At 43.5% G+C, this 144,179-nt stretch overlaps 1 protein-coding gene across 1 annotated transcript; it reads right to left on the bottom strand.

Annotated features, from left to right (window-relative positions):
- Positions 1-35,732: 35,732 nt before the first annotated feature.
- On the bottom strand, positions 35,733-79,581 carry HCST (hematopoietic cell signal transducer). Its single transcript, XM_073657560.1, has 4 exons — positions 79,379-79,581; positions 39,729-39,752; positions 36,764-36,904; positions 35,733-36,583 (listed from the first exon to the last, which is right to left on the bottom strand). Exons 1-4 carry the CDS (start codon positions 79,431-79,433, stop codon positions 36,543-36,545), a joined length of 261 nt encoding a protein of 86 aa, XP_073513661.1. The 5' UTR covers positions 79,434-79,581; the 3' UTR covers positions 35,733-36,542.
- Positions 79,582-144,179: the final 64,598 nt, after the last annotated feature.

Raw genomic sequence — 144,179 nt, 5'->3', positions numbered from 1 at the left:
TCCTCCAGAGCTGCACTCACTATTCTGCTGGAGCAGTCACTGTGTACATACATTAAATTACTGATCCTGAGTCACATCCTGTATTATACCCCAGAGCTGCACTCACTATTCTGTTGGTGCAGTCACTGTGTACATACATTACATTAGTGATCCTGAGTTACATCCTGTATTATACTCCAGAGCTGCACTCACTATTCTGCTGGTGGAATCACTGTGTACATATGACGCGCCCCTGGGCCTGTGTCGCGCTGCGTTGCGCACGCGGGAGCTTACCCGGAGCCGGATCTCTTGAGGGTTGTAGTCTCGTGGCGGGGATCCGGTCCGTGCCCAGGGAGTCAGACTAAGTGGCGCTGTATTAGCGGTAGATGTTGGACGACTACGCCACCCGTTGAGTACAGCTGAGGAGCTGCTGCTGCAGGGCAGACCGCTGAGGCCGGTGGTAGGATTGTGCAGCGTGATAGTATAACCCCCAACGGGAGGGGTATGGCCTCAGGGCAGCCGACGTGGATGATGGGGGTAGCAGGAACCACTCGGAGACGGTACGGTGTAGTTCAGGGTCTTTACTGGTGACAAAGATAGACCCTCCCGGAGTACTGGCTAGCGATTGGGGCCTGGTCAGTCCTTGAGCAGATGGGATCTCCCCTGGCCAGGCGGAGTTGTAGGCCTCCCAAACTGACTGTACTCTTCCGGCTACCTTGCTAGAGGCGGGTATAAGTAGCCCACGTCCCTGAGTGTACCGTGTGGTGCTCACCCGTATGGCCGGTGACTCGGGGCCTTCTAGTAGCTTCCGCTCCACGACGGCGGTGCTGGTCCCACGCGTGTGACCGTGCCTTCGGGTTTCTGGGCCAGAGGACCTGCAATCCCCTGCCGGTCGGTTTCTGCTGCTGGATAGGAGTTAGTCCCCACAGCCTCGGACTCCGGGTCCGGTGATAACTTCTCAGTCAGGGCGAGCTCTGCAGCTGCCAGCCCCTGACTCCTTGTAGCACTGCTCCCACAGAGCTCCTGATGTTCTTTTCCTATATCTGCTTCTCTGTCTCTACTTCTTCTCTACTCACTAACCCTGCCTCAGCCCTAGGTTTTTATACGGGAAGTTCTTCCCCTCCCAGGACTGGGCAGGAGGTGTGGCATGCATAGGATCCCTGACCAAGAGACCTCCCACCTGCTCTCAGACGTAATATCTCTATCACTGTGGCAACCAGACCCCTGGGGTGTCACATTCCCCCCTAGTGAAATTTAGTACTCCGGGACTAAACATATTTTTAGAAAAACATAACAAGGTATAAATAATAATAATACAATAAGAAAAACACATAAAGATGGTCACGGCGTGTCCGCAACCGGGTGCAGTTTTTGAAGAAAGCAAGGTGTCCATTTCACCAAAACAGGGAGACGTAACCAGGTAGGGGTCTGTCCTGCCCCGAGTCCTTAACAGTCTTTAGTCCATTCCTAGGTTACGCTCCAACCATGTACAAAGGATTCCCGGTAAATCCACCAAGGACTCCTATAAATAACTAGAAACACATAATTATACACAAGCAACAAGAAAAACAGGTAACCACAAATAAAACAATTTATACATTTCAAATCCTCCAACGTGCGGGTAACTGGCCTCTAGTGGCCCTAGTGGACCTACGGAGCTGACTGTCTAGCCCTGAACTACAGGGTGTAGGAGCTGTCAAGGGTAAACTGGGCAGCTGTCTACCGGCTCTTTGGCTCACTAGGGGTACGGCAGGCTCACTATAAGCAGAGGGTTGATCCTCCTGTTCTGCTTGTGTGGAGTCTTCTGCCTCCTGGACCGGCTGTTCTTCCAGCTCTACCTGTTGCTCCGTAGGTGCTTGGGATGCTGGTTGGAGGAAGGTGAGTACGGGTACCACAACTGCGCCATTGACTTGAGTCCAAGACCGAGGGAAGTCTCCGAGCACAGTACTAACCATGTCTTCCCTTTCCTCTACGGGTCGAGGGTCTTCTTGTTCCTCTTCAGGGTTCCGTAGCTGTTCGGGACACTTCTTCAGGTGATCCCGGGATACAATGGTTGTGGTTTCTCCTCCGTCTTTACTGATGGTACAGACCTTTGGGTTGTCGTGGCTTGAGGGCAGTACGATGTACGGGTCCTTCTCCCACTGGTCGTCCAACTTGTGGAGCCGCCTTTTCCTCTTCAAGACCTGCTCTCCGGGTACCAGGGGAACAGCGGGAGCATACTGGTTGTAAGTTTTCTCTTGTCTTTCCCTAGCTTGACAGAGACTTCGCTCCACGCTCTCCTGTACTTTCCGGTACTGCTGCTGCCTCTCTGTGTCCCAGTCTGCTTCTAGTGAAGTGTCCTCGGGTGTCAGGACTCCCATCTCCAGGTCAACAGGTAGCTTACCAGGCCTTGCCCTCATCAGGTAAGCCGGGGTACAGTTGGTGGAACCTACCGGGATGTGGTTGTATAGGTCCACCAGATCGGGCAGCTTCTCAGGCCACAGACTGCGTTCTTCCAGGGGCAACGTTTTCAGAAGATCCATTACCACCTGGTTCATTTTCTCACAAAGTCCATTAGTTTGCGGATGATAGGGTGTCGTCCTTATCTTCCGGCAGCCATACAGATTGCAGAATTCCTGGAAGACCTCCGCTTCAAAGGCAGGTCCCTGGTCCATCAGCACTTGGTCCGGGTACCCATGTGGACGGCAGAAGTGCTGCTGGAAGGCTCTAGCTGCTGTTCGAGCTGTTAAGTCCTTGACGGGGACGACAACCAAGAACCGGGAGTAGTGATCCACGATGGTTAGTGCGTAAACGTAGCCACTTCTGCTTGGGGTCAGTTTTACATGATCCAAGGCTACCAGTTCCAACGGCTGCCGGGTGACGATGGACTGCAGGGGAGTCTTCTGGCTGGCACGGTCCTTCCTTCTTAGGTTGCACGGGCCACAGTCTCTGCACCACCTCTCGATGGTTCCCCTCATGCCTACCCAGTGGAACCGCCCGCGCAGCAGGAACTCCAGCTTCTTCCATCCGAAGTGTCCAGCCCCGTCGTGGTATGCCTCCATCACCATGGCTGCGTCTCTCCGTGGCACCACTACTTGCCAGATTAGTTCATGCGTCCGGGAGTTAACCATTCTGCGGCACAACTTCCCCTTGTAAAGGAACAGTCGACTCTTCTCAGCCCACAGTTGCTTGGCTTCCTCCGGAGCGTCTGGGTCAAGGCGAGCCTCTGGCCGAGTCAGCATCTCCTTCACCAGTCGGACGGCAGGGTCACTGTCTTGCGTTTCCTCCCAGTTGTAGTGAGGCAAGGGGTTAAACGTAGCGGCTTGCTTACTCCTTACCCGATGGGAATACTGGATAGTCCCATGACGGTGGAACGCGGGGAGTTCAACTTCTTCCAGTCCCTCTGGATCTTCTCCTACGTCCGGTAGGTTTGGCATCCTGGACAGGGCGTCCGCGTTGGTATTGGAGCGTCCTGACCGGTATTTGATTGTGAACTCGTAGTTGGACAGACGGGCCATCCATCTCTGCTCTAGGGCACCGAGTCTTGCCGTGTCCAGGTGTGTCAACGGGTTGTTATCCGTGTACACGGTGAACCGGGAAGAAGCGAGGTAGTGCTTAAAGCGTTCGGTGACTGCCCACACCACTGCCAGGAACTCTAGCTTAAATGAGCTGTAATTCTCAGGGTTTCTCCCGGTGGGTCGCAGTTTTCGGCTGGCGTAAGCGATTACTCGTTCTTTCCCCTGCTGGATCTGGGACAGCACGGCTCCTAGCCCGATGTTACTTGCGTCGGTGTAGAGGATAAAGGGCTGGCTGTAATCAGGGTACGCCAGGATTTCATCCCCCGTGAGGGCCATCTTCAGCTGGCGGAAGGACTCTTCTTCTAACTTCTCCCATCTGAAGGGTGGCTCCTGGTTCTTGGCCTTCCGGGACTGGCCTATCAGGAGGTCCTGCATAGGAGCTGCCTTTTTGGTGAAACCGGGGATGAATCTGCGGTAATAGCCTACCAACCCGAGGAACTGCCGCACTTCCTTTACACTGGAGGGACTTGGCCATTCCTTAATTGCGGTGATCTTATCAGGGTCGGGAGCCACTCCATCAGCGCTCACCACGTGTCCCAGGTACTGCACCTTTGGTTTCAGGAGGTGACACTTGGAGGGTTTCACCTTTAGGCCGTAGCTTGCCAGAGCTTCGAACACTTCCGCCAGGTGTTTCAGGTGGTCCTCATACGTCTTGGAATATACGATGACATCGTCCAGGTACAACAAGACCGTCGCGAAGTTTCTGTGGCCCAGACAGCACTCCATTAATCGTTGGAAGGTCCCTGGTGTGTTGCAGAGTCCGAACGGCATGCAGGTAAACTCGCTAAGTCCCATCGGGGTGGTGAATGCGGTCTTCTCCCTGTCCGCCTCTGCTACAGGAACCTGCCAGTACCCACTAGTGAGATCCAAGGTAGAGAAGAAGTTAGCAGATCTTAAAGCAGCCAAAGACTCCTCTATCCTTGGTAAGGGGTACGCATCCTTGTGTGTGATACGGTTGATTTTCCGGTAATCTACACACATCCTCATGGTGTTGTCTTTCTTTTTGACTAAGACTAGTGGAGCTGCCCAGGGGCTACATCTATCCCTGATCACCCCAGCCTCCTTCATGTCTCTAAGCATCCCCTTGGCGTGTTGGTAGTGTGCAGGGGGTACGGGTCGATACCTCTCTTTTATGGGAGGATGGTCTCCCGTGGGGATGTGGTGTTCTACCCCCTTGACTCGCCCGAAGTCTAACGGGTGTTTACTAAACACTCTCTCGTACTCTTGAACCACCCGATAGACTCCCTGTTTCTGGTGTGAGGGAGTGGAGTCAGTACCCAAATGTAGTTGCTGACACCAGTCCTCCATTGTTTTCTTAGAGCCGTTACCTTCCTCCGGGGAAGATGGAGGCAAGGGTTCTACGGACTGTATGGAATCTTGATTGATGGTATACAATTTGGCTAGCGTGGCATACCGGGGCAGGTACACTTCCCTCTTCCCGATATTTATTATGCGAACGGGCACCCTCCCATGGCGTACATTGACCACCCCCCGTGCTGTCAAAATGGTGGGCCTACTGTCTGAGTAAACTGGTTCTACCATTGCCTGGTAATCTCTACCTCTCAGACCAATAGCTGCCCGGCACCAAATCATCATTTCACTTTTCGGGGGCATGGCAATAGGGAAAGGGTCACACATTCGCACGCTACCAATCTCACCACCGGAGAGTTCTAGCTGTTGCCGTCGCATCAGTGCCCGGATCTCTTTCTGGAGCACTCGCTGCTGGCCGGAGCTGGCGTTCTTGGCAACCTGCTGTAAAAGGAAAATCACCTCTGCAAGACAATTTTCAATTACATTAGTTCCTAGAGTTATCTTTGGGTGACTCTCGTGTTTGTCAATGTCTACAATGATCAGTCCCTGTGCTGCCAATTCGACTCTACCGATTTTAATGGTCACCTCTTTAAATCCAATCTGTGGCACGGGCTGACCATTGCTGGCGATGATACTCAAGTCGTCGTCAGGGTAGCGGGTGATATCCGAGTCATTCCAGTACTGCTTGAAGAGCACGTACGGGATGGTGGTGACCTGTGACCCGGTGTCCAGTAGGGCACTCATAGGAATGCCATCCAGTACCACGTGTTATGTTCTGCTACCAAAGCTAAGGAAAGAGAGGAGATCTGTCCCTACTATAAGACTCAGCTGAATCCCTACGATGTAACAGGGAACCTGATCCTGCGATCAGACCTGCTAAAGTCCTAATCTAGTCTGTACGGAGACCTATAGATGTGAGGAGGGAATCCCTACAAGTACTAAGGACTGGGAGGAATATGGGACACCTCCTAACAGAAATAGTAGCAGACAGACGAACAAACAAAATAGATAGAACATAGAGGTCCGTAGACCAAGCAAACTAACAGAGTTAGATACAGAGCACAGGCTAGCTAGAAAGTAGATATACAATGAAGTCCAGCAAAGCCAGAAGGGCGGAGCAGGATTAAATAGGCCAACAAGGTCATGTGACCAGCAAAGGAAAAAAAACCTAACAGCAAGGTTCTAACAGTACCCCCCCTTCTAAGAGGATCCTCCGGATCCCCTAGGACCAGGCTTATCAGGAAATCTCCTGTGAAACGCTCTGATAAGTCTGGACGCGGAAACATCATCTGACCTCACCCAAGAGTTATCCTCGGGTCCGAAACCTTTCCAGGCCACAAGATACTGCAAACTACCTCTATACCGTCTAGAGTCAAGGATGCGAGAAATTTCATATTCCCCGTCCTCCACCACCGGAGGAACAGAGGCAGAGGCGTCACCATCCGACACAACAGCTTTTTTTAACAGAGAGACATGAAAGACCGGATTAATTCTCCAGGAGGTAGGAACCTCCAACCTAACAGCAGATTGGTTGACAACCTGAAGCACCTTAAAGGGCCCTACAAACTTGGGACCCAATTTCTTAGAAGGAATCCTCAACCGCAGATTCCTAGAGGACAACCAAACCATGTCACCAACAGCGAACAAAACCTCCTGTCGTTTCCTATCAAAGTAGTCTTTAGATTTTCTGTTGGCCTCCTGAAGATTACCACGCACATCCGTCCAAACTCTTTCCAAATCACCGGAAAAATTCTCCTCCTCAGGCACGGCAGATCCCAACTTGGAGAACGACCCAAACGACGGATGTCTCCCAGAACAACAAAAAAAAGGCGAACAACCAGCAGAAGAAGATGTATGATTGTTCAGAGCAAATTCGGCAAGTGGCAGAAACTCAGACCACCCCTCTTGATTGTCTGCCACAAAACAACGCAAGAACTGCTCAACATCCTGGTTTTTCCTTTCTGTCTGGCCATTAGATTCAGGATGATATCCAGACGAAAACGACAAATGAATTCCCAACCTGTCACAAAAGGCACGCCAAAAACGAGCCACGAACTGAGGACCCCTATCAGAAACAATGTCAGTAGGAACGCCATGAAGTCTGACAATTTCCTTGACAAAGGCCTTAGCGAGAGTTTTAGCGCAGGGCAGTTTGACGAAGGGAACCAAGTGACACATCTTGCTAAAACGGTCCACGACCACCCAGATGACAGTAAAACCCTCAGAGGAGGGAAGGTCAGTTATAAAGTCCATAGCCAAATGTGTCCAAGGAGCACTGGGGACCTCCAAAGGACAAAGCAACCCCGCAGCAGGAGTATGTGAGGACTTAGATCTAGCACATATAGTACATTGGCGCACCCACTTAATGACTTCCTTCTGCCATCCAGGCCACCAAAAACTGCGACCCACCAGTCTCTTGGTCTCAGAGATTCCGGGATGACCTGCCAACCGAGATTCGTGACACTCAACAAACAAATCTCTCCTAAAGGTCCCAGGCACAAACAACCTCCCATGAGGAGTGTTAGATGGGGCATTCTCCTGAGCTTTAAGAATCTCATCTTCCAAAACGGAGTCTAAAGCAGCTATCACAACACCTTCTTGTAAAATGTTTTCCTCTTTCTCAGCACCGACTATGGGAGAAAAACTGCGAGACAAGGCATCCGCCTTAACATTCTTAGTACCAGGGATGTAAGTAACGGAGAAATTAAACCGCGAGAAAAACAGTGCCCACCTAGCCTGACGGGCATTCAGGCGCTTGGCAGCATCAAGATATATCAGATTTTTATGATCCGTAAGAACCTGAACGGGAAATTCCGCACCTTCCAAGAAGTGGCGCCAGTGTTCAAATGCGAGTTTAATAGCCAATAATTCCCGATTACCAATATCGTAATTCAGTTCAGTCTCCGAAAATTTTTTTGAAAAAAAGGCACAGGGATGTAATCCATCCCCGTTATCCTGAGACAATACTGCGCCAACCCCCACAGAGGAAGCATCAACCTCAGCCAAAAACGGCCTAGTAACATCAGGCTGCATAAGGATGGGAGCAGAGGTGAACCTCTCCTTGAGATACACAAAAGCTTCAATGGCCACAGAAGACCACTGAACCGCATCAGCACCTTTCCTGGTGAGATCAGTCAGAGGTTTGACAATACTAGAAAAATTTTTTATGAATTTTCTGTAGTAATTGGCGAAACCCAAAAACCTCTGTATCGATTTCAAACCAATAGGCCTAGGCCATTCCTGCACAGCCTGAACCTTAACCGGATCCATCTCAAAACCTTTGCTGGAGATAATGTAGCCCAAAAAACTAATTCTCTGTACAGCGAACTCACATTTCTCCAGCTTAGCAAAAAGCGAATTGTCCATTAATAACTGTAATACCTCACGCACGCTCCGCCAATGAGACTCCAGATCTGGCGAATAAATCAAAATGTCATCCAAATACACAACCACATTTTTACCGATCAAAGGTCTAAGGATGTCATTAATCAGATTCTGAAAAAATGCAGGAGCATTAGTAAGACCAAAAGGCATAACCAGATTCTCAAAATGACCCACAGGAGTGTTAAAAGCAGTCTTCCATTCATCACCCTCCTTCATGCGCAACAGATTGTATGCCCCCTTAAGGTCAATTTTAGAGAACCACTTGGCCCCCAATAACTGGTTAAACAGATCAGGAATCAATGGCAGTGGGTAAGGATTGCGTACCGTAATTTTGTTAATCTCACGAAAATCCAGACAAGGACGTAAACCGCCGTCCTTTTTTTTTTTACAAAAAAAAATCCAACCGCCACAGGAGACTTAGAGGGCCTAATGTGACCGGCGGCCAAACTTGTCTGTATGTATTCCTCCAAAGCCTTCCTCTCAGGAATGGTAAGGTTAAATAAACGACTTTTAGGAAGAGTCGCTCCAGGGACAAATTCAATAGAACAATCATAGTCTCTATGGGGAGGCAAAACCTGCGATTCCTTCTCAGAAAAAACTCTCCAAAAATCCTGAATAGGAACAGGCAATTCTCCCCTATCCAAAGCTGCAATACGCCCGTTACAACACTTGTCATAACATTTATGGCTCCAGGATTTAATTTCACTGGTAGACCAATCCAGTACAGGATTGTGAAATTTTAACCAGGGCAAACCCAATATTACTGGAGAAGGCAAGTTATTCAACACTACCAAATCCAATTTCTCATGGTGAACACCATTAATAGTGAGAGGAAATTCACTGACCTTGAGAGTAATATTCTTCAAAGGGGAGCCATCCACAGAAACCACAGCAATGGGGGATGATAAAGGTTCAGGTTTTAAATTGAGTTTTTCCACGAATCCCCCATCAATTACATTCAGTGTAGACCCGCAATCAACAAACACCCGAAATTCCATTAATTTTTCCTGAGCAATCGTGGAAGCAGCTAAAAATATACCCTTGGAATTTAAACAGGCAATACGGGCATGACTGACCATTTTTTTTTCTTTCTTCATACGAAGCTCACAGCCTTTAATCAAATGACCAGATTTTCCGCAATAGAAACACAAGCCTTCTGAAAAACGACGGTGTTTTTCTTGAGAGCGAGGTGCCACCGATCCAATCTCCATCGGTTCACCACTGTTAGTACACACATTATCATAACCAGAAACTGACATAGCAGAGGATTTGCTCTCATTAACCCTAGCACGCAGTCTTCTATCCACCCGTATAGCTAATTGCATAGCCTGTTGCAAATCCTCAGGTGTAGGATAAGCAATTAGCAGGTCTTTAACCCTTTCACTGAGCCCAGCAAGAAATAGACTTTTCAGAGCAGAATCGTTCCACCCTGTTTGAGTGGACCAACGACGAAAATGAGTACAATATTTTTCGACATTACCTGATCCTTGTTTTAAACGTCTCAACTCAGTCTCAGCTGATGCCACACGGTCAGGATCATCATATAATAGTCCTAAAGCAGAAAAAAAACTATCCACTGATCTGAAGCATGTATCACTAGGTTGCAAAGAAAAGGCCCACTCCTGAGGCTCTTTGCGCAAAAGTGACATTATGAACCCTACGCGCTGGGATTCATCCCCAGAGGACTTGGGTCTCAAACGAAAATACAATAAGCAAGCATTTTTAAATGAAAAAAATTCTCGATGTTCACCAAAAAATAAATCCGGCAAACATACCTTAGGCTCCAAGAAATATGCTCCAGGACAGTTACTCACGTGCTGACGGAGCTCAGCCACTTCCAGAGAGAGTCCCTGCAGGTGTTTAGCCAAATCCTGAACCGACACCATGATGGAACAAAACAAAAAAAAAAAAAAAAAAATCTTTCCTTAGAGAATTTGCAGGCTGGACTTACTGTTATGTTCTGCTACCAAAGCTAAGGAAAGAGAGGAGATCTGTCCCTACTATAAGACTCAGCTGAATCCCTACGATGTAACAGGGAACCTGATCCTGCGATCAGACCTGCTAAAGTCCTAATCTAGTCTGTACGGAGACCTATAGATGTGAGGAGGGAATCCCTACAAGTACTAAGGACTGGGAGGAATATGGGACACCTCCTAACAGAAATAGTAGCAGACAGACGAACAAACAAAATAGATAGAACATAGAGGTCCGTAGACCAAGCAAACTAACAGAGTTAGATACAGAGCACAGGCTAGCTAGAAAGTAGATATACAATGAAGTCCAGCAAAGCCAGAAGGGCGGAGCAGGATTAAATAGGCCAACAAGGTCATGTGACCAGCAAAGGAAAAAAAAACCTAACAGCAAGGTTCTAACACCACGGGTAAGACTGGACGTCCTCCCACATATTTGTCGCGCCAGTTCGATGGGCCTGGTGATCTTTTTCCTGGACGTTGGCCCTCTACCCCAGGTTGTGCCAGTTTAAAGGACAGTACCTTGCCATATGTCCGGGTTGATTGCAGCGGCGGCAGATGGGTCGTCCGTCCTCGTTGTATCGGTCGCTGGGTCTTCCTCTGGCCGGTGGGGTCCTCCTTGGTCGACGCCACGGGATGTCCTCCGGTCCGGATGCCAGCTGGATCTTCCCTGGAGTGGAAACCTGTAAAGACTGCACAGTTCGGGTTAGCGCAGCAACGCTTTTAGCTAGCTCTTGGACCTGATGGTGCAGGTCTGGAGCCGGGTCATTGTTCAAAGCCTGCGCATCAGCTCCCACAGGCCCTGCCGACAAGGGCGCCGCCTCCTGGTGGTAAGTGGTAGTGGGGCGTCTGTGGGTCACAACGCCACCTGGTGCCGGTTCTCGAAGCACCCGGATGGCTCTGTCCTTGAACTGTGCAAATCCCAGATGAGGGTCCTGTAAGGCCATTGCCCGCAACTGGGTTCGGTGGGCATTGCAATATAAACCCTCTATAAATTGTTCAGTCAACAGCCTGTCCTCGTCTCCCACGCCGTCAGGGTCGGTCTGCTTAATGGCTCTCAGGGCCTCTTGTAGGTTCAGGGCATAGTCCCTTATACTCTCATGTGCCCGCTGTTTGCACCCGTAGAATCTAAGCTTGATCTCGGCTGAGGTGCAGGTATCAAAGGTGTCCCTCAGCCGGGTTAGTATCCCTGCGACAGTCCTCCCCCCAGGTGGCCAGGACTTTACCTCCCTTTGGGCTGCCCCGGTTAATTGGGCCACCAGGATGCTCACTTTTTGCTCCTCTGTGAGGGGGTACACCTGGAAGAGGCTATCCAGCTTTTCTCTAAAGTCATGCAGGGTATGTGACTCCCCTGAGTACTGGGGTAGCCAGGCTGCCCCCGGGATATAGGGCATGGTGAAAGGCATGACCGCAACAGCGGTGGCGCTGGCGGGGGTTGAAGCGGTGAAGCTCTCCTCCGTATCCGACATCCTTCTCCCCCCTAGTGGACCGTGGCCTACCTTGCGATGATCCTCTTCCGTAGGCCGCGGCTCCGCAGTGGATCGTCAGGGTTGAGGACCTTCCGTCGCGCTCCTGTGACGTCGGCGTCTGCTGGGCTCCTTCCAGGAATTTACGCAACGTCCGGACGTGAGGCGGGGCTTCAGTTCTCGCGCGCTTTCGGAGTCCACGCCCCTCTTCTTCCCGCGCGGCGTCCTCAAGATGGCGTCCAATGGCGGGAAAACTCCACGTATGGCAGGAAGAAGGCCGAAGATGGCGCCGGATGTCGGGAAAACTCCACCGATGGCGGGAAGGAAGCGGAAGATGGCGCCGGATGGCGGGAATCTTCACCACAGGTAAGTTTGAACAGTCTTTTTCAGGCACGCAGTACCCGGTGGTTGCGGGCACGAAATCCTGCCGACTACGCCAAAAGTTTACGCGCCCCTGGGCCTGTGTCGCGCTGCGTTGCGCACGCGGGAGCTTACCCGGAGCCGGATCTCTTGAGGGTTGTAATCTCGTGGCGGGGATCCGGTCCGTGCCCAGGGAGTCAGACTAAGTGGCGCTGTATTAGCGGTAGATGTTGGACGACTATGCCACCCGTTGAGTACAGCTGAGGAGCTGCTGCTGCAGGGCAGACCGCTGAGGCCGGTGGTAGGATTGTGCAGCGTGATAGTATAACCCCCAACGGGAGGGGTATGGCCTCAGGGCAGCCGACGTGGATGATGGGGGTAGCAGGAACCACTCGGAGACGGTACGGTGTAGTTCAGGGTCTTTACTGGTGACAAAGATAGACCCTCCCGGAGTACTGGCTAGCGATTGGGGCCTGGTCAGTCCTTGAGCAGATGGGATCTCCCCTGGCCAGGCGGAGTTGTAGGCCTCCCAAACTGACTGTACTCTTCCGGCTACCTTGCTAGAGGCGGGTATAAGTAGCCCACGTCCCTGAGTGTACCGTGTGGTGCTCACCCGTATGGCCGGTGACTCGGGGCCTTCTAGTAGCTTCCGCTCCACGACGGCGGTGCTGGTCCCACGCGTGTGACCGTGCCTTCGGGTTTCTGGGCCAGAGGACCTGCAATCCCCTGCCGGTCGGTTTCTGCTGCTGGATAGGAGTTAGTCCCCACAGCCTCGGACTCCGGGTCCGGTGATAACTTCTCAGTCAGGGCGAGCTCTGCAGCTGCCAGCCCCTGACTCCTTGTAGCACTGCTCCCACAGAGCTCCTGATGTTCTTTTCCTATATCTGCTTCTCTGTCTCTACTTCTTCTCTACTCACTAACCCTGCCTCAGCCCTAGGTTTTTATACGGGAAGTTCTTCCCCTCCCAGGACTGGGCAGGAGGTGTGGCATGCATAGGATTCCTGACCAAGAGACCTCCCACCTGCTCTCAGACATAACATTGCCGTTACTGTGGCAACCAGACCCCTGGGGTGTCACACATACATTACAGATCCTGAGTTACATCCTGTATTATACTCCAGAGCTGCACTCACTATTCTGCTGGTGGAGTCACTGTGTACATACATTACATTACTGATCCTGAGTTACATCCTGTATTTTACTCCAGAGCTGCACTCACTATTCTGCTGGTGCAGTCACTGTGTACATACATTACTGATCCTGAGTTACATCCTGTATTATACTCCAGAGCTGCACTCACTATTCTGCTGGTGCAGTCACTGTGTACATACATTACATTACTGATCCTGAGTTACCTCCTGTATTATACTCCAGAGCTGCTCTCACTATTCTGCTGGTGCAGTCACTGTGTACATACATTACATTACTGATCCTGAGTTACATCCTGTATTATACTCCAGAGCTGCACTCACTATTCTGCTGGTGGAGTCACTGTGTACATACATTACATTACTGATCCTGAGTTACATCCTGTATTATATTCCAGAGCTGCACTCGCTATTCTGCTTGTGCAGTTACTGTGTACATACATTACTGATCCTGAGTTACATCCAGTATTATACTCCAGAGCTGCTCTCACTATTCTGCTGGTGCAGTCACTGTGTATTATTATTATTATTATTTTTTTTATATCGCCATTGATTCCATGGTGCTGTACAAAAGAAGGGGTTACATACCAAGTAAAAATATCACTTACAGTAAACTGACTAACAATGATAGACTGGTACGGAGGGAAGAGGACCCTGCCCTTGCGGGCTTACATTCTACAGGAGTGGGGAGGAGACGGTAGGTTGGGGGTTGCAGTAGCTTCGGTGTTGTTGAGGATGCAGCAGGGTCATTGCAGGCTGTAAGCTTTCTTGAAGAGATGGGTTTTCAGGTTCCATCTGAAGGATCCGGATGTGGTGGATAATCGGACGTGTTGAGGTACAGAATTCCAGAGGACAGGGGATAGTCGGGAGAAATCTTGGAGGCGATTGGGTGAGGAACGGATAAGTGTGGAGGAGAGAAGGAGGGCTTGGGAGGACCGGAGGTTACGTGAGGGAATATATCGGGAGATTAGTTCGGAGATGTATGGAGGGGAGAGGTTATGGATGGCTTTGTAGGTCAATGTTAGTAGTTTGAACTGGATACGCTGGGGGAATGGGAGCCAGTGAAGGGATTTGCAAAGGGGCTTAGCAGAGGAGTAGTGAGGCGAGAGATGAACCAGTCACGCAGCAGAGCTGAGGATGGACTGGAGGGGTGCGAGAGTGTTAGCAGGGAGGCCACAGAGGAGGATGTTGCAGTAGTCGAGGCGGGAGATGATGAGGGCATGCACAAGCAGTTTAGTAGAGTTAGGGTTGAGGAAAGGACGGATTCTGGAAATATTTTTGAGCTGGAGGTGACAGGAGGTGGCGAGAGCTTGGATGTGGGGTTTGAAGGACAGGGCAGAGTCAAGGGTTACTACGAGGCAGCGGATTGTCGGTACAGCGGAAAGAGTGATGTCATTTATTGTGATAGAATGATCAGGTGGGAAGGATATGCAAGATGGTGGAAAGATAATGAGTTTAGTTTTGTCCACATTGAGCTTGAGGTAGCGGGAGGAGAAGAAGGAGAATATAGCTGCTAGACATGCTGGGATTCTGGACAGCAGAGAGGTGACATCTGGGCCAGAGAGGTAGATCTGGGTGTCATCAGCGTACAGATGGTACTGGAAGCCATGGGATTTTATGAGCTGTCCCAGGCCAAGGGTATAGATTGAGAAGAGTAGGGGTCCTAGGACAGAGCCTTGAGGGACTCCAACAGAGAGGGGGCGGGGTGAGAAGGTAGCGTGGGAGTGGGAGACGCTAAATGTGCGGTTAGAAAGGTATGAGGAGATCCAGGATAGGGCGAGGTCTTTGACGCCAAAGGAAGAGAGGATCTGTAGTAGGAGGCACTGGTCAACTGTATCAAAAGCAGAGGACAGGTCAAGAAGAAGGAGTACAGAGAATTGTCTGTTACTTTGGATGTGAGGAGGTCATTGGTGATTTTGGAAAGGGCAGTTTCGGTGGAATGGTGGGGGCGGAAGCCGGATTGTCGGTTGTCGAAGAGAGAGTTAGATGAGAAGTGGGAGGAAAGTTCAGAGTGAACGTGTTGCTCAAGGAGTTTGGAGGCAAATGGGAGCAGCGATATGGGGCGATAGCTGGACAGGGCGGATGGGTTGAGGGATGGCTTTTTGAGGATGGGCGTGATTGTGGCATGTTTGAAGACAGCAGGGAAAGTATCATAGGATAGTGATAGGTTACATTACTGATCCTGTACTGATCCTGAGGTACCGCCTGTATTGTCCTCCAGAGCTGCACTCACTATTCAGCTGGTGCAGTCACTGTGTACATACATTACATTACTGATCCTGAGTTACATCCTGTATTATACTCCAGAGCTGCATTCACTATTCTGCTGGTGCAGCCACTGTGTACATACATTACATTACTGATCCTGAGTTACATCCTGTATTATACTCCAGAGCTGCACTCACTATTCTGCTGGTGCAGTCACTGTGTCCATACATTACATTACTGATCCTGAGTTACATCCTGTATTATACTCCAGAGCTGCACTCACTATTCTGCTGGTGCAGTCACTGTGTACATACATTACATTACTGATCCTGGGTTACATCCTGTATTATACTCCAGAGCTGCATTCACTATTCTGCTGGTGCAGCCACTGTGTACATACATTACATTACTGATCCTGAGTTACATCCTGTATTATACTCCAGAGCTGCACTCACTATTCTGCTGGTGCAGTCACTGTGTACATACATTACATTACTGATCCTGAGTTACCTCCTGTATTATACTCCAGAGCTGCACTCACTATTCTGCTGGTGCAGTCACTGTGTACATACATAACATTACTGATCCTGAGTTACCTCCTGTATTATACTCCAGAGCTGCACTCACTATTCTACTGGTGCAGTCCCTGTGTACATACATTACATTACTGATCCTGAGTTACATCCTGTATTATACTCCAGAGCTGCACTCACTATTCTGCTGGGGCAGTCACAGTGTACATACATTACATTACTGATCCTGAGTTACATCCTGTGTTATACTCCAGAGCTGCGCTCACTATTCTGCTGGTGCAGTCACTGTGTACATACATAACATTACTGATCCTGAGTTACCTCCTGTATTATACTCCAGAGCTGCACTCACTATTCTACTGGTGCAGTCACTGTGTACATACATTACATTACTGATCCTGAGTTACATCCTGTATTATACTCCAGAGCTGCACTCAATATTCTGCTGGTGCAGTCACTGTGTACATACATTACATTACTGATCCTGAGTTACATCCTGTACTATACTCCAGAGCTGCGTTCACTATTCTGCTGGTGCAGTCACTGTGTACATACATTACATTACTGATCCTTAGTTACATCCTGTTTTATACTCCAGAGCTGCACTCACTATTCTGCTGGTGCAGTCACTGTGTACATACATTACATTACTGATCCTGAGTTACATCCTGTATTATACTCCAGAGCTGCACTCACTATTCTGCTGGTGCTGTCACTGTGTACATACATTACATTACTGATCCTGAGTTACATCCTGTATTATACTCCAGAGCTGCATTCACTATTCTGCTGGTGCAGTCACTGTGTACATACATTACATTACTGATCCTGAGTTACATTCTGTATTATACTCCAGATCTGCACTCACTATTCTGCTGGTGCAGTCACTGTGTACATACATTACATTACTGATCCTGGGTTACATCCTGTATTATACTCCAGAGCTGCATTCACTATTCTGCTGGTGCAGCCACTGTGTACATACATTACATTACTGATCCTGAGTTACATCCTGTATTATACTCCAGAGCTGCACTCACTATTCTGCTGGTGCATTCACTGTGTACATACATTACATTACTGATCCTGAGTTACATCCTGTATTATACTCCAGAGCTGCACTCACTATTCTGCTGGTGCAGTCACTGTGTACATACATTACATTACTGATCCTGAGTTACATCCTGTATTATACTCCAGAGCTGCATTCACTATTCTGCTGGTGCAGTCACTGTGTACATACATTACATTACTGATCCTGAGTTACATTCTGTTTTATACTCCAGAGCTGCACTCACTATTCTGCTGGTGCAGTCACTGTGTACATACATTACATTACTGATCCTGGGCTACATCCTGTATTATACTCCAGAGCTGCATTCACTATTCTGCTGGTGCAGCCACTGTGTACATACATTACATTACTGATCCTGAGTTACATCCTGTATTATACTCCAGAGCTGCACTCACTATTCTGCTGGTGCAGTCACTGTGTACATACATTACATTACTGATCCTGAGTTACCTCCTGTATTATACTCCAGAGCTGCACTCACTATTCTGCTGGTGCAGTCACTGTGTACATACATTACATTACTGATCCTGAGTTACCTCCTGTATTATACTCCAGAGCTGCACTCACTATTCTGCTGGTGCAGTCACTGTGCACATACATTACATTACTGATCCTGAACTGCTCCTGAGTTACATCCTGCATTATACTCCAGAGCTGCACTCACTATTCTGCTGGTGCAGTCACTGTGTACATTCATTACATTACTGATCCTGAGTTACATCCTGTATTATACTCCAGAGCTGCACTCACTATTCTGCTGGTGCAGTCACTGTGTACATACATTACATTACTGATCCTGAGTTACATCCTGTATTATACTCCAGAGCTGCACTCACTATTCTGCTGGTGCAGTCACTGTGTACATACATTACATTACTGATCCTGAGTTACATCCTGTATTATACTCCAGAGCTGCACTCACTATTCTGCTGGTGCAGTCACTGTGTACATACATTACATTACTGATCCTGAGCTACATCCTGTATTATACTCCAGAGCTGCACTCACTATTCTGCTGGTGCAGTCACTGTGTACATACATTACATTACTGATCCTGAGTTACATCCTGTATTATACTCCAGAGCTGCATTCACTATTCTGCTGGTGCAGTCACTGTGTACATACATTACATTACTGATCCTGAGTTACATTCTGTATTATACTCCAGAGCTGCACTCACTATTCTGCTGGTGCAGTCACTGTGTACATACATTACTGATCCTGAGTTACATCCTGTATTATACTCCAGAGCTGCACTCACTATTCTGCTGGTGCAGTCACTGTGTACATACATTACATTACTGATCCTGAGTTACATCCTGTATTATACTCCAGAGCTGCACTCACTATTCTGCTGGTGCAGTCACTGTGTACATACTTTACATTACTGATCCTGAGTTACATCCTGTATTATACTCCAGAGCTGCACTCACTATTCTGCTGGTGCAGTCACTGTGTACATACATTACATTACTGATCCTGAGTTACATCCTGTATTATACTCCAGAGCTGCACTCACTATTCTGCTGGTGTAGTCACTGTGTACATACATTACATTACTGATCCTGAGTTACATTCTGTATTATACTCCAGAGCTGCACTCACTATTCTGCTGGTGCAGTCACTGTGTACATACATTACATTACTGATCCTGGGCTACATCCTGTATTATACTCCAGAGCTGCATTCACTATTCTGCTGGTGCAGCCACTGTGTACATACATTACATTACTGATCCTGAGTTACATCCTGTATTATACTCCAGAGCTGCACTCACTATTCTGCTGGTGCAGTCACTGTGTACATACATTACATTAGTGATCCTGAGTTACCTCCTGTATTATACTCCAGAGCTGCACTCACTATTCTGCTGGTGCAGTCACTGTGTACATACATAACATTACTGATCCTGAGTTACCTCCTGTATTATACTCCAGAGCTGCACTCACTATTCTACTGGTGCAGTCACTGTGTACATACATTACATTACTGATCCTGAGTTACATCCTGTATTATACTCCAGAGCTGCGCTCACTATTCTGCTGGTGCAGTCACTGTGTACATACATAACATTACTGATCCTGAGTTACCTCCTGTCTTATACTCCAGAGCTGCACTCACTATTCTACTGGTGCAGTCACTGTGTACATACATTACATTACTGATCCTGAGTTACATCCTGTACTATACTCCAGAGCTGCGCTCACTATTCTGCTGGTGCAGTCACTGTGTACATACATTACATTACTGATCCTGAGTTACATCCTGTATTATACTCCAGAGCTGCACTCACTATTCTGCTGGTGCAGTCACTGTGTACATACATTATATTACTGATCCTGAGTTACATCCTGTATTATACTCCAGAGCTGCACTCACTATTCTGCTGGTGCAGTCACTGTGTACATACATTACTGATCCTGAGTTACATCCTGTATTATACTCCAGAGCTGCACTCACTATTCTGCTGGTGCAGTCACTGTGTACATACATTACTGATCCTGAGTTACATCCTGTATTATACTCCAGAGCTGCACTCACTATTCTGCTGGTGCAGTCACTGTGTACATACATTACATTACTGATCCTGAGTTACCTCCTGTATTATACTCCAGAGCTGCACTCACTATTCTGCTGGTGCAGTCACTGTGCACATACATTACATTACTGATCCTGTACTGCTCCTGAGTTACATCCTGCATTATACTCCAGAGCTGCACTCACTATTCTGCTGGTGCAGTCACTGTGTACATTCATTACATTACTGATCCTGAGTTACATCCTGTATTATACTCCAGAGCTGCACTCACTATTCTGCTGGTGCAGTCACTGTGTACATACATTACATTACTGATCCTGAGTTACATCCTGTATTATACTCCAGAGCTGCACTCACTATTCTGCTGGTGCAGTCACTGTGTACATACATTACATTACTGATCCTGAGTTACATCCTGTATTATACTCCAGAGCTGCACTCACTATTCTGCTGGTGCAGTCACTGTGTACATACATTACATTACTGATCCTGAGTTACATCCTGTATTACACTCCAGAGCTGCACTCACTATTCTGCTGGTGCAGTCGCTGTGTACATACATTACATTACTGATCCTGAGCTACATCCTGTATTATACTCCAGAGCTGCACTCACTATTCTGCTGGTGCAGTCACTGTGTACATACATTACATTACTGATCCTGAGTTACATCCTGTATTATACTCCAGAGCTGCATTCACTATTCTGCTGGTGCAGTCACTGTGTACATACATTACATTACTGATCCTGAGTTACATTCTGTATTATACTCCAGAGCTGCACTCACTATTCTGCTGGTGCAGTCACTGTGTACATACATTACTGATCCTGAGTTACATCCTGTATTATACTCCAGAGCTGCACTCACTATTCTGCTGGTGCAGTCACTGTGTACATACATTACATTACTGATCCTGAGTTACATCCTGTATTATACTCCAGAGCTGCACTCACTATTCTGCTGGTGCAGTCACTGTGTACATACATTACATTACTGATCCTGAGTTACATCCTGTATTATACTCCAGAGCTGCACTCACTATTCTGCTGGTGCAGTCACTGTGTACATACATTACATTACTGATCCTGAGTTACATCCTGTATTATACTCCAGAGCTGCACTCACTATTCTGCTGGTGTAGTCACTGTGTACATACATTACATTACTGATCCTGAGTTACATTCTGTATTATACTCCAGAGCTGCACTCACTATTCTGCTGGTGCAGTCACTGTGTACATACATTACATTACTGATCCTGGGCTACATCCTGTATTATACTCCAGAGCTGCATTCACTCTTCTGCTGGTGCAATCGCTGTGTACATACATTACATTACTGATCCTGAGCTACATCCTGTATTATACTCCAGAGCTGCACTCACTATTCTGCTGGTGCAGTCACTGTGTACATACATTACATTACTGATCCTGAGTTACATCCTGTATTATACTCCAGAGCTGCATTCACTATTCTGCTGGTGCAGTCACTGTGTACATACATTACATTACTGATCCTGAGTTACATTCTGTATTATACTCCAGAGCTGCACTCACTATTCTGCTGGTGCAGTCACTGTGTACATACATTACTGATCCTGAGTTACATCCTGTATTATACTCCAGAGCTGCACTCACTATTCTGCTGGTGCAGTCACTGTGTACATACATTACATTACTGATCCTGAGTTACATCCTGTATTATACTCCAGAGCTGCACTCACTATTCTGCTGGTGCAGTCACTGTGTACATACATTACATTACTGATCCTGAGTTACATCCTGTATTATACTCCAGAGCTGCACTCACTATTCTGCTGGTGCAGTCACTGTGTACATACATTACATTACTGATCCTGAGTTACATCCTGTATTATACTCCAGAGCTGCACTCACTATTCTGCTGGTGTAGTCACTGTGTACATACATTACATTACTGATCCTGAGTTACATCCTGTATTATACTCCAGAGCTGCACTCACTATTCTGCTGGTGCAGTCACTGTGTACATACATTACATTACTGATCCTGAGTTACCTCCTGTATTATACTCCAGAGCTGCACTCACTATTCTGCTGGTGCAGTCACTGTGCACATACATTACATTACTGATCCTGTACTGCTCCTGAGTTACATCCTGCATTATACTCCAGAGCTGCACTCACTATTCTGCTGGTGCAGTCACTGTGTACATTCATTACATTACTGATCCTGAGTTACATCCTGTATTATACTCCAGAGCTGCACTCACTATTCTGCTGGTGCAGTCACTGTGTACATACATTACATTACTGATCCTGAGTTACATCCTGTATTATACTCCAGAGCTGCACTCACTATTCTGCTGGTGCAGTCACTGTGTACATACATTACATTACTGATCCTGAGTTACATCCTGTATTATACTCCAGAGCTGCACTCACTATTCTGCTGGTGCAGTCACTGTGTACATACATTACATTACTGATCCTGAGTTACATCCTGTATTACACTCCAGAGCTGCACTCACTATTCTGCTGGTGCAGTCGCTGTGTACATACATTACATTACTGATCCTGAGCTACATCCTGTATTATACTCCAGAGCTGCACTCACTATTCTGCTGGTGCAGTCACTGTGTACATACATTACATTACTGATCCTGAGTTACATCCTGTATTATACTCCAGAGCTGCATTCACTATTCTGCTGGTGCAGTCACTGTGTACATACATTACATTACTGATCCTGAGTTACATTCTGTATTATACTCCAGAGCTGCACTCACTATTCTGCTGGTGCAGTCACTGTGTACATACATTACTGATCCTGAGTTACATCCTGTATTATACTCCAGAGCTGCACTCACTATTCTGCTGGTGCAGTCACTGTGTACATACATTACATTACTGATCCTGAGTTACATCCTGTATTATACTCCAGAGCTACACTCACTATTCTGCTGGTGCAGTCACTGTGTACATACATTACATTACTGATCCTGAGTTACATCCTGTATTATACTCCAGAGCTGCACTCACTATTCTGCTGGTGCAGTCACTGTGTACATACATTACATTACTGATCCTGAGTTACATCCTGTATTATACTCCAGAGCTGCACTCACTATTCTGCTGGTGTAGTCACTGTGTACATACATTACATTACTGATCCTGAGTTACATTCTGTATTATACTCCAGAGCTGCACTCACTATTCTGCTGGTGCAGTCACTGTGTACATACATTACATTACTGATCCTGGGCTACATCCTGTATTATACTCCAGAGCTGCATTCACTCTTCTGCTGGTGCAGCCACTGTGTACATACATTACATTACTGATCCTGAGTTACATCCTGTATTATACTCCAGAGCTGCACTCACTATTCTGCTGGTGCAGTCACTGTGTACATACATTACATTAGTGATCCTGAGTTACCTCCTGTATTATACTCCAGAGCTGCACTCACTATTCTGCTGGTGCAGTCACTGTGTACATACATAACATTACTGATCCTGAGTTACCTCCTGTATTATACTCCAGAGCTGCACTCACTATTCTACTGGTGCAGTCACTGTGTACATACATTACATTACTGATCCTGAGTTACATCCTGTATTATACTCCAGAGCTGCGCTCACTATTCTGCTGGTGCAGTCACTGTGTACAGACATAACATTACTGATCCTGAGTTACCTCCTGTATTATACTCCAGAGCTGCACTCACTATTCTGCTGGTGCAGTCACTGTGTACATACATTACATTACTGATCCTGAGTTACATCCTGTATTATACTCCAGAGCTGCATTCACTATTCTGCTGGTGCAGCCACTGTGTACATACATTACATTACTGATCCTGAGTTACATCCTGTATTATACTCCAGAGCTGCACTCACTATTCTGCTGGTGCAGTCACTGTGTCCATACATTACATTACTGATCCTGAGTTACATCCTGTATTATACTCCAGAGCTGCACTCACTATTCTGCTGGTGCAGTCACTGTGTACATACATTACATTACTGATCCTGGGTTACATCCTGTATTATACTCCAGAGCTGCATTCACTATTCTGCTGGTGCAGCCACTGTGTACATACATTACATTACTGATCCTGAGTTACATCCTGTATTATACTCCAGAGCTGCACTCACTATTCTGCTGGTGCAGTCACTGTGTACATACATTACATTACTGATCCTGAGTTACCTCCTGTATTATACTCCAGAGCTGCACTCACTATTCTGCTGGTGCAGTCACTGTGTACATACATAACATTACTGATCCTGAGTTACCTCCTGTATTATACTCCAGAGCTGCACTCACTATTCTACTGGTGCAGTCCCTGTGTACATACATTACATTACTGATCCTGAGTTACATCCTGTATTATACTCCAGAGCTGCACTCACTATTCTGCTGGGGCAGTCACAGTGTACATACATTACATTACTGATCCTGAGTTACATCCTGTGTTATACTCCAGAGCTGCGCTCACTATTCTGCTGGTGCAGTCACTGTGTACATACATAACATTACTGATCCTGAGTTACCTCCTGTATTATACTCCAGAGCTGCACTCACTATTCTACTGGTGCAGTCACTGTGTACATACATTACATTACTGATCCTGAGTTACATCCTGTATTATACTCCAGAGCTGCACTCAATATTCTGCTGGTGCAGTCACTGTGTACATACATTACATTACTGATCCTGAGTTACATCCTGTACTATACTCCAGAGCTGCGTTCACTATTCTGCTGGTGCAGTCACTGTGTACATACATTACATTACTGATCCTTAGTTACATCCTGTTTTATACTCCAGAGCTGCACTCACTATTCTGCTGGTGCAGTCACTGTGTACATACATTACATTACTGATCCTGAGTTACATCCTGTATTATACTCCAGAGCTGCACTCACTATTCTGCTGGTGCTGTCACTGTGTACATACATTACATTACTGATCCTGAGTTACATCCTGTATTATACTCCAGAGCTGCATTCACTATTCTGCTGGTGCAGTCACTGTGTACATACATTACATTACTGATCCTGAGTTACATTCTGTATTATACTCCAGATCTGCACTCACTATTCTGCTGGTGCAGTCACTGTGTACATACATTACATTACTGATCCTGGGTTACATCCTGTATTATACTCCAGAGCTGCATTCACTATTCTGCTGGTGCAGCCACTGTGTACATACATTACATTACTGATCCTGAGTTACATCCTGTATTATACTCCAGAGCTGCACTCACTATTCTGCTGGTGCATTCACTGTGTACATACATTACATTACTGATCCTGAGTTACATCCTGTATTATACTCCAGAGCTGCACTCACTATTCTGCTGGTGCAGTCACTGTGTACATACATTACATTACTGATCCTGAGTTACATCCTGTATTATACTCCAGAGCTGCATTCACTATTCTGCTGGTGCAGTCACTGTGTACATACATTACATTACTGATCCTGAGTTACATTCTGTTTTATACTCCAGAGCTGCACTCACTATTCTGCTGGTGCAGTCACTGTGTACATACATTACATTACTGATCCTGGGCTACATCCTGTATTATACTCCAGAGCTGCATTCACTATTCTGCTGGTGCAGCCACTGTGTACATACATTACATTACTGATCCTGAGTTACATCCTGTATTATACTCCAGAGCTGCACTCACTATTCTGCTGGTGCAGTCACTGTGTACATACATTACATTACTGATCCTGAGTTACCTCCTGTATTATACTCCAGAGCTGCACTCACTATTCTGCTGGTGCAGTCACTGTGTACATACATTACATTACTGATCCTGAGTTACCTCCTGTATTATACTCCAGAGCTGCACTCACTATTCTGCTGGTGCAGTCACTGTGCACATACATTACATTACTGATCCTGTACTGCTCCTGAGTTACATCCTGCATTATACTCCAGAGCTGCACTCACTATTCTGCTGGTGCAGTCACTGTGTACATTCATTACATTACTGATCCTGAGTTACATCCTGTATTATACTCCAGAGCTGCACTCACTATTCTGCTGGTGCAGTCACTGTGTACATACATTACATTACTGATCCTGAGTTACATCCTGTATTATACTCCAGAGCTGCACTCACTATTCTGCTGGTGCAGTCACTGTGTACATACATTACATTACTGATCCTGAGTTACATCCTGTATTATACTCCAGAGCTGCACTCACTATTCTGCTGGTGCAGTCACTGTGTACATACATTACATTACTGATCCTGAGCTACATCCTGTATTATACTCCAGAGCTGCACTCACTATTCTGCTGGTGCAGTCACTGTGTACATACATTACATTACTGATCCTGAGTTACATCCTGTATTATACTCCAGAGCTGCATTCACTATTCTGCTGGTGCAGTCACTGTGTACATACATTACATTACTGATCCTGAGTTACATTCTGTATTATACTCCAGAGCTGCACTCACTATTCTGCTGGTGCAGTCACTGTGTACATACATTACTGATCCTGAGTTACATCCTGTATTATACTCCAGAGCTGCACTCACTATTCTGCTGGTGCAGTCACTGTGTACATACATTACATTACTGATCCTGAGTTACATCCTGTATTATACTCCAGAGCTGCACTCACTATTCTGCTGGTGCAGTCACTGTGTACATACTTTACATTACTGATCCTGAGTTACATCCTGTATTATACTCCAGAGCTGCACTCACTATTCTGCTGGTGCAGTCACTGTGTACATACATTACATTACTGATCCTGAGTTACATCCTGTATTATACTCCAGAGCTGCACTCACTATTCTGCTGGTGTAGTCACTGTGTACATACATTACATTACTGATCCTGAGTTACATTCTGTATTATACTCCAGAGCTGCACTCACTATTCTGCTGGTGCAGTCACTGTGTACATACATTACATTACTGATCCTGGGCTACATCCTGTATTATACTCCAGAGCTGCATTCACTATTCTGCTGGTGCAGCCACTGTGTACATACATTACATTACTGATCCTGAGTTACATCCTGTATTATACTCCAGAGCTGCACTCACTATTCTGCTGGTGCAGTCACTGTGTACATACATTACATTAGTGATCCTGAGTTACCTCCTGTATTATACTCCAGAGCTGCACTCACTATTCTGCTGGTGCAGTCACTGTGTACATACATAACATTACTGATCCTGAGTTACCTCCTGTATTATACTCCAGAGCTGCACTCACTATTCTACTGGTGCAGTCACTGTGTACATACATTACATTACTGATCCTGAGTTACATCCTGTATTATACTCCAGAGCTGCGCTCACTATTCTGCTGGTGCAGTCACTGTGTACATACATAACATTACTGATCCTGAGTTACCTCCTGTCTTATACTCCAGAGCTGCACTCACTATTCTACTGGTGCAGTCACTGTGTACATACATTACATTACTGATCCTGAGTTACATCCTGTACTATACTCCAGAGCTGCGCTCACTATTCTGCTGGTGCAGTCACTGTGTACATACATTACATTACTGATCCTGAGTTACATCCTGTATTATACTCCAGAGCTGCACTCACTATTCTGCTGGTGCAGTCACTGTGTACATACATTATATTACTGATCCTGAGTTACATCCTGTATTATACTCCAGAGCTGCACTCACTATTCTGCTGGTGCAGTCACTGTGTACATACATTACTGATCCTGAGTTACATCCTGTATTATACTCCAGAGCTGCACTCACTATTCTGCTGGTGCAGTCACTGTGTACATACATTACTGATCCTGAGTTACATCCTGTATTATACTCCAGAGCTGCACTCACTATTCTGCTGGTGCAGTCACTGTGTACATACATTACATTACTGATCCTGAGTTACCTCCTGTATTATACTCCAGAGCTGCACTCACTATTCTGCTGGTGCAGTCACTGTGCACATACATTACATTACTGATCCTGTACTGCTCCTGAGTTACATCCTGCATTATACTCCAGAGCTGCACTCACTATTCTGCTGGTGCAGTCACTGTGTACATTCATTACATTACTGATCCTGAGTTACATCCTGTATTATACTCCAGAGCTGCACTCACTATTCTGCTGGTGCAGTCACTGTGTACATACATTACATTACTGATCCTGAGTTACATCCTGTATTATACTCCAGAGCTGCACTCACTATTCTGCTGGTGCAGTCACTGTGTACATACATTACATTACTGATCCTGAGTTACATCCTGTATTATACTCCAGAGCTGCACTCACTATTCTGCTGGTGCAGTCACTGTGTACATACATTACATTACTGATCCTGAGTTACATCCTGTATTACACTCCAGAGCTGCACTCACTATTCTGCTGGTGCAGTCGCTGTGTACATACATTACATTACTGATCCTGAGCTACATCCTGTATTATACTCCAGAGCTGCACTCACTATTCTGCTGGTGCAGTCACTGTGTACATACATTACATTACTGATCCTGAGTTACATCCTGTATTATACTCCAGAGCTGCATTCACTATTCTGCTGGTGCAGTCACTGTGTACATACATTACATTACTGATCCTGAGTTACATTCTGTATTATACTCCAGAGCTGCACTCACTATTCTGCTGGTGCAGTCACTGTGTACATACATTACTGATCCTGAGTTACATCCTGTATTATACTCCAGAGCTGCACTCACTATTCTGCTGGTGCAGTCACTGTGTACATACATTACATTACTGATCCTGAGTTACATCCTGTATTATACTCCAGAGCTGCACTCACTATTCTGCTGGTGCAGTCACTGTGTACATACATTACATTACTGATCCTGAGTTACATCCTGTATTATACTCCAGAGCTGCACTCACTATTCTGCTGGTGCAGTCACTGTGTACATACATTACATTACTGATCCTGAGTTACATCCTGTATTATACTCCAGAGCTGCACTCACTATTCTGCTGGTGTAGTCACTGTGTACATACATTACATTACTGATCCTGAGTTACATTCTGTATTATACTCCAGAGCTGCACTCACTATTCTGCTGGTGCAGTCACTGTGTACATACATTACATTACTGATCCTGGGCTACATCCTGTATTATACTCCAGAGCTGCATTCACTCTTCTGCTGGTGCAGTCGCTGTGTACATACATTACATTACTGATCCTGAGCTACATCCTGTATTATACTCCAGAGCTGCACTCACTATTCTGCTGGTGCAGTCACTGTGTACATACATTACATTACTGATCCTGAGTTACATCCTGTATTATACTCCAGAGCTGCATTCACTATTCTGCTGGTGCAGTCACTGTGTACATACATTACATTACTGATCCTGAGTTACATTCTGTATTATACTCCAGAGCTGCACTCACTATTCTGCTGGTGCAGTCACTGTGTACATACATTACTGATCCTGAGTTACATCCTGTATTATACTCCAGAGCTGCACTCACTATTCTGCTGGTGCAGTCACTGTGTACATACATTACATTACTGATCCTGAGTTACATCCTGTATTATACTCCAGAGCTGCACTCACTATTCTGCTGGTGCAGTCACTGTGTACATACATTACATTACTGATCCTGAGTTACATCCTGTATTATACTCCAGAGCTGCACTCACTATTCTGCTGGTGCAGTCACTGTGTACATACATTACATTACTGATCCTGAGTTACATCCTGTATTATACTCCAGAGCTGCACTCACTATTCTGCTGGTGTAGTCACTGTGTACATACATTACATTACTGATCCTGAGTTACATCCTGTATTATACTCCAGAGCTGCACTCACTATTCTGCTGGTGCAGTCACTGTGTACATACATTACATTACTGATCCTGAGTTACCTCCTGTATTATACTCCAGAGCTGCACTCACTATTCTGCTGGTGCAGTCACTGTGCACATACATTACATTACTGATCCTGTACTGCTCCTGAGTTACATCCTGCATTATACTCCAGAGCTGCACTCACTATTCTGCTGGTGCAGTCACTGTGTACATTCATTACATTACTGATCCTGAGTTACATCCTGTATTATACTCCAGAGCTGCACTCACTATTCTGCTGGTGCAGTCACTGTGTACATACATTACATTACTGATCCTGAGTTACATCCTGTATTATACTCCAGAGCTGCACTCACTATTCTGCTGGTGCAGTCACTGTGTACATACATTACATTACTGATCCTGAGTTACATCCTGTATTATACTCCAGAGCTGCACTCACTATTCTGCTGGTGCAGTCACTGTGTACATACATTACATTACTGATCCTGAGTTACATCCTGTATTACACTCCAGAGCTGCACTCACTATTCTGCTGGTGCAGTCGCTGTGTACATACATTACATTACTGATCCTGAGCTACATCCTGTATTATACTCCAGAGCTGCACTCACTATTCTGCTGGTGCAGTCACTGTGTACATACATTACATTACTGATCCTGAGTTACATCCTGTATTATACTCCAGAGCTGCATTCACTATTCTGCTGGTGCAGTCACTGTGTACATACATTACATTACTGATCCTGAGTTACATTCTGTATTATACTCCAGAGCTGCACTCACTATTCTGCTGGTGCAGTCACTGTGTACATACATTACTGATCCTGAGTTACATCCTGTATTATACTCCAGAGCTGCACTCACTATTCTGCTGGTGCAGTCACTGTGTACATACATTACATTACTGATCCTGAGTTACATCCTGTATTATACTCCAGAGCTGCACTCACTATTCTGCTGGTGCAGTCACTGTGTACATACATTACATTACTGATCCTGAGTTACATCCTGTATTATACTCCAGAGCTGCACTCACTATTCTGCTGGTGCAGTCACTGTGTACATACATTACATTACTGATCCTGAGTTACATCCTGTATTATACTCCAGAGCTGCACTCACTATTCTGCTGGTGTAGTCACTGTGTACATACATTACATTACTGATCCTGAGTTACATTCTGTATTATACTCCAGAGCTGCACTCACTATTCTGCTGGTGCAGTCACTGTGTACATACATTACATTACTGATCCTGGGCTACATCCTGTATTATACTCCAGAGCTGCATTCACTCTTCTGCTGGTGCAGCCACTGTGTACATACATTACATTACTGATCCTGAGTTACATCCTGTATTATACTCCAGAGCTGCACTCACTATTCTGCTGGTGCAGTCACTGTGTACATACATTACATTAGTGATCCTGAGTTACCTCCTGTATTATACTCCAGAGCTGCACTCACTATTCTGCTGGTGCAGTCACTGTGTACATACATAACATTACTGATCCTGAGTTACCTCCTGTATTATACTCCAGAGCTGCACTCACTATTCTACTGGTGCAGTCACTGTGTACATACATTACATTACTGATCCTGAGTTACATCCTGTATTATACTCCAGAGCTGCGCTCACTATTCTGCTGGTGCAGTCACTGTGTACAGACATAACATTACTGATCCTGAGTTACCTCCTGTATTATACTCCAGAGCTGCACTCACTATTCTGCTGGTGCAGTCACTGTGTACATACATTACATTACTGATCCTGAGTTACATCCTGTACTATACTCCAGAGCTGCGCTCACTATTCTGCTGGTGCAGTCACTGTGTACATACATTACATTACTGATCCTGAGTTACATCCTGTATTATACTCCAGAGCTGCACTCACTATTCTGCTGGTGCAGTCACTGTGTACATACATTACATTACTGATCCTGAGTTACATCCTGTATTATACTCCAGAGCTGCACTCACTATTCTGCTGGTGCAGTCACTGTGTACATACATTACTGATCCTGAGTTACATCCTGTATTATACTCCAGAGCTGCACTCACTATTCTGCTGGTGCAGTCACTGTGTACATACATTACTGATCCTGAGTTACATCCTGCATTATACTCCAGAGCTGCACTCACTATTCTGCTGGTGCAGTCACTGTGTACATACATTACATTACTGATCCTGAGTTACCTCCTGTATTATACTCCAGAGCTGCACTCACTATTCTGCTGGTGCAGTCACTGTGCACATACATTACATTACTGATCCTGTACTGCTCCTGAGTTACATCCTGCATTATACTCCAGAGCTGCACTCACTATTCTGCTGGTGCAGTCACTGTGTACATTCATTACATTACTGATCCTGAGTTACATCCTGTATTATACTCCAGAGCTGCACTCACTATTCTGCTGGTGCAGTCACTGTGTACATACATTACATTACTGATCCTGAGTTACATCCTGTATTATACTCCAGAGCTGCACTCACTATTCTGCTGGTGCAGTCACTGTGTACATACATTACATTACTGATCCTGAGTTACATCCTGTATTATACTCCAGAGCTGCACTCACTATTCTGCTGGTGCAGTCACTGTGTACATACATTACATTACTGATCCTGAGTTACATCCTGTATTACACTCCAGAGCTGCACTCACTATTCTGCTGGTGCAGTCGCTGTGTACATACATTACATTACTGATCCTGAGCTACATCCTGTATTATACTCCAGAGCTGCACTCACTATTCTGCTGGTGCAGTCACTGTGTACATACATTACATTACTGATCCTGAGTTACATCTTGTATTATACTCCAGAGCTGCACTCACTATTCTGCTGGTGCAGTCACTGTGTACATACATTACATTACTGATCCTGAGTTACATCCTGTATTATACTCCAGAGCTGCATTCACTATTCTGCTGGTGCAGTCACTGTGTACATACATTACATTACTGATCCTGAGTTACATTCTGTATTATACTCCAGAGCTGCACTCACTATTCTGCTGGTGCAGTCACTGTGTACATACATTACTGATCCTGAGTTACATCCTGTATTATACTCCAGAGCTGCACTCACTATTCTGCTGGTGCAGTCACTGTGTACATACATTACATTACTGATCCTGAGTTACATCCTGTATTATACTCCAGAGCTGCACTCACTATTCTGCTGGTGCAGTCACTGTGTACATACATTACATTACTGATCCTGAGTTACATCCTGTATTATACTCCAGAGCTGCACTCACTATTCTGCTGGTGCAGTCACTGTGTACATACATTACATTACTGATCCTGAGTTACATCCTGTATTATACTCCAGAGCTGCACTCACTATTCTGCTGGTGTAGTCACTGTGTACATACATTACATTACTGATCCTGAGTTACATTCTGTATTATACTCCAGAGCTGCACTCACTATTCTGCTGGTGCAGTCACTGTGTACATACATTACATTACTGATCCTGGGCTACATCCTGTATTATACTCCAGAGCTGCATTCACTATTCTGCTGGTGCAGCCACTGTGTACATACATTACATTACTGATCCTGAGTTACATCCTGTATTATACTCCAGAGCTGCACTCACTATTCTGCTGGTGCAGTCACTGTGTACATACATTACATTAGTGATCCTGAGTTACCTCCTGTATTATACTCCAGAGCTGCACTCACTATTCTGCTGGTGCAGTCACTGTGTACATACATAACATTACTGATCCTGAGTTACCTCCTGTATTATACTCCAGAGCTGCACTCACTATTCTACTGGTGCAGTCACTGTGTACATACATTACATTACTGATCCTGAGTTACATCCTGTATTATACTCCAGAGCTGCGCTCACTATTCTGCTGGTGCAGTCACTGTGTACAGACATAACATTACTGATCCTGAGTTACCTCCTGTATTATACTCCAGAGCTGCACTCACTATTCTGCTGGTGCAGTCACTGTGTACATACATTACATTACTGATCCTGAGTTACATCCTGTACTATACTCCAGAGCTGCGCTCACTATTCTGCTGGTGCAGTCACTGTGTACATACATTACATTACTGATCCTGAGTTACATCCTGTATTATACTCCAGAGCTGCACTCACTATTCTGCTGGTGCAGTCACTGTGTACATACATTACATTACTGATCCTGAGTTACATCCTGTATTATACTCCAGAGCTGCACTCACTATTCTGCTGGTGCAGTCACTGTGTACATACATTACATTACTGATCCTGAGTTACATCCTGTATTATACTCCAGAGCTGCACTCACTATTCTGCTGGTGCAGTCACTGTGTACATACATTACATTACTGATCCTGAGTTACATCCTGTATTATAGTCCAGAGCTGCACTCACTATTCTGCTGGTGTAGTCACTGTGTACATACATTACATTACTGATCCTGAGTTACATTCTGTATTATACTCCAGAGCTGCACTCACTATTCTGCTGGTGCAGTCACTGTGTACATACATTACATTACTGATCCTGAGCTACATCCTGTATTATACTCCAGAGCTGCATTCACTATTCTGCTGGTGCAGCCACTGTGTACATACATTACATTACTGATCCTGAGTTACATCCTGTATTATACTCCAGAGCTGCACTCACTATTCTGCTGGTGCAGTCACTGTGTACATACATTACATTAGTGATCCTGAGTTACCTCCTGTATTATACTCCAGAGCTGCACTCACTATTCTGCTGGTGCAGTCACTGTGTACATACATTACATTACTGATCCTGAGTTACATCCTGTATTATACTCCAGAGCTGCACTCACTATTCTACTGGTGCAGTCACTGTGTACATACATTACATTACTGATCCTGAGTTACATCCTGTATTATACTCCAGAGCTGCACTCACTATTCTGCTGGTGCAGTCACTGTGTACATACATTACATTACTGATCCTGAGTTACATCCTGTATTATACTCCAGAGATGCGCTCACTATTCTGCTGGTGCAGTCACTGTGTACATACATTACATTACTGATCCTGAGTTACATCCTGTATTATACTCCAGAGCTGCACTCACTATTCTACTGGTGCAGTCACTGTGTACATACATTACATTACTGATCCTGAGTTACATCCTGTATTATACTCCAGAGCTGCACTCACTATTCTGCTGGTGCAGTCACTGTGTACATACATTACATTAGTGATCCTGAGTTACCTCCTGTATTATACTCCAGAGCTGCACTCACTATTCTGCTGGTGCAGTCACTGTGTACATACATTACATTACTGATCCTGAGTTACATCCTGTATTATACTCCAGAGCTGCACTCACTATTCTACTGGTGCAGTCACTGTGTACATACATTACATTACTGATCCTGAGTTACATCCTGTATTATACTCCAGAGCTGCACTCACTATTCTACTGGTGCAGTCACTGTGTACATACATTACATTACTGATCCTGAGTTACATCCTGTATTATACTCCAGAGCTGCGCTCACTATTCTGCTGGTGCAGTCACTGTGTACAGACATAACATTACTGATCCTGAGTTACCTCCTGTATTATACTCCAGAGCTGCACTCACTATTCTGCTGGTGCAGTCACTGTGTACATACATTACATTACTGATCCTGAGTTACATCCTGTACTATACTCCAGAGCTGCGCTCACTATTCTGCTGGTGCAGTCACTGTGTACATACATTACATTACTGATCCTGAGTTACATCCTGTATTATACTCCAGAGCTGCACTCACTATTCTGCTGGTGCAGTCACTGTGTACATACATTACATTACTGATCCTGAGTTACATCCTGTATTATACTCCAGAGCTGCACTCACTATTCTGCTGGTGCAGTCACTGTGTACATACATTACTGATCCTGAGTTACATCCTGTATTATACTCCAGAGCTGCACTCACTATTCTGCTGATGCAGTCACTGTGTATATACATTACATTACTGATCCTGAGTTACATCCTGTATTATACTCCAGAGCTGCACTCACTATTCTGCTGATGCAGTCACTGTGTACATACATTACATTACTGATCCTGAGTTACATCCTGTATTATACTCCAGAGCTGCACTCACTATTCTGCTGGTGCAGTCACTGTGTACATACATTATATTACTGATCCTGAGTTACATCCTGTATTATACTCCAGAGCTGCGCTCACTATTCTGCTGGTGCAGTCACTGTGTACATACATTACATTACTGATCCTTAGTTTCTTACTTTAGACATCTTAAGTGGGGATTGGATCCTAAAACTACGCTCCAATATATCCATTTCTCTTCCTTTAACCATAAGTCTTGTGTACAGAATCACATGACAATGTCCACTTACAAATAAATGACCATAGTAAATAAAATCATCGTCTCATATTTAACGTTTTGTTTTTATTTTTCTACACAATGAAAATTGCAAAAACAATTAAATTGTTTACACATATAAAGAATACAACATAATAACATCTAGAAAAAAAGCTAAACAGCTACATAATAGAATTCTTATTACCTCTAGAGGGGGCTAAGGAGCTGACTACACACTAGTTATACTCTGAGGTCAATAACAACATAAAAGCTCCCCCTAGTGGTGACTGAAAGCAGGCACAATATTTGGTTTTGTTTTTAACTCTTTTAAAGACATGTTAAGAAATTTTGGGCACAAAATTGTGGACTTTAAATGATAAAGGTGGAGATATTCATCAATTATTATTTAATATTCCAGTGGGAGGACCTAATCAGTCAATGAAATAGCTGTCAGTCAGTAAAGGGGACCTCCCACTGGACTTTTTAGCAACAAATTTCAGTCTATGCTCAACTTTTTGATAAGATCTGATCCCCAAACCTGGCAGTAGCCAAGAATTATTAATTGTTGTACACAATGTGTCTCATCGTTCTTCAAGGATTTTGTGTAGAGACAAGGGGTTATCTCAAATTCGTCATATTTTTTTCCATTTTTTGATACGTTGTCCTTACATTTACAAACATTAATTATTCCTTCTCTATAATAAAAAAAAAAATAATGTTTTTGACTGGTTGTAACAATCAGATTTTTTCTTCTCGTCCTTGTTGAATTTAGAAAGACTTGTCCCAATTTTCTGAAGAACTTATCAAAAATATAGAGGTACTTGAGATATTTTCATGAATGGTGGGCTCAGGAGGAATCTTGGGGGTGAATTACTTTTTATCTGCCCATCGGCATGTTCATATAGACTTTCCCATCATCTAGAAAATAGAAGAACCAACAAGTCAATTCACTTTGGAGCCGAAAATGAAGCTCAGCTTGTCGAGAACATGGGAATCTAAGTGGGACTATGAGGAATGTGGCCACACTTAGCTTCATCCATACTGTAAAGTAATAGAATTAGCCCAAAGGGGAAAAATATTTATGAATTCAAAAATTACCATTGCCTTGACGTTTTTGGAAGCTTTGCTTAGTGCAATAGTAAACAACCAGCATTATAATAATTGTAAGGGTAATGTCTCCAAGGACCACCCCAACCAGAATTGGGGTATCAATCCGGTAACAGTCTCCACAAGCCAGGTCTGTAAGAGAAAAAGAGTTGAAAAGCAAGATGAGTAGACCCTCAGGTGTATTTCATTATCATAAGACCTGTAGAATGCAACAAATGGAAACTTAATGGCTTACTGTACTTCCAAACAATTTGATCTCATTTGATAGCAAAGAATTCATTGTCTTGACTATTCCAGCCACTAGGTGACTCTATTCTCTGTAACTTGCTGCACACTGCCTGTTGTAAAGTATAATCCACGTCTAGCAGCAAAGACACCAAAGCAGATTACAGGAAATGAGGGTGGGTCTTAGTCTCTCTGCAGGAAGTGGAAGTGTTTTTTTTTATTCTACAGGAAGCTGGGGCAAGTCTTTGCCTCTCTATGAGCAGTGAGGGCTGGTTTTTGACTCTATACAGGAAGTGGAGGTGGATCTGTGTTTCTCTACAAACATTGGGGTCAGGTCATTGTTTCTCTTTAGGAAGTGAGGGCAGGTCCTTGAATCTCTTCGGGAAATGAGGGTGGGACTTTGCCTTTACACAGAAAATGGGGGCAGGTCTTTGTCTTTACAGGAAGTTGGGGTGGTTCTTGGTCTCTTTAAAGAAAGTGGGGGTGGATTTTTGTCTTTCTACGGGGAGCGTTTTCGTCTTTCTGCAGGAAGTAGGGACAAGTCTTTGTCTCTCTGCAGGCAATGAGGATGGGTCTTTTACACTATACAACAAGTGGGGGCAGGTCTTTGTCTCTACAGGAAGTGGGGGATGGTCTTTACCACTCTATGGGCAGTAAAGGTGGATCTTTGACTCCATACATGAAGTGGTGGTGGATCTTTGTCTCTCTACAGGCAGTGGGGACGGGTCTTGACTCTATACAAGAAGTGAGGAAGGGTCTTTGTTTGTCTACAAGAAGAAGGGGTGGGTCTTTTTCTCTAAAAAAGGTGGGGGTGGATTTTTGTCTTTCTAGGGGGCGAGTTTTTATCTTTCTGCAGGAAGTAGGGACAGGTCTTTGTTTCTCTACATGCAGTGAGGACGGGTCTTTTACGCTATTCAAGAAGTGGGGGTGGGTCTTCATTTCTACAGGAAGTGATGGTGGAGTTTTGCTTCTCTACAGGAAATGGGGTCAGATCTTTATTTCTCTGCAGGAAGTGAGGGTGGGTTTTTACCTCTCTAAAGGAAGTGCGGGTGGATCTTTGCCTCTATATGGGAAATGGAAGCAGGTCTTTGTCTCTATAGGAAGTGGTGGCAGGTCTTTGTCTCTCTATTGGCAGTGACGGTGGGTCTTTGACTTAATATAGGAAGTGGGGGTCGGTCTTTGTCCCTTTAGTAAGTGGTGGTGGATCTTTATCTCTCTACAGGCAGTGTTACGGGTCTTGGCTCCATACAAGAATTGGCAGGGGACTTTGTCTCTACAGGAAGTGGAGATGGAACTTTTTATTCTCTATAGAAAGTAGTCAGATCTCTGTTTCTCTACAGGAAGTGGGGGAAGGTCTTTGCCTCTGTATGAGAAGTGAAGGTGGGTTTTTGACTTTATATAGGAAGTGAGGGTGAGTCCTTGTCTCTACATGAAGTGATGGTGGGTATTTTGTTCTCTACAGGAAGTGAAGTCAGATCTTTGTTTCTCTACAGGAAGTGATTGTGGGTCTTTGCCTCTAAATGGGAAGTGAGGGTGGATCTTTGCATCTATACAGGAAGTGGGGGCAGGTCTTGGTCTTTACGGGAAGTTGGTGGTGGATCTTTGTTTCGCTACAGAAAGTGGGGAAAGTGATTACCTCTCTACAGGAAGTGGAGTCAAATCTTTGTTTCTCTACAGGAAATGGGGGCAGATCTTTGTCTCTCTCTACAGGAAATGGGGGCAGGTCTTTGTCTCTCTCTACAAGAAATGGGGACAGGTCTTTGTCTCTCTCTACAGGAAATGGGGGCAGGTCTTTGTCTCACTCTACAGCAAATGGGGGCAGGTCTTTGTCTCTCTCTACAGGAAATGGGGGCAGGTCTTTGTCTCACTCTACAGGAAATGGGGGCAGGTCTTTGCCTCAATTTGGGTGGGTTTTTCCCTCCTTATAGACAGTGGAAGAGGGTATTTGTCTCTCTACAAGAAGTAGGAGTGGGTCTTTGTCTCTACAGAAAATGAGGGTGGATATTTGTCTCTCTACAGTAAGCTGGAGTAGGTCTACAGGAAATGTAGGAAGGTCCTTCTGTCTGCAGGAAGTGCGGGTGGGTCTTTGGCTCTCTAGGGGAAGTGAGTGCAGATTTAAATTTTTCTAAAAGAAGTGGAGGTGGATCTTTGTTTCTCTTCACAGAAGTGGAGATGGGTTTTGTCTCTATGTGAAGTAAGCCGGGTCTTCGTCTCTCTATAGGAAGTGGGGACAGTGTCCTATTTGTGCTGTCCTGACTGTCAAATTGCAAACAGGCAATGGGTCAGATTATCACTTCAAGCTACTGGACAAAGGCAGGAGCAGTGCATGCTGGGAAATGTTGTTAAGATAGTTCCAGTACCTATAGTGCTGGCACAATACTAATAAAGAGAAACAATCCACTCAAAAAAATGTTTATGGCAGGTTCCAGAGAATCAAGACAGTATCTAGATATATAAGACTGACATGTCCACCAATAGTAGTTTTACCTTGCAGTGTGGGATGAGTGATTATTCTATTATTAACCTCTTAGAACGTAATGATTATTATCTTATGTTTAAGCAAATGGCAGGTCCAATACAAAGCTGCTCAGGTATATGAGATGATGCCCAGGATGATGGGATGATAGAAATTGAACTGTTCTGTTAAGTAACCACTAGATGGCGATAGCAACTTTTATCAATATTGAAAGCAAAGGTGAGTATTATTTTTAGCCAATCTGTTATAGTTTACCTGGTTCTGATGGGGAAGCAAATGCTGAAAAAAAAGAAGACAAGAGATTACACGATTGCAAAGAAGACTGTACTTTAAAATCTCCTAATACTTTTTGTTAATTAAACTTGGAAAAAATAAGATACACCAGTCCTCTACAAATCAGGCTGCAGTATAAAGAATAGTGGTTTCCATGAAGGACACTATGAATACCACTGGATATATTTAATGCATATATATCTAAATAATGTGTAATGTTAATTTTGCATTTAGGTGACGACCCTGCACCCTGCTTCTTCATCTCATCCTGATGGGTTTTGGCCCTTAAAAGTTTGGGCCCAGTTACAATTGTCACATCAGCCACCTCTTCATATTTGAGAGCATGAGGAGCTGAGCGGGATGATATATAGGTTTAGGGGAAAATATTCAGTATATCTTGTGATTAATCCATTTAAGACCCTGAGGATGAACTCATCCTGCATTCTTCTACAGAGCAGGCTGTCAATCACTGAGTGGACCGCCCCCTGGACTGCCCCTTGGACCGCCCCCTGGACTCACAAGATAAGAGGGAGCAGGCATTTAGGTCAATAATTACAAGTTATACTAAATAATATCCCATCATGTTATATATCATTCTGCTCATCTCCTCATGCTCTATGACATCCAGCGCACAGATGAGGGATATCCACAATGTAGCAGGTCTTATATCCCTATTACTAGGACCAGGTCTCTACAGCAGTACCCTGTTCACTGCCTCTTGTTCTGTCGGCTGGGGTTCTGTACGTACAATAGAGTCTCAGTATTAGTCACAGGTCTGTGACTGCACCCACACATCAGCACCCAGCACACGGCCCTGAATGTCAACTTCTTGGGAAAATTTTTGTCACTAACAGCAATGAAATCTGTGCAGAGAGAACGGTTTCATCACAATCTATGAATAATAAAGCTGCAGAGTTGTGCAACGTGCCGATCCCACGCCCATGTGCTGGACTTGCACCCATGTGCTGGACCGGACCCGCACCCATGTGCTGGACCGTCGCCCATGTGCTGGACCCGCGCCCATGTGCTGGACCCGCGCCCATGTGCAGGACCCGCACCCATGTGCTGGACCCGGGCCCATGTGCTGAACCCGCACCCATGTGCTGGACCGGACCCGTGCTAATGTGCTGGACCTGAGACCATGTGCTGGACCCGCACCCATGTACTGGACCCGCACCCATGTGCTGAACCCACACCCATGTGCAGGACCGGACGCGCGCTCATGTGCTGGACTCGAACCCATGTGCTGGACCCGCGTCCATGTGCTGCACCCGCACCCATGAGCTGGACCGGACCGGCGCTCAAGTGCTGGACCCGCACCCATGTGCTGGACCGGACCTGCGCCCATGTGCTGGACACGCAACCATGTGCTGAACCCGCACCCATGTGCTGGACCCGCACCCATGTGCTGATCCCGCACCCATGTGCTGGACCCGCAGCCATGTGCTGGACTGGACCCACACCCATGTGCTGGACCCGCACCCATGCGCTGATCCCACACCCATGTGCTGGACCCACACCCATGTGCTGGGCCGGACACGCGCCCATGTGATGGACCCGCGACCATGTGCTGGACCCGCACCCATGTGCTGGACCGGACCCGCACCCATGTGCTGGACCCACACCCATGTGCTGGACCCGCACCCATGTGCTGGACCGGACTCGCGCCCATGTGCTGGACCCGCAACCATGTGCTGAACCCGCACCCATGTGCTGGACCCGCAGCCATGTGCTGGACCCGCAGCCATGTGCTAGACCGTCGCCCATGTGCTGGACCTGCGCCCATATGCTGGACCCACACCCATGTGCTGGACCGGACCCGCGCCCATGTGCTGGACCCGCACCCATGTGCTGGACCCGCGCCCATGTGCTGAACCCGCACCCATGTGCTGGACCAGACCCGTGCTAATGTGCTGGACCTGCGACCATGTGCTGGACTCGCACCCATGTGCTGAACCCGCACCCATGTGCTGGACCGGACCCATGCTCATGTGCTGGACTCGAACCCATGTGCTGGACCCGCGCCCATGTGCTGGACCCGCACCCATGTGTTGAACCCGCACCGATGTGCTGAACCCGCACCCATGTGCTGGACCAGACCCGTGCTAATGTGCTAGACCTGCGACCATGTGCTGGACTCGCACCCATGTGCTGAACCCGCACCCATGTGCTGGACCGGACCCATGCTCATGTGCTGGACTCGAACCCATGTGCTGGACCCGCGCCCATGTGCTGGACCCGCACCTATGTGTTGAACCCGCACCCATGTGCTGGACTGGACCCGCGCTCATGTGCTGGACCCGCACCCATGTGCTGGACCGGACCTGCGTCCATGTGCTGGACCCGCAACCATGTGCTGAACCCGCACCCATGTCCTGGACCCGCACCCATGTGCTGATCTCGCACCCATGTGCTGGACCCGCAGCCATGTGCTGGACTGGACCCACACCCATGTGCTGGACCCGCACCCATGCGCTGATCCCGCACCCATGTGCTGGACCCACACCCATGTGCTGGACCGGACACGCGCCTATGTGATGGACCCGCGACCATGTGCTGGACCCGCACCCATGTGCTGGACCCGCACCCATGTGCTGGACCCGCAGCCATGTGCTGGACCCGCAACCATGTGCTGAACCCGCACCCATGTGCTGGACCCGCAGCCATGTTCTGGACCCGCACCCATGTGCTGGACCCGCAGCCATGTGCTGGACCCGCACCCATGTGCTGGACCCTGCAGCCATGTGCTGGACCTGCAACCATGTGCCGAACCCACACCCATGTGCTGGACCCTCAGCCATGTGCTGGACCCGCACCCATGTGCTGTACCCGTAGCCATGTGCTGGACTGGACCCGCACCCATGTGCTGGACCCGTACCCATGTAATGATCCCGCACCCATTTGCTGATCCCGCACCCAGGTGCTGGAACCGCACTCATGTGCTGGACCAGACACGCGCCCATGTGCTGGACCCCCGACCATGTGCTGGACCTGCAGCCATGTGCTTGACTGGACCCGCAGCCATGTGCTGGAACCGGCAACCATGTGCTGGATCCGCAGCCAGGTGTTGGACCCGCATCCATGTGCTGGACCCGCAACCATGTGCAGAACCCGCACCCATGTGCTGGACCCGCAGCCATGTGCTAGACCGTCGCCCATGTGCTGGACCCGCACCCATGTGCTGGACCCACGCCCATGTGTAGGACCCACACCCATGTGCTGGACCGGACCCGCGCCCATGTGCTGGACCCGCACCCATGTGCTGGACCCGCGCCCATGTGCTGAACCTGCACCCATGTGCTGGACCAGACCCGTGCTAATGTGCTGGACCTGCGACCATGTGCTGGACCCGCACCCATGTGCTAGACCCGCACACATGTGCTGAACCCGCACCCATGTGCTGGACCGGACCCACGCTCATATGCTGGACTCGAACCCATGTGCTGGACCCGCGCCCATGTGCTGGACCCGCACCCATGTGCTGAACCTGCACCCATGTGCTGGACCGGACCCGCGCTCATGTGCTGGACCCGCACCCATGTGCTGGACCGGACCTGCGTCCATGTGCTGGACCCGCAACCATGTGCTGAACCCGCACCCATGTGCTGGACCCGCACCCATGTGCTGGACCCGCAGCCATGTGCTGGACTGGACCCACACCCATGTGCTGGACCCGCACCCATGCGCTGATCCCGCACCCATGTGCTGGACCCACACCCATGTGCTGGACCGGACACGTGCCCATGTGATGGACCCGCGACCATGTGCTGGACCCGCACCCATGTGCTGGACCGGACCCGCACCCATGTGCTGGACCCGCACCCATGTGCTGGACCGGACTCGCGCCCATGTGCTGGACCCGCAACCATGTGCTGAACCCGCACCCATGTGCTGAACCCGCAGCCATGTGCTGGACCAGCAGCCATGTGCTAGACCCGCACCCATGTGCTGAACCCGCAGCCATGTTCTGGACCCGCACCCATGTGCTGGACCCGCAGCCATGTGCTGGACCCGCACCCATGTGCTGGACCCTGCAGCCATGTGCTGGACCCGCAACCATGTGCTGAACCCGCACCCATGTGCTGGACCCTCAGCCATGTGCTGGACCCGCACCCATGTGCTGTACCCGTAGCCATGTGCTGGACTGGACCCGCACCCATGTGCTGGACCCGTACCCATGTAATGATCCCGCACCCATTTGCTGATCCCGCACCCAGGTGCTGGAACCGCACTCATGTGCTGGACCGGACACGCGCCCATGTGCTGGACCCGAGACCATGTGCTGGACCTGCAGCCATGTGCTTGACCGGACCCGCAGCCATGTGCTGGACCCGCAACCATGTGCTGGACCCGCAGCCATGTGTTGGACCCGCAACCATGTGCAGAACCCGCACCCATGTGCTGGACCCACCGCCATGTGCTGGACCCGCACCCATGTACTGATCCCGCACCCATTTGCTGAACCCGCACCCATGTGCTGCACCCGCAGCCATGTGCTGGACATGTCCTCCGACAGGAAGCTGAAAAGATGAAAATGAACCTTTGCCCTGAAAAATTGTTCTTTTTCTTAAGAAAATCTCTTGAATTGTTTTAATGTGATACATGGACAGAAAAACTGTACGATACAGTGACATCCCACCAATAACAAGAAGGGCGACCACAGGTGTAAACATCCTCACAGCGGACCCCCAACTTACGGGAAATGTGTGGTCTTACCCCCCAGAGGAAGACTGAAGAATAACAATCCCCAGGTCTCATCACAAGGGGAACAACGATCGTAGAGAGAATTAATGACTGAGCGTCGCCAAGCTGAGGTTCTGTTACATATCACATGGGATTAGATACACAACTCAGCAGACAGTATCACACAGGATAGGATTAGATACACAGCTCAGCAGACAGTATCACACAGGATAGCATTAGATACACAGCTCAGCAGACAGTATCACACAGGATAGGATTAGATACACAGCTCAGCAGACAGTATCACACAGGATAGGATTAGATACACGGCTCAGCACACAGTATCACACTGGATAGGATTAGATACACGGCTCAGCAGACAGTATCACACAGGATAGTAATAGATACACAGATCAGCAGACAGTATCACACAGGATAGGATTAGATACACAGCACAGCAGACAGTATCACACAGGATAGGATTAGATACACGGCTCAGCAGACAGTATCAGACAGGATAGGATTAGATACACAGCTCAGCAGACAGTATCACACAGGATATGATTAGATACACAGCTCAGCTGACAGTATCACACAGGAGAGGATTAGATACACGGCTCAGCAGACAGTATCACACAGGATAGGATTAGATACACAACTCAGCAGACAGTATCACACAGGAGAGGATTAGATACACAGCTCAGCAGACAGTATCACACAGGATAGGATTAGATACACAGCTCAGCAGACAGTATCACACAGGATAGGATTAGATACACGGCTCAGCAGACAGTATCACACAGGATAGGATTAGATACACGGCTCAGCAGACAGTATCACACAGGAGAGGATTAGATACACAGCTCAGCAGACAGTATCACACAGGAGAGGATTAGATACACTGCTCAGCAGACAGTATCACACAGGATAGGATTAGATACACAGCTCAGCAGACAGTATCACACAGGATAGGATTAGATACACAGCTCAGCTGACAGTATCACACAGGAGAGGATTAGATACACGGCTCAGCAGACAGTATCACACAGGATAGGATTAGATACACAACTCAGCAGACAGTATCACACAGGATAGGATTAGATACACGGCTCAGCAGACAGTATCACACAGGATAGGATTAGATACACAGCTCAGCAGACAGTATCACACAGGATAGGATTAGATACACAGCTCAGCAGACAGTATCACACAGGATAGGATTAGATACACAGCTCAGCAGACAGTATCACACAGGATAGGATTAGATACTCGGCTCAGCAGACAGTATCACACAGGAGAGGATTAGATACACGGCTCAGCAGACAGTATCACACAGGAGAGGATTAGATACACAGCTCAGCAGACAGTATCACACAGGATAGGATTAGATACACAACTCAGCAGACAGTATCACACAGGATAGGATTAGATACACAGCTCAGCAGACAGTATCACGCAGGATAGGATTAGATACACAACTCAGCAGACAGTATCACACAGGATAGGATTAGATACACGGCTCAGCAGACAGTATCACACAGGAGAGGATTAGATACACGGCTCAGCAGACAGTATCACATAGGAGAGGATTAGATACACAGCTCAGCAGACAGTATCACATAGGAGAGGATTAGATACACAGCTCAGCAGACAGTATCACACAGGATAGGATTAGATACACAACTCAGCAGACAGTATCACACAGGATAGGATTAGATACACGGCTCAGCAGACAGTATCACACAGGAGAGGATTAGATACACGGCTCAGCAGACAGTATCACATAGGAGAGGATTAGATACACAGCTCAGCAGACAGTATCACACAGGATAGGATTAGATACACAGCTCAGCAGACAGTATCACACAGGATAGGATTAGATACACAGCTCAGCAGACAGTATCACATAGGAGAGGATTAGATACACAGCTCAGCAGACAGTATCACACAGGATAGGATTAGATACACAGCTCAGCAGACAGTATCACACAGGATAGGATTAGATACACAGCTCAGCAGACAGTATCACACAGGATAGGATTAGATACACAGCTCAGCAGACAGTATCACATAGGAGAGGATTAGATACACAGCTCAGCAGACAGTATCACACAGGATAGGATTAGATACACGGCTCAGCAGACAGTATCACGCAGGAGAGGATTAGATACACGGCTCAGCAGACAGTATCACACAGGATAGGATTAGATACACAGCTCAGAAGACAGCATCACACAGGATGGGATTAGATACACAACTCAGCAGACAGTATCACACAGGATAGGATTAGATACACGGCTCAGCAGACAGTATCACACAGGATAGGATTAGATACACAGCTCAGCAGACAGTATCACACAGGATAGGATTAGATACACGGCTCAGCAGACAGTATCACACAGGAGAGGATTAGATACACGGCTCAGCAGACAGTATCACACAGGATAGGATTAGATACACAGCTCAGCAGACAGTATCACACAGGATAGGATTAGATACACGGCTCAGCAGACAGTATCACATAGGAGAGGATTAGATACACAGCTCAGCAGACAGTATCACATAGGAGAGGATTAGATACACAGCTCAGCAGACAGTATCACATAGGAGAGGATTAGATACACGGCTCAGCAGACAGTATCACACAGGATAGGATTAGATACACAGCTCAGCAGACAGTATCACACAGGATAGGATTAGATACACAGCTCAGCAGACAGTATCACATAGGAGAGGATTAGATACACAGCTCAGCAGACAGTATCACACAGGATAGGATTAGATACACAGCTCAGCAGACAGTATCACACAGGATAGGATTAGATACACAGCTCAGCAGACAGTATCACATAGGAGAGGATTAGATACACAGCTCAGCAGACAGTATCACACAGGATAGGATTAGATACACGGCTCAGCAGACAGTATCACGCAGGAGAGGATTAGATACACGGCTCAGCAGACAGTATCACACAGGATAGGATTAGATACACAGCTCAGAAGACAGTATCACACAGGATGGGATTAGATACACAACTCAGCAGACAGTATCACACAGGAGAGGATTAGATACACGGCTCAGCAGACAGTATCACACAGGAGAGGATTAGATACACGGCTCAGCAGACAGTATCACACAGGATAGGATTAGATACACAGCTCAGAAGACAGTATCACACAGGATGGGATTAGATACACAACTCAGCAGACAGTATCACACAGGAGAGGATTAGATACACAGCTCAGCAGACAGTATCATACAGGATGGGATTAGATACACAACTCAGCAGACAGTATCACACAGGATAGGATTAGATACAGAGCTCAGCAGACAGTATAACAGGATAGGATTAGATACACGGCTCAGCAGACAGTATCACACATGATAGGATTAGATACACAGCTCAGCAGACAGTATCACACAGGATAGGATTAGATACACAGCTCAGAAGACAGTATCACACAGAATAGGATTAGATACACGGCTCAGCAGACAGTATCACTCAGGATAGTATTAGATACACGGCTCAGCAGACAGTATCACACAGGAGAGGATTAGATACACGGCTCAGCAGTCAGTGTCACACAGGAGAGGATTAGATACACGGCTCAGCACACAGTATCACACAGGAGAGGATTAGATACATAGCTCAGCAGACAGTATCACACAGGAGAGGATTAGATACACAGCTCAGCAGACAGTATCACACAGGAGAGGATTAGATACACGGCTCAGCAGACAGTATCACACAGGAGAGGATTAGATACACGGCTCAGCAGACAGTATCACACAGGAGAGGATTAGATACACGGCTCAGCAGACAGTATCACACAGGAGAGGATTAGATACACGGCTCAGCAGACAGTATCACACAGGATAGGATTAGATACACGGCTCAGCAGACGGTATCACACAGGAGAGGATTAGATACATTGCTCAGCAGACAGTATCACACAGGAGAGGATTAGATACACGGCTCAGCAGACAGTATCACACAGGATAGGATTAGATACACAGCTCAGCAGACAGTATCACACAGGATAGGATTAGATACACAGCTCAGCAGACAGTATCACACAGGAGAGGATTAGATACACGGCTCAGCAGACAGTATCACACAGGAGAGGATTAGATACACAGCTCAGCAGACAGTATCACACAGGAGAGGATTAGATACACGGCTCAGCAGACAGTATCACACAGGAGAGGATTAGATACACAGCTCAGCAGACAGTATCACACAGGATAGGATTAGATACACAGCTCAGCAGACAGTATCACACAGGATAGGATTAGATACACGGCTCAGCAGACAGTATCACACAGGATAAGAATAGATACACGGCTCAGCAGACAGTATCACACAGGAGAGGATTAGATGCGCAGCTCCGCAGACAGTATCACACAGGAGAGGATTAGATACACAGCTCAGCAGACAGTATCACACAGGAGAAGATTAGATACACGGCTCAGCAGACAGTATCACACAGGAGAGGATTAGATACACAGCTCAGCAGACAGTATCACACAGGATAGGATTAGATACACGGCTCAGCAGACAGTATCAGACAGGATAGGATTAGATACACAGCTCAGCAGACAGTATCACACAGGATATGATTAGATACACAGCTCAGCTGACAGTATCACACAGGAGAGGATTAGATACACGGCTCAGCAGACAGTATCACACAGGATAGGATTAGATACACAGCTCAGCAGACAGTATCACACAGGATAGGATTAGATACACAGCTCAGCAGACAGTATCACACAGGATAGGATTAGATACACGGCTCAGCAGACAGTATCACACAGGATAGGATTAGATACACAGCTCAGCAGACAGTATCACACAGGATAGGATTAGATACACAGCTCAGCTGACAGTATCACACAGGAGAGGATTAGATACACGGCTCAGCAGACAGTATCACACAGGATAGGATTAGATACACAACTCAGCAGACAGTATCACACAGGATAGGATTAGATACACGGCTCAGCAGACAGTATCACACAGGATAGGATTAGATACACAGCTCAGCAGACAGTATCACACAGGATAGGATTAGATACACAGCTCAGCAGACAGTATCACACAGGATAGGATTAGATACACAGCTCAGCAGACAGTATCACATAGGAGAGGATTAGATACACAGCTCAGCAGACAGTATCACGCAGGATAGGATTAGATACACAGCTCAGCAGACATTATCACACAGGAGTGGATTAGATACACGGCTCAGCAGACAGTATCACACAGGATAGGATTAGATACACGGCTCAGCAGACAGTATCACACAGGAGAGGATTAGATACACGGCTCAGCAGACAGTATCACACAGGAGAGGATTAGATACACAGCTCAGCAGACAGTATCACACAGGATAGGATTAGATACACAACTCAGCAGACAGTATCACACAGGATAGGATTAGATACACAGCTCAGCAGACAGTATCACGCAGGATAGGATTAGATACACAACTCAGCAGACAGTATCACACAGGATAGGATTAGATACACGGCTCAGCAGACAGTATCACACAGGAGAGGATTAGATACACGGCTCAGCAGACAGTATCACACAGGATAGGATTAGATACACAGCTCAGCAGACAGTATCACACAGGATAGGATTAGATACACGGCTCAGCAGACAGTATCACATAGGAGAGGATTAGATACACAGCTCAGCAGACAGTATCACATAGGAGAGGATTAGATACACAGCTCAGCAGACAGTATCACACAGGATAGGATTAGATACACAGCTCAGCAGACAGTATCACACAGGAGAGGATTAGATACACGGCTCAGCAGACAGTATCACACAGGATAGGATTAGATACACAGCTCAGCAGACAGTATCACACAGGATAGGATTAGATACACAGCTCAACAGACAGTATCACACAGGATAGGATTAGATACACAGCTCAGCAGACAGTATCACACAGGATAGGATTAGATACACAGCTCAGCAGACAGTATCACACAGGATAGGATTAGATACACAACTCAGCAGACAGTATCACACAGGATAGGATTAGATACACGGCTCTGCAGACAGTATCACACAGGATAGGATTAGATACACAGCTCAGCAGACAGTATCACACAGGATAGGATTAGATACACGGCTCAGCAGACAGTATCACACAGGAGAGGATTAGATACACGGCTCAGCAGACAGTATCACACAGGATAGGATTAGATACACAGCTCAGCAGACAGTATCACACAGGATAGGATTAGATACACGGCTCAGCAGACAGTATCACATAGGAGAGGATTAGATACACGGCTCAGCAGACAGTATCACACAGGATAGGATTAGATACACAGCTCAGCAGACAGTATCACACAGGATAGGATTAGATACACGGCTCAGCAGACAGTATCACACAGGATAGGATTAGATACACAGCTCAGCAGACAGTATCACACAGGATAGGATTAGATACACGGCTCAGCAGACAGTATCACATAGGAGAGGATTAGATACACGGCTCAGCAGACAGTATCACACAGGATAGGATTAGATACACAGCTCAGCAGACAGTATCACACAGGATAGGATTAGATACACGGCTCAGCAGACAGTATCACACAGGATAGGATTAGATACACGGCTCAGCAGACAGTATCACACAGGAGAGGATTAGATACACGGCTCAGCAGACAGTATCACACAGGATAGGATTAGATACACAGCTCAGCAGACAGTATCACACAGGATAGGATTAGATACACAGCTCAGCAGACAGTATCACACAGGATAGGATTAGATACACGGCTCAGCAGACAGTATCACACAGGAGAGGATTAGATACACGGCTCAGCAGACAGTATCACACAGGATAGGATTAGATACACAGCTCAGCAGACAGTATCACACAGGATAGGATTAGATACACGGCTCAGCAGACAGTATCACACAGGATAGGATTAGATACACAGCTCAGCAGACAGTATCACACAGGATAGGATTAGATACACGGCTCAGCAGACAGTATCACACAGGAGAGGATTAGATACACGGCTCAGCAGACAGTATCACACAGGATAGGATTAGATACACAGCTCAGCAGACAGTATCACACAGGATAGGATTAGATACACGGCTCAGCAGACAGTATCACATAGGAGAGGATTAGATACACAGCTCAGCAGACAGTATCACATAGGAGAGGATTAGATACACAGCTCAGCAGACAGTATCACACAGGATAGGATTAGATACACAGCTCAGCAGACAGTATCACACAGGATAGCATTAGATACACAGCTCAGCAGACAGTATCACACAGGATAGGATTAGATACACAGCTCAGCAGACAGTATCACATAGGAGAGGATTAGATACACAGCTCAGCAGACAGTATCACACAGGATAGGATTAGATACACGGCTCAGCAGACAGTATCACGCAGGAGAGGATTAGATACACGGCTCAGCAGACAGTATCACACAGGATAGGATTAGATACACAGCTCAGAAGACAGTATCACACAGGATGGGATTAGATACACAACTCAGCAGACAGTATCACACAGGAGAGGATTAGATACACGGCTCAGCAGACAGTATCACACAGGAGAGGATTAGATACATTGCTCAGCAGACAGTATCACACAGGAGAGGATTAGATACACGGCTCAGCAGACAGTATCACACAGGATAGGATTAGATACACAGCTCAGCAGACAGTATCACACAGGATAGGATTAGATACACAGATCAGCAGACAGTATCACACAGGAGAGGATTAGATACACGGCTCAGCAGACAGTATCACACAGGAGAGGATTAGATACACAGCTCAGCAGACAGTATCACACAGGAGAGGATTAGATACACGGCTCAGCAGACAGTATCACACAGGAGAGGATTAGATACACAGCTCAGCAGACAGTATCACACAGGATAGGATTAGATACACAGCTCAGCAGACAGTATCACACAGGATAGGATTAGATACACGGCTCAGCAGACAGTATCACACAGGATAAGAATAGATACACGGCTCAGCAGACAGTATCACACAGGAGAGGATTAGATACGCAGCTCCGCAGACAGTATCACACAGGAGAGGATTAGATACACAGCTCAGCAGACAGTATCACACAGGAGAAGATTAGATACACGGCTCAGCAGACAGTATCACACAGGAGAGGATTAGATACACAGCTCAGCAGACAGTATCACACAGGAGAGGATTAGATACACAGCTCAGCAGACAGTATCACACAGGATAGGATTAGATACACGGCTCAGCAGACAGTATCACACAGGATAGGATTAGATACATGGCTCAGCAGACAGTATCGCACAGGATAGGATTAGATACACAGCTCAGCAGAACACATGACAGATATGTACACCCTGTGAGCAAACCTGGTCCTTGCTGACAATGTAAATATTCTCTGCCTGGCATATTACAAAGGCCACATTCTGCAAATATAATACTCACAGCAGTCTCAACAAGTACAAGTAGTGTTATCACTGTGTTATCTGAGGTGTTACATAGGACTGCATGTGACATCTACTACATAATCTGTACTCGGAGAGTTATCACTGTGTTATCTGTGGTGTTACATAGGACTGCAGGTGACATCTACTACATTATCTGTGCTCAGAGAGTTATCACTGTGTTATCTGTGGTGTTACATAGGACTGCAGGTGACATCTACTACATTATCTGTACTCAGAGAGTTATCACTGTGTTATCTGTGGTGTTACATAGGACTGCAGGTGACATCTACTACATTATCTGTATTCAGAGAGTTATCACTGTGTTATCTGAGGTGCTACATAGGACTGCAGGTGACATCTACTACATTATCTGTATTCAGAGAGTTATCACTGTGTTATCTGTGGTGTTACATAGGACTGCAGGTGACATCTACTACATTATCTGTACTCAGAGAGTTATCACTGTGTTATCTATGGTGTTACATAGGACTGCAGGTGACATCTACTACATTATCTGTACTCGGAGAGTTATCACTGTGTTATCTGTGGTGTTACATAGGACTGCAGGTGACATCTACTACATTATCTGTACTCAGAGAGTTATCACTGTGTTATCTGTGGTGTTACATAGGACTGCAGGTGACATCTACTACATTTTCTGTACTCAGAGAGTTATCACTGTGTTATCTGTGGTGTTACATAGGACTGCAGGTGACATCTACTACATTATCTGTACTCGGAGAGTTATCACTGTGTTATCTGTGGTGTTACATAGGACTGCATGTGACATCTACTACATTATCTGTACTCAGAGAGTTATCACTGTGTTATCTATGGTGTTACATAGGACTGCAGGTGACATCTACTACATTATCTGTACTCAGAGAGTTATCACTGTGTTATCTGTGGTGTTACATAGGACTGCAGGTGACATCTACTACATTATCTGTACTCAGAGAGTTATCACTGTGTGATCTGTGGTGTTACATAGGACTGCAGGTGATATCTACTACATTATCTGTACTCAGAGAGTTATCACTGTGTTATCTGTGGTGTTACATAGGACTGCAGGTGACATCTACAACATTATCTGTACTCAGAGAGTTATCACTGTGTTATCTCTGGTGTTACATAGGACTGCATGTGACATCTACTACATTATCTGTACTCAGAGAGTTATCACTGTGTTATCTCTGGTGTTACATAGGACTGCAGGTGACATCTACTACATTATCTGTACTCAGAGAGTTATCACTGTGTTATCTGTGGTGTTACATAGGACTGCAGGTGACATCTACTACATTATCTGTACTCAGAGAGTTATCACTGTGTTATCTGTGGTGTTACATAGGACTGCAGGTGACATCTACTACATTATCTGTACTCAGAGATTTATCACTGTGTTATCTGTGGTGTTACATAGGACTGCAGGTGACATCTACTACATTATCTGTACTCAGAGAGTTATTACTGTGTTATCTGTGGTGTTACATAGGACTGCAGGTGACATCTACGACATTATCTGTACTCAGAGAGTTATCACTGTGTTATCTGTGGTGTTACATAGGACTGCAGGTGACATCTACTACATTATCTGTACTCAGAGAGTTATCACTGTGTTATCTGTGGTGTTACATAGGACTGCAGGTGACATCTACTACATTATCTGTACTCAGAGATTTATCACTGTGTTATCTGTGGTGTTACATAGGACTGCAGGTGACATCTACTACATTATCTGTACTCAGAGAGTTATCACTGTGTTATCTGTGGTGTTACATAGGACTGCAGGTGACATCTACTACATTATCTGTACTCCGAGAGTTATCACTGTGTTATCTGTGGTGTTACATAGGACTACAGATGACATCTACTACATTATCTGTAATCAGAGAGTTATCACTGTGTTATCTGAGGTGTTACATAGGACTGCAGGTGACATCTACTACATTATCTGTATTCAGAGAGTTATCACTGTGTTATCTGAGGTGTTACATAGGACTGCAGGTGACATCTACTACATTATCTGTATTCAGAGAGTTATCACTGTGTTATCTGTGGTGTTACATAGGACTGCAGGTGACATCTACTACATTATCTGTACTCAGAGAGTTATCACTGTGTTATCTGTGGTGTTACATAGGACTGCAGGTGACATCTACTACATTATCTGTACTCGGAGAGTTATCACTGTGTTATCTGTGGTGTTACATAGGACTGCAGGTGACATCTACTACATTATCTGTACTCAGAGAGTTATCACTGTGTTATCTGTGGTGTAACATAGGACTGCAGGTGACATCTACTACATTATCTGTACTCAGATATCATCACTGTGTTATCTGTGGTGTTACATAGGACTGCAGGTGACATCTACTACATTATCTGTACTCCGAGAGTTATCACTGTGTTATCTGTGGTGTTACATAGGACTACAGATGACATCTACTACATTATCTGTAATCAGAGAGTTATCACTGTGTTATCTGAGGTGTTACATAGGACTGCAGGTGACATCTACTACATTATCTGTATTCAGAGAGTTATCACTGTGTTATCTGAGGTGTTACATAGGACTGCAGGTGACATCTACTACATTATCTGTATTCAGAGAGTTATCACTGTGTTATCTGTGGTGTTACATAGGACTGCAGGTGACATCTACTACATTATCTGTACTCAGAGAGTTATCACTGTGTTATCTGTGGTGTTACATAGGACTGCAGGTGACATCTACTACATTATCTGTACTCGGAGAGTTATCACTGTGTTATCTGTGGTGTTACATAGGACTGCAGGTGACATCTACTACATTATCTGTACTCAGAGAGTTATCACTGTGTTATCTGTGGTGTAACATAGGACTGCAGGTGACATCTACTACATTATCTGTACTCAGATATCATCACTGTGTTATCTGTGGTGTTACATAGGACTGCAGGTGACATCCACTACATTATCTGTACTCAGAGAGTTATCACTGTGTTATCTGTGGTGTTACATAGGACTGCATGTGACATCTACTACATTATCTGTACTCAGAGAGTTATCACTGTGTTATCTCTGGTGTTACATAGGACTGCATGTGACATCTACTACATTATCTGTACTCAGAGAGTTATCACTGTATTATCTCTGGTGTTACATAGGACTGCAGGTGACATCTACTACATTATCTGTACTCAGAGAGTTATCACTGTGTTATCTGTGGTGTTACATAGGACTGCAGGTGACATCTACAACATTATCTGTACTCAGAGAGTTATCACTGTGTTATCTGTGGTGTTACATAGGACTGCAGGTGACATCTACAACATTATCTGTACTCAGAGAGTTATCACTGTGTTATCTGTGGTGTTACATAGGACTGCATGTGACATCTACTACATTATCTGTACTCAGAGAGTTATCACTGTGTTATATGTGGTGTTACATAGGACTGCAGGTGACATCTACTACATTATCTGCACTCAGAGAGTTATCACTGTGTTATCTCTGGTGTTACATAGGACTGCAGGTGACATCTACTACATTATCTGTACTCAGAGAGTTATTACTGTGTTATCTGTGGTGTTACATAGGACTGCAGGTGACATCTACTACATTATCTGTACTCAGAGAGTTATCACTGTGTTATCTGTGGTGTTACATAGGACTGCAGGTGACATCTACTACATTATCTGTACTCAGAGAGTTATCACTGTGTTATCTGTGGTGTTACATAGGACTGCAGGTGACATCTACTACATTATCTGTACTCAGAGATTTATCACTGTGTTATCTGTGGTGTTACATAGGACTGCAGGTGACATCTACTACATTATCTGTACTCAGAGAGTTATTACTGTGTTATCTGTGGTGTTACATAGGACTGCAGGTGACATCTACTACATTATCTGTACTCAGAGAGTTATCACTGTGTTATCTGTGGTGTTACATAGGACTGCAGGTGACATCCACTACATTATCTGTACTCAGAGAGTTATCACTGTGTTATCTGTGGTGTTACATAGGACTGCATGTGACATCTACTACATTATCTGTACTCAGAGAGTTATCACTGTGTTATCTCTGGTGTTACATAGGACTGCATGTGACATCTACTACATTATCTGTACTCAGAGAGTTATCACTGTATTATCTCTGGTGTTACATAGGACTGCAGGTGACATCTACTACATTATCTGTACTCAGAGAGTTATCACTGTGTTATCTGTGGTGTTACATAGGACTGCAGGTGACATCTACAACATTATCTGTACTCAGAGAGTTATCACTGTGTTATCTGTGGTGTTACATAGGACTGCAGGTGACATCTACAACATTATCTGTACTCAGAGAGTTATCACTGTGTTATCTGTGGTGTTACATAGGACTGCATGTGACATCTACTACATTATCTGTACTCAGAGAGTTATCACTGTGTTATATGTGGTGTTACATAGGACTGCAGGTGACATCTACTACATTATCTGCACTCAGAGAGTTATCACTGTGTTATCTCTGGTGTTACATAGGACTGCAGGTGACATCTACTACATTATCTGTACTCAGAGAGTTATTACTGTGTTATCTGTGGTGTTACATAGGACTGCAGGTGACATCTACTACATTATCTGTACTCAGAGAGTTATCACTGTGTTATCTGTGGTGTTACATAGGACTGCAGGTGACATCTACTACATTATCTGTACTCAGAGAGTTATCACTGTGTTATCTGTGGTGTTACATAGGACTGCAGGTGACATCTACTACATTATCTGTACTCAGAGATTTATCACTGTGTTATCTGTGGTGTTACATAGGACTGCAGGTGACATCTACTACATTATCTGTACTCAGAGAGTTATTACTGTGTTATCTGTGGTGTTACATAGGACTGCAGGTGACATCTACTACATTATCTGTACTCAGAGAGTTATCACTGTGTTATCTGTGGTGTTACATAGGACTACAGATGACATCTACTACATTATCTGTAATCAGAGAGTTATCACTGTGTTATCTGAGGTGTTACATAGGACTGCAGGTTACATCTACTACATTATCTGTATTCAGAGAGTTATCACTGTGTTATCTGAGGTGTTACATAGGACTGCAGGTGACATCTACTACATTATCTGTATTCAGAGAGTTATCACTGTGTTATCTGTGGTGTTACATAGGACTGCAGGTGACATCTACTACATTATCTGTACTCAGAGAGTTATCACTGTGTTATCTGTGGTGTTACATAGGACTGCAGGTGACATCTACTACATTATCTGTACTCGGAGAGTTATCACTGTGTTATCTGTGGTGTTACATAGGACTGCAGGTGACATCTACTACATTATCTGTACTCAGAGAGTTATCACTGTGTTATCTGTGGTGTAACATAGGACTGCAGGTGACATCTACTACATTATCTGTACTCAGATATCATCACTGTGTTATCTGTGGTGTTACATAGGACTGCAGGTGACATCCACTACATTATCTGTACTCAGAGAGTTATCACTGTGTTATCGGTGGTGTTACATAGGACTGCATGTGACATCTACTACATTATCTGTACTCAGAGAGTTATCACTGTGTTATCTCTGGTGTTACATAGGACTGCATGTGACATCTACTACATTATCTGTACTCAGAGAGTTATCACTGTATTATCTCTGGTGTTACATAGGACTGCAGGTGACATCTACTACATTATCTGTACTCAGAGAGTTATCACTGTGTTATCTGTGGTGTTACATAGGACTGCAGGTGACATCTACTACATTATCTGTACTCAGAGAGTTATCACTGTGTTATCTGTGGTGTTACATAGGACTGCAGGTGACATCTACTACATTATCTGTACTCAGAGAGTTATCACTGTGTTATCTGTGGTGTTACATAGGACTGCAGGTGACATCTACAACATTATCTGTACTCAGAGAGTTATCACTGTGTTATCTGTGGTGTTACATAGGACTGCAGGTGACATCTACAACATTATCTGTACTCAGAGAGTTATCACTGTGTTATCTGTGGTGTTACATAGGACTGCATGTGACATCTACTACATTATCTGTACTCAGAGAGTTATCACTGTGTTATCTGTGGTGTTACATAGGACTGCAGGTGACATCTACTACATTATCTGTACTCAGAGAGTTATCACTGTGTTATCTGTGGTGTTACATAGGACTGCAGGTGACATCTACTACATTATCTGTACTCAGAGATTTATCACTGTGTTATCTGTGGTGTTACATAGGACTGCAGGTGACATCTACTACATTATCTGTACTCAGAGAGTTATCACTGTGTTATCTCTGGTGTTATATAGGACTGCAGGTGACATCTACTACATTATCTGTACTCAGAGAGTTATCACTGTGTTATCTGTGGTGTTACATAGGACTGCAGGTGACATCTACTACATTATCTGTACTCAGAGAGTTATCACTGTGTTATCTCTGGTGTTAAATAGGACTGCAGGTGACATCTACAACATTATCTGTACTCAGAGAGTTATCACTGTGTTATCTGTGGTGTTACATAGGACTGCAGGTGACATCTACTACATTATCTGTACTCAGAGTTATCACTGTGTTATCTGTGGTGTTACATAGGACTGCATGTGACATCTACTACATTATCTGTACTCAGAGAGTTATCACTGTGTTATCTGTGGTGTTACATAGGACTGCATGTGACATCTACTACATTATCTGTAATCAGAGAGTTATCACTGTGTTATCTCTGGTGTTACATAGGACTGCAGGTGACATCTACTACATTATCTGTACTCAGAGAGTTATCACTGTGTTATCTGTGGTGTTACATAGGACTGCAGGTGACATCTACTACATTATCTGTACTCAGAGAGTTATCACTGTGTTATTTGTGGTGTTACATAGGACTGCAGGTGACATCTACTACATTATCTGTACTCAGAGAGTTATCACTGTGTTATTTGTGGTGTTACATAGGACTGCAGGTGACATCTACTAAATTATCTGTACTCAGAGAGTTATCACTGTGTTATCTGTGGTGTTACATAGGACTGCAGGTGACATCTACTACATTATCTGTACTCAGAGAGTTATCACTGTGTTATCTGTGGTGTTACATAGGACTGCAGGTGACATCTACTACATTATCTGTACTCAGAGAGTTATCACTGTGTTATTTGTGGTGTTACATAGGACTGCAGGTGACATCTGCTACATTATCTGTACTCAGAGAGTTATCACTGTGTTATCTGTGGTGTTACATAGGACTGCAGGTGACATCTACTACATTATCTGTACTCAGAGAGTTATCACTGTGTTATCTGTGGTGTTACATAGGACTGCAGGTGACATCTACTACATTATCTGTACTCGGAGAGTTATCACTGTGTTATCTGTGGTGTTACATAGGACTGCAGGTGACATCTACTACATTATCTGTACTCAGAGAGTTATCACTGTGTTATCTGTGGTGTAACATAGGACTGCAGGTGACATCTACTACATTATCTGTACTCAGATATCATCACTGTGTTATCTGTGGTGTTACATAGGACTGCAGGTGACATCTACTACATTATCTGTACTCCGAGAGTTATCACTGTGTTATCTGTGGTGTTACATAGGACTACAGATGACATCTACTACATTATCTGTAATCAGAGAGTTATCACTGTGTTATCTGAGGTGTTACATAGGACTGCAGGTGACATCTACTACATTATCTGTATTCAGAGAGTTATCACTGTGTTATCTGAGGTGTTACATAGGACTGCAGGTGACATCTACTACATTATCTGTATTCAGAGAGTTATCACTGTGTTATCTGTGGTGTTACATAGGACTGCAGGTGACATCTACTACATTATCTGTACTCAGAGAGTTATCACTGTGTTATCTGTGGTGTTACATAGGACTGCAGGTGACATCTACTACATTATCTGTACTCGGAGAGTTATCACTGTGTTATCTGTGGTGTTACATAGGACTGCAGGTGACATCTACTACATTATCTGTACTCAGAGAGTTATCACTGTGTTATCTGTGGTGTAACATAGGACTGCAGGTGACATCTACTACATTATCTGTACTCAGATATCATCACTGTGTTATCTGTGGTGTTACATAGGACTGCAGGTGACATCCACTACATTATCTGTACTCAGAGAGTTATCACTGTGTTATCTGTGGTGTTACATAGGACTGCATGTGACATCTACTACATTATCTGTACTCAGAGAGTTATCACTGTGTTATCTCTGGTGTTACATAGGACTGCATGTGACATCTACTACATTATCTGTACTCAGATAGTTATCACTGTATTATCTCTGGTGTTACATAGGACTGCAGGTGACATCTACTACATTATCTGTACTCAGAGAGTTATCACTGTGTTATCTGTGGTGTTACATAGGACTGCAGGTGACATCTACAACATTATCTGTACTCAGAGAGTTATCACTGTGTTATCTGTGGTGTTACATAGGACTGCAGGTGACATCTACAACATTATCTGTACTCAGAGAGTTATCACTGTGTTATCTGTGGTGTTACATAGGACTGCATGTGACATCTACTACATTATCTGTACTCAGAGAGTTATCACTGTGTTATATGTGGTGTTACATAGGACTGCAGGTGACATCTACTACATTATCTGCACTCAGAGAGTTATCACTGTGTTATCTCTGGTGTTACATAGGACTGCAGGTGACATCTACTACATTATCTGTACTCAGAGAGTTATTACTGTGTTATCTGTGGTGTTACATAGGACTGCAGGTGACATCTACCACATTATCTGTACTCAGAGAGTTATCACTGTGTTATCTGTGGTGTTACATAGGACTGCAGGTGACATCTACTACATTATCTGTACTCAGAGAGTTATCACTGTGTTATCTGTGGTGTTACATAGGACTGCAGGTGACATCTACTACATTATCTGTACTCAGAGATTTATCACTGTGTTATCTGTGGTGTTACATAGGACTGCAGGTGACATCTACTACATTATCTGTACTCAGAGAGTTATTACTGTGTTATCTGTGGTGTTACATAGGACTGCAGGTGACATCTACTACATTATCTGTACTCAGAGAGTTATCACTGTGTTATCTGTGGTGTTACATAGGACTGCAGGTGACATCTACTACATTATCTGTACTCAGAGAGTTATCACTGTGTTATCTGTGGTGTTACATAGGACTGCAGGTGACATCTACTACATTATCTGTACTCAGAGATTTATCACTGTGTTATCTGTGGTGTTACATAGGACTGCAGGTGACATCTACTACATTATCTGTACTCAGAGAGTTATCACTGTGTTATCTGTGGTGTTACATAGGACTGCAGGTGACATCTACTACATTATCTGTACTCCGAGAGTTATCACTGTGTTATCTGTGGTGTTACATAGGACTACAGATGACATCTACTACATTATCTGTAATCAGAGAGTTATCACTGTGTTATCTGAGGTGTTACATAGGACTGCAGGTTACATTTACTACATTATCTGTATTCAGAGAGTTATCACTGTGTTATCTGAGGTGTTACATAGGACTGCAGGTGACATCTACTACATTATCTGTACTCAGAGAGTTATCACTGTGTTATCTGTGGTGTTACATAGGACTGCAGGTGACATCTACTTCATTATCTGTACTCAGAGAGTTATCACTGTGTTATCTGTGGTGTTACATAGGACTGCAGGTGACATCTACTACATTATCTGTACTCAGAGAGTTATCACTGTGTTATCTGAGGTGTTACATAGGACTGCAGGTGACATCTACTACATTATCTGTACTCAGATATCATCACTGTGTTATCTGTGGTGTTACATAGGACTGCAGGTGACATCTACTACATTATCTGTACTCCGAGAGTTATCACTGTGTTATCTGTGGTGTTACATAGGACTACAGATGACATCTACTACATTATCTGTAATCAGAGAGTTATCACTGTGTTATCTGAGGTGTTACATAGGACTGCAGGTGACATCTACTACATTATCTGTATTCAGAGAGTTATCACTGTGTTATCTGAGGTGTTACATAGGACTGCAGGTGACATCTACTACATTATCTGTATTCAGAGAGTTATCACTGTGTTATCTGTGGTGTTACATAGGACTGCAGGTGACATCTACTACATTATCTGTACTCAGAGAGTTATCACTGTGTTATCTGTGGTGTTACATAGGACTGCAGGTGACATCTACTACATTATCTGTACTCGGAGAGTTATCACTGTGTTATCTGTGGTGTTACATAGGACTGCAGGTGACATCTACTACATTATCTGTACTCAGAGAGTTATCACTGTGTTATCTGTGGTGTAACATAGGACTGCAGGTGACATCTACTACATTATCTGTACTCAGATATCATCACTGTGTTATCTGTGGTGTTACATAGGACTGCAGGTGACATCCACTACATTATCTGTACTCAGAGAGTTATCACTGTGTTATCTGTGGTGTTACATAGGACTGCATGTGACATCTACTACATTATCTGTACTCAGAGAGTTATCACTGTGTTATCTCTGGTGTTACATAGGACTGCATGTGACATCTACTACATTATCTGTACTCAGATAGTTATCACTGTATTATCTCTGGTGTTACATAGGACTGCAGGTGACATCTACTACATTATCTGTACTCAGAGAGTTATCACTGTGTTATCTGTGGTGTTACATAGGACTGCAGGTGACATCTACAACATTATCTGTACTCAGAGAGTTATCACTGTGTTATCTGTGGTGTTACATAGGACTGCAGGTGACATCTACTACATTATCTGTACTCAGAGAGTTATCACTGTGTTATTTGTGGTGTTACATAGGACTGCAGGTGACATCTGCTACATTATCTGTACTCAGAGAGTTATCACTGTGTTATCTGTGGTGTTACATAGGACTGCAGGTGACATCTACTACATTATCTGTACTCAGAGAGTTATCACTGTGTTATCTGTGGTGTTACATAGGACTGCAGGTGACATCTACTACATTATCTGTACTCGGAGAGTTATCACTGTGTTATCTGTGGTGTTACATAGGACTGCAGGTGACATCTACTACATTATCTGTACTCAGAGAGTTATCACTGTGTTATCTGTGGTGTAACATAGGACTGCAGGTGACATCTACTACATTATCTGTACTCAGATATCATCACTGTGTTATCTGTGGTGTTACATAGGACTGCAGGTGACATCTACTACATTATCTGTACTCCGAGAGTTATCACTGTGTTATCTGTGGTGTTACATAGGACTACAGATGACATCTACTACATTATCTGTAATCAGAGAGTTATCACTGTGTTATCTGAGGTGTTACATAGGACTGCAGGTGACATCTACTACATTATCTGTATTCAGAGAGTTATCACTGTGTTATCTGAGGTGTTACATAGGACTGCAGGTGACATCTACTACATTATCTGTATTCAGAGAGTTATCACTGTGTTATCTGTGGTGTTACATAGGACTGCAGGTGACATCTACTACATTATCTGTACTCAGAGAGTTATCACTGTGTTATCTGTGGTGTTACATAGGACTGCAGGTGACATCTACTACATTATCTGTACTCGGAGAGTTATCACTGTGTTATCTGTGGTGTTACATAGGACTGCAGGTGACATCTACTACATTATCTGTACTCAGAGAGTTATCACTGTGTTATCTGTGGTGTAACATAGGACTGCAGGTGACATCTACTACATTATCTGTACTCAGATATCATCACTGTGTTATCTGTGGTGTTACATAGGACTGCAGGTGACATCCACTACATTATCTGTACTCAGAGAGTTATCACTGTGTTATCTGTGGTGTTACATAGGACTGCATGTGACATCTACTACATTATCTGTACTCAGAGAGTTATCACTGTGTTATCTCTGGTGTTACATAGGACTGCATGTGACATCTACTACATTATCTGTACTCAGATAGTTATCACTGTATTATCTCTGGTGTTACATAGGACTGCAGGTGACATCTACTACATTATCTGTACTCAGAGAGTTATCACTGTGTTATCTGTGGTGTTACATAGGACTGCAGGTGACATCTACAACATTATCTGTACTCAGAGAGTTATCACTGTGTTATCTGTGGTGTTACATAGGACTGCAGGTGACATCTACAACATTATCTGTACTCAGAGAGTTATCACTGTGTTATCTGTGGTGTTACATAGGACTGCATGTGACATCTACTACATTATCTGTACTCAGAGAGTTATCACTGTGTTATATGTGGTGTTACATAGGACTGCAGGTGACATCTACTACATTATCTGCACTCAGAGAGTTATCACTGTGTTATCTCTGGTGTTACATAGGACTGCAGGTGACATCTACTACATTATCTGTACTCAGAGAGTTATTACTGTGTTATCTGTGGTGTTACATAGGACTGCAGGTGACATCTACCACATTATCTGTACTCAGAGTTATCACTGTGTTATCTGTGGTGTTACATAGGACTGCAGGTGACATCTACTACATTATCTGTACTCAGAGAGTTATCACTGTGTTATCTGTGGTGTTACATAGGACTGCAGGTGACATCTACTACATTATCTGTACTCAGAGATTTATCACTGTGTTATCTGTGGTGTTACATAGGACTGCAGGTGACATCTACTACATTATCTGTACTCAGAGAGTTATTACTGTGTTATCTGTGGTGTTACATAGGACTGCAGGTGACATCTACTACATTATCTGTACTCAGAGAGTTATCACTGTGTTATCTGTGGTGTTACATAGGACTGCAGGTGACATCTACTACATTATCTGTACTCAGAGAGTTATCACTGTGTTATCTGTGGTGTTACATAGGACTGCAGGTGACATCTACTACATTATCTGTACTCAGAGATTTATCACTGTGTTATCTGTGGTGTTACATAGGACTGCAGGTGACATCTACTACATTATCTGTACTCAGAGAGTTATCACTGTGTTATCTGTGGTGTTACATAGGACTGCAGGTGACATCTACTACATTATCTGTACTCCGAGAGTTATCACTGTGTTATCTGTGGTGTTACATAGGACTACAGATGACATCTACTACATTATCTGTAATCAGAGAGTTATCACTGTGTTATCTGAGGTGTTACATAGGACTGCAGGTTACATCTACTACATTATCTGTATTCAGAGAGTTATCACTGTGTTATCTGAGGTGTTACATAGGACTGCAGGTGACATCTACTACATTATCTGTACTCAGAGAGTTATCACTGTGTTATCTGTGGTGTTACATAGGACTGCAGGTGACATCTACTTCATTATCTGTACTCAGAGAGTTATCACTGTGTTATCTGTGGTATTACATAGGACTGCAGGTGACATCTACTACATTATCTGTACTCAGAGAGGTATCACTGTGTTATCTGTGGTGTTACATAGGACTGCAGGTGACATCTACTTCATTATCTGTACTCAGAGAGTTATCACTGTGTTATCTGTGGTATTACATAGGACTGCAGGTGACATCTACTACATTATCTGTACTCAGAGAGTTATCACTGTGTTATCTGTGGTGTAACATAGGACTGCAGGTGACATCTACTACATTATCTGTACTCAGATATCATCACTGTGTTATCTGTGGTGTTACATAGGACTGCAGGTGACATCTACTACATTATCTGTACTCCGAGAGTTATCACTGTGTTATCTGTGGTGTTACATAGGACTACAGATGACATCTACTACATTATCTGTAATCAGAGAGTTATCACTGTGTTATCTGAGGTGTTACATAGGACTGCAGGTGACATCTACTACATTATCTGTATTCAGAGAGTTATCACTGTGTTATCTGAGGTGTTACATAGGACTGCAGGTGACATCTACTACATTATCTGTATTCAGAGAGTTATCACTGTGTTATCTGTGGTGTTACATAGGACTGCAGGTGACATCTACTACATTATCTGTACTCAGAGAGTTATCACTGTGTTATCTGTGGTGTTACATAGGACTGCAGGTGACATCTACTACATTATCTGTACTCGGAGAGTTATCACTGTGTTATCTGTGGTGTTACATAGGACTGCAGGTGACATCTACTACATTATCTGTACTCAGAGAGTTATCACTGTGTTATCTGTGGTGTAACATAGGACTGCAGGTGACATCTACTACATTATCTGTACTCAGATATCATCACTGTGTTATCTGTGGTGTTACATAGGACTGCAGGTGACATCCACTACATTATCTGTACTCAGAGAGTTATCACTGTGTTATCTGTGGTGTTACATAGGACTGCATGTGACATCTACTACATTATCTGTACTCAGAGAGTTATCACTGTGTTATCTCTGGTGTTACATAGGACTGCAGGTGACATCTACAACATTATCTGTACTCAGAGAGTTATCACTGTGTTATCTGTGGTGTTACATAGGACTGCATGTGACATCTACTACATTATCTGTACTCAGAGAGTTATCACTGTGTTATATGTGGTGTTACATAGGACTGCAGGTGACATCTACTACATTATCTGCACTCAGAGAGTTATCACTGTGTTATCTCTGGTGTTACATAGGACTGCAGGTGACATCTACAACATTATCTGTACTCAGAGAGTTATCACTGTGTTATCTGTGGTGTTACATAGGACTGCATGTGACATCTACTACATTATCTGTACTCAGAGAGTTATCACTGTGTTATCTGTGGTGTAACATAGGACTGCAGGTGACATCTACTACATTATCTGTACTCAGATATCATCACTGTGTTATCTGTGGTGTTACATAGGACTGCAGGTGACATCCACTACATTATCTGTACTCAGAGAGTTATCACTGTGTTATCTGTGGTGTTACATAGGACTGCATGTGACATCTACTTCATTATCTGTACTCAGAGAGTTATCACTGTGTTATCTGTGGTATTACATAGGACTGCAGGTGACATCTACTACATTATCTGTACTCAGAGAGGTATCACTGTGTTATCTGTGGTGTTACATAGGACTGCAGGTGACATCTACTTCATTATCTGTACTCAGAGAGTTATCACTGTGTTATCTGTGGTATTACATAGGACTGCAGGTGACATCTACTACATTATCTGTACTCAGAGAGTTATCACTGTGTTATCTGTGGTGTAACATAGGACTGCAGGTGACATCTACTACATTATCTGTACTCAGATATCATCACTGTGTTATCTGTGGTGTTACATAGGACTGCAGGTGACATCTACTACATTATCTGTACTCCGAGAGTTATCACTGTGTTATCTGTGGTGTTACATAGGACTACAGATGACATCTACTACATTATCTGTAATCAGAGAGTTATCACTGTGTTATCTGAGGTGTTACATAGGACTGCAGGTGACATCTACTACATTATCTGTATTCAGAGAGTTATCACTGTGTTATCTGAGGTGTTACATAGGACTGCAGGTGACATCTACTACATTATCTGTATTCAGAGAGTTATCACTGTGTTATCTGTGGTGTTACATAGGACTGCAGGTGACATCTACTACATTATCTGTACTCAGAGAGTTATCACTGTGTTATCTGTGGTGTTACATAGGACTGCAGGTGACATCTACTACATTATCTGTACTCGGAGAGTTATCACTGTGTTATCTGTGGTGTTACATAGGACTGCAGGTGACATCTACTACATTATCTGTACTCAGAGAGTTATCACTGTGTTATCTGTGGTGTAACATAGGACTGCAGGTGACATCTACTACATTATCTGTACTCAGATATCATCACTGTGTTATCTGTGGTGTTACATAGGACTGCAGGTGACATCCACTACATTATCTGTACTCAGAGAGTTATCACTGTGTTATCTGTGGTGTTACATAGGACTGCATGTGACATCTACTACATTATCTGTACTCAGAGAGTTATCACTGTGTTATCTCTGGTGTTACATAGGACTGCAGGTGACATCTACAACATTATCTGTACTCAGAGAGTTATCACTGTGTTATCTGTGGTGTTACATAGGACTGCATGTGACATCTACTACATTATCTGTACTCAGAGAGTTATCACTGTGTTATATGTGGTGTTACATAGGACTGCAGGTGACATCTACTACATTATCTGCACTCAGAGAGTTATCACTGTGTTATCTCTGGTGTTACATAGGACTGCAGGTGACATCTACAACATTATCTGTACTCAGAGAGTTATCACTGTGTTATCTGTGGTGTTACATAGGACTGCATGTGACATCTACTACATTATCTGTACTCAGAGAGTTATCACTGTGTTATCTGTGGTGTAACATAGGACTGCAGGTGACATCTACTACATTATCTGTACTCAGATATCATCACTGTGTTATCTGTGGTGTTACATAGGACTGCAGGTGACATCCACTACATTATCTGTACTCAGAGAGTTATCACTGTGTTATCTGTGGTGTTACATAGGACTGCATGTGACATCTACTACATTATCTGTACTCAGAGAGTTATCACTGTGTTATCTCTGGTGTTACATAGGACTGCAGGTGACATCTACAACATTATCTGTACTCAGAGAGTTATCACTGTGTTATCTGTGGTGTTACATAGGACTGCATGTGACATCTACTACATTATCTGTACTCAGAGAGTTATCACTGTGTTATATGTGGTGTTACATAGGACTGCAGGTGACATCTACTACATTATCTGCACTCAGAGAGTTATCACTGTGTTATCTCTGGTGTTACATAGGACTGCAGGTGACATCTACTACATTATCTGTACTCAGAGAGTTATTACTGTGTTATCTGTGGTGTTACATAGGACTGCAGGTGACATCTACCACATTATCTGTACTCAGAGAGTTATCACTGTGTTATCTGTGGTGTTACATAGGACTGCAGGTGACATCTACTACATTATCTGTACTCAGAGAGTTATCACTGTGTTATCTGTGGTGTTACATAGGACTGCAGGTGACATCTACTACATTATCTGTACTCAGAGATTTATCACTGTGTTATCTGTGGTGTTACATAGGACTGCAGGTGACATCTACTACATTATCTGTACTCAGAGAGTTATTACTGTGTTATCTGTGGTGTTACATAGGACTGCAGGTGACATCTACTACATTATCTGTACTCAGAGAGTTATCACTGTGTTATCTGTGGTGTTACATAGGACTGCAGGTGACATCTACTACATTATCTGTACTCAGAGAGTTATCACTGTGTTATCTGTGGTGTTACATAGGACTGCAGGTGACATCTACTACATTATCTGTACTCAGAGATTTATCACTGTGTTATCTGTGGTGTTACATAGGACTGCAGGTGACATCTACTACATTATCTGTACTCAGAGAGTTATCACTGTGTTATCTGTGGTGTTACATAGGACTGCAGGTGACATCTACTACATTATCTGTACTCCGAGAGTTATCACTGTGTTATCTGTGGTGTTACATAGGACTACAGATGACATCTACTACATTATCTGTAATCAGAGAGTTATCACTGTGTTATCTGAGGTGTTACATAGGACTGCAGGTTACATCTACTACATTATCTGTATTCAGAGAGTTATCACTGTGTTATCTGAGGTGTTACATAGGACTGCAGGTGACATCTACTACATTATCTGTATTCAGAGAGTTATCACTGTGTTATCTGTGGTGTTACATAGGACTGCAGGTGACATCTACTACATTATCTGTACTCAGAGAGTTATCACTGTGTTATCTGTGGTGTTACATAGGACTGCAGGTGACATCTACTACATTATCTGTACTCGGAGAGTTATCACTGTGTTATCTGTGGTGTTACATAGGACTGCAGGTGACATCTACTACATTATCTGTACTCAGAGAGTTATCACTGTGTTATCTGTGGTGTAACATAGGACTGCAGGTGACATCTACTACATTATCTGTACTCAGATATCATCACTGTGTTATCTGTGGTGTTACATAGGACTGCAGGTGACATCCACTACATTATCTGTACTCAGAGAGTTATCACTGTGTTATCTGTGGTGTTACATAGGACTGCATGTGACATCTACTACATTATCTGTACTCAGAGAGTTATCACTGTGTTATCTCTGGTGTTACATAGGACTGCATGTGACATCTACTACATTATCTGTACTCAGAGAGTTATCACTGTATTATCTCTGGTGTTACATAGGACTGCAGGTGACATCTACTACATTATCTGTACTCAGAGAGTTATCACTGTGTTATCTGTGGTGTTACATAGGACTGCAGGTGACATCTACTACATTATCTGTACTCAGAGAGTTATCACTGTGTTATCTGTGGTGTTACATAGGACTGCAGGTGACATCTACTACATTATCTGTACTCAGAGAGTTATCACTGTGTTATCTGTGGTGTTACATAGGACTGCAGGTGACATCTTCAACATTATCTGTACTCAGAGAGTTATCACTGTGTTATCTGTGGTGTTACATAGGACTGCAGGTGACATCTACAACATTATCTGTACTCAGAGAGTTATCACTGTGTTATCTGTGGTATTACATAGGACTGCATGTGACATCTACTACATTATCTGTACTCAGAGAGTTATCACTGTGTTATCTGTGGTGTTACATAGGACTGCAGGTGACATCTACTACATTATCTGTACTCAGAGAGTTATCACTGTGTTATCTGTGGTGTTACATAGGACTGCAGGTGACATCTACTACATTATCTGTACTCAGAGATTTATCACTTTGTTATCTGTGGTGTTACATAGGACTGCAGGTGACATCTAATACATTATCTGTACTCAGAGAGTTATCACTGTGTTATCTCTGGTGTTATATAGGACTGCAGGTGACATCTACTACATTATCTGTACTCAGAGAGTTATCACTGTGTTATCTGTGGTGTTACATAGGACTGCAGGTGACATCTACAACATTATCTGTACTCAGAGAGTTATCACTGTGTTATCTGTGGTGTTACATAGGACTGCAGGTGACATCTACTACATTATCTGTACTCAGAGTTATCACTGTGTTATCTGTGGTGTTACATAGGACTGCATGTGACATCTACTACATTATCTGTACTCAGAGAGTTATCACTGTGTTATCTGTGGTGTTACATAGGACTGCATGTGACATCTACTACATTATCTGTAATCAGAGAGTTATCACTGTGTTATCTCTGGTGTTACATAGGACTGCAGGTGACATCTACTACATTATCTGTACTCAGAGAGTTATCACTGTGTTATCTGTGGTGTTACATAGGACTGCAGGTGACATCTACTACATTATCTGTACTCAGAGAGTTATCACTGTGTTATCTGTGGTGTTACATAGGACTGCAGGTGACATCTACTACATTATCTGTACTCAGAGAGTTATCACTGTGTTATTTGTGGTGTTACATAGGACTGCAGGTGACATCTACTAAATTATCTGTACTCAGAGAGTTATCACTGTGTTATCTGTGGTGTTACATAGGACTGCAGGTGACATCTACTACATTATCTGTACTCAGAGAGTTATCACTGTGTTATCTGTGGTGTTACATAGGACTGCAGGTGACATCTACTACATTATCTGTACTCAGAGAGTTATCACTGTGTTATTTGTGGTGTTACATAGGACTGCAGGTGACATCTGCTACATTATCTGTACTCAGAGAGTTATCACTGTGTTATCTGTGGTGTTACATAGGACTGCAGGTGACATCTACTACATTATCTGTACTCAGAGAGTTATCACTGTGTTATCTGTGGTGTTACATAGGACTGCAGGTGACATCTACTACATTATCTGTACTCAGAGAGTTATCACTGTGCTATCTGTGTTGTTACATAGGACTGCGGGTGACATATACAACATTATCTGTACTCGGAGAGTTATCACTGTGTTATCTGTGGTGTTACATAGGACTGCATGTGACATATACTACATTATCTGTACTCAGAGAGTTATCACTGTGTTATCTGTGGTGTTACATAGGACTGCAGGTGACATCTACTACATTATCTGTACTCAGAGAGTTATCACTGTGTTATCTGTGTTGTTACATAGGACTGCAGGTGACATCTACTACATTATCTGTACTCAGAGAGTTATCACTGTGTTATCTGTGCTGTTACAAAGGACTGCATGTGACATCTACTACATTATCTGTGCTCAGAGAGTTATCACTGTGTTATCTGTGGTGTTACATAGGACTGCAGGTGACATCTACTACATTATTTGTTCTCAGAGAGTTATCACTGTGTTATCTGTGCTGTTACATAGGACTGCTGGTGACATCTACTACATTATCTGTACTCAGAGAGATATCACGGTGTTATCTGTGGTGTTACATAGGACTGCAGGTGACATCTACTACATTATCTGTGCATAGAGAGTCATCACTGTGTTATCTGTGGTGTTACATAGGACTGCAGGTGACATCTACTACATTATCTGCACTCAGAGAGTTATCACTGTGCTATCTGTGTTGTTACATAGGACTGCAGGTGACATATACAACATTATCTGTACTCAGAGAGTTATCACTGTGTTATCTGTGGTGTTACATAGGACTGCATGTGACATATACTACATTATCTGTACTCAGAAAGTTATCACTGTGTTATCTGTGGTGTTACATAGGACTGCAGGTGACATCTACTACATTATCTGTACTCAGAGAGTTATCACTGTGTTATCTGTGTTGTTACATAGGACTGCAGGTGACATCTACTACATTATCTGTACTCAGAGAGTTATCACTGTGTTATCTGTGCTGTTACAAAGGACTGCATGTGACATCTACTACATTATCTGTGCTCAGAGAGTTATCACTGTGTTATCTGTGGTGTTACATAGGACTGCAGGTGACATCTACTACATTATTTGTTCTCAGAGAGTTATCACTGTGTTATCTGTGCTGTTACATAGGACTGCTGGTGACATCTACTACATTATCTGTACTCAGAGAGATATCACGGTGTTATCTGTGGTGTTACATAGGACTGCAGGTGACATCTACTACATTATCTGTGCATAGAGAGTCATCACTGTGTTATCTGTGGTGTTACATAGGACTGCAGGTGACATCTACTACATTATCTGCACTCAGAGAGTTATCACTGTGTTATCTGTGGTGTTACGTAGGACTGCAGGTGACATCTGCCACATTATCTGTACTCAGAGAGTTATCACTGTGTTATCTGTGGTGTTACATAGGACTGCAGGTGACATCTACTACATTATCTGTACTCAGAGAGTTATCAGTGTGCTATCTGTGATATTACATAGGACTGCAGGTGACATCTACTACATTATCTGTACTTCGAGAGTTATCACTGTGTTATCTGTGGGGTTACATAGGACTGCAGATGGCATCTACTACATTATCTGTACTCAGGGAGTCGTCACTGTGTTATCTGTGGTGTTACATAGGACTGCAGGTGACATCTACTACATTATCTGTGCTCAGAGAGTTATCACTGTGTTATCTGTGGTGTTACATAGGACTGCAGGTGGCATCTACTACATTATCTGTACTCAGAGAGTTATCACTGTGTTATCTGTGGTGTTACATAGGACTGCAGGTGACATCTACTACATTATCTGTACTCAGAGAGTTATCACTGTGTTATCTGTGGGGTTACATAGGACTGCAGATGACATCTACTACATTATCTGTACTCAGAGAGTTATCACTGTGTTATCTGTGCTGTTACATAGGACTGCAGGTGACATGTACTACATTATCTGTACTCAGAGAGTTATCACTGTATTATCTGTAGTGTTACATAGGACTGCAGGTGACATCTACTACATTATCTGTACTCAGAGAGTTATCACTGTGTTATCTGTGGTGTTACATAGGACTGCAGGTGACATCTACTACATTATCTGTACTCAGAGAGTTATCACTGTGTTATCTGTGGTGTTACATGGAACTGCAGGTGACATCTACTACATTATCTGTACTCAGAGAGTTATCACTGTGTTATCTGTGGTGTTACATGGAACTGCAGGTGACATGTACTACATTATCTGTACTCAGAGAGTTATCACTGTGATATCTGTGGTGTTACATAGGACTGCAGGTGACATCTACTAAATTATCTGTACTCAGAGAGTTATCACTGTGTTATCTGTGGTGTTACATAGGACTGCAGGTGACATCTACTACTTTATCTGTACTCAGAGAGTTATCACTGTGTTATCTGTGGTCTTACATAGGACTGCGGGTGACATCTACTTCATTATCTGTACTCAGAGAGTTATCACTGTGTTATCTGTGGTGTTACATAGGACTGCAGGTGACATCTACTACATTATCTGTACTCAGAGAGTTATCACTGTGTTATCTGTGGTGTTACATAGGACTGCAGGTGACATCTACTTCATTATCTGTACTCAGAGAGTTATCACTGTGTTATCTGTGGTATTACATAGGACTGCAGGTGACATCTACTACATTATCTGTACTCAGAGAGTTATCACTGTGTTATCTGTGGTGTTACATGGGACTGCAGGTGACATCTACTACATTATCTGTACTCAGAGAGTTATCACTGTGTTATCTGTGGTGTTACATAGGACTGCAGGTGACATCTACTACATTATCTGTACTCGGAGAGTTATCACTGTGTTATCTGTGGTGTTACATAGGACTGCAGGTGACATCTACTACATTATCTGTACTCGGAGAGTTATCACTGTGTTATCTGTGGTGTTACATTGGACTGCAGGTGACATCTACTACATTATCTGTACTCGGAGAGTTATCACTGTGTTATCTGTGGTGTTACATAGGACTGCAGGTGAGATCTACTTCATTATCTGTACTCAGAGAGTTATCACTGTGTTATCTGTGGTGTTACATAGGACTGCAGGTGACATCTACTACATTATCTGTACTCAGAGAGTTATCACTGTGTTATCTGTGGTGTTACATAGGACTGCAGGTGACATCTACTTCATTATCTGTACTCAGAGAGTTATCACTGTGTTATCTGTGGTGTTACATAGGACTGCAGGTGACATCTACTACATTATCTGTGCTCAGAGAGTTATCACTGTGTTATCTGTGGTGTTACATAGGACTGCAGGTGACATCTACTACATTATCTGTACTCAGAGAGTTATCACTGTGTTATCTGTGGGGTTACATAGGACTGCAGGTGACATCTACTACATTATCTGTACTCAGAGAGTTATCACTGTGTTATCTGTGCTGTTACATAGGACTGCAGGTGACATGTACTACATTATCTGTACTCAGAGAGTTATCACTGTATTATCTGTAGTGTTACATAGGACTGCAGGTGACATCTACTACATTATCTGTACTCAGAGAGTTATCACTGTGTTATCTGTGGTGTTACATAGGACTGCAGGTGACATCTACTACATTATCTGTACTCAGAGAGTTATCACTGTGTTATCTGTGGTGTTACATGGAACTGCAGGTGACATGTACTACATTATCTGTACTCAGAGAGTTATCACTGTGATATCTGTGGTGTTACATAGGACTGCAGGTGACATCTACTAAATTATCTGTACTCAGAGAGTTATCACTGTGTTATCTGTGGTGTTACATAGGACTGCAGGTGACATCTACTACTTTATCTGTACTCAGAGAGTTATCACTGTGTTATCTGTGGTCTTACATAGGACTGCGGGTGACATCTACTTCATTATCTGTACTCAGAGAGTTATCACTGTGTTATCTGTGGTGTTACATAGGACTGCAGGTGACATCTACTACATTATCTGTACTCAGAGAGTTATCACTGTGTTATCTGTGGTGTTACATAGGACTGCAGGTGACATCTACTTCATTATCTGTACTCAGAGAGTTATCACTGTGTTATCTGTGGTATTACATAGGACTGCAGGTGACATCTACTACATTATCTGTACTCAGAGAGTTATCACTGTGTTATCTGTGGTGTTACATGGGACTGCAGGTGACATCTACTACATTATCTGTACTCAGAGAGTTATCACTGTGTTATCTGTGGTGTTACATAGGACTGCAGGTGACATCTACTACATTATCTGTACTCGGAGAGTTATCACTGTGTTATCTGTGGTGTTACATAGGACTGCAGGTGACATCTACTACATTATCTGTACTCGGAGAGTTATCACTGTGTTATCTGTGGTGTTACATAGGACTGCAGGTGACATCTACTACATTATCTGTACTCGGAGAGTTATCACTGTGTTATCTGTGGTGTTACATAGGACTGCAGGTGAGATCTACTTCATTATCTGTACTCAGAGAGTTATCACTGTGTTATCTGTGGTGTTACATAGGACTGCAGGTGACATCTACTACATTATCTGTACTCAGAGAGTTATCACTGTGTTATCTGTGGTGTTACATAGGACTGCAGGTGACATCTACTTCATTATCTGTACTCAGAGAGTTATCACTGTGTTATCTGTGGTATTACATAGGACTGCAGGTGACATCTACTACATTATCTGTACTCAGAGAGGTATCACTGTGTTATCTGTGGTGTTACATAGGACTGCAGGTGACATCTACTTCATTATCTGTACTCAGAGAGTTATCACTGTGTTATCTGTGGTATTACATAGGACTGCAGGTGACATCTACTACATTATCTGTACTCAGAGAGTTATCACTGTGTTATCTGTGGTGTTACATGGGACTGCAGGTGACATCTACTACATTATCTGTACTCAGAGAGTTATCACTGTGTTATCTGTGGTGTTACATAGGACTGCAGGTGACATCTACTACATTATCTGTACTCGGAGAGTTATCACTGTGTTATCTGTGGTGTTACATAGGACTGCAGGTGACATCTACTACATTATCTGTACTCGGAGAGTTATCACTGTGTTATCTGTGGTGTTACATAGGACTGCAGGTGACATCTACTACATTATCTGTACTCCGAGAGTCATCACTGTGTTATCTGTGGTGTTACATGGGACTGCAGGTGACATCTACTACATTATCTGTACTCAGAGAGTTATCACTGTGTTATCTGTGGTGTTACATAGGACTGCAGGTGAGATCTACTACATTATCTGTACTCAGAGAGTCATCTCTGTGTTATCTGTGGTGTTACATAGGACTGCAGGTGACATCCACTACATTATCTGTACTCGGAGAGTTATCACTGTGTTATCTGTGGTGTTACATAGGACTGCAGGTGACATCTACTACATTATCTGTACTCGGAGAGTTATCACTGTGTTATCTGTGGTGTTACATAGGACTGCAGGTGAGATCTACTTCATTATCTGTACTCAGAGAGTTATCACTGTGTTATCTGTGGTGTTACATAGGACTGCAGGTGACATCTACTACATTATCTGTACTCAGAGAGTTATCACTGTGTTATCTGTGGTGTTACATAGGACTGCAGGTGACATCTACTTCATTATCTGTACTCAGAGAGTTATCACTGTGTTATCTGTGGTATTACATAGGACTGCAGGTGACATCTACTACATTATCTGTACTCAGAGAGTTATCACTGTGTTATCTGTGGTGTTACATGGGACTGCAGGTGACATCTACTACATTATCTGTACTCAGAGAGTTATCACTGTGTTATCTGTGGTGTTACATAGGACTGCAGGTGACATCTACTACATTATCTGTACTCGGAAAGTTATCACTGTGTTATCTGTGGTGTTACATAGGACTGCAGGTGACATCTACTACATTATCTGTACTCGGAGAGTTATCACTGTGTTATCTGTGGTGTTACATAGGACTGCAGGTGACATCTACTACATTATCTGTACTCCGAGAGTCATCACTGTGTTATCTGTGGTGTTACATGGGACTGCAGGTGACATCTACTACATTATCTGTACTCAGAGAGTTATCACTGTGTTATCTGTGGTGTTACATAGGACTGCAGGTGAGATCTACTACATTATCTGTACTCAGAGAGTCATCTCTGTGTTATCTGTGGTGTTACATAGGACTGCAGGTGACATCCACTACATTATCTGTACTCGGAGAGTTATCACTGTGTTATCTCTGGTGTTACATAGGACTGCAGGTGAGATCTACTACATTATCTGTACTCAGAGAGTTATCACTGTGTTATCTGTGAGGTTACATAGGACTGCAGGGAATGAAACGTAAAGAACCTATCTCAACCATGTAGCTGAATGTATCTAGTGGATTATATAACTTGTAGCTTTAGGGTTGCTATAAATATTATCTTTCCTATAATCTTATGATCGCGTTATAATAGGACAGGAGGAATCATATAATGGCCCCAGCGCAGCAGAGTGGGGTCATTCTGAGCTGGAGGCACCATCAGATAATACAGTATATAAAATGACCCCACGATGCTACAAGATGACTCTATACATTATAGATAATATGGAAAAGAAAGAGTTAAACCCCAGACTCTGAAATGCGACGTCCAGTTTGTAGCTACGACAAGACCCCAATATAATGAAATTAGGATATCGGTGCCCTTACCCCTGGGAAGCCAGACGAGGAACGAGCAGAAGACGAGCTGGCGGATCCCCATCATTGTCTTCCTGTCTATGGTTCTCTCCGCTCTGCTCGCTGCCCCCCACCCGTATTTTCTTCTATGTTCTACTCATAAGACAGGATGTCACACTGCTCGCTAATGTCCTCCCCTCAAAAACCTAAGAGGGGGAACCGAGTAGGAAGACGTATTGTCACAGCCCAAAATGTGTGAACTTCCTCCACCTCGAGAGTCAGAGAGCCGCACGCTTCTTATTAGCTTTATTAGATGTCTGTAATTCATCATTACTATGTGGATGTCCCCTATTGGGGTCTATGTAGGTAATTGGGGGGCTACCAATTAGACATTCTTTCCTAGAGTCATTACAAAGAGCAGCTGCACACTTCATTGTAAGTGTACTTCCCCTTTAAATCTAAATAGAATGTTGAGTAACTCATCTTGTTACATTGTGATTTATACTCCAGTCACACCCAGAGCTGCATTCAAAATTCTGCTGATTATTTTTCAGCTCCTGGGCGTCAAGATTAGAACTCACATCTTTTTGCCGTCTCTTATTGGATCAGAATAAGTATTGTATGAAAGTCTATTTTTCATCCACGCATGCGGCTGGTGGGCGCCCAATCATCATAGTTAACAAACTTTTAGGAAAAGTGTGACATTTACAAGCAATTTAGATCTCTTTATAAACTGATAGAAACTTTTATAACTTCTACAAACTTTTATAACTTATAGGAACTTTTATAACTTATAGGAACTTTTATAACTTATAGGAACTTTTATATTCTTTGATTAGTTCCTAAAATTTCTTGTATACTTAATTTTTTTTGCAAGGTCTATGCGATCTAGTCCTGTTCACACAGATGATGGACTTGTCACATGATACTGACCTGAGAATTCATAAAAAAACTTGTCAACTGGACACAGGAAGTGGTTCGCACGCCGCAAAAAAAACCTTTCAAGACAGAAAGTTATGTGCAGAAAATTCTACTAAAAGGCATTTCACAGAAAATAATAGTTTGACAGCAAATATGCGACTTCGAGTCACTCAACTTTCCCAAAGTCCTGACTGGTATAGCTAATGGAAGACGTATATGAAGCTCTGCCCCATGTGGAACCATCATCATTCAAGACTCCCGAAAAGATATAGCTGCAATGGAGGTCCGATAAATACCACCCAGATTTCCTAGAATCCAAGCCTGTACTGGTCATCTGCCCAACCGGACAAAGTACAGGTGGGCCAATCAGTGTGTAGGAAAACCGACATTGATAATGCATGTTAGAAAATGAACGGACGACATGGAGACATCATGGTCACAGGAGTCAGAAAGATCTGAAGATGGAAGAAACTGAGAAACTCTTCCTACATTATCTCACCACCTCCTACATTAGCTTCTCCATCTACTGGAAGTTTGGGAGGAGTAAATGTTTAAATTATTACTATAGGTGACTATCTCTTTAAATAATGGTTATACTAAGTGGGTGCTACCCTTTAAATGATGATTATACTAGGTGGGCACTATCCCTTTAAATTATGGTTATACTAGGTAGGGTTACCCCTTTAAATGATGTTTATACTAGGTGGGAGCTACCGCTTTAAATGATGGTTATACTGGTTGGGCGCTAGTTCTTTAAATGATGCTTGTGCTATTTGGAAACTACCCCTTTAAACAATGGTTATACTAGGTGGGTGCAACCCCTGTAAATGATGGTTATACTAGTTGGGAGCTACCCCATTAAATTATGGTCATACTATGTGGGCGCTACCCCTTTAAATAATGGTTATACTAGGTGGGCGCTACCACTTTAAATGATGGTTATAATAGGTGGGCGCTACCCCTTTAAATGATGGTTATAGTTGGTGGGTACTACCACTTTAAATTATGTTTATACTAGGTTGGTGCTACCCCTTTAAATGGTTATATTAGGTGTATGCTGCCCCTTTAAATGATGGTTATACTAGGTGGGCGCTACTCCTTTAATTAATTGTTATACTAGGTGGGGTTACCGCTTTACATGATGGTAATACTAGATGGATGCTACTGTCCATGCATAGATTACAAGGGAATGACTCAATGTGACATCTGAGGATACATTATTACTAGTGATGAGTGAGCATGCTCGACACTGCTCAGTACTTGCCCGAGCATCACGCTACTCGGGATGTTCGGCGAGCACCGAGCATTTCCGGGTTACTCGGGTGGGAGCTCGGGTCTCCGCCCTGCATGTTTGGCGCTCTTTACAAAGCCAATGAACATGCAGGGATTGCCAGCCAGTCACTGTAATGCCGCAGCCATGTTGGTTGTGGGCATTACAGTGATTGGCTGGCCGCACAGCGTCACCTCGAGTATTTAAAACCGGGCGCCACCATCTTGGACACAGTCGCTCCGGATCAGACAGTGTAGGGACAGCGCTGCTGAGCTAGGGAGAGATTTATACTGCGAAATAGTTATCAGGCAGGCAGGCTGTATAGGAGACGCAGTGGTTATACCAGCAAACGCTGCATTACAGTCCTGTGTGCTGCTCCTGTTGATCAAATTGCTGGACTTAGCCCCAGGTCCCAGAGGTCAGGAAAAATCCTTTTTTTTTTCATCTAAATCCTCTTTTTTTTTTTCGTCAGTCAGACTGTACAAATACCCGTCTTATTAACCTTTTGGTATCCCCCCCCCAAGAAAAAAAAAAATTGAGTATGTCTGTGTGTGTTCAGACACAAATATATCTGTTGAAAATAGTCTGGTGTAGGCCAGAGAAATAGAATTGTGGTATTGCAGTTCCACGGGTCAAATCTCTGTATTATCCACTTTTTTGCCTTTTTTGCATAAAAAAAACATTTTGAGTGTCTCGCTGACTGTTCAGACACAAATATATCTGTTTAAAAGATTCTGGTGTAGGCCAGAGAAATAGAAGTGTGGTTTTCTTCTTCCACGATTCTAATCTCCTTTTCATTACCCTTTTTCCATTGATAGTGCGAGTGTAAGCTATTTTACTTCATTTACAATGGGCAAGGCGCGTGGCAAGGGATGTGGAACTGGACGTTCTGGTGATGGTGCATGCAGAGGACGGGGCCGTGGCCAAGGTGAAAATGTGCCACAACTAACAGCCACATCTTCTCGCTCCCAGTTCTTGACCGAATTACTAGGGAAGCACAGAACAACACCAGTATTGAGAACTGATCAGTGTGAACAGGTTACTAATTGGATAGCAGATAATACTTCCAGTTACCTGGGCACCACCACCTCCGGTCTGTCTTCCACACGGTCAACTCTTAGTAGCCGTGAGTCTCGACCGCATACTCCTCCTCACCCTGATGCTCCTTCCTCCCACCATGCCGAGTGTCGTCAGACAGCAACTGATCCCACACTTGGACACTCTGAAGAGCTGTTCACTGGTCCATTTCCAAATTTGGGCCCCTCGCCTGCTCCGCTTGAAGTGGTGGAAGAGGAGATCCCATGTATCGATGGACAAATATTTGAACAGCCACGACCACAGGAAGTCGACGCTGGCAATTTGTCACAAGAGGTGGACGATGACGAGACACAATTGCCACGAAGAGTGGAGGAGGACCGTGGTGCGGAAGTGGAAGAGGAGGGGGTGGTGGATGATCTAGTAAGGAGGGAGGCAGAGTACACCAACAGGCAGGAAGAAGCAGTGTGGTGGTCACAGACAGAAGGCGGGCAACCGTTCCCCGTAACACCAACACGAGGGACGTTGCCAGTACAAGCGGTAGGTCTTCCAGAGTCTGGATTTTTTTTAAAGACTCTGCTGATAACCCCAAAAAGGCCATTTGTACCACCTTCCAGGCCAGCATCAGCAGGGGTGACAAAACTACCAGCCTGACCACCACCAGCATGATCAGGCACATGTCAGCAAAGCAGCCGACTTTGTGGGGCGAACGCCAGGGTCCACGACCAGTGTCAGCAGGTGTCACCACTGCTTCTTCCGCTGTTGTGTGTGTAAGAGAACCCCCTGTTGTGTGTGCAAGGCAATCCCCTGTCCATACTGCATGCAAAGATGCCCCCTCCTCTGTCTTCACTTGTTATGGCAGTTTCTCAAGAAACAGCATTAACGTCCACGTCCACGTCCCACCGCAGCGTTCAATTGTCCATATCCCAGAGCTTTGAACGAAAGCGCAAATTCGCAGCCAACGCTCCACAGGCCACAGTCCTAAATTCGCACATTTCACAACTGCTTGCGTTGGAAATGCTGCCTTTTAGGCTGGTGGAGACGGAATCCTTCCGCAACCTTATGGCGGTTTCCGTCCCTCGGTACTCGGTCCCCAGCCGACACTATTTTGCCCGGTGTGCCATCCCCGCACTACACAAACACATGTCCTAAAACATCTGCCGTGCCCTCAACAACGCAGTTAATGGGAGAGTCCACCTGACAACGGACACGTGGACAAGTGCTTGTGGCCAGGGACGGTACATCTCCCTGATGGCACACTGGGTAAACATAGTGGAAGCCGGGACCCAGTCAGACCTTGGGACGGAACACATCCACCCCACACCGAGGATTGCGGGCCCTATGTCAGTCAGAGTTGCCCCCACAGTGTACAGCTCCTGCGCATCATCCTCCTCCTCCTCATGTTCAGCCTCCTTCTCAGATATCACCACATCAGTTACAAGCTGGAAGCACTGCAGTACTACCTCAGCCAAGCGGCAACAGGCTGTGCTGAAACTCATAAGCTTAGGTGATAAACCTCACACTGCTTGTGAGTTGTGGACAGTTGTGAAAGAGCGGGCAGATCTGTGGCTGAGACCGCTGAACCTACATCCCGGCATGGTCGTGTGTGACAATGGCTGTAACCTGGTGGCGGCTCTGAGGCGAGGCGAGATCACACATGTACCATGCCTGGCTCATGTGCTTAACCTCGTGGTTCAGCGGTTTCTTAAGTCGTACCCCGAGTTGCCAGATCTGCTCGTCAAAGTACGCCACCTGTCAGCTCATTTTCGGAAGTCGGCTACAGCTTCCGCCGCCCTTGCTGTATTGCTGCAGCGTATCAAGCTTCTGGCACACCGACTGGTGTGTGATGTCCCCAAACGTTGGAACTCTACCCTCCACGTGTTGCAAAGGATTTGTGAGCAGAAGACAGCAGTTGTGGAGTACCAGCTGCAACAAGGCCGTCGATATTCAGGTCATACTCCACACATAAGACCTCAGGAGTGGACCTGGATGTCTGACATATGTACCATCCTGACAAACTTTGAGGAGGCCACCAAGATGGTGAGTGGCGATGATGCCATCATTAGTGTCAGCATCCCACGTGTCTGTCTTTTGCAACGCTCTCTGCAGAGAATTAAAGAGGAGGCATTGCAGCCAGAGTATGATGAGATGGATCAAGAAGCCATAGCGGGCGATTACACACAGACCAGCCTCATCTCATCCCAACGTGCATTGAGGGACAATGAGGGAGAGGAGGAGGAGGAGGAAGAATAGGAGCTGGTATCATGCGCTGTAGACGGTAGTACCTGTACAACTGTCATACCGTTGGTTCAGCGTGGGTGGCCTGAGGACAGAGGGGAGGAGGAGGAGGAGAGCATGGTCAGTCGTCATCTTGGTGAGGACACGGAAATCTTGCCCATTACCAGTCTGGCACGCGTGGCTGACTTTATGTTACGCTGCTTTAAACGTGACCCTCGTGTTGTCAAAATGTTGGGTGACAGTCATTACTGGTTGGTGACACTTTTAGACCCCCGCTACAAGGAGAACTTTCACTCTCTTATTCCTGAGGTGGAGAGGTCTACAAAAATGGGGCAGTACCAGAAGGCCCTTGCTGCCGAACTTTAAAAAAAATTCCCATTTGAACAAGCTAGCGGCAGAGGTCACAGTTCATTGCCCAACCAAGGCGTACAGGCGAGAGAGACGCAACTCCAATCCAGCAGAGGCAGGGGAACACTGTCAACATTCTGGGACAGTTTTCTGAGACCCTCCCAGCTTACAGGCCCGGAGGCGCGGGGTACTCTCACAAGGAGTGGAAAGTTTCAAAAGATGGTGAGGGAGTACCTTACTGACCGTACCAGCGTCCTCCGTGATTCCTCTGTGCCTTTTAATTATTGGGTATCCAAGCTGGACACTTGGAATGAGCTCGCTCTGTACGCCTTGGAGGTCCTGGCCTGCCCTGCCGCTAGTGTATTATCGCAGCGTGTTTTTAGTGCTGCTGGGGGAATTATAACTGATAAGCGCACTCGCATGTCAACTGACAATGCTGACAAGCTGACCCTTATCAAAATGAACAAGGGCTGGATTGGGCCAAACTTCTCATCACCACCAAATGACAGCAGTTACATAAAGTAAAATCCACTGTGTTATTTCGGTAGGTGTATTCCCATGCACCGCTTCACACCCACACATGGGAATACGCTTCCTCTTTTCGGCTGTTTTTTGCTCTGCTCCTTATCCTCAGCCTCCACCACCACTATACCACCAGGGTGACCGTGGTCCGAGTTGCCAGCATTGCAAGTTCCTCCGTCCTAATTTTTGGCAGCTTTTGCTTGGAAGGCATAGGCAAAGACTATGGGAGACCCACTCCCCAAAAATGGGAATAATGTTTTTAATATGCTGTACTGCATGGCTCTTGTAAGGGGCATTAAAACTGTCTTGTTAAGCTACTGCGACCTCCACGTCTCTTCCAAGGGGCATTAAAAACTTCTTGTTAAGCTACTGTGACCTCCATGTCTCTTCCAAGGGGCATTAAAACCGTCTTGTTAAGCTACTGTGACCTCCACGTCTCTTCCAAGGGGCATTAAAGCCGTCTTGTTAAACCACTCTGAACTTCACGTCTCTTCCAAGGGGCTTTAAAACCATCTTTTTAAACCACTCTGACCTCCACGTCTCTTCCAAGGGGCATTAAAACCGTCTTGATAAGCTACTGTGACCTCCACGTCTCTTCCAAGGGGCATTAAAACCGTCTTGTTAAGCTACTGTGACCTCCACGTCTCTTCCAAGGGGCATTAAAAACTTCTTGTTAAGCTACTATGACCTCCACGTCTCTTCTAAGGGGCATTAAAACCGTCTTGTTAAACCACTCTGACCTCCACGTCTCCTCCAAGGGGCATTAAAATCGTCTTGTTAAGCTACTATGACCTCCACGTTGTAACATACCTGGCGGCGTCCTTGCATAGTGGTCCATCTCCCACTGTGCAAGAGCGCGCACTTGATCTCCAGGCCAGACTGCCACTCTGGCTTTTTTCCATGTTGTCTGCTTTGCTTTTCTCTTGCTGTTTAGGGCGACGCCCGCCGAACTTCCTGATTCTTGTAGCTGCTGCTGACACTCCCCTGATGCGTCCTCAGCCTATTGCTGTCTGTCACCTGGTATTTAACCCAGCTCCTCCCTGGAATCCATGCCTGAGCATCTTGTTCTATCAGTTGGCTTCTGGTCGCTGACATGCCAGGTCCTGTCTATGTTTCCTGCCTTACGGTATCAGTTCCCGTGTCTGAACTGTGTCCTGTCTGTGCACTCTAGCCAGCTGTCTCTCTGCCTTCCTGGAGGCTGTATTTCCAGGCCTGTCTGAACACGCTCCTAGCCTGTTTGTCTCGCTCTCTGGGAGCCGCATACCCAGACTCGCTCCTGTATTTGTTGCAGTACAGTTCCTGTCTGAACTGTCTCCTAGCTTCCTACCTGTTTTGTCTTTATGTCCGTTTGTTCCCTTTTTCTGCAGTGTCTGAACCAGCGCTTGGCTTTACCTAGGCTCGTTCCTGCATTTTGTTGCAGTAACTGTTCTTGTCTGAACTGTCTCCTAGTTTCTTACCTGTTTTGTCTTTATGTCCGTTTGCTCCCTTTTTCTGCAGTGTCTGAACCAGCACTTGGCTTTACCTAGGCTCGTTCCTGCATTTTGTTGCAGTAACTGTTCTTGTCTGAACTGTCTCCTAGTTTCTTACCTGTTTTGTCTTTATGTCCGTTTGCTCCCTTTTTCTGTAGAGTCTGAACCTGCACCTAACTTCTACTCATTGTCATTGTACTTCCGTTTGTGAGTTGGAGTCCTTTCGCTACTTCTTTGCAAGTACCTTGTGTGTATCTGGTTCTGCTTTTCTTTTCCAGTCTGTTCCGTGTGAACAGAGCCCTATCCCTTTTGCTTTGTCTTTGTTTACCTCTTCGGCGATTTATTTCAGCCTTGTCCACCGCGTCTGCGGTTTCGCTCTGCTCAGCTTTGTCCACCGCGTCTGCGGTTTCGCTCTGCTCAGTCTTGTCCACCGCGTCTGCGGTTTCGCTCTGCTCAGCCTTGTCCACCGCGTCTGCGGTTTCGCTCTGCTCAGCCTTGTCCACCGCGTCTGCGGTTTCGCTCTGCTCAGCCTTGTCCACCGCGTCTGCGGTTTCGCTCTGCTCAGCCTTGTCCACCGCGTCTGCGGTTTCGCTCTGCTCAGCCTTGTCCACCGCGTCTGTGGTTTCGTTCTGCTCAGCCTTGTCCACCGCGTCTGCGGTTTCGCTCTGCTCAGCCTTGTCCACCGCGTCTGCGGTTTCGCTCTGCTCAGCCTTGTCCTACGCGTCTGCGGTTTCGCTCTGCTCAGCCTTGTCCACCGCGTCTGCGGTTTCGCTCTGCTCAGCCTTGTCTACCGGACCTGCGGTTTCGCTTTACTCTGTTTGTTTACCGGTTTGTACTGGACCCTACCCAGCCTGCACTCTAGCCTGCCTGTTCCTGTATTCCCCAGTGTGGGTCAACAGCCGTGTCCGGAGTCTGACCTGGAGTAGACCCTGGTCCCTCTGCTCGGTTCCTCCCTGGTGCACTGGCGTGGTATGCCGTCGTGCAACCTTGGTCGGATCGGGCAGATACTTAGTTACGCCCCTCCAGGCACTCTCCGGTTCATGGCTCAGTGGAACCACTAAACACGCACAGTTCGGGCGTGTGCATTACACACGTCTCTTCCAAGGAGCATTAAAACCGTCTTGTTAAACCACTCTGAACTCCACGTCTCTTCCACGTCTCTTCCAAGGGGCATTAAAACTGTCTTGTTAAACTACTGTGATCTCCACGTCTCTTCCAAGGGGCATTAAAACCGTCTTGTTAAATCACTCTGACCTCCACGTCTCCTCCAAGGGGCATTAAAACCGTCTTGTTAAGCTACTATGACCTCCACGTCTCTTCCAAGGGGCATTAAAACCATCTTGTTAAACCACTCTGAACTCCACGTCTCTTCCAAGGGGCATTAAAACCATCTTGTTAAACTACTGTGATCTCCACATCTCTTCCAAGGGGCATTAAAACCATCTTGTTAAGCCATTCTGACCTCCACGTCTCTTCCAAGGGGCATTAAAACCGTCTTGTTAAGCTACTGTGACCTCCACTTCTCACCCAAGGGGCATTAAAACCGTCTTGTTAAACCACTCTGAACTCCACAGCTCTTCCAAGCGGCATTAAAACCATCTTGTTAAACCACTCTGACCTCCACGTCTTTTCAAAAGGGCATTAAAACCATCTTGTTAAACCACTCTGACCTCCACGTCTCTTCCAAGGGGCATTGAAATGTTGTTTTTAATTACCTCTAACTTCCACGACTCTTCCAACGGGCATTGCATTTCCTCCTAATTTTAGTCAGCTTTTGCTTTTCAATGCATAGGCGAACACTAAGGGAGACCCACTCCCCAATAATGGGTAGAAGGTTTTTAGTATGTTGTAATCCATGTCTGTTTCAAGGGGCATTGCAGTTCCTCATAATTTTTGGAAAGCCTTCCATTCACTGCTTAGGCCAACAGTGTACAGGAGACTCAGTTGCTATAAATGGAAAAATCGGTTTAGTTACGGCCCTCTGACCTCCATGTCACTTCCAAGGGGCATTGGAGTGCCTCGAAATTTTTGGTAGGCATTGAACTCACTGTATGCCCTCTAACTGTGTAGCCAAACCGCTCCTTTTGTTACAGAAACATATCCTACAAGACATGTGTGGTTGACTGGCCTGATATTGATGTGAATGGTCCCTGTTCCTCCTGCTCTTTCTCCTTTGCTACCACCTCATCCATCATTCATCACCTGAAGCTTTGTTTTAACGGGAGTCATAGAACTAGGATAGTAGCAGGAAAACATCCAGCAATCCTTGGAGGAGGTAGGATATGCGCCAAAACGCTGACCACCTCAGGCCTAGCCGCTACTACATACAAGCGCTTGCATTCCAAGGAACAGAAAGCTAAGGAGATGGATGGCCTCATGATCATGAATAATTTACTCGTTGTGTAGGAGGCCGACCACTGCTGCTGTCTACCTTCTGAACTTTGTGTTGAAGCCTGATTGACCAAGGACCCGCAATCCTCTATGTCTGGAGGACGTGTTGCATCCCAGTGTCCAAATGTGTCCCGGCTTCCACAATATTAACCCAGTGTGAAGGCATCAGACCATCCCTGGCCACATTCACTTGTCCACGTGTTTGTGGTTACGCTCTCCTTCAAATAGGGGCGTCTGGGGACCGTGTGTGGGAACCCGGCCGCGGGGCGGCTGGGGACAGAGTATGGATACCAGGCCGCCGATGCAGCCATGACGTGGTGGCCAGATTCCGCCTCCACATGCCTAAAAGGCCCAATTTCAAGTGCAAGCAAGCTAGCAGTATGGTATTGCAGCTTGGGGGTGGGTGGGTGGCCGAATGCATACTTACGCTTGCATTGCAAGGAATGGGGGAGGTACAATTGAAGACTGCCCTGGGACAAGGAATTGCATGGGGATAGTTGGAAGTCTGCATCTTCTGATGCGGCAAGGATCACTTCTGATGGGCACACTTTTAGGCAGTGACCTGGGAGTCAGGGATGCTTCCAGGGTTCTTCCCCATGCTGCTCCCATGTCTTTTCAGCAATGTATGCATGTGTCACACAGCACATGGCCAGATAAGGTTGTAAAATGTTAAAATGACATTTCCCGGTGAATGCATTTGTCACGGTTGAAAGCAATACAAAAGTGCAAAAACGCATAAAAAATGCTACTTGTGAACATAGCCCAAGGAGTGGCGGAGTATTTTTGTTTTTGGTTATTTATTTTACCTTATACACAAGTCTTTACCCTGGAAAGGATGTTCCTTAACATATTTCACAGGAAAACCGTTTCAGTTTCGTTTTTGAACGTTTTATTGTGAGCCCGTAAAAGTGGCTTAATACCTCTGACCACGTTGTTGACAGCAGTGACCTGGGGGTCAGAAATGCTTCCTGGGGCGATGCCCATGCTGTCCCCATGTCATTTGAGCACTGTCACTATCGTTTTGGGCACTTTTTAGGCTTTCTACAGACTGCCGGGGGTGCCACCGCAAAATTGCTCGGGTCTCCCATAGACTAACATTGGCTCGTTGCTCGGGTCAAGCACCTGAGTATCACGCTGACACGGTGAGCTCGGCCCGAGCTTCGAGCAGCCAAGCATTTTAGTGCTCGCTCAACACTAATTATAACACAGATAGGACCAGTGAGGAGCAGAGTGTCATTTCCTGTGCACCATACCGATTTGCACTAGTTACTCAAATTGTTAATGTAACAATTAAAAGTTACATTTTATTTTGGAATGATTAGCCCCTTCACGACACATGACATATATTTACGTCATATATCATGTTCCTGACTCACTGCCGCAGCCCGCATCTTTCCCAGCACATGACAGATGGTTTAATCAGCTATCATGGGCCTTTAACAGCAGCGGATGAATTGGAACTCCAACTGCGGCTATTAACCAGTTAAATCCCACTGTCTGACAGCGGTATTTAATACGCTCCAGACGGACGCGCGTCGAGAGACCCGCCCATAGACAACCTTGTCACGTGATCACAGGGCAGCGATGTGTTGTCAAGACAGCCCTGGGTCTGCTGAAGAACCTCATGCTTGTCATTACGATCCTCCTGCTATGTATAGCACAAATGATCGGACGATTGCAGGTTCAAGTCCCCTAAGGGGACTATTAAATGCAGTAAAAAGTGGGGAAAAAAAGTTTTTGACAATAGGAAAAAAAAAACACAAGTGTTTGAAAATAAAACAATTTAAAAAAAGACACATATTTGGTATCGCCGCGTTCAGAAATATCCAATCTATCAAATTATAAAGCAAACTAATCCGATCGGTAAACGGCGTAACGAGAAAAAAAATCTGAACTTCAGAATTACGCTTTTTTTGGTCACCGAAACATCGCAATAATATGTGATCTAAACATCGTATCTTCATCAAAATGGTATCAATAAAAACATCAGCTCGGTGCTCATAAAATAAGACCTTATCTGGTCCCAGATCCCAAAAAATGGAGACGCTACGGGTCACGGAAAATGATGACAAAAGCAAAAACTTTTTTCAATCAAATTTTGGAATTTTTTTCCACCACTTCAATTTAAAAAAAACCTATACATGTCTGGTATCTGTGAACTCGTACTAACCTGGAGAATCCTAATGGCAGGTCAGTTTTACCACATAGTGAACATGGTAAATAAAAAAAAATATAAAAACAATGTGGAATTGCAAAAAGTATCAAGACCAGAGCTATTGACCAACATAGATTCAATCAATAATAATCGCTTCATGTTTTCCCATTGTCTCAGACCTTTTTATCATTCCCAGTTGCATATTCTCTTGACTCCAGGGATGATGTGACACACTGTAAATCTATGGCACCTTAGATACAGCGCAGTGCACACACAGTGCAGGAAACCTCAGGTCAAGACTAATAGGATATTACATTCACAATTGCGCTCTGTCCTTCAGATGTATTTTCCTTCCATGAGTGGGCGGACGCTCAGTGTGATCTGAAATCTCTGATTATATTGAGATTTTATGTAGCAAATTGTATATAGCTTTTAGATATGTATATGGTTTCCAGATATGTCTATGGCTTACAAATATATCTATGGCTTCCACATGTGTCTATGGCTTTCAGATATGTCTATGGCTTCCAAATATATCTATGGCTTCCAGATATGTCTATGGCTTCCAGATATGTCTTTGGCTTCCAGATATGTCTTTGGCTTCCAAATATATCTATGTCTTCCAGATCTGTTTATGGCTTCCAGATATGTCTATGGCTTTCAGAAATGGCATCCAGATATGTCTATGGCTTCAAGATATATCTTTAGGCTTCCAAATATATCTATGTCTTCCAGATATGTCTATGGCTTCCAGATATGTCTATGGCTTCCAAATATATCTATGTCTTCCAGATATGTCTATGGCTTCCAGATATGTTTATAGCTTTTAGATATGTCTTTGGCTTCCAGATATGTCTATGGCTTTCAAATATATCTATGTATTCAAGATATGTCTATGGATTCCAGATATGTCTTTGGGTTCCAAATATATCTATGTCTTCCAGATATGTCTATGGCTTCCAGATATGTTTATCGATTCCAGATATGTCTATGCCTTCCAGATATGTCTATGGCTTCCAGATCTGTCTATGGCTTCCAAATATATCTATGGCTTCCAGATATGTCTATGGCTTCCAGATATGTTTATAGCTTTTAGATATGTCTTTGACTTCCAGATATGTCTATGGCTTCCAAATATATCTATGTCTTCCAGATATGTCTATGGCTTCCACATATGTCTTTGGCTTCCAAATATATCTATGTCTTCCAGATCTGTTTATGGCTTCCAGATATGTCTATGGCTTTCAGATATGGCATCCAGATATGTCTATGGCTTCAAGATATATCTTTAGGCTTCCAAATATATCTATGTCTTCCAGATATGTCTATGGCTTCCAGATAAGTCTATGTCTTCCAAATATATCTATGTCTTCCAGATATGTCTATGGCTTTCAAATATGGCATCCAGATATGTCTATGGCTTCAAGATATATATCTTTAGGCTTCCAAATATATCTATGTCTTCCACATATGTCTATGGCTTTCAGATATGTCTATGGCTTCATGATATGTGTATGGCTTTCAGATATGTCTATGGCTTCCAAATATATCGATGGCTTCCAGATATGTCTATGGCTTTCAGATATGTCTATGGCTTCCAAATATATCGATGGCTTCCAGATATGTCCATGACTTCCAGATATCTGGAATCTGATATGGCTTCCAGAAATGTCTGATTATATTGACATTTTATGTAGCAAACAGTATCCACAAGAAATAATAAGTAATAATCTATTTGTAAAGATATGTCTATGGCTTCAAGATATATCTTTAGGCTTCCAAATATATCTATGTCTTCCAGATCTGTTTATGGCTTCCAGATATGTCTATGGCTTTCAGATATGGCATCCAGATATGTCTATGACTTCAAGATATATCTTTAGGCTTCCAAATATATCTATGTCTTCCAGATATGTCTATGGCTTCCAGATATGTTTATCGCTTGCAGGTATGTCTATGGCTTCCAGATATGTCTATGGCTTCCAGATATGTCTATGGCTTCCAAATATATCTATGTCTTCCAGAAATGTCTATGGCTTCCAGATATGTTTATAGCTTTTAGATATGTCTTTGGCTTCCAGATATGTCAATGTCTTCCAAATATATCTATGTCTTCCAGATATGTCTATGGCTTCCAGATATGTGTTTGGCTTCCAAATATATCTATGTCTTCCAGATATAGCTATGGCTTCCAGATATGTTTATCGCTTACAGATATGTCTATGGCTTTCAGATATGTCTATGGCTTCCAGATATATCTATGTCTTCCAGATATGTCTATGGCTTCCAGATATGTCTATGGCTTCCAGATATGTTTATAGCTTTTAGATATGTCTTTGGCTTCCAGATATGTCTATGACTTCCAAATATATCTATGTCTTCCAGATATGACTATGGCTTCCTGATATGTCTTTGGCTTCCAGATATGTCTTTGGCTTCCAAATATATCTATGTCTTCCAGATATGTTTATTGCTTCCAGATATGACTATGGCTTTTAGATATGGCATCCAGATATGTCTATGGCTTCAAGATATATATTAACATTAAAATGTTAAAATGACATTTCCCGGTGAATGCATTTGTCATGGTTGAAAGCAATACAAAAGTGCAAAAACGCATAAAAAAATGCTACTTGTGAACATAGCCCAAGGTGTGGAAGAGTATTTCTGTTTTTGGTTATTTATTTTACCTTATAAACAAGTCTTTACCCTGGAAAGGATGTTCCTTAACATATTTCACAGGAAAACCGTTTCAGTTTCGTTTTTGAACGTTTTATTGTGAGCCCGTAAAAGTGGCTTAATACCTCTGACCACGTTGTTGACAGCAGTGACCTGGGGGTCAGAAATGCTTCCTGGGGCGATGCCCATGCTGTCCCCATGTCATTTGAGCACTGTCACTATCGTTTTGGGCACTTTTTAGGCTTTCTACAGACTGCCGGGAGTGCCGCCGCAAAATTGCTCGGGTCTCCCATAGACTAACATTGGCTCGTTGCTCGGGTCAAGCACCTGAGTATCACGGTGACACGGTGATCTCGGCCCGAGCTTCGAGAACCCGAGCATTTTAGTGCTCGCTCAACACTAATTATAACACAGATAGGACCAGTGAGGAGCAGAGTGTCATTTCCTGTGCACCATACCGTGATTTGCACTAGTTACTCAAATTGTTAATGTAACAATTAAAAGTTACATTTTATTTTGGAATGATTAACCCCTTCACGACACATGACATATATTTACGTCATATATCATGTTCCTGACTCACTGCCGCAGCCCGCTTCTTTCCCAGCACATGACAGATGGTTTAATCAGCTATCATGGGCCTTTAACAGCAGCGGATGAATTGGAACTCCATCTGCGGCTATTAACCAGTTAAATCCCACTGTCTGACAGCGGTATTTAATACGCTCCAGACGGACGCGCGTCGAGAGACCTGCCCATCGACAACCCTGTCACGTGATCACAGGGCAGCGATGGGTTGTCAAGACAGCCCTGGGTCTGCTGAAGAACCCCATGCTTGTCATTACGATCCTCCTGCTATGTATAGCACAAATGATCGGACGATCGCAGCTTCAAGTCCCCTAAGGGGACTATTAAATGCAGTAAAAAGTGGGGAAAAAAAAGCTTTTGACAATAGGAAAAAAAAAACACAAGTGTTTGAAAATAAAACAATTTAAAAAAATACACATATTTGGTATCGCCGCGTTCAGAAATATCCGATCTATCAAATTATAAAGCAAATTAATCCGATCGGTAAACGGCGTAACGAGAAAAAAAATTTGAACTTCAGAATTACGCTTTTTTTGGTCACCGAAACATCGCAATAATATGTGATCTAAACATCGTATCTTCATCAAAATGGTATCAATAAAAACATCAGCTCGGTGCTCATAAAATAAGACCTTATCCGGTCCCAGATCCCAAAAAATGGAGACGCTACGGGTCACGGAAAATGATGACAAAAGCAAAAACTTTTTTCAATCAAATTTTGGAATTTTTTTCCACCACTTCAATTTAAAAAAAACCTATACATGTCTGGTATCTGTGAACTCGTACTGACCTGGAGAATCCTAATGGCAGGTCAGTTTTACCACATAGTGAACATGGTAAATAAAAAAAAATATAAAAACAATGTGGAATTGCAAAAAGTATCAGGACCAGAGCTATTGACCAACATAGATTCAATCAATAATAATCGCTTCATGTTTTCCCATTGTCTCAGACCTTTTTATCATTCCCAGTTGCATATTCTCTTGACTCCGGGGATGATGTGACACACTGTAAATCTATGGCACCTTAGATACAGCGCAGTGCACACACAGTGCAGGAAACCTCAGGTCAAGACTAATAGGATATTACATTCACAATTGCGCTCTGTCCTTCAGATGTATTTTCCTTCCTTGAGTGGACGGCCACTCAGTGTGATCTGAAATCTCTGATTATATTGAGATTTTATGTAGCAAATTGTATATAGCTTTCAGATATGTATATGGTTTCCAGATATATCTATGGCTTCCAAATATATCTATGGCTTCCACATGTGTCTATGGCTTTCAGATATGTCTATGGCTTCCAAATATATCTATGGCTTCCAGATATGTCTATGGCTTCCAGATATGTCTTTGGCTTCCAGATATGTCTTTGGCTTCCAAATATATCTATGTCTTCCAGATCTGTTTATGGCTTCCAGATATGTCTATGGCTTTCAGAAATGGCATCCAGATATGTCTATGGCTTCAAGATATATCTTTAGGCTTCCAAATATATCTATGTCTTCCAGATATGTCTATGGCTTCCAGATATGTCTATGGCTTCCAAATATATCTATGTATTCAAGATATGTCTATGGATTCCAGATATGTCTTTGGGTTCCAAATATATCTATGTCTTCCAGATATGTCTATGGCTTCCAGATATGTTTATCGATTGCAGATATGTCTATGGCTTCCAGATATGTCTATGGCTTCCAGATCTGTCTATGGCTTCCAAATATATCTATGGATTCCATATATGTCTATGGCTTCCAGATATGTTTATAGCTTTTAGATATGTCTTTGACTTCCAGATATGTCTTTGGCTTCCAAATATATCTATGTCTTCCAGATATGTCTATGGCTTCCACATATGTCTTTGGCTTCCAAATATATCTATGTCTTCCAGATCTGTTTATGGCTTCCAGATATGTCTATGGCTTTCAGATATGGCATCCAGATATGTCTATGGCTTCAAGATATATCTTTAGGCTTCCAAATATATCTATGTCTTCCAGATATGTCTATGGCTTCCAGATAAGGCTATGTCTTCCAAATATATCTATGTCTTCCAGATATGTCTATGGCTTTCAAATATGGCATCCAGATATGTCTATGGCTTCAAGATATATATCTTTAGGCTTCCAAATATATCTATGTCTTCCACATATGTCTATGGCTTTCAGATATGTCTATGGCTTTCAGATATGTCTATGGCTTCCAGATATGTGTATGGCTTTCAGATATGTCTATGGCTTCCAAATATATCGATGGCTTCCAGATATGTCTATGGCTTTCAGATATGTCTATGGCTTCCAAATATATCGATGGCTTCCAGATATGTCCATGACTTCCAGATATCTGGAATCTGATATGGCTTCCAGAAATGTCTGATTATATTGAGATTTTATGTAGCAAACAGTATCCACAAGAAATAATAAGTAATAATCTATTTGTAAAGATATGTCTATGGCTTCAAGATATATCTTTAGGCTTCCAAATATATCTACAGTCATGGCCAAAAGTATTGAGAATGAGACAAATAGTAATTTTTCCAAAGTTTACTGCTTCATTTTTTGTAATGGCAATCTGCATATACTCCTGAATGTCAAAGAGTGATCAGCTTAACAGCAATTACTGTACTTGCAAAGTCAATATTTGCCCCGAAAATTAACTTTAACCCCCAAAACACATTTCAACATCATTGCAGTCCTGCCTTAAAAGGAGCAGCTAACATAGTTTTAGTGATTGATCCATTAACACAGGTGTGGGTGTTGATGAGGACAGGGCTGGCGATCAATTAGTCATGATTAAGTAAGAATGACATCACTGGACACTTTAAAAGGAGGCTGGTTCTTGGTATCATTGTTTCTCTTCAGTTAACCATGGTTATCTCTAAAGAAACACGTGCAGCCATCATTGCACTGCACAAAAATGGCCTAACAGGGAAGAGTATCGCAGCTACAAAGATTGCACCTCAGTCAACAATCTATCGCATCATCAAGAACTTCAAGGATAGAGCTTCCATTGTTGTCAAAAAGGCTCCAGGGCGCCCAAGAAAGACCAGCAAGCGCCAGGACCATATCTTAAAACTGTTTCAGCTGCGGGATGGGACTACCAGCAGTGCCGAGCTTGCTCAGGAATGGCAGCAGGCTGGTGTGAGTGCTTCTGCACGCACTGTGAGGCGGAGACTCTTTGAGCAAGGGCTGGTTTCAAGGAGGGCAGCAAAGAAGCCACTTCTCTCCAGAAAAAACATCAGGGACCGACTGATATTCTGCAAAAGGTACAGGGAGTGGACTGCTGAGGACTGGGGCAAAGTCATTTTCTCTGATGAATCCCCTTTTCGATTGTTTGGGACATCTGGAAAACAGCTTATTCGGAGAAGAAGAGGTGAGCGCTACCACCAGTCTTGTCTCATGCCAACTGTAATGCATCCTGAAACCATTCATGTGTGGGGTTGCTTCTCAGCCAAGGGAATCGGCTCACTCACAGTCTTGCCTAAAAACACAGCCATGAATAAAGAATGGTACCAGAATGTCCTCCAAGAGCAACTTCTCCCAACCGTCCAAGAGCAGTTTGGCGCCCAACAATGCCTTTTCCAGCATGATGGAGCACCTTGCCATAAAGCAAAGGTGATAACTAAATGGCTCATGGAACAAAACATAGAGATTTTGGGTCCATGGCCTGGAAACTCCCCAGATCTTAATCCCATTGAGAACTTGTGGTCAATCATCAAGAGACGGGTGGACAAACAAAAAACAACAAATTCTGGCAAAATGCAAGCATTGATTATGCAAGAATGGACTGCTATCAGTCAGGATTTGGTCCAAAAGTTGATTGAGAGCATGCCAGGGAGAATTACAGAGGTCTTGAAGAAGAAGGGGCAACACTGCAAATATTGACTTGCTGCATTAACTCATTCTAACTGTCAATATAACCTATTGGTACTCATAATATGATTGTAATTATATTTCTGTATGTGATATAAACATCAGACAAACACTAATAAAAACCAGAGGCCAGCAGATCATGTGAAAATATAATTTTGGTGTCATTCTCAAAACTTTTGGCCATGACTGTATGTCTTCCAGATCTGTTTATGGCTTCCAGATATGTCTATGGCTTTCAGATATGGCATCCAGATATGTCTATGACTTCAAGATATATCTTTAGGCTTCCAAATATATCTATGTCTTCCAGATATGTCTATGGCTTCCAGATATGTCTATGGCTTCCAAATATATCTATGTCTTCCAGAAATGTCTATGGCTTCCAGATATGTTTATATCTTTTAGATATGTCTTTGGCTTCCAGATATGTCAATGTCTTCCAAATATATCTATGTCTTCCAGATATGTCTATGGCTTCCAAATATGTCTTTGGCTTCCAAATATATCTATGTCTTCCAGATATAGCTATGGCTTCCAGATATGTTTATCGCTTACAGATATGTCTATGGCTTTCAGATATGTCTATGGCTTCCAGATATATCTATGTCTTCCAGATATGTCTATGGCTTCCAGATATGTTTATAGCTTTTAGATATGTCTTTGGCTTCCAGATATGTCTATGACTTCCCAATATATCTATGTCTTCCAGATATGACTATGGCTTCCAGATATGTCTTTGGCTTCCAGATATGTCTTTGGCTTCCAAATATATCTATGTCTTCCAGATATGTTTATTGCTTCCAGATATGACTATGGCTTTCAGATATGGCATCCAGATATGTCTATGGCTTCAAAATATATATTAACATTAAAATGTTAAAATGACATTTCCCGGTGAATGCATTTGTCATGGTTGAAAGCAATACAAAAGTGCAAAAACGCATAAAAAATGCTACTTGTGAACATAGCCCAAGGTGTGGAGGAGTATTTCTGTTTTTGTTTTATTTATTTTACTTTATACACAAGTCTTTACCCTGGAAAGGATGTTCCTTAACATATTTCACAGGAAAACCGTTTCAGTTTCGTTTTTGAACGTTTTATTGTGAGCCCGTAAAAGTGGCTTAATACCTCTGACCACATTGTTGACAACAGTGACCTGGGGGTCAGAAATGCTTCCTGGGGCGATGCCCATGCTGTCCCCATGTCATTTGAGCACTGTCACTATCATTTTGGGCACTTTTTAGGCTTTCTACAGACTGCCGGGAGTGCCACCGCAAAATTGCTCGGGTCTCCCATAGACTAACATTGGCTCGCTGCTCGGGTCAAGCACCTGAGTATCACGGTGACACGGTGAGCTCGGCCCGAGCTTCGAGCACCCGAGCATTTTAGTGCTCGCTCAACACTAATTATAACACAGATAGGACCAGTGAGGAGCAAAGTGTCATTTCCTGTGCACCATACCGTGATTTGCACTAGTTACTCAAATTGTTAATGTAACAATTAAAAGTTACATTTTATTTTGGAATGATTAACCCCTTCACGACACATGACATATATTTACGTCTTATATCATGTTCCTGACTCACTGCCGCAGCCCGCATCTTTCCCAGCACATGACAGATGGTTTAATCAGCTATCATGGGCCTTTAACAGCAGCGGATGAATTGGAACTCCATCTGCGGCTATTAACCAGTTAAATCCCACTGTCTGACAGCGGTATTTAATACGCTCCAGACGGACGCGCGTCGAGAGACCTGCCCATCGACAACCCTGTCACGTGATCACAGGGCAGCGATGGGTTGTCAAGACAGCCCTGGGTCTGCTGAAGAACCCCATGCTTGTCATTACGATCCTCCTGCTATGTATAGCACAAATGATCGGACGATCGCAGCTTCAAGTCCCCTAAGGGGACTATTAAATGTAGTAAAAAGTGGGGAAAAAAAAGTTTTTGACAATAGGAAAAAAAAAACACAAGTGTTTGAAAATAAAACAATTTAAAAAAAGACACATATTTGGTATCGCCGCGTTCAGAAATATCCAATCTATCAAATTATAAAGCAAATTAATCCGATCGGTAAACGGCGTAACGAGAAAAAAAATCTGAACTTCAGAATTACGTTTTTTTTGGTCACCGAAACATCGTAATAATATGTGATCAAAACATCGTATCTACATCAAAATGGTATCAATAAAAACATCAGCTCGGTGCTCATAAAATAAGACCTTATCCGGTCCCAGATCCCAAAAAATGGAGACGCTACGGGTCACGGAAAATGATGACAAAAGCAAAAACTTTTTTCAATCAAATTTTGGAATTTTTTTCCACCACTTCAATTTAAAAAAAACCTATACATGTCTGGTATCTGTGAACTCGTACTGACCTGGAGAATCCTAATGGCAGGTCAGTTTTACCACATAGTGAACATGGTAAATAAAAAAAAATATAAAAACAATGTGGAATTGCAAAAAGTATCAGGACCAGAGCTATTGACCAACATAGATTCAATCAATAATAATCGCTTCATGTTTTCCCATTGTCTCAGACCTTTTTATCATTCCCAGTTGCATATTCTCTTGACTCCGGGGATGATGTGACACACTGTAAATCTATGGCACCTTAGATACAGCGCAGTGCACACACAGTGCAGGAAACCTCAGGTCAAGACTAATAGGATATTACATTCACAATTGCGCTCTGTCCTTCAGATGTATTTTCCTTCCTTGAGTGGACGGCCACTCAGTGTGATCTGAAATCTCTGATTATATTGACATTTTATGTAGCAAATTGTATATAGCTTTCAGATATGTATATGGTTTCCAGATATGTCTATGGCTTCCAAATATATCTATGGCTTCCACATGTGTCTATGGCTTTCAGATATGTCTATGGCTTCCAAATATATCTATGGCTTCCAGATATGTCTATGGCTTCCAGATATGTCTTTGGCTTCCAAATATATCTATGTCTTCCAGATCTGTTTATGGCTTCCAGATATGTCTATGGCTTTCAGAAATGGCATCCAGATATGTCTATGGCTTCAAGATATATCTTTAGGCTTCCAAATATATCTATGTCTTCCAGATATGTCTATGGCTTCCAGATATGTCTATGGCTTCCAAATATATCTATGTCTTCCAGATATGTCTATGGCTTCCAGATATGTTTATAGCTTTTAGATATGTCTTTGGCTTCCAGATATGTCTATGGCTTCCAAATATATCTATGTATTCAAGATATGTCTATGGATTCCAGATATGTCTTTGGGTTCCAAATATATCTATGTCTTCCAGATATGTCTATGGCTTCCAGATATGTTTATCGATTGCAGATATGTCTATGGCTTCCAGATATGTCTATGGCTTCCAGATCTGTCTATGGCTTCCAAATATATCTATGGCTTCCAGATATGTCTATGGCTTCCAGATATGTTTATAGCTTTTAGATATGTCTTTGACTTCCAGATATGTCTTTGGCTTCCAAATATATCTATGTCTTCCAGATATGTCCATGGCTTCCACATATGTCTTTGGCTTCCAAATATATCTATGTCTTCCAGATCTGTTTATGGCTTCCAGATATGTCTATGGCTTTCAGATATGGCATCCAGATATGTCTATGGCTTCAAGATATATCTTTAGGCTTCCAAATATATCTATGTCTTCCAGATATGTCTATGGCTTCCAGATAAGGCTATGTCTTCCAAATATATCTATGTCTTCCAGATATGTCTATGGCTTTCAAATATGGCATCCAGATATGTCTATGGCTTCAAGATATATATCTTTAGGCTTCCAAATATATCTATGTCTTCCACATATGTCTATGGCTTTCAGATATGTCTATGGCTTTCAGATATGTCTATGGCTTCCAGATATGTGTATGGCTTTCAGATATGTCTATGGCTTCCAAATATATCGATGGCTTCCAGATATGTCTATGGCTTTCAGATATGTCTATGGCTTCCAAATATATCGATGGCTTCCAGATATGTCCATGACTTCCAGATATCTGGAATCTGATATGGCTTCCAGAAATGTCTGATTATATTGAGATTTTATGTAGCAAACAGTATCCACAAGAAATAATAAGTAATAATCTATTTGTAAAGATATGTCTATGGCTTCAAGATATATCTTTAGGCTTCCAAATATATCTACAGTCATGGCCAAAAGTATTGAGAATGAGACAAATAGTAATTTTTCCAAAGTTTACTGCTTCATTTTTTGTAATGGCAATCTGCATATACTCCTGAATGTCAAAGAGTGATCAGCTTAACAGCAATTACTGTACTTGCAAAGTCAATATTTGCCCAGAAAATTAACTTTAACCCCCAAAACACATTTCAACATCATTGCAGTCCTGCCTTAAAAGGAGCAGCTAACATAGTTTTAGTGATTGATCCATTAACACAGGTGTGGGTGTTGATGAGGACAGGGCTGGCGATCAATTAGTCATGATTAAGTAAGAATGACATCACTGGACACTTTAAAAGGAGGCTGGTTCTTGGTATCATTGTTTCTCTTCAGTTTACCATGGTTATCTCTAAAGAAACACGTGCAGCCATCATTGCACTGCACAAAAATGGCCTAACAGGGAAGAGTATCGCAGCTACAAAGATTGCACCTCAGTCAACAATCTATCGCATCATCAAGAACTTCAAGGATAGAGCTTCCATTGTTGTCAAAAAGGCTCCAGGGCGCCCAAGAAAGACCAGCAAGCGCCAGGACCATATCTTAAAACTGTTTCAGCTGCGGGATCGGACTACCAGCAGTGCCGAGCTTGCTCAGGAATGGCAGCAGGCTGGTGTGAGTGCTTCTGCACGCACTGTGAGGCGGAGACTCTTTGAGCAAGGGCTGGTTTCAAGGAGGGCAGCAAAGAAGCCACTTCTCTCCAGAAAAAACATCAGGGACCGACTGATATTCTGCAAAAGGTACAGGGAGTGGACTGCTGAGGACTGGGGCAAAGTCATTTTCTCTGATGAATCCCCTTTTCGATTGTTTGGGACATCTGGAAAACAGCTTATTCGGAGAAGAAGAGGTGAGCGCTACCACCAGTCTTGTCTCATGCCAACTGTAATGCATCCTGAAACCATTCATGTGTGGGGTTGCTTCTCAGCCAAGGGAATCGGCTCACTCACAGTCTTGCCTAAAAACACAGCCATGAATAAAGAATGGTACCAGAATGTCCTCCAAGAGCAACTTCTCCCAACCGTCCAAGAGCAGTTTGGCGCCCAACAATGCCTTTTCCAGCATGATGGAGCACCTTGCCATAAAGCAAAGGTGATAACTAAATGGCTCATGGAACAAAACATAGAGATTTTGGGTCCATGGCCTGGAAACTCCCCAGATCTTAATCCCATTGAGAACTTGTGGTCAATCATCAAGAGACGGGTGGACAAACAAAAAACAACAAATTCTGGCAAAATGCAAGCATTGATTATGCAAGAATGGACTGCTATCAGTCAGGATTTGGTCCAAAAGTTGATTGAGAGCATGCCAGGGAGAATTACAGAGGTCTTGAAGAAGAAGGGGCAACACTGCAAATATTGACTTGCTGCATTAACTCATTCTAACTGTCAATATAACCTATTGGTACTCATAATATGATTGCAATTATATTTCTGTATGTGATATAAACATCAGATAAACACTAATAAAAACCAGAGGCCAGCAGATCATGTGAAAATATAATTTTGGTGTCATTCTCAAAACTTTTGGCCATGACTGTATGTCTTCCAGATCTGTTTATGGCTTCCAGATATGTCTATGGCTTTCAGATATGGCATCCAGATATGTCTATGACTTCAAGATATATCTTTAGGCTTCCAAATATATCTATGTCTTCCAGATATGTCTATGGCTTCCAGATATGTCTATGGCTTCCAAATATATCTATGTCTTCCAGAAATGTCTATGGCTTCCAGATATGTTTATATCTTTTAGATATGTCTTTGGCTTCCAGATATGTCAATGTCTTCCAAATATATCTATGTCTTCCAGATATGTCTATGGCTTCCAAATATGTCTTTGGCTTCCAAATATATCTATGTCTTCCAGATATAGCTATGGCTTCCAGATATGTTTATCGCTTACAGATATGTCTATGGCTTTCAGATATGTCTATGGCTTCCAGATATATCTATGTCTTCCAGATATGTCTATGGCTTCCAGATATGTTTATAGCTTTTAGATATGTCTTTGGCTTCCAGATATGTCTATGACTTCCAAATATATCTATGTCTTCCAGATATGACTATGGCTTCCAGATATGTCTTTGGCTTCCAGATATGTCTTTGGCTTCCAAATATATCTATGTCTTCCAGATATGTTTATTGCTTCCAGATATGACTATGGCTTTCAGATATGGCATCCAGATATGTCTATGGCTTCAAAATATATATTAACATTAAAATGTTAAAATGACATTTCCCGGTGAATGCATTTGTCATGGTTGAAAGCAATACAAAAGTGCAAAAACGCATAAAAAATGCTACTTGTGAACATAGCCCAAGGTGTGGAGGAGTATTTCTGTTTTTGTTTTATTTATTTTACTTTATACACAAGTCTTTACCCTGGAAAGGATGTTCCTTAACATATTTCACAGGAAAACCGTTTCAGTTTAGTTTTTGAACGTTTTATTGTGAGCCCGTGAAAGTGGCTTAATACCTCTGACCACATTGTTGACAACAGTGACCTGGGGGTCAGAAATGCTTCCTGGGGCGATGCCCATGCTGTCCCCATGTCATTTGAGCACTGTCACTATCATTTTGGGCACTTTTTAGGCTTTCTACAGACTGCCGGGAGTGCCGCCGCAAAATTGCTCGGGTCTCCCATAGACTAACATTGGCTCGCTGCTCGGGTCAAGCACCTGAGTATCACGGTGACACGGTGAGCTCGGCCCGAGCTTCGAGCACCCGAGCATTTTAGTGCTCGCTCAACACTAATTATAACACAGATAGGACCAGTGAGGAGCAAAGTGTCATTTCCTGTGCACCATACCGTGATTTGCACTAGTTACTCAAATTGTTAATGTAACAATTAAAAGTTACATTTTATTTTGGAATGATTAACCCCTTCACGACACATGACATATATTTACGTCTTATATCATGTTCCTGACTCACTGCCGCAGCCCGCATCTTTCCCAGCACATGACAGATGGTTTAATCAGCTATCATGGGCCTTTAACAGCAGCGGATGAATTGGAACTCCATCTGCGGCTATTAACCAGTTAAATCCCACTGTCTGACAGCGGTATTTAATACGCTCCAGACGGACGCGCGTCGAGAGACCTGCCCATCGACAACCCTGTCACGTGATCACAGGGCAGCGATGGGTTGTCAAGACAGCCCTGGGTCTGCTGAAGAACCCCATGCTTGTCATTACGATCCTCCTGCTATGTATAGCACAAATGATCGGACGATCGCAGCTTCAAGTCCCCTAAGGGGACTATTAAATGTAGTAAAAAGTGGGGAAAAAAAAGTTTTTGACAATAGGAAAAAAAAAACACAAGTGTTTGAAAATAAAACAATTTAAAAAAAGACACATATTTGGTATCGCCGCGTTCAGAAATATCCAATCTATCAAATTATAAAGCAAATTAATCCGATCGGTAAACGGCGTAACGAGAAAAAAAATCTGAACTTCAGAATTACGTTTTTTTTGGTCACCGAAACATCGTAATAATATGTGATCAAAACATCGTATCTACATCAAAATGGTATCAATAAAAACATCAGCTCGGTGCTCATAAAATAAGACCTTATCCGGTCCCAGATCCCAAAAAATGGAGACGCTACGGGTCACGGAAAATGATGACAAAAGCAAAAACTTTTTTTCAATCAAATTTTGAAAATTTTTTCCACCACTTAAATATTAAAAAAAACCTATACATGTCTGGTATCTGTGAACTCGTACTGACCTGGAGAATCCTAATGGCAGGTCAGTTTTACCACATAGTGAACATGGTAAATAAAAAAAAAAAAAAAAAACAATGTGGAATTGCAAAAAATATCAGGACCAGAGCTATTGACCAACATAGATTCAATCAATAATAATCGCTTCATGTTTTCCCATTGTCTCAGACCTTTTTATCATTCCCAGTTGCATATTCTCTTGACTCCGGGGATGATGTGACACACTGTAAATCTATGGCACCTTAGATACAGCGCAGTGCACACACAGTGCAGGAAACCTCAGGTCAAGACTAATAGGATATTACATTCACAATTGCGCTCTGTCCTTCAGATGTATTTTCCTTCCTTGAGTGGACGGCCACTCAGTGTGATCTGAAATCTCTGATTATATTGACATTTTATGTAGCAAATTGTATATAGCTTTCAGATATGTATATGGTTTCCAGATATGTCTATGGCTTCCAAATATATCTATGGCTTCCACATGTGTCTATGGCTTTCAGATATGTCTATGGCTTCCAAATATATCTATGGCTTCCAGATATGTCTATGGCTTCCAGATATGTCTTTGGCTTCCAAATATATCTATGTCTTCCAGATCTGTTTATGGCTTCCAGATATGTCTATGGCTTTCAGAAATGGCATCCAGATATGTCTATGGCTTCAAGATATATCTTTAGGCTTCCAAATATATCTATGTCTTCCAGATATGTCTATGGCTTCCAGATATGTCTATGGCTTCCAAATATATCTATGTCTTCCAGATATGTCTATGGCTTCCAGATATGTTTATAGCTTTTAGATATGTCTTTGGCTTCCAGATATGTCTATGGCTTCCAAATATATCTATGTATTCAAGATATGTCTATGGATTCCAGATATGTCTTTGGGTTCCAAATATATCTATGTCTTCCAGATATGTCTATGGCTTCCAGATATGTTTATCGATTGCAGATATGTCTATGGCTTCCAGATATGTCTATGGCTTCCAGATCTGTCTATGGCTTCCAAATATATCTATGGCTTCCAGATATGTCTATGGCTTCCAGATATGTTTATAGCTTTTAGATATGTCTTTGACTTCCAGATATGTCTTTGGCTTCCAAATATATCTATGTCTTCCAGATATGTCCATGGCTTCCACATATGTCTTTGGCTTCCAAATATATCTATGTCTTCCAGATCTGTTTATGGCTTCCAGATATGTCTATGGCTTTCAGATATGGCATCCAGATATGTCTATGGCTTCAAGATATATCTTTAGGCTTCCAAATATATCTATGTCTTCCAGATATGTCTATGGCTTCCAGATAAGGCTATGTCTTCCAAATATATCTATGTCTTCCAGATATGTCTATGGCTTTCAAATATGGCATCCAGATATGTCTATGGCTTCAAGATATATATCTTTAGGCTTCCAAATATATCTATGTCTTCCACATATGTCTATGGCTTTCAGATATGTCTATGGCTTTCAGATATGTCTATGGCTTCCAGATATGTGTATGGCTTTCAGATATGTCTATGGCTTCCAAATATATCGATGGCTTCCAGATATGTCTATGGCTTTCAGATATGTCTATGGCTTCCAAATATATCGATGGCTTCCAGATATGTCCATGACTTCCAGATATCTGGAATCTGATATGGCTTCCAGAAATGTCTGATTATATTGAGATTTTATGTAGCAAACAGTATCCACAAGAAATAATAAGTAATAATCTATTTGTAAAGATATGTCTATGGCTTCAAGATATATCTTTAGGCTTCCAAATATATCTACAGTCATGGCCAAAAGTATTGAGAATGAGACAAATAGTAATTTTTCCAAAGTTTACTGCTTCATTTTTTGTAATGGCAATCTGCATATACTCCTGAATGTCAAAGAGTGATCAGCTTAACAGCAATTACTGTACTTGCAAAGTCAATATTTGCCCAGAAAATTAACTTTAACCCCCAAAACACATTTCAACATCATTGCAGTCCTGCCTTAAAAGGAGCAGCTAACATAGTTTTAGTGATTGATCCATTAACACAGGTGTGGGTGTTGATGAGGACAGGGCTGGCGATCAATTAGTCATGATTAAGTAAGAATGACATCACTGGACACTTTAAAAGGAGGCTGGTTCTTGGTATCATTGTTTCTCTTCAGTTTACCATGGTTATCTCTAAAGAAACACGTGCAGCCATCATTGCACTGCACAAAAATGGCCTAACAGGGAAGAGTATCGCAGCTACAAAGATTGCACCTCAGTCAACAATCTATCGCATCATCAAGAACTTCAAGGATAGAGCTTCCATTGTTGTCAAAAAGGCTCCAGGGCGCCCAAGAAAGACCAGCAAGCGCCAGGACCATATCTTAAAACTGTTTCAGCTGCGGGATCGGACTACCAGCAGTGCCGAGCTTGCTCAGGAATGGCAGCAGGCTGGTGTGAGTGCTTCTGCACGCACTGTGAGGCGGAGACTCTTTGAGCAAGGGCTGGTTTCAAGGAGGGCAGCAAAGAAGCCACTTCTCTCCAGAAAAAACATCAGGGACCGACTGATATTCTGCAAAAGGTACAGGGAGTGGACTGCTGAGGACTGGGGCAAAGTCATTTTCTCTGATGAATCCCCTTTTCGATTGTTTGGGACATCTGGAAAACAGCTTATTCGGAGAAGAAGAGGTGAGCGCTACCACCAGTCTTGTCTCATGCCAACTGTAATGCATCCTGAAACCATTCATGTGTGGGGTTGCTTCTCAGCCAAGGGAATCGGCTCACTCACAGTCTTGCCTAAAAACACAGCCATGAATAAAGAATGGTACCAGAATGTCCTCCAAGAGCAACTTCTCCCAACCGTCCAAGAGCAGTTTGGCGCCCAACAATGCCTTTTCCAGCATGATGGAGCACCTTGCCATAAAGCAAAGGTGATAACTAAATGGCTCATGGAACAAAACATAGAGATTTTGGGTCCATGGCCTGGAAACTCCCCAGATCTTAATCCCATTGAGAACTTGTGGTCAATCATCAAGAGACGGGTGGACAAACAAAAAACAACAAATTCTGGCAAAATGCAAGCATTGATTATGCAAGAATGGACTGCTATCAGTCAGGATTTGGTCCAAAAGTTGATTGAGAGCATGCCAGGGAGAATTACAGAGGTCTTGAAGAAGAAGGGGCAACACTGCAAATATTGACTTGCTGCATTAACTCATTCTAACTGTCAATATAACCTATTGGTACTCATAATATGATTGCAATTATATTTCTGTATGTGATATAAACATCAGATAAACACTAATAAAAACCAGAGGCCAGCAGATCATGTGAAAATATAATTTTGGTGTCATTCTCAAAACTTTTGGCCATGACTGTATGTCTTCCAGATCTGTTTATGGCTTCCAGATATGTCTATGGCTTTCAGATATGGCATCCAGATATGTCTATGACTTCAAGATATATCTTTAGGCTTCCAAATATATCTATGTCTTCCAGATATGTCTATGGCTTCCAGATATGTCTATGGCTTCCAAATATATCTATGTCTTCCAGAAATGTCTATGGCTTCCAGATATGTTTATATCTTTTAGATATGTCTTTGGCTTCCAGATATGTCAATGTCTTCCAAATATATCTATGTCTTCCAGATATGTCTATGGCTTCCAAATATGTCTTTGGCTTCCAAATATATCTATGTCTTCCAGATATAGCTATGGCTTCCAGATATGTTTATCGCTTACAGATATGTCTATGGCTTTCAGATATGTCTATGGCTTCCAGATATATCTATGTCTTCCAGATATGTCTATGGCTTCCAGATATGTTTATAGCTTTTAGATATGTCTTTGGCTTCCAGATATGTCTATGACTTCCAAATATATCTATGTCTTCCAGATATGACTATGGCTTCCAGATATGTCTTTGGCTTCCAGATATGTCTTTGGCTTCCAAATATATCTATGTCTTCCAGATATGTTTATTGCTTCCAGATATGACTATGGCTTTCAGATATGGCATCCAGATATGTCTATGGCTTCAAAATATATATTAACATTAAAATGTTAAAATGACATTTCCCGGTGAATGCATTTGTCATGGTTGAAAGCAATACAAAAGTGCAAAAACGCATAAAAAATGCTACTTGTGAACATAGCCCAAGGTGTGGAGGAGTATTTCTGTTTTTGTTTTATTTATTTTACTTTATACACAAGTCTTTACCCTGGAAAGGATGTTCCTTAACATATTTCACAGGAAAACCGTTTCAGTTTAGTTTTTGAACGTTTTATTGTGAGCCCGTGAAAGTGGCTTAATACCTCTGACCACATTGTTGACAACAGTGACCTGGGGGTCAGAAATGCTTCCTGGGGCGATGCCCATGCTGTCCCCATGTCATTTGAGCACTGTCACTATCATTTTGGGCACTTTTTAGGCTTTCTACAGACTGCCGGGAGTGCCGCCGCAAAATTGCTCGGGTCTCCCATAGACTAACATTGGCTCGCTGCTCGGGTCAAGCACCTGAGTATCACGGTGACACGGTGAGCTCGGCCCGAGCTTCGAGCACCCGAGCATTTTAGTGCTCGCTCAACACTAATTATAACACAGATAGGACCAGTGAGGAGCAAAGTGTCATTTCCTGTGCACCATACCGTGATTTGCACTAGTTACTCAAATTGTTAATGTAACAATTAAAAGTTACATTTTATTTTGGAATGATTAACCCCTTCACGACACATGACATATATTTACGTCTTATATCATGTTCCTGACTCACTGCCGCAGCCCGCATCTTTCCCAGCACATGACAGATGGTTTAATCAGCTATCATGGGCCTTTAACAGCAGCGGATGAATTGGAACTCCATCTGCGGCTATTAACCAGTTAAATCCCACTGTCTGACAGCGGTATTTAATACGCTCCAGACGGACGCGCGTCGAGAGACCTGCCCATCGACAACCCTGTCACGTGATCACAGGGCAGCGATGGGTTGTCAAGACAGCCCTGGGTCTGCTGAAGAACCCCATGCTTGTCATTACGATCCTCCTGCTATGTATAGCACAAATGATCGGACGATCGCAGCTTCAAGTCCCCTAAGGGGACTATTAAATGTAGTAAAAAGTGGGGAAAAAAAAGTTTTTGACAATAGGAAAAAAAAAACACAAGTGTTTGAAAATAAAACAATTTAAAAAAAGACACATATTTGGTATCGCCGCGTTCAGAAATATCCAATCTATCAAATTATAAAGCAAATTAATCCGATCGGTAAACGGCGTAACGAGAAAAAAAATCTGAACTTCAGAATTACGTTTTTTTTGGTCACCGAAACATCGTAATAATATGTGATCAAAACATCGTATCTACATCAAAATGGTATCAATAAAAACATCAGCTCGGTGCTCATAAAATAAGACCTTATCCGGTCCCAGATCCCAAAAAATGGAGACGCTATGGGTCACGGAAAATGATGACAAAAGCAAAAACTTTTTTTCAATCAAATTTTGAAAATTTTTTCCACCACTTAAATATTAAAAAAAACCTATACATGTCTGGTATCTGTGAACTCGTACTGACCTGGAGAATCCTAATGGCAGGTCAGTTTTACCACATAGTGAACATGGTAAATAAAAAAAAAAAAAAAAACAATGTGGAATTGCAAAAAATATCAGGACCAGAGCTATTGACCAACATAGATTCAATCAATAATAATCGCTTCATGTTTTCCCATTGTCTCAGACCTTTTTATCATTCCCAGTTGCATATTCTCTTGACTCCGGGGATGATGTGACACACTGTAAATCTATGGCATCTTAGATACAGCGCAGTGCACACACAGTGCAGGAAACCACAGGTCACGACTAATAGGATATTACATTCACAATTGCGCTCTGTCCTTCAGATGTATTTTCCTTCCATGAGTGGGCGGCCGCTCAGTGTGATCTGAAATCTCTGATTATATTGAGATTTTATGTAGCAAACTGTATATAGCTTTCAGATATGCATATGGTTTCCAGATATGTCTATGGCTTCCCAATATATCTATGGCTTCCAGATATGTCTATGGCTTTCAAATATGTCTATGGATTCCAAATATATCTATGGCTTCCAGATATGTCTATGGCTTCCAGATATGTCTCTGGCTTCCAGATATGTCTTTGGCTTCCAAATATATCTATGTCTTCCAGATCTGTTTATGGCTTCCAGATATGCCTATGGCTTTCAGAAATGGCATCCAGATATGTCTATAGCTTCAAGATATATCTTTAGGCTTCCAAATATATCTATATCTTCCAGATATGTCTATGGCTTCCAGATATGTCTATGGCTTCCAAATATATCTATATCTTCCAGATATGTCTTTGGCTTCCAGATATGTCTATGGCTTCCAAATATATCTATGTCTTCCAGATATGTCTATGGCTTCCAGATATGTATATAGCTTTTAGATATGTCTTTGGCTTCCAGATATGTCTATGGCTTCCAAATATATCTATGTATTCAAGATATGTCTATGGATTCCAGATATGTCTTTGGGTTCCAAATATATCTATGTCTTCCAGATATGTCTATGGCTTCCAGATATGTTTATCGATTGCAGATATGTCTATGGCTTCCAGATATGTCTATGGCTTCCAGATCTGTCTATGGCTTCCAGATATATCTATGGCTTCCAGATATGTCTATGGCTTCCAGATATGTTTATAGCTTTTAGATATATCTTTGACTTCCAGATATGTCTTTGGCTTCCAAATATATCTATGTCTTCCAGATCTGTTTATGGCTTCCAGATAGGTCTATGGTTTCAGATATGGCATCCAGATATGTCTATGGCTTCAAGATATATCTTTAGGCTTCCAAATATATCTATGTCTTCCAGATATGTCTATGGCTTCCAGATATGCCTATGGCTTCCAAATATATCTATGTCTTCCAGATATGTCTATGGATTCCAGATATGTCTTTGGCTTCCAAATATACCTATGTCTTCCAGATATGTCTATGGCTTCCAGATATGTTTATCACTTGCAGATATGTCTATGGCTTCCAGATATGTCTATGGCTTCCAAATATATCTATGTCTTCCAGATATGTCTATGGCTTCCAGATATGTTTATAGCTTTTAGATATGTCTTTGGCTTCCAGATATGTCTATAGCGTCCAAATATATCTATATCTTCCAGATATGTCTATGGCTTCCACATATGTCTTTGGCTTCCAAATATATCTATGTCTTCCAGATCTGTTTATGGCTTCCAGATATGTCTATGGCTTTCAGATACGGCATCCAGATATGTCTATGGCTTCAAGATATATCTTTAGGCTTCCAAATATATCTATGTCTTCCAGATATGTCTATGGCTTCCAGATAAGTCTATGTCTTCCAAATATATCTATGTCTTCCAGATATGTCTATGGCTTCCAGATATGTTTATAGCTTTTAGATATGTCTTTGGCTTCCAGATATGTCTTTGGCTTCCAAATATATCTATGTCTTCCAGATCTGTTTATGGCTTCCAGATATGCCTATGGCTTTCAGAAATGGCATCCAGATATGTCTATGGCTTCAAGATATATCTTTAGGCTTCCAAATATATCTATATCTTCCAGATATGTCTATGGCTTCCAGATATGTCTATGGCTTCCAAATATATCTATATCTTCTAGATATGTCTTTGGCTTCCAGATATGTCTATGGCTTCCAAATATATCTATGTCTTCCAGATATGTCTATGGCTTCCAGATATGTATATAGCTTTTAGATATGTCTTTGGCTTCCAGATATGTCTATGGCTTCCAAATATATCTATGTATTCAAGATATGTCTATGGATTCCAGATATGTCTTTGGGTTCCAAATATATCTATGTCTTCCAGATATGTCTATGGCTTCCAGATATGTTTATCGATTGCAGATATGTCTATGGCTTCCAGATATGTCTATGGCTTCCAGATCTGTCTATGGCTTCCAGATATATCTATGGCTTCCAGATATGTCTATGGCTTCCAGATATGTTTATAGCTTTTAGATATATCTTTGACTTCCAGATATGTCTTTGGCTTCCAAATATATCTATGTCTTCCAGATCTGTTTATGGCTTCCAGATAGGTCTATGGTTTCAGATATGGCATCCAGATATGTCTATGGCTTCAAGATATATCTTTAGGCTTCCAAATATATCTATGTCTTCCAGATATGTCTATGGCTTCCAGATATGCCTATGGCTTCCAAATATATCTATGTCTTCCAGATATGTCTATGGATTCCAGATATGTCTTTGGCTTCCAAATATACCTATGTCTTCCAGATATGTCTATGGCTTCCAGATATGTTTATCACTTGCAGATATGTCTATGGCTTCCAGATATGTCTATGGCTTCCAAATATATCTATGTCTTCCAGATATGTCTATGGCTTCCAGATATGTTTATAGCTTTTAGATATGTCTTTGGCTTCCAGATATGTCTATAGCGTCCAAATATATCTATATCTTCCAGATATGTCTATGGCTTCCACATATGTCTTTGGCTTCCAAATATATCTATGTCTTCCAGATCTGTTTATGGCTTCCAGATATGTCTATGGCTTTCAGATACGGCATCCAGATATGTCTATGGCTTCAAGATATATCTTTAGGCTTCCAAATATATCTATGTCTTCCAGATATGTCTATGGCTTCCAGATAAGTCTATGTCTTCCAAATATATCTATGTCTTCCAGATATGTCTATGGCTTCCAGATATGTTTATAGCTTTTAGATATGTCTTTGGCTTCCAGATATGTCTATGGCTTCTAAATATATCTATGTCTTCCAGATATGTCTATGGCTTCCAGATATGTCTTTGGCTTCCAAATATATCTATGTCTTCCAGATCTGTTTATGGCTTCCAGATATGTCTATGGCTTTCAGATATGGCATCCAGATATGTCTATGGCTTCAAGATATATCTTTAGGCTTCCAAATATATGTATGTCTTCCAGATATGTCTATGGCTTCCAGATAAGTCTATGTCTTCCAAATATATCTATGTCTTCCAGATATGTCTATGGCTTCCAGATATGTCTATGGCTTTCAGATATGGCATCCAGATATGTCTATGGCTTCAAGATATATCTTTAGGCTTCCAAATATATCTAGGTCTTCCAGATATGTCTATGGCTTCCAGATATGTGTGTGGCTTTCAGATATGGCTATGGCTTCCAAACACATCGATGTCTTCCAGATATGTCTATGGCTTCCAGATATGTCCATGACTTCCAGATATCTGTAATCTGATATGGCTTCCAGAAATGTCTATGGCTTTCATATATGTCTATGACTTCCAGATATGTCTGTAGCTTCCAGATATGTATATGACTTCCAGATATGTATATGGCTTCCAGATATGTCTATGGCTTTCGGATATGTCTATGGCTTTCATATATGTCTATGACTTGCAGATATGTCTGTTGCTTCCAGATATGTATATGGCTTTCAGATATGTCTATGGCTTTCAGATATGTCTATGGCTTCCAGATATGTGTATGGCTTTCAGATATGTCTATGGCTTCCAAATATATCGATGGCTTCCAGATATGTCTATGGCTTTCAGATATGTCTATGGCTTCCAAATATATCGATGTCTTCCAGATATGTCCATGACTTCCAGATACCTGGAATCTGATATGGCTTCCAGAAATGTCTGATTATATTGAGATTTTATGTAGCAAACAGTATCCACAAGAAATAATAAGTAATAATCTATTTGTAAAGTTATGTTTATGGCTTCCAGATATGTCTATGGCTTTCAGATATGGCATCCAGATATGTCAATGGCTTCAAGATATGGCATCCAGATATGTCTATGGCTTCAAGATATGGCATCCAGATATGTCTATGGCTTCAAGATATATCTTTAGGCTTCCAAATATATCTATGTCTTCCAGATATGTCTATGGCTTCCAGATATGTCTTTGGCTTCCAGATATGTCTATGGCTTCCAAATATATCTATGTCTTCCAGATATGTCTATGGCTTCCAGATATGTCTTTGGCTTCCAAATATATCTATTTCTTCCAGATATGTCTATGGCTTTCAGATATGTTTATCGCTTGCAGATATGTCTATGGCTTTCAGATACGTCTATGGCTTCCAGATATGTCTATGGCTTCCAAATATATCTATGTCTTCCAGATATGTCTATGGCTTCCAGATATGTTTATAGCTTTTAGATATGTCTTTGGCTTCCAGATATGTCCATGACTTCCAAATATATCTATGTCTTCCAGATATGACTATGGCTTCCAGATATGTCTTTGGCTTCCAGATATGTCTTTGGCTTCCAAATATATCTATGTCTTCCAGATTTGTTTATGGCTTCCAGATATGACTATGGCTTTCAGATATGGCATCCAGATATGTCTATGGCTTCAAGATATATCTTTAGGCTTCCAAATATATCTATGTCTTCCAGACATGTTTATGGCTTCCAGATATGTATATGGCTTTCAGATATGGCATCCAGATATGTCTATGGCTTCAAGATATATATCTTTAGGCTTCCAAATATATCTAGGTCTTCCAGATATGTCTATGGCTTTCAGATATGTGTGTGGCTTTCAGATATGGCTATGGCTTCCAAATACATTGATGTCTTCCAGATATGTCTATGGCTTCCAGATATGTCTATGGCTTCCAGATATGTCCATGACTTCCAGATATCTGGAATCTGATATGGCTTCCAGAAATGTCTATGGCTTCCAGATATGTCTATGGCTTCCAGATATGTATATGGCTTCCAGATATGTATATGGCTTCCAGATATGTCTATGGCTTTCGGATATGTCTATGACTTTCACATTTGCCTATGGCTTCCATATACAGTGGGGGAAATAAGTATTTGATCCCTTGCTGTTTTTGTAAGTTTGCCCACTGACATGAACAGTCTATAATCTTAAGAGTACGTTAATTTTAACATTGAGAGATAGAATATCCAAAAATAATCAAGAAAATCACATTGTATAAATTAGATAATTTTTTTTGCAATTTGCAGTGAGAAATAAGTATTTGATCCCCTACAAACCATTATGAGTTCTGGCTCCTACAGACCAGTTAGACGCTCCTAATCAACTCGTTACCTGCATTAAAGACAGCTGTCTTACATAGTCACCTGTATAAAAGACTCCTGTCCACAGACTCAATTAATCAGAAAGACTCTAACCTCTACAACATGGGCAAGACCAAAGAGCTTTCTAAGGATGTCAGGGAGAAGATCATAGACCTGCACAAAGCTGGAATGGGCTACAAAACCATAAGTACGACGCTGGGTGAGAAGGAGACTGTTTGTGCAATAGTAAGAAAATGGAAGAAATACAAAATGACTGTCAATTGACATCGATCTGGGGCACCATGCAAAATCTCACCTCGTGGGGTATCCTTGATCATGAGGAATGTGAGAAATCAGCCTAAAACCACACAGGGGGAACTTGTTAATGATCTCCAGGCAGCTGGGACCACAGTCACCAAGAAAACCAATGGTAACACATTACGCCTTAATGGTTTAAAATCCTGCAGTGCCCGCAAGGTCCCCCTGCTCAAGAAGGCACATGTGCAGGCCGTCTGAAGTTTGCCAATGAACACCTGGATGATTCTGTGAGTTATTGGGAGAAGGTGCTGTGGTCAGATGAGACAAAAATTGATCTCTTTGGAATTAACTTAACTCGCCGTGTTTGGAGGAAGAAGGATGAGCACAACCCTAAGAACATCGTCCCAACCATGAAGCATGGTGGGGGAAACATTACACTTTGGGGTTGCTTTTCTGCAAAGGGGACATGACGACTGCACCATACTGAAAGGAAGATGGATGGGGTCATGAATCGCGATATTTTGGCCAACAACCTCCTTCCCACAGTAAGAGCACTGAAGATGGGTCGTGGCTGGGTCTTCGAGCAAGACAATGACCCAAAACATACAGCCAAGGCAACAAAGGAGTGGATCAAAAAGAAGCACATTAAGGTCATGGAGTGGCCTAGCCAGTCTCCAGACCTTAATGCCATAGAAAACTTATTGAGGGAGTTGAAGCTCCGAGTTGCCAAGCGACAGCCTCAAAATCTGAATGATTTAGAGATGATCTGCAAAGAGGAGTGGACCAAAACTCCTCCTGACATGTGCGCAAACCTCATCATCAACTACAAAAAAATGTCTGACTGCTGTGCTTGCCAACAAGGGTTTTGCCACCAAGTATTAAGTGTTGTTTGCCAGAGGGATCAAATACTTATTTCTCCCTGCAAAATGCAAATAAAGTATCTAATTTATACAATGTGATTTTCTTGATTTTTTGGGGGGGATATTCTATCTCTCGATGTTAAAATTAACCAACGCTTAAAATTATAGACTGTTCATGTATTTGTCAGTGAGCTAACTTACAAAAACAGCAAGGGATCAAATACTTATTTCCCCCACTGTATGTCTATAGCTTTCAGATATGTCTTTGGCTTCCAGTAGAGAAGGGACCAGGCTTGGACTCTTGGTTTTTGTAACCTCCTGACATTAGTCATAGTAAATTATGAATATCCCAGGAGTTTTAACCCTCCTGTCTGTAATAGAAATCATATTAATATAAGTGGTTTCTTATAGCGCCACCACTGGGGAATCAAAGTATTGAACTACTATCAATAAGAACACCTGTGCTGCACTTGTATTGACTCCTATCAGATATTATGGTACAGAGTGTCTCTTCACATCCTTCGCCTCATCTGTGCTTTTTGCTTTGCTACACTGATGTCACAATGGGCAATTGTTACAATTTACAGAATTGATACATTATTCAAAGCTTTACTGAGTTTCACCAGCAGAGGTCAGCAGAGATACACACAACACTCAGATGCCTCACGTAGTTGAACCTTATTCTAAAGGGAAGTTATCATCGGAAAATGACCTACTATTTGCATTACGTGTACAGTTCTGTGCAAAACTCTTAGGCAGGTGTGGAAAAAATGTTGCAAAGTAAGAAAGCTGTACAACATAGAAGTGTTAAAAATGTATTTGAATCAATTAACAGATTGCAAACTGATTGAACAAAAGCGAAATCCCATCGTTATTTGGTGACCGCCCAATGCCTTCATCAAAAATCAAATATGAATACTTCTATTTTTTAAAGTATTCTTACTTTGCAACATTTTTTCCACTGCTTCCTAAAGCGTTTGCACAGTGCTTAAACTAAAATAAAAAATATTTGACTTCTTTTTAGATCAAAATTTTTAATTAAAAAAAAGTAATCTTGGAATTTTCACAATTGTCATGGGGCTATTTTTAGACTCAAACTTCTTGTCCTTTCAAGAAGAGTTTAAAGCACTTTCCTTATCATTAGATGATTATAAAGGCTGATAACACCTCTATATAGAGTAGATAACACAGGATCCACCATTCACAATAGGTGATGTCACAGCTCACCTCCTCCTCCTGTACAATGACTGATAACACCTCTATATAGAGTAGATAACACAGGATCCACCATTCACAATAGGTGATGTCACAGCTCACCTCCTCCTCCTGTACAATGACTGATAACACCTCTATATAGAGTAGATAACACAGGATCCACCATTCACAATAGGTGATGTCACAGCTCACCTCCTCCTCCTACTGTACAATGACTGATAACACCTCTCTATACAGTAGATAACACAGGATCCACCATTCACAATAGGTGATGTCACAGCTCACCTCCTCCTCTTGTACAATGACTGATAACACCTCTATATACAGTAGATAACACAGGATCCGCCATTCACAATAGGTGATGTCACAGCTCACCTCCTCCTCTTGTACAATGACTGATAACACCTCTATATACAGTAGATAACACAGGATCCACCATTCACAATAAGTGATGTCACAGCTCACCTCCTCCTACTGTACAATGACTGATAACACCTCTATATACAGTAGATAGCACAGGATTCACCATTCACATTAGGTGATGTCACAGCTCACCTCCTCCTCCTGTACAATGACTCATAACACCTCTATATACAGTAGATAACACAGGATCCACTATTCACAATAGGTGATGTCACAGCTCACCTCCTCCTCCTGTACAATGACTGATAACACCTCTACATACAGTAGATAACACAGGATCCACCCTTCACATTAGGTGATGTCACAGCTCACCTCCTCCTCCTGTACAATGACTGATAACACCTCTATATACAGTAGATAACACAGGATTCACTATTCACAATAGGTGATGTCACAACTCACCTCCTCCTCCTGTACAATGACTGATAACACCTCTATATACAGTAGATTACACAGGATCCACAATTCACAATAGGTGATGTCACAACTCACCTCCTCCTCCTGTACAATGACTAATAACACCTCTATATACAGTAGATAACACAAGATCCACCATTCACAATAGGTAATGTCACAGCACACCTCCTCCTATTCAATGACTGATAACACCTCTATATACAGTAGATTACACAGGATCAATCATTCACAATAGCTGATGTCACAGCTCACCTCCTCCTCCTGTCCAATGACTGATAGCACCTCTATATACAGAAGATAACACAGGATCCACCATTCACAATATATGATGTCACAGCTCACCTCCTCCTGTACAATGACTGATAATTCCTCTATATACAGCTGATAACACAGGATCCATCATTCACAATAGGTGATGTCACAGCTCACCTCCTCCTGCTCCTGTACAATGACTGATAACACCTCTATATACAGTAGATAACACAGGATCGACCATTCACAATATATGATGTCACAGCTCACCTCCTCCTCCTGTACAATGACTGATAACACTTCTATATACAGCAGACAACACAGGATCCATCATTCACTATAGGTGATATCACAGCTCACCTCCTCCTCCTCCTGTACAATGACTAATAATACCTCTATATACAGCACATAACACAGGATCCACCATTCACAATAGTTGATGTCTCAGCTCACCTCCTCCTGTACAATGACTGATAACACCTCTATATACAGTAGATAACACAGGATCCACCATTCACAATAGGTGATGTCACAGCTCAACTCCTCCTCCTGTACAATGACTGACAACACCTCTATATACAGTAGATAACACAGGATCCACCATTCACAATAGGTGATGTCACAGCTCACCTCCACCTCCTGTACAATAACTGATAACACCTCTATATACAGTAGATAACACAGGATCCACCATTCACAATAGGTGATGTCACAGATCACCTCCTCCTTCTGTACAATGACTGATAACACCTCTATATATAGTAGATAACACAGGATCCACCATTCACAATGGGTGATGTCACAGCTCACCTCTTCCCTCTCCTGTACAATGACTGATTACACCTCTATATACAGTAGATAACACAGGATCCCCCATTCACAATAGGTGATGTCACAGCTCACCTCCTCCTCCTGTACAATGACTGATAACACCTCTATATACAGTAGATAACACAGGATCCACCATTCACAATAGGTGATGTCACAGCTCACCTCCTCCTCCTGTACAATGACTGATAACACCTCTATATACAGTAGATAACACAGGATCCACCATTCACAATAGGTGATGTCACAGCTCACCTCCTCCTCCTGTACAATGACTGATAACACCTCTATATACAGTAGATAACACAGGATCCACCATTCACAATAGGTGATGTCACAGCTCACCTCCTCCTCCTGTACAATGACTGATAACACCTCTATATACAGTAGATAACACAGGATCCACCATTCACAATAGGTGATGTCACAGCTCACCTCCTCCCCCTCCTGTACAATGACTGATAACACCTCTATATACAGTAGATAACACAGGATCCACCATTCACAATAGGTGATGTCACAGCTCACCTCCACCTCCTGTACAATAACTAATAACACCTCTATATACAGTAGATAACACAGGATCCACCATTCACAATAGCTGATATCACAGCTCACCTCCTCCTCCTTTACAATGACTGATAACACCTCTATATATAGTAGATAACACAGGATCCACCATTCACAATGGGTGATGTCACAGCTCACCTCTTCCCTCTCCTGTACAATGACTGATTACACCTCTATATACAGTAGATAACACAGGATCCCCCATTCACAATAGGTGATGTCACAGCTCACCTCCTCCTCCTGTACAATGACTGATAACACCTCTATATACAGTAGATAACACAGGATCCACCATTCACAATAGGTGATGTCACAGCTCACCTCCTCCTCCTGTACAATGACTGATAACACCTCTATATACAGTAGATAACACAGGATCCACCATTCACAATAGGTGATGTCACAGCTCACCTCCTCCTCCTGTACAATGACTGATAACACCTCTATATACAGTAGATAACACAGGATCCACCATTCACAATAGGTGATGTCACAGCTCACCTCCTCCTCCTGTACAATGACTGATAACACCTCTATATACAGTAGATAACACAGGATCCACCATTCACAATAGGTGATGTCACAGCTCACCTCCTCCTCCTGTACAATGACTGATAACACCTCTATATACAGTAGATAACACAGGATCCACCATTCACAATAGGTGATGTCACAGCTCACCTCCTCCCCCTCCTGTACAATGACTGATAACACCTCTATATACAGTAGATAACACAGGATCCACCATTCACAATAGGTGATGTCACAGCTCACCTCCACCTACTGTACAATAACTAATAACACCTCTATATACAGTAGATAACACAGGATCCACCATTCACAATAGCTGATATCACAGCTCACCTCCTCCTCCTTTACAATGACTGATAACACCTCTATATATAGTAGATAACACAGGATCCACCATTCACAATGGGTGATGTCACAGCTCACCTCTTCCCTCTCCTGTACAATGACTGATTACACCTCTATATACAGTAGATAACACAGGATCCCCCATTCACAATCGGTGATGTCACAGCTCACCTCCTCCTCCTGTACAATGACTGATAACACCTCTATATACAGTAGATAACACAGGATCCACCATTCACAATAGGTGATGTCACAGCTCACCTCCTCCTCCTGTACAATGACTGATAACACCTCTATATACAGTAGATAACACAGGATCAACTATTCACAATAGGTGATGTCACAGCTCACCTCCTCCCCCTCCTGTACAATGACTGATAACACCTCTATATACAGTAGATAACACAGGATCCACCATTCACAATAGGTGATGTCACAGCTCACCTCCACCTCCTGTACAATAACTAATAACACCTCTATATACAGTAGATAACACAGGATCCACCATTCACAATAGCTGATATCACAGCTCACCTCCTCCTCCTTTACAATGACTGATAACACCTCTATATATAGTAGATAACACAGGATCCACCATTCACAATGGGTGATGTCACAGCTCACCTCTTCCCTCTCCTGTACAATGACTGATTACACCTCTATATACAGTAGATAACACAGGATCCCCCATTCACAATAGGTGATGTCACAGCTCACCTCCTCCTCCTGTACAATGACTGATAACACCTCTATATACAGTAGATAACACAGGATCCACCATTCACAATAGGTGATGTCACAGCTCACCTCCTCCTCCTGTACAATGACTGATAACACCTCTATATACAGTAGATAACACAGGATCCACCATTCACAATAGGTGATGTCACAGCTCACCTCCTCCTCCTGTACAATGACTGATAACACCTCTATATACAGTAGATAACACAGGATCCACCATTCACAATAGGTGATGTCACAGCTCACCTCCTCCTCCTGTACAATGACTGATAACACCTCTATATACAGTAGATAACACAGGATCCACCATTCACAATAGGTGATGTCACAGCTCACCTCCTCCCCCTCCTGTACAATGACTGATAACACCTCTATATACAGTAGATAACACAGGATCACCGTTCACAATAGGTGATGTCACAGCTCACCTCCTCCTCCTGTAGAATAACTGATAATACCTCTATATACATCACACAGAAGCATAATATTTTTGTTCCCCTTGGTGGGCTTGCAGACCCTTTTAGCCAGTCATATTAGCACACACATAAAAAACCCATTACCTTATATACATATATATATATTATATATATTTTGATATAAATGTTATATTGAAGCTAAAGCCCAAATGCACCAAATGGTCAACATGGAAATTGTTTAATTAATTTTCTAATGAGAATATGTATGTACCTGTTGCTCTCCTCATCCATAACATAGCTAGCGAGTTTCTTTACAAAATGATTTTGGATATTATACAGAAGTACTAGACAGTATAGCTGTGAATCCAGCTCTAAGGTTAGAAAAAAACACTTACTGGAAAGCAGCAGCCTGGAGTACTGAGCAGTGTAGCTGTGAATCTAGATCTGGTATCAGATAAAACACTTGAAAGCAGTAGCATGGAACACGCTATATAGCAGTACTATGCAGTGTAGCTGTGAATCCAACTCTATTGAAGATACTGAATAGAAAGTGGAAGCATTAGGGACATTCTATTAGCAGTGAAGCTACACTGGGGTGAGAAATACACTTACTGGAAAGAAGTAATATGAAAAACATTATACAGAAGTACTGAGTAGTGAAGCTGTGAAACCAGTTCTAGGTTAGTTGGAGGACATTATATAGCAGTACTAAGCTGTGTAGCTGTGGATCCAGCAGTGGGATAGATAAAAGACATTTTAGAAAGCAACAGCATGATGGAGATTATACAGCAGTACAGAGCAGCACAGGTCTGTGTATTTACGTGACTCTCACTCTTTTAGTCTGCTCCTCACTCCTCCTCTCTCACATAGACTTTAATTGGCAGCTGTAATCTGATCCTTCAGTGAGCTAGCAATTCACCATATCTTAAGCAGGTCAGATTTTTGCAGTTTTTCAGAGGGAATCATGAATTCAGGAGACATGAGGTAGTGAAAGAAGTGACTCATAAGTGAAGTAGGGAGCAGATTTTTCTGATAATACGTTTTTTATTTTTGCTGGTATTACTAATTTATGTCATGTTTGAACCAACAGCCGCCCCCGAATCTGTGCGATGGAATGGTTGAAGGGGTTAAATAATTTTCCCCCATTGTTCACAGTTTGATTTTGCAATTATTTCCCAGTTCTAAAAACAAAAAAAATATATATTATTTTTTTACATTTATTCACATTTTTTTTTCATTGTGCACCTCCATTTAGAATTCTGAAGATTTGTAATTAAAAAAAATCTAAAATAATTGCGGACCCTCGTCCCCCTGCCTTTCAACCTACAGGATGCAGAGTCAGTGAACCAGAAAACCACCATAAAAAAAAAACACATGAAAATGGCAGGTGCTGTCAAATCCAAAAATGGCACAAGGGTGCAGGTGCGTGAGGAACGCAAGATGATGAGTACAAAGTGACCCCGATCCAGCAACTCAGTAAAAAAAAAGTTTGTTTAATTTGTAAGTGTTTTACAGCTGCAAGTTTTCATTTTTGGGATAAAGTTTCTGAGAACTATTATGGGGTTAATTTTTGTATTTTCTTTTTCACTAATTGGACATAATGTAACCACTCCACTCACACTATCATCTATGATATCAGTGCACCATCTCCTGTTCCCTCAGTCTTTACTTGTTAAAGCAGCAAATTGAGCTTCAGAGCTGCTCTTCATAATGCAGCTGTGGTCGGGCAGATGCACGGACTCCTTATTCCAGGCCAACAGCTACTGTAACAAGTAAATGAGATTGTAGTAAAAAAAAATCATTCCATGCCGCTTCACAGAAGACCAATGTGTAAAGAAAGAAGCAATTATAATATGGCAAATATAATCTAAATATATTATTCATTACTTCTATTTTCTGCATTTTACACCCTTGTATACTTGGGGAGCTTAGAAGAAATGTAACATTACAAGTTCATTTATTCTCTATAGTGTTTCGTTTATCTTATTATATATGTTTTATCTGTTTTCCAAAAAACATCAGGAAATATCCAAATATTTCCTTAAAATGTTTATTTTTTTTTATAGGTTAATATATACAGTCGTGGCCAAAAGTTTTGAGATTGGCACTAATTCTGTTTTTCATTGCTTGCTACTTCAGTGCTTTTTGATCTTTTAGTCAGATGTTTCTATAGTGACTGATGGACAATTATTAACATTTCATCAGTTTTTAGACTTTTATTGACAAATACAAGATGTTTCAGTGACACCTCAATGTTCCCAGCGCTGCCCCTTATTCTCCAAACTTCCTCCTTTCTCATAAGATACTGTCTGCTGAGCCGTGTATCTAATCCTATCCTGTGTGATACCGTCTGCTGAGCTGTGTATCTAATCCTCTCCTGTGTGATACTGTCTGCTGATCTGTATCTAATCCTCTCCTGTGTGATACTGTCTGCTGAGCCGTGTATCTAATCCTCTCCTGTGTGATACTGTCTGCTGAGCTGTGTATCTAATCCTCTCCTGTGTGATACTGTCTGCTGAGCCGTGTATCTAATCCTCTCCTGTGTGATACTGTCTGCTGAGCCGTGTATCTAATCCTCTCCTTTGTGATACTGTCTGCTGAGCCGTGTATCTAATCCTCTCCTGTGTGATACTGTCTGCTGAGCCGTGTATCTAATCCTCTCATGTGTAATACTGTCTGCTGAGCCGTGTATCTAATCCTATCCTGTGTGATACTGTCTGCTGAGCTGTGTATCAAATCCTATCCTGTGTGATACTGTCTGCTGAGCTGTGTATCTAATCCTATCCTGTGTGATACTGTCTGCTGAGCCGTTTATCTAATCCTCTCCTGTGTGATACTGTCTGCTGAGCTGTGTATCTAATCCTCTCCTGTGTGATACTGTCTGCTGAGCCGTGTATCTAATCCTCTCCTGTGTGATACTGTCTGCTGAGCCGTGTATCTAATCCTCTCCTGTGTGATACTGTCTACAGAGCTGTGTATCTAATCCTCTCCTGTGTGATACTGTCTGCTGAGCCGTTTATCTAATCCTCTCCTGTGTGATACTGTCTGCTGAGCTGTGTATCTAATCCTCTCCTGTGTGATACTGTCTGCTGAGCCGTGTATCTAATCCTCTCCTTTGTGATACTGTCTGCTGAGCCGTGTATCTAATCCTCTCCTGTGTGATACTGTCTGCTGAGCCGTGTATCTAATCCTCTCATGTGTAATACTGTCTGCTGAGCCGTGTATCTAATCCTATCCTGTGTGATACTGTCTGCTGAGCTGTGTATCAAATCCTATCCTGTGTGATACTGTCTGCTGAGCTGTGTATCTAATCCTATCCTGTGTGATACTGTCTGCTGAGCCGTTTATCTAATCCTCTCCTGTGTGATACTGTCTGCTGAGCTGTGTATCTAATCCTCTCCTGTGTGATACTGTCTGCTGAGCCGTGTATCTAATCCTCTCCTGTGTGATACTGTCTGCTGAGCCGTGTATCTAATCCTCTCCTGTGTGATACTGTCTACAGAGCTGTGTATCTAATCCTCTCCTGTGTGATACTGTCTGCTGAGCCGTGTATCTAATCCTATCCTGTGTGATAATGTCTGCTGAGCTGTGTATCTAATCCTCTCCTGTGTGATACTGTCTGCTGAGCTGTGTATCTAATCCTATCCTGTGTGATACTGTCTGCTGAGACGTGTATCTAATCCTATCCTGTGTGATACTGTGTGCTGAGCTGTGTATCTAATCCTATCCTGTGTGATACTGTCTGCTGAGCTGTGTATCTAATCCTCTCCTGTGTGATACTGTCTGCTGAGCTGTGTATCTAATCCTATCCTGTGTGATACTGTCTGCTGAGCTGTGTATCTAATCCTCTCCTGTGTGATACTGTCTGCTGAGCCGTGTATCTAATCCTCTCCTGTGTGATACTGTCTGCTGAGCCATGTATCTAATCCTCTCCTGTGTGATACTGTCTGCTGAGATGTGTATCTAATCCTATCCTGTGTGATACCGTCTGCTGAGCTGTGTATCTAATCCTCTCCTGTGTGATACTCTCTGCTGAGCTGTGTATCTAATCTAATCCTCTCCTGTGTGATACTCTCTGCTGAGCTGTGTATCTAATCCTCTCTTGTGTGATACTGTCTGTTGAGCCGTGTATCTAATCCTCTCCTGTGTGATACTGTCTGTTGAGCCGTGTACCTAATCCTCTCCTGTGTGATACTGTCTGCTGAGCTGTGTATCTAATCCTCTCCTGTGTGATACTGTCTGTTGAGCCGTGTATCTAATCCTCTCCTGTGTGATACTGTCTGCTGAGCTGTGTATCTAATCCTCTCCTGTGTGATACTGTCTGCTGAGCTGTGTATCTAATCCTATCCTGTGTGATAATGTCTGCTGAGCTGTGTATCTAATCCTCTCCTGTGTGATACGTCTGCTGAGCTGTGTATCTAATCCTATCCTGTGTGATACTGTCTGCTGAGCTGTGTATCTAATCCTATCCTGTGTGATACTGTCTGCTGAGCTGTGTATCTAATCCTCTCCTGTGTGATACTGTCTGCTGAGCTGTGTATCTAATCCTATCCTGTGTGATACTGTCTGCTGAGCTGTGTATCTAATCCTCTCCTGTGTGATACTGTCTGCTGAGCCGTGTATCTAATCCTCTCCTGTGTGATACTGTCTGCTGAGACATGTATCTAATCCTCTCCTGTGTGATACTGTCTGCTGAGATGTGTATCTACTCCTATCCTGTGTGATACCGTCTGCTGAGCTGTGTATCTAATCCTATCCTGTGTGATACTCTCTGCTGAGCTGTGTATCTAATCCTCTCCTGTGTGATACTGTCTGCTGAGCCGTGTATCTAATCCTATCCTGTGTGATACTGTCTGCTGAGCTGTGTATCTAATCCTATCCTGTGTGATACTGTCTGCTGAGCTGTGTATCTAATCCTCTCCTGTGTGATACTGTCTGCTGAGCCGTGTATCTAATCCTCTCCTGTGTGATACTGTCTGCTGAGCTGTGTATCTAATCCTATCCAGTGTGATACTGTCTGCTGAGCTGTGTATCTAATCCTCTCCTGTGTGATACTGTCTGCTGAGCTGTGTATCTAATCCTATCCTGTGTGATACTGTCTGCTGAGCTGTGTATCTAATCCTATCCTGTGTGATACTGTCTGCTGAGCTGGGTATCTAATCCTCTCCTGTGTGATACTGTCTGCTGAGCCGTGTATCTAATCCTCTCCTGTGTGATACTGTCTGCTGAGCTGTGTATCTAATCCTCTCCTGTGTGATACTGAATGCTGAGCTGTGTATCTAATCCTCTCCTGTGTGATACTGTCTGCTGAGCTGTGTATCTAATCCTATCCTGTGTGATACTGTCTGCTGAGCTGTGTATCTAATCCTCTCCTGTGTGATACTGTCTGCTGAGCCGTTTATCTAATCCTCTCCTGTGTGATACTGTCTGCTGAGCTGTGTATCTAATCCTATCCTGTGTGATACTGTCTGCTGAGCTATGTATCTAATCCTATCCTGTGTGACACTGTCTGCTGAGCCGTGTATCTAATCCTCTCCTGTGTGATACTATCTGCTGAGCTGTGTATCTAATCCTATCCTGTGTGATACTGTCTGCTGAGACGTGTATCTAATCCTCTCCTGTGTAATACTGTCTGCTGAGCTGTGTATCTAATCCTATCCTGTGTGATACTGTCTGCTGAGCTGTGTATCTAATCCTATCCTGTGTGATACTGTCTGCTGAGCTGTGTATCTAATCCTCTCCTGTGTAATACTGTCTGCTGAGCTGTGTATCTAATCCTATCCTGTGTGATACTGTCTGCTGAGCTGTGTATCTAATCCTATCCTGTGTGATACTATCTGCTGAGCCGTGTATCTAATCCTCTCCTGTGTGATACTGTCTGCTGAGCCGTGTATCTAATCCTCTCCTGTGTGATACTGTCTGCTGAGACGTGTATCTAATCCTCTCCTGTGTAATACTGTCTGCTGAGCTGTGTATCTAATCCTATCCTGTGTGATACTGTCTGCTGAGCTGTGTATCTAATCCTATCCTGTGTGATACTGTCTGCTGAGCTGTGTATCTAATCCTATCCTGTGTGATACTGTCTGCTGAGCTGTGTATCTAATCCTCTCCTGTGTGATACTGTCTGCTGAGCTGTGTATCTAATCCTATCCTGTGTGATACTGTCTGCTGAACTGTGCATCTAATCCTCTCCTGTGTGATACTGTCTGCTGAGCCGTGTATCTAATCCTATCCTGTGTGATACTGTCTGCTGAACTGTGTATCTAATCCTCTCCTGTGTGATACTGTCTGCTGAGCCGTGTATCTAATCCTCTCCTGTGTGATACTGTCTGCTGAGCCGTGTATCTACTCCTCTCCTGTGTGATAATGTCTGCTGAGCTGTGTATCTAATCCTCTCCTGTGTGATACTCTCTGCTGAGCTGTGTATCTAATCCTCTCCTGTGTGATACTGTCTGTTGAGCCGTGTATCTAATCCTCTCCTGTGTGATCCTGTCTGCTGAGCTGTGTATCTAATCCTATCCTGTGTGATACTGTCTGCTGAGCTGTGTATCTAATCCTATACTGTGTGATACTGTCTGCTGAGCTGTGTATCTAATCCTCTCCTGTGTGATACTGTCTGCTGAGCCGTGTATCTAATCCTCTCCTGTGTGATACTGTCTGCTGAGCCGTGTATCTAATCCTCTCCTGTGTGATACTGTCTGCTGAGCCGTGTATCTAATCCTCTCCTGTGTGATACTGTCTGCTGAGCCGTGTATCTAATCCTATCCTGTGTGATACTGTCTGCTGAGCCGTGTATCTAATCCTCTCCTGTGTGATACTGTCTGCTGAGCCGTTTATCTAATCCGCTCCTGTGTGATACTGTCTGCTGAGCTGTGTATCTAATCCTATCCTGTGTGATACTGTCTGCTGAGCCGTGTATCTAATCCTATCCTGTGTGATACTGTCTGCTGAGCTGTGTATCTAATCCTATCCTGTGTGATACTGTCTGCTGAGCTGTGTATCTAATCCTCTCCTGTGTGATACTGTCTGCTGAGCTGTGTATCTAATCCTCTCCTGTGTGATACTGTCTGCTGAGCCGTGTATCTAATCCTATCCTGTGTGATACTGTCTGCTGAGCCGTGTATCTAATCCTATCCTGTGTGATACTGTCTGCTGAGCCGTGTATCTAATCCTCTCCTGTGTGATACTGTCTGCTGAGCTATGTATCTAATCCTCTCCTGTGTGATACTGTCTGCTGAGCTGTGTATCTAATCCTATCCTGTGTGATACTGTCTGCTGAGCTGTGTATCTAATCCTATCCTGTGTGATACTATGTGCTGAGCTGTGTATCTAATCCTCTCCTGTGTGATACTGTCTGCTGAGCTGTGTATCTAATCCTCTCCTGTGTGATACTGTCTGCTGAGCCGTGTATCTAATCCTCTCCTGTGTGATACTGTCTGCTGAGCTGTGTATCTAATCCTATCCTGTGTGATACTGTCTGCTGAGCCGTGTATCTAATCCTATCCTGTGTGATACTGTCTGCTGAGCTGTGTCTCTAATCCTCTCCTGTGTGATACTGTCTGCTGAGCTGTGTATCTAATCCTCTCCTGTGTGATACTGTCTGCTGAGCTGTGTATCTAATCCTATCCTGTGTGATACTGTCTGCTGAGCCGTGTATCTAATCCTCTCCTGTGTGATACTGTCTGCTGAGCCGTGTATCTAATCCTCTCCTTTGTGATACTGTCTGCTGAGCGTGTATCTAATCCTCTCCTGTGTGATACTGTCTGCTGAGCCGTGTATCTAATCCTCTCATGTGTGATACTGTCTGCTGAGCTGTGTATCTAATCCTATCCTGTGTGATACAGTCTGCTGAGCCGTGTATCTAATCCTATCCTGTGTGATACTGTCTGCTGAGCTGTGTATCTAATCCTATCCTGTGTGATACTGTCTGCTGAGCTGTGTATCTAATCCTATCCTGTGTGATACTGTCTGCTGAGCCGTGTATCTAATCCTATCCTGTGTGATACTGTCTGGTGAGCAGTGTATCTAATCCTCTCCTGTGTGATACTGTGTGCTGAGCTGTGTATCTAATCCTATCCTGTGTGATACTGTCTGCTGAGCTGTGTATCTAATCCTCTCCTGTGTGATACTGTCTGCTGAGCTGTGTATCTAATCCTATCCTGTGTGATACTGTCTGCTGAGCTGTGTATCTAATCCTCTCCTGTGTGATACTGTCTGCTGAGCCGTGTATCTAATCCTCTCCTGTGTGATACTGTCTGCTGAGCCATGTATCTAATCCTCTCCTGTGTGATACTGTCTGCTGAGATGTGTATCTACTCCTATCCTGTGTGATACCGTCTGCTGAGCTGTGTATCTAATCCTCTCCTGTGTGATACTCTCTGCTGAGCTGTGTATCTAATCTAATCCTCTCCTGTGTGATACTCTCTGCTGAGCTGTGTATCTAATCCTCTTCTGTGTGATACTGTCTGTTGAGCCGTGTATCTAATCCTCTCCTGTGTGATACTGTCTGTTGAGCCATGTATCTAATCCTATCCTGTGTGATACTGTCTGCTGAGCTGTGTATCTAATCCTCTCCTGTGTGATACTGTCTGTTGAGCCGTGTATCTAATCCTCTCCTGTGTGATACTGTCTGCTGAGCCGTGTATCTAATCCTCTCCTGTGTGATACTGTCTGCTGAGCTGTGTATCTAATCCTATCCTGTGTGATACTGTCTGCTGAGCTGTGTATCTAATCCTCTCCTGTGTGATACTGTCTGCTGAGCTGTGTATCTAATCCTATCCTGTGTGATACAGTCTGCTGAGCCATGTATCTAATCCTCTCCTGTGTGATACTGTCTGCTGAGCCGTGTATCTAATCCTCTCCTGTGTGATACTGTCTGCTGAGCCGTGTATCCAATCCTCTCCTGTGTGATACTGTCTGCTGAGCCGTGTATCTAATCCTCTCCTGTGTGATACTGTCTGCTGAGCCGTGTATCTAATCCTCTCCTGTGTGATAATGTCTGCTGAGCCGTGTATCTAATCCTCTCCTGTGTAATACTGTCTGCTGAGCCGTGTATCTAATCCTATCCTGTGTGATACTGTCTGCTGAGCTGTGTATCTAATCCTCTCCTGTGTGATACTGTCTGCTGAGCCGTTTATCTAATCCTCTCCTGTGTGATACCGTCTGCTGAGCCGTGTATCTAATCCTCTCCTGTGTGATACTGTCTGCTGAGCTGCGTATCTAATCCTCTCCTGTGTGATACTGTCTGCTGAGCCGTGTATCTAATCCTCTCCTGTGTGATACCGTCTGCTGAGCTGTGTATCTAATCCTATCCTGTGTGATACTGTCTGCTGAGCCGTGTATCTAATCCTCTCCTGTGTGATACTGTCTGCTGAGCCGTGTATCTAATCCTCTCCTGTGTGATACTGTCTGCTGAGCCGTGTATCTAATCCTCTCCTGTGTGATACTGTCTGCTGAGCCGTGTATCTAATCCTCTCCTGTGTGATACTGTCTGCTGAGCCGTGTATCTAATCCTCTCCTGTGTGATACTGTCTGCTGAGCCGTGTATCTAATCCTCTCCTGTGTGATACTGTCTGCTGAGCCGTGTATCTAATCCTCTCCTGTGTAATACTGTCTGCTGAGCCGTGTATCTAATCCTATCCTGTGTGACACTGTCTGCTGAGCTGTGTATCTAATCCTCTCCTGTGTGATACTGTCTGCTGAGCTGTGTCTCTAATCCTCTCCTGTGTGATACTGTCTGCTGAGCTGTGTATCTAATCCTATCCTGTGTGATACTGTCTGCTGAGCTGTGTATCTAATCCTATCCTGTGTGATACTGTGTGCTGAGCTGTGTATCTAATCCTATCCTGTGTGATACTGTCTGCTGAGCTGTGTATCTAATCCTCTCCTGTGTGATACTGTCTGCTGAGCTGTGTATCTAATCCTATCCTGTGTGATACTGTCTGCGTAGCAGTGTATCTAATCCTCTCCTGTGTGATACTGTCTGCTGAGCCGTGTATCTAATCCTATCCTGTGTGATACTGTGTGCTGAGCTGTGTATCTAATCCTATCCTGTGTGATACTGTGTGCTGAGCTGTGTATCTAATCCTCTCCTGTGTGATACTGTCTGCTGAGCTGTGTATCTAATCCTCTCCTGTGTGATACTCTCTGCTGAGCTGTGTATCTAATCCTATCCTGTGTGATACTGTCTGCTGAGCTGTGTATCTAATCCTCTCCTGTGTGATACTGTCTGCTGAGCCGTGTATCTAATCCTCTCCTGTGTGATACTGTCTGCTGAGCCGTGTATCTAATCCTCTCCTGTGTGATACTGTCTGCTGAGCTGTGTATCTACTCCTATCCTGTGTGATACCGTCTGCTGAGCTGTGTATCTAATCCTCTCCTGTGTGATACTCTCTGCTGAGCTGTGTTTCTAATCCTCTCCTGTGTGATACTCTCTGCTGAGCTGTGTATCTAATCCTCTCCTGTGTGATACTGTCTGTTGAGCCGTGTATCTAATCCTCTCCTGTGTGATCCTGTCTGCTGAGCTGTGTATCTAATCCTATCCTGTGTGATACTGTCTGCTGAGCTGTTTATCTAATCCTATACTGTGTGATACTGTCTGCTGAGCTGTGTATCTAATCCTATCCTGTGTGATACTGTCTGCTGAGCTGTGTATCTAATCCTCTCCTGTGTGATACTGTCTGCTGAGCCGTGTATCTAATCCTCTCCTGTGTGATACTGTCTGCTGAGCCGTGTATCTAATCCTCTCCTGTGTGATACTGTCTGCTGAGCCGTGTATCTAATCCTCTCCTGTGTAATACTGTCTGCTGAGCCGTGTATCTAATCCTATCCTGTGTGATACTGTCTGCTGAGCTGTGTATCTAATCCTATCCTGTGTGATCCTGTCTGCTGAGCTGTGTATCTAATCCTCTCCTGTGTGATACTGTCTGCTGAGCTGTGTATCTAATCCTATCCTGTGTGATACTGTCTGCTGAACTGTGTATCTAATCCTCTCCTGTGTGATACTGTCTGCTGAGCCGTGTATCTAATCCTATCCTGTGTGATACTGTCTGCTGAGCCGTGTATCTACTCCTATCCTGTGTGATACTGTCTGCTGAGCCGTGTATCTACTCCTATCCTGTGTGATACTGTCTGCTGAGCTGTGTATCTAATCCTATCCTGTGTGATAATGTCTGCTGAGCTGTGTATCTAATCCTCTCCTGTGTGATACTCTCTGGTGAGCTGTGTATCTAATCCTCTCCTGTGTGATACTGTCTGTTGAGCCGTGTATCTAATCCTCTCCTGTGTGATCCTGTCTGCTGAGCTGCGTATCTAATCCTATCCTGTGTGATACTGTCTGCTGAGCTGTGTATCTAATCCTATACTGTGTGATACTGTCTGCTGAGCTGTGTATCTAATCCTCTCCTGTGTGATACTGTCTGCTGAGCCGTGTATTTAATCCTACCCTGTGATACTGTCTGCTGAGCTGTGTATCTAATCCTATCCTGTGTGATACAGTCTGCTGAGCCGTGTATCTAATCCTCTCCTGTGTGATACTGTCTGCTGAGCCGTGTATCTAATCCTATCCTGTGTGATACTGTCTGCTGAGCCGTGTATCTAATCCTCTCCTGTGTGATACTGTCTGCTGAGCCGTTTATCTAATCCGCTCTTGTATGATACTGTCTGCTGAGCTGTGTATCTAATCCTATCCTGTGTGATACTGTCTGCTGAGCCGTGTATCTAATCCTATCCTGTGTGATACTGTCTGCTGAGCTGTGTATCTAATCCTCTCCTGTGTGATACTATCTGCTGAGCTGTGTATCTAATCCTCTCCTGTGTGATACTATCTGCTGAGCCGTGTATCTAATCCTCTCCTGTGTGATACTGTCTGCTAAGCCGTGTATCTAATCCTCTCCTGTGTGATACTGTCTGCTGAGCCGTGTATCTAATCCTCTCCTGTGTAATACTGTCTGCTGAGCTGTGTATCTAATCCTAATCTGTGTGATACTGTATGCTGAGCTGTGTATCTAATCCTATCCTGTGTGATACTGTCTGCTGAGCTGTGTATCTAATCCTATCCTGTGTGATACTGTCTGCTGAGCCGTGTATCTAATCCTATCCTGTGTGATACTGTGTGCTGAGCTGTGTATCTAATCCTATCCTGTGTGATACTGTCTGCTGAGCTGTGTATCTAATCCTCTCCTGTGTGATACTGTCTGCTGAGCTGTGTATCTAATCCTATCCTGTGTGATACTGTCTGCTGAGCCGTGTATCTAATCCTATCCTGTGTGATACTGTCTGCTGAGCCGTGTATCTACTCCTATCCTGTGTGATACTGTCTGCTGAACTGTGTATCTAATCCTCTCCTGTGTGATACTGTCTGCTGAGCCGTGTATCTAATCCTATCCTGTGTGATACTGTCTGCTGAGCCGTGTATCTACTCCTATCCTGTGTGATAATGTCTGCTGAGCTGTGTATCTAATCCTCTCCTGTGTGATACTCTCTGCTGAGCTGTGTATCTAATCCTCTCCTGTGTGATACTGTCTGTTGAGCCGTGTATCTAATCCTATCCTGTGTGATACTGTCTGCTGAGCTGTGTATCTAATCCTATACTGTGTGATACTGTCTGCTGAGCTGTGTATCTAATCCTCTCCTGTGTGATACTGTCTGCTGAGCCGTGTATCTAATCCTATCCTGTGTGATACTGTCTGCTGAGCCGTGTATCTAATCCTCTCCTGTGTGATACTGTCTGCTGAGCCGTGTATCTAATCCTCTCCTGTGTGATACTGTCTGCTGAGCCGTGTATCTAATCCTCTCCTTTGTGATACTGTCTGCTGAGCTGAGTATCTAATCCTATCCTGTGTGATACTGTCTGCTGAGCCGTGTATCTAATCCTCTCCTGTGTGATACTGTCTGCTGAGCCATGTATCTAATCCTCTCCTGTGTGATACTGTCTGCTGAGCCGTGTATCTAATCCTATCCTGTGTGATACTGTCTGCTGAGCCGTGTATCTAATCCTATCCTGTGTGATACTGTCTGCTGAGCCGTGTATCTACTCCTATCCTGTGTGATACTGTCTGCTGAGCCGTGTATCTACTCCTATCCTGTGTGATAATGTCTGCTGAGCTGTGTATCTAATCCTCTCCTGTGTGATACTCTCTGGTGAGCTGTGTATCTAATCCTCTCCTGTGTGATACTGTCTGTTGAGCCGTGTATCTAATCCTCTCCTGTGTGATCCTGTCTGCTGAGCTGTGTATCTAATCCTATCCTGTGTGATACTGTCTGCTGAGCTGTGTATCTAATCCTATACTGTGTGATACTGTCTGCTGAGCTGTGTATCTCATCCTCTCCTGTGTGATACTGTCTGTTGAGCTGTGTATCTAATCCTATCCTGTGTGATACAGTCTGCTGAGCCGTGTATCTAATCCTGTCCTGTGTGATACTGTCTGCTGAGCCGTGTATCTAATCCTATCCTGTGTGATACTGTCTGCTGAGCCGTGTATCTAATCCTCTCCTGTGTGATACTGTCTGCTGAGCCGTTTATCTAATCCGCTCTTGTATGATACTGTCTGCTGAGCTGTGTATCTAATCCTATCCTGTGTGATACTGTCTGCTGAGCCGTGTATCTAATCCTATCCTGTGTGATACTGTCTGATGAGCTGTGTATCTAATCCTCTCCTGTGTGATACTATCTGCTGAGCTGTGTATCTAATCCTCTCCTGTGTGATACTATCTGCTGAGCCGTGTATCTAATCCTCTCCTGTGTGATACTGTCTGCTAAGCCGTGTATCTAATCCTCTCCTGTGTGATACTGTCTGCTGAGCCGTGTATCTAATCCTCTCCTGTGTAATACTGTCTGCTGAGCTGTGTATCTAATCCTATCCTGTGTGATACTGTATGCTGAGCTGTGTATCTAATCCTATCCTGTGTGATACTGTCTGCTGAGCTGTGTATCTAATCCTATCCTGTGTGATACTGTCTGCTGAGCTGTGTATCTAATCCTATCCTGTGTGATACTGTGTGCTGAGCTGTGTATCTAATCCTATCCAGTGTGATACTGTCTGCTGAGCTGTGTATCTAATCCTCTCCTGTGTGATACTGTCTGCTGAGCTGTGTATCTAATCCTATCCTGTGTGATACTGTCTGCTGAACTGTGTATCTAATCCTCTCCTGTGTGATACTGTCTGCTGAGCCGTGTATCTAATCCTCTCCTGTGTGATACTGTCTGCTGAGCCGTGTATCTACTCCTATCCTGTGTGATAATGTCTGCTGAGCTGTGTATCTAATCCTCTCCTGTGTGATACTCTCTGCTGAGCTGTGTATCTAATCCTCTCCTGTGTGATACTGTCTGTTGAGCCGTGTATCTAATCCTCTCCTGTGTGATCCTGTCTGCTGAGCTGTGTATCTAATCCTATCCTGTGTGATACTGTCTGCTGAGCTGTGTATCTAATCCTATACTGTGTGATACTGTCTGCTGAGCTCTGTATCTAATCCTCTCCTGTGTGATACTGTCTGCTGAGCCGTGTATCTAATCCTATCCTGTGTGATACTGTCTGCTGAGCTGTGTATCTAATCCTATCCTGTGTGATACTGTCTGCTGAGCTGTGTATCTAATCCTCTCCTGTGTAATACTGTCTGCTGAGCTGTGTATCTAATCCTCTCCTGTGTGATACTGTCTGCTGAGCCGTGTATCTAATCCTATCCTGTGTGATACTGTCTGCTGAGCCGTGTATCTAATCCTATCCTGTGTGATACTGTCTGCTGAGCCGTGTATCTAATCCTCTCCTTTGTGATACTGTCTGCTGAGCTGTGTATCTAATCCTCTCCTGTGTGATACTGTCTGCTGAGCTGTGTATCTAATCCTATCCTGTGTGATACTGTCTGCTGAGCTGTGTATCTAATCCTATCCTGTGTGATACTGTGTGCTGAGCTGTGTATCTAATCCTCTCCTGTGTGATACTGTCTGCTGAGCTGTGTATCTAATCCTATCCTGTGTGATACTGTCTGCTGAGCTGTGTATCTAATCCTCTCCTGTGTGATAATGTCTGCTGAGCCGTGTATCTAATCCTCTCCTGTGTGATACTGTCTGCTGAGCCGTGTATCTGATCCTATCCTGTGTGATACTGTCTGCTGAGCCGTGTATCTAATCCTATCCTGTGTGATACAGTCTGCTGAGCCGTGTATCTAACCCTATCCTGTGTGATACTGTCTGCGGAGCCGTGTATCTAATCCTATCCTGTGTGATACAGTCTGCTGAGCCGTGTATCTAATCCTCTCCTGTGTGATACTGTCTGCTGAGCTGTGTATCTAATCCTATCCTGTGTGATACTGTCTGCTGAGCTGTGTATCTAGTCCTCTCCTGTGTGATACTGTCTGCTGAGCTGTGTATCTAATCCTCTCCTGTGTGATACTGTCTGCTGAGCTGTGTATCTAATCCTCTCCTGTGTGATACTGTCTGCTGAGCCGTGTATCTAATCCTATCCTGTGTGATACTGTCTGCTGAGCAGTGTATCTAATCCTCTCCTGTGTGATACTGTCTGCTGAGCCGTGTACCTAATCCTCTCCTGTGTGATACTGTCTGCTTAGCCGTGTATCTAATCCTCTCCTGTGTGATACTGTCTGCTGAGCTGTGTATCTAATCCTATCCTGTGTGATACTGTCTGCTGAGCTGTGTATCTAATCCTCTCCTGTGTGATACTGTCTGCTGAGCTGTGTATCTAATCCTATCCTGTGTGATACTGTCTGCTGAGCTGTGTATCTAATCCTCTCCTGTGTGATACTGTCTGCTGAGCTGTGTATCTAATCCTATCCTGTGTGATACTGTCTGCGGAGCCGTGTATCTAATCCTCTCCTGCATGATACTGTCTGCTGAGCTGTGTATCTAATCCTATCCTGTGTGATACTGTCTGCTGAGCCGTGTATCTAATCCTCTCCTGTGTGATACTGTCTGCTGAGCTGTGTATCTAATCCTCTCCTGTGTATTACTGTCTGCTGAGCCGTGTATCTAACCCTATCCTGTGTGATACTGTCTGCTGAGCTGTGTATCTAATCCTATCCTGTGTGATACTGTCTGCTGAGCTGTGTATCTAATCCTCTCCTGTGTGATACTGTCTGCTGAGCCGTGTATCTAATCCTATCCTGTGTGATACTGTCTGCTGAGCCGTGTATCTAATCCTATCCTGTGTGATACTGTCTGCTGAGCTGTGTATCTAATCCTATCCTGTGTGATACTGTCTGCTGAGCTGTGTATCTAATCCTCTCCTGTGTGATACTGTCTGCTGAGCCGTGTATCTAATCCTATCCTGTGTGATACTGTCTGCTGAGCCGTGTATCTAATCCTATCCTGTGTGATACTGTCTGCAGAGCTGTGTATCTAATCCTATCCTGTGTGATACTGTTCTGAACGGTGTATCTAATCCTCTCCTGTGTGATACTCTTCTGAGCTGTGTATCTAATCCTCTCATGTGTGATACTGTTCTGAGCTGTGTATCTAATCCTCTCCTGTGTCATACTGTTCTGAGCCGTGTATCTAATCCTCTCCTGTGTGATACTGTTCTGAGCCGTGTATCTAATCCTCTCCTGTGTGATACTGTTCTGAGCCGTGTATCTAATCCTCTCCTGTGTGATACTGTCTGCTGAGCTGTGTATCTAATCCTCTCCTGTGTGATACTGTTCTGAGCCGTGTATCTAATCCTCTCCTGTGTGATACTGTTCTGAGCCGTGTATCTAATCCTCTCCTGTGTGATGCTGTTCTGAGCCGTGTATCTAATCCTCTCCTGTGTGATACTGTTCTGAGCCGTGTATCTAATCCTCTCCTGTGTGATACTGTCTGCTGAGCCGTGTATCTAATCCTCTCCTGTGAGATGCTGTTCTGAGCCGTGTATCTAATCCTATCCTGTGTGATACGTCTGCTGAGCTGTGTATCTAATCCTCTCCTGTGTGATAATGTCTGCTGAGCCGTGTATCTAATCCTATCCTGTGTGATACTGTCTGCTGAGCTGTGTATCTAATCCTATCCTGTGTGATACTGTTCTGAGCCGTGTATCTAATCCTCTCCTGTGTTATGCTGTTCTGAGCCGTGTATCTAATCCTATCCTGTCTAATACGATCTGCTGAGCTGTGTATCTAATCCTCTCCTGTGTGATAATGTCTGCTGAGCCGTGTATCTAATCCTCTCCTGTGTGATACTGTCTGCTGAGCCGTGTATCTAATCCTCTCCTATGTGATACTGGCTGCTGAGCTGTGTATCTAATCCTATCCTGTGTGATACTGTCTGCTGAGCTGTGTATCTAATCCTATCCTGTGTGATACTGTCTGCTGAGCTGTGTATCTAATCCTATCCTGTGTGATACTGGCTGCTGAGCTGTGTATCTAATCCTATCCTGTGTGATACTGTCTGCTGAGCTGTGTATCTAATCCTATCCTGTGTGATACTGTCTGCTGAGCCGTGTATCTAATCCTCTCCTGTGTGATACTGTCTGCTGAGCTGTGTATCTAATCCTATCCTGTGTGATACTGTCTGCTGAGCTGTGTATCTAATCCTCCCCTGTGTGATACTGTCTGCTGAGCTGTGTATCTAATCCTATCCTGTGTGATACTGTCTGCTGAGCTGTGTATCTAATCCTCTCCTGTGTGATACTGTCTGCTGAGCTGTGTATCTAATCCTCCCCTGTGTGATACTGTCTGCTGAGCTGTGTATCTAATCCTATCCTGTGTGATACTGTCTGCTGAGCTGTGTATCTAATCCTCTCCTGTGTGATACTGTGTGCTGAGCAGTGTATCTAATCCTATCCTGTGTGATACTGTCTGCTGAGCTGTGTATCTAATCCTCTCCTGTGTGATACTGTCTGCTGAGCTGTGTATCTAATCCTATCCTGTGTGATACTGTCTGCTGAGCTGTGTATCTAATCCTATCCTGTGTGATACTGTCTGCTGAGCTGTGTATCTAATCCTCTCCTGTGTGATAATGTCTGCTGAGCTGTGTATCTAATCCTATCCTGTGTGATACCGTCTGCTGAGCCGTGTATCTAATCCTATACTGTGTGATACTGTCTGTGAGCTGTGTATCTAATCCTATCCTGTGTGATACTGTCTGCTGAGCTGTGTATCTAACCCTATCCTGTGTGATACTGTCTGCTGAGCCGTGTATCTAATCTTATCCTGTGTGATACTGCCAGCTGAGCAGTGTATCTAATCCTATCCTGTGTGATACTGTCTACTGAGCTGTATCGAATCCTTTCCTGTGTGATACTGTCTGCTGAGCCGTGTATCTAATCCTCTCCTGTGTGATATTGTCTGCTGAGCTGTGTATCTAATCCTCTCCTGTGTGATACTGTCTACTGAGCTGTATCTAATCCTATCCTGTGTGGTACTGTCTGCTGAGCTGTGTATCTAATCCTATCCTGTGTGACACTGTCTGCTGAGCTGTGTATCTAATCCTATCCTGTGTGATACTGTCTGCTGAGCTGTGTATCTAATCCTCTCCTGGGTGATACTGTCTACTGAGCTGTATCTAATCCTCTCCTGTGTGATACTGTCTGCTGAGCCGTGTATCTAATCCTACCCTGTGTGATACTGTCTGCTGAGCTGTGTATCTAATCCTATCCTGTGTGATACCGTCTTCTGAGCCGTGTATCTAATCCTATCCTGTGTGATACCGTCTTCTGAGCCGTGTATCTATTCCTATCCTGTGTTATACTGTATTCTGAGCCGTGTATCTAATCCTCTCCTGTGTGATACCGTCTTCTGAACCGTATATCTAATCCTATCCTGTGTGATACCATCTTCTGAGCCGTGTATCTAATCCTATACTGTGTTATACCGTCTTCTGAGCTGTGTATCTAATCCTTTCCTGTGTGATACCATCTTCTGAGCCGTGTATCTAATCCTATCCTGTGTGATACCGTCTTCTGAGCCGTGTATCTAATCCTCTCCTGTGTGATACTGTCTGCTAAGCCGTGTATCTAATCCTATCCCGTGTGATACTGTCTGCTGAGCTGTGTATCTAATCCTCTCCTGTGTGATACTGTCTGCTGAGCTGTGTATCTAATCCTCTCCTGTGTGATACTGTCTGCTGAGCCGTGTATCTAATCCTATCCTGTGTGATACTGTCTGCTGAGCTGTGTATCTAATCCTATCCTGTGTGATACTGTCTGCGGAGCCGTGTATCTAATCCTCTCCTGCATGATACTGTCTGCTGAGCTGTGTATCTAATCCTATCCTGTGTGATACTGTCTGCGGAGCCGTGTATCTAATCCTCTCCTGCATGATACTGTCTGCTGAGCTGTGTATCTAATCCTATCCTGTGTGATACTGTCTGCTGAGCCGTGTATCTAATCCTCTCCTGTGTGATACTGTCTGCTGAGCTGTGTATCTAATCCTCTCCTGTGTGATACTGTCTGCTGAGCCGTGTATCTAATCCTATCCTGTGTGATACTGTCTGCTGAGCTGTGTATCTAATCCTATCCTGTGTGATACTGTCTGCGGAGCCGTGTATCTAATCCTCTCCTGCATGATACTGTCTGCTGAGCTGTGTATCTAA

The sequence above is a fragment of the Phyllobates terribilis genome, unplaced genomic scaffold (genome assembly GCF_046119375.1).
Source record: "Phyllobates terribilis strain yellow unplaced genomic scaffold, ASM4611937v1 Scaffold_12__6_contigs__length_324123572, whole genome shotgun sequence".
NCBI lineage: Eukaryota > Metazoa > Chordata > Amphibia > Anura > Dendrobatidae > Phyllobates > Phyllobates terribilis.
Note: the sequence above shows the minus strand (reverse complement) of the source record. Positions and strands in the feature narration are given on the sequence as shown.

What these genes read in the sequence shown, in the direction of transcription:
- HCST (XM_073657560.1), bottom strand. Translation starts at nt 79,433, where the DNA reads ATGATGGGGATCCGCCAGCTCGTCTTCTGCTCGTTCCTCGTCTGGCTT. An exon ending in TGCTTCCCCATCAGAACCAG is followed by an intron (nt 36,905 to 39,728) that starts GTAAACTATAAC and finishes TTTCTCTTACAG; the next exon opens with ACCTGGCTTGTGGAGACTGT. An exon ending in CCAAAAACGTCAAGGCAATG is followed by an intron (nt 36,584 to 36,763) that starts GTAATTTTTGAA and finishes TCTATTTTCTAG; the next exon opens with ATGATGGGAAAGTCTATATG.